Raw genomic sequence first — 121,896 nt, forward strand, 5'->3', positions numbered from 1 at the left:
ATTCTGCTAAATCAATATGGTTCTCTGGGAAAAAAACCTGTTCCCCTAACCTTCTTGGATGGTTGGTAGCATTTGCCACAACAAGACTCCTATCCTGACTAGGCATGAATATGACTAGAATGCAAACAATAATTTTCAGAGTTATTACATTCAGGGAAATTACTTTGCTGTACTAACATGTACCTTACATGTATTATTTATATAAGAGTCCAAAAAGACTTGTTAAATGAACTTATTAAAACACAAGTAGATGTAAATAGGCTCAATCTAATAATTTACACTTAAAAAGAACAACACAGCATAAATACATCGGTTTCTATTTTACATCAATTGCAATATTTTAAATTAAAATAATTTCTTTCCTTTCTTTATTCCTTTCTTCCTAAACCACTGTGAAACAGTTGTACAAAGTTATCAGTAGTTTCATCAGTCATACTGCTCCTGGCTTTTTACCAGTTAGCCAACATATTCTACCGTTGGTGGGTAGGTGACTATTTCTGCATAAGAAAAACAAATTGACAGAATCATTCAGAAGCACTGGAGACTACCAAATTTGGACATTAGAAACAAGCTTTCTCATGTAATAAACTCTATCTCTTGCCACTGTATCGATTAAACTGAGCAAGTAGCTATCACCACTATCAGCATTTTTCTAATGTATATTAGAATTCATTTTACCTTCATGTTATCTGAGCTGTTCCCAAAGGTAACTAGTTTGTAACACTGAAGCAGCAGAAGGCAATGCAGAGGCTACAGAGAGGTTAACCTTCGTTTCAAGGAGGCTACTGTGCATGTCTGTGACAGATGGGGAAGTGAAATTCATAACTTCACTGATCAACTAACACCTTACCCACAAAGCATGTGCCACTGCTTACTTCACAAGAAGTATTATTAGTTACTTATGTACAAAGTATCCAGGTTCAGAGATGGTCAGCATACAGTGCTTTTAGTGATAGCATCTCCTGAGATGTCCTTTCTCAAGGGTCTGCCTGCTAACTCTACTCATATGTTGATTTACTCAGATTTGAAGGCTATCACTTGTTTACCCGCCCTTTTTCTCCTAAGCTACAACGACACTACTTGGAAACTTTGTAAATCAGCCTATGTACGAGGGAGCCAAATTCAATATGATCATGTTCGACCTTTATCACAGAAGGGACAAGCCTGCTATGAACTTCTCACATGAATCTTGCAGGAAAGCATCCATGCACTAAGCTCTACTAATTAGCCAGCTGATTGTTATCCCCTTTTCACCACAGCAACTGTAACTCAGTAATACTGTATATACATACATTGTGCACTTCACATTCACTTCCTGGACATGAAAGAAATTAGGAAATATAAAATCTGACAACAGCGTAGTAGTCAGAAGCTATTTCCCTGATAAGCAAGCAAAGCTGTTAAGTGGACTAATGTTCCTACAACAGCAAACTCTTGCGGTAAAAGTCCACAAACTGGTCAGCATCCATAAAGGGTACTAAGTACTCCCAGCTCCCACTGATTTCAAAAGGAAATGTGCAGGCCTTTTGTTACCCTTGCTGTTGCGTGATCAACTCTGAAAAACTTCCTTTTCACCATGTGGCAACTGAACTCTTGATTCTTTGTTTGTGCTTTCCAGGCCGTCAGATTTGATATATCCATTGTTTAATGATCCCATCCTCACCTTTAAATTTATGGAGGAGTTTTCTGTTTTAGTCTCAGCAAATATCACAAACAAAATCCGCACATTTCTACTCCTGGAAGACCTCAATTTAGCAAAACAGACACTCCTTGTGGAAAGATTTCATATTTCCAATTTATAAACCCCACAAATTTATAGTAAAGTTTAATATTCTCTATGTTTGTTGAATTTTTTCCACTAAAGCAGATTTTGCTTTACAAAGCAAACTTGACTTCAGCATATTTTCACTGTGCTGCCCTATTGGATTCTGTTGAACAGCTCCTGGTGACAGAACACAAGGTTGTTTCATTAACCATCTACAAGCAAATCTAATAACGTAAAGAATTTCAACAGCTCATTCATGGTTCAGTTAATTTATGATAAATTTTTCCCCAATGAGATATCACAAGCAGAGATCAAAGAAACTCCAGAGAATGAATTCTCTTCTCGTATTCATACATTTGTGAAGCTGGAAGGAATCTAGAGAAAAGGAGCAACAGTAGTTGATGAATTAAAGACAGTTTGCACTTCCAACATGGAAAATAGTTATAAAATAAAACCCCATCCCTAGTAGGAAAAGAATGGCATGAGGAAAAAAGTATTTTTGCTCAAAGTATAGTTTTTATCATCAGGAACATATTCACAAAAAGGCTTTGACTGACTGGGAAACCGAAACCATCATGGCCATATGGGAACAACCACCCCTGGGTTGTTCTACCCCTGCAGGACCCTTTGCTTGCTGACAACTCCTACTTACTGCAAATTATTGGGAGACACTTTTTGTATCTGGAATTCCAAACTTTCAAATAATACTTGCAGTTCATACATTTATGCATTTCCCCAATTGTTTCAGAATAGGTTTTAGCAATCTATAATTAAGACATATTAACGGACAAAAACTGTGTGTGCTTTCAGGTGTCCTAGAAAACAAATACTTAACAATCGTACTGTAATTCACTTTGGAACATAGTGATTTTGTTCATTAATTTCTATGTATTAGAAATATGGAAAGCAACTTCATCCTTCACAGTTTGGTTTATGTCATCCTGCAACTGATAAAACGACAAACGTAAATAAAAAATAATCCAACTGAAACAATGTTAAAATTTCCTTCAATCTTACATACTGTTGTCAAAGTCCAAACACCTAGGCCTATAGGAACAGACATAACAGATCAAACCGGAGACCCTCTAAAAATCTGGTTGGAGATAAATCAATACTGAATAATCCAGAAAAAAAAAAAAAAAATCTAAAAATTTATCCAGGAAATTAGTGGTTGACTAATGCCCTGAAGAATGAGGCTTTGTACTCGTACTTTTATTCCCTAGTTTAAATCTGGATTTTCTCCTTCCTCCCAGTTGCCTTCAATGAGCAGTTTTCAGATGACCTGTAAAACTTGGCAAAAAAAAAAATATATATATGCAGCATAAAGTCAGATCACAGAATTTTCAGGAAAAGTCACCTTACCAGTTCTCGCTTTATCTTAGTCAAGGTTTCAAGTGAGCAGACAGCACTTAAAATCTTCTGGCTCAGAAGGAAGGAGGAAAGGAGAACAGATTTCAGAAGAGCTACATCAAAAGGTTAAAGAACAGGCTAGCAATAAACACAGAAATCCAAAGAAAACAATTAGCCCAATCCTATAAGGTGCTGAGTAGTTGCAACACCCATTAAAATGAAAGGTAGTTGACAAACAATTTCCTGAAATCTTGTCCAAAGGAACAGTCTCTGCCTTTCCGTGATGGATATACACGGGAAAGTGTACACCATTTTGGTCACTGCTTGGTCAACAAACTTTTTATCTGTCTAGACATCCTTTTTAAAAAAAAACAACAAACCTAAACAAACAAAACAAGAAAAATCCCAGTTTCTCTCTTGATTTCCCCTCCATAGGTATCTGAATTTTTATATTCTCTTTTTGTACAGTAATGCATGCAAAATCACTAAAAAAAGATGATCAACAAATTATGTCTATGGACCAGCCACATGCTCCAGCTTTATTCAGGTTAGTCTCACTGAGATCCTCACTGGGGAAGATTCCAGCAGATGCAGAGGATTCTTCCAGTCCTAGTGTCTCCTATGCCTTCCTCCTCCTCTGCCCCTGTGAAGCCAGCATGTCCCTTTTCTCCAGAGATCCAAACCCTTACGGTGCTACAGGGTATAAGCTAGAAGGGCTATTCAAAGCACAGCTCTCATCACTCTTTTTTTTTTTTTTTTTTATACTGGATGCTCAAGATAAGAGTGTTAAAAGAAATCTTTTTTCCTCCCTGTGCATTAGCACTGGTCTAAAGAGTATAAATTATTGTTTTAGCCCTGGTCTAAGGGGTGTAAATTATTAGGCTTTAAGTGGGGCATGTAACCCCAAATACTGCCAGAAGCCCAGAAACAGAATTCTCACTGTCGCTGTAGTAGCAGGCTAAAATTCCAGCACTGCGTGCCCTTGCAGTGCTGCTGAGAGACAGCTTTATCTCGCTTGAAATTGAGATTTAAGGCTTTGAAAGGGACACAAATCAGCTGCCCAGCCATCTAACTTACTGGACCTTAGCATCATGACTTTTAAAATACATTTTTGATCATTTTATACATCTTGTCTCTATGATTGGAATCACAGTGTGCAAGGCTGTCTGGCCTTACGGGTAAAATGGACAAAACTCCTAATAAAAGTTTTATATGCTGCCAATCTTTTTAATGACTTTTTTTTGCATTGTATGATGCATATAGTATTAAGCATTCCACCAAATAATATCTTGCATGATAGTTTTCACAGGACTTCTGGAAAGGCCTGCAGAGCTCTGCAACAGCTTTGCCAATTTTGATAATGACTCACCCCAAACATGCTAACAAATCTTTGTAGGACACCATCATATGACCACTTTTACTGAGAGAACTGTACTAGAGTATGAGACAAAAGTACTCTAGAAATTTTTGTGAACTATGGCTCAATCAATAGCAGTTGTTATAATCTGGACTCAGTTCACCTATACAAATAAAATCGCAACAAAAGTTATATGACAGCAATAATGAAAACTCTAACACTGGTTTAGTATGCAGAATCTACTTTAAAATATGTCCACAGTAAGTTTTCCTTCCTCTTAAAGAGTCTAATTAAAAAAAAAAAATCAGTGTTTAATAAGAAGTCTCATTTTTAGACATAATTGCAAGGAGATCACTTTTGTAAATGGTGTGGACTGCAGAAGTTTTATAAGAAATAAGTAGAGGCATCCACTGTAAAAAATCAGTTTGGAGAAATTCAGGATATGCTTAAAATGACTGAAGCCTTTTGATACCGTATCAGTGAAACCATCAAACCCTTGCTTGGATGAACACACCTAGTGATTGTCAAAGCAAACAGTTCCTATGTGCTGCAAAAACAGGATTTCCCCTCAGCTATTTTAGCTCAACTAAGGCTTTCAGACAAAGTCAGTAAACATAAAACAGCTCTCTACAAAAAAAATAAAAATCAAAGGACACAATGGAAAAACAAGACCATATCTGAAAGGCAAGAGAAAAGGAAACAAGAAGAAAGGGAAGAGAGGTTGATTAAAACAAAATGTACCTCCCTATTGTTTTAATCAATCCTCCAATAGGGAGGTACATTTTGTTTTAATCAGCCTCCTCCATACTATGTATGTTATTACATATCCTTAAAAATTTTCCCAGTATTTCCTCTAAAAAGCAGATTTAATGGAATTAGAAAAATTTTAAGGGATCAGATGCCAAGTCATCACTCAGACCTTTGGATGCTTAATCCTATTCCTTGAATTGAACAAAGGTCACTTTGGTAGATTGGTATTTAATTATACTCAAACTAGGCAGGTTACCTCACTTAACCAATGGGTTGCCTGGTACTGGAGAGCCATCTCATCTCTTTGCAATTGCTACTACAGTCCTAAGGCTAAAACTCATGCAAATTATCCCCCCCTTTTTTTTCCCCTCCTTTCCAATCATCCCCTCCCTTCCTCAATCATCTTCTATGCACCATTGACCTCTTCATTTCCCACTGCTTTTATGCAAACTCTGAGACAGGTGTTTGTCTTTTTCTGAGTATCAGAATGGTGCCAAGCATAAATATTCACAACGGGAGTTTGTGAGAATAGCTAGTACAAAAAATTTGTGAGTAAACCTATAATTCACTAACTTCTCTGTGCAGACAAGGCTAGCTGTGCATAAGAATACTGTGCCTGCGCCTTCACCCACCACCTCTGGCTTCCAGGGAATACAGCTATTATGCAGCAGTCTGGCCTGGAGGGCTGTCTCACGGCTCAGCAAGTGGATTTCACTCCCTAATGCCTTCTTGAGCTAATATTCTAAAGATTCTAATGTTTCTTTCTTCTCACTCTTCTAAGTTCCCCATTATATTTTTTCTGAGCTTCAAACACACTTTCTTGCTGCATATATTTCATTTCCCCTCGTCCTACGGAATGCTGTGATCCAGAAGTTATGCTGAATTTCTGACATAGCAAATTGGCACCAGACGAGCAATTTCACTGCAGGATCACACAGCAAAATAAGTAAGGCCATGGGAAGAAAATGAACTCCTACTTCCAGCACAGCTATCCTAAAATACAGTTCCAAAAATGTCTTATCTTTTGCATGACAGTCTTCTTACTAAAAATTTACACCTGTCATTATAGTGTCAGTATATGTGAAACGGTTCCAAGGGATATGCACATAAGTAATATAGGTTTTCTCCTGGTCCCTTAGAAATAAAATTGAAGAGAACAATGCTCTGAATCACAATGTTATAAGCACATACATGTACAGTTTTGGATCCTTTGATCTACATTTCCTGTTTAGCTCTTGCCCACCTCTTCCAGGGTAAGAGCTGATTTGACTTTTCACTAGAGCTGAACAGGAAAATATTTTCATATCCCAAGAACATTTTCCAGCCCAAACTAGATAAAGAGCCAAAACTTAACAGCAACAAAATTGCAAATCAAAGTTCTAAACATTTCAACATAAATATTTCCAAAACCTGTTTTTTTGCACAGGTTATCTCTGTTTCAAAAACCAGCCAAAATCTAAGCCAAAAGTAACGCCGGGTAGCTCTACATCAAACATAAGAGCGGCTACAGTGGATGAAGCCAAAGTTCCATCTTGTTCAGCCACCTGCGGTAGTGGCCAAAAGCAGACGCATACTCAGCAGGGGAAGTTTACATACCCATAAAGCACTTCCCCCATGTACTCTCCCATTTGAAAACAACCGTTTTCAGCTCACGCATTCCCTGAGTAAGCGGTGGTGTCTATGTGTTTAGTAATCCTCACTGGATTTCTCCTACATAGACACTTCCAGTTTCCAACTAATGTTATATAAATGCTTAATACCCACATCACACATAGCAAGGAATTCCTCAGATTAACTACACGTCTCAAGGAGAACCATTTCATCATCTTTTGCTATCAAAATATTTTGTTATCAAAATAATCCTTGCATCTTGTACTGGGAGAGACATACAAGTGATCTCTGCTCTATTTTCTCCATGTCATTCATGATTTTATAGACCTCTATTGATATCACTTAGTTGTCTTGTCTCCTGGCTGAAAAGTCCTAATCTACTTAGTTTTACATTTGCCATTATTCATTTGCCCCTTCCTCTATCTGATAATATTGTACAAACAAATATATTTAATCCAGGCAGTTCACGACTATTTCTTCTTTTTGCTTTTAGTATCAAGAAAAAGGAAATGCAAGCTCCAAAACAGCATCTGAATACCTTGGCAGAAACCCTGGCCAAAAAAAATTTAGTCATGCATATATTTGGAAGGAAGTATTTTCATGAAGGGCAGAAGTATTTTTTCCAACATTTACCTGCTTTTAAATCTTACTTGAAAGTATGAAAGTTTTGGTTAGGTAACAGATGGAGGAGAGATGATTATTTGTTAACATTAATTTACAGTAACAATTTGAGACCTGGATTATGTGCTAGTCCAAAGCATTCCTGGAAAGACCCACTATAACGATTTTCCAGTATTTGTGTTCATAAAATTCAGATTAGATCAGATTAAACCACTGGGGTACTAATTTCAATTTAGCAACTGTGCACTGCACAAGTAGCACTTAAACATTCGTATTTAGAAGTATTTTACTTTAGATGAGGAAACAAGGAGGACACAGCATATTTATTACCCCGTAAATAATGCAACCTGTTCAATAGTTGTGTGGTTGGTGCCTCCTGCTGCACCCTTTTCAAGAAAGGAGAGAGATCTGGATGTGTTGTTCTGCACAGGGCACCAGCCCAGAGCCCAGCAGATGAGTTCTAAACCAAGAGGTGCGGCTGGTTTCTTTGTGCACTGGTTTCCCTGTTCTTTGCCACAACAGTCTCACAAGCTTATTGATTATTGGACTTAAACTCACATTTTTAATGGAGAACGAACTAATATTTTAAAATTATGTCACAATGAAGGATAGAAAAGAGGAACTTAATCAGACAATAAAAAAGATATCAAGCTTTTGAGAATCAGCACTCTTCCATGAAGTTTTCATCTGATATAAAAAGACAAAAGGAACAGTTAACAGTTTGGAGGGTGGGTGTTTTTCTTTGCCTTCTGTTCCAACCATCACTTCAATACTTGATTCTAAATAAAGGAGATGTGAAAAATACAGAAAGGTATTTACAGGGAAGAGAAAGATTAAGAGAGTAAGGCACAAGCATCAAAAAGCAGTGACTGTCTGGAGAATTTTGAGGCAACCCAGTATTCAAAACCAATGACAGAAACACAAATTAAGCAAGAAGAGGAATAAAAATACATACTCTAAAACATGTAAATAATAAACAGATAATTTATAAGGAACCAAAAGGATAAGCTACTAGTTTTTGTCTCTTACAGGACAGGTTACACTGCATTTGTTTCTCCATCTTTTGAAACTATTAAATATAAATGCATTATTTGATTCACAGGTAACTTAAGAGGTATGTCTCTAAATAGCTAAGACACACAACAGCATGCAGAAACCAAAACATGATCATATTTAATGTCTCATCATCTTTTCCAAGGTTTTTTAGCAAGACTTTTGTTTTGATGTTCTTATTCTCCAGATCCCCAAATACTCCCATTTAAGGCACTCTGAGGAACTGAAACTGTTTGTATCTGTCTCTGCCACCTGCCCAAATGCTTTCAAAAGAGCCAATTTCAAATAAACAGCAGCAGGATGTACATAAGTAGAGAATTTAAAATTAACTGACAAGGGTCTCATCAATTATTTTTATATAAGCAACTTCTGAGAGTAGGTTGCACTCCTTTGTGTCTTAGACCACCAAGCAAACTGTACTAAACAATGATCTGTACTGAATACTCTGAATGTATTTTACAGTTCTTGTATATGTCATTAACTCAGTGCTAGGTATTTTTTCAAATAACTTTTCCTTTGGAAAGCATTCTAATTAAAAAAAAAAAGAGAGGGAGAAATAACATCTTGGTCTAAACTCCTCACTAACATGTAAATAATGTTTTAAAAATCATAGTTCTGCTATTACTGAACAAGACATTACAGTATCAGCTTTCTCCAATTCCCTGCACCCAGAAATTAATTCTGAATAAAAAAAAACAGAAAATGATTGGGATATGGGTCTCTGCTGATTGTTCTAACATCGTAGTTGCTAATCACATCTGCAAACGCATTTCCAGATTCCTCACCCCTTCTGCAAATAGCTCAGGTAAATAAAAAACATAAACCTGGGAAGTCCAGGGAGAGTGGAACTGAACAGTATTCCCTCTGTTAAACTGTGGGATGAGGTTTTTATGGATTATGTCAGACCACTGTGTCTTCCACAGTGCTTCAAAGCATGATAGAAGTGTCTGATAATGTGTTCAGGAAAGATCAGCTGTACTTAGACACCAGAAAAAAAAAAAAAAAAAAGACATTTCCCAACTTTAATTGTGTTTTAGTAAAGAATTAGAAATTTGACTTGGTAGATACTGGATGGGTCTGATTTTCAAAGAAAATAAAATGTATCCTCTGAACTTTAATGGTAAAGAATCACAGACAGAATCATCCCCAATAACTAAGGAGCTAATTTTTGAACAGGTGCTTTTATGCATACCTTCCACTGACAATGCCATTGCCTCACTAATGAAAATGGGGTACCAGCTCCAATGAATGCTTAAATTAGCCTCTTTCTAAACACATCTTTCTTCCAGTTCCAGGAATCACTAATGCCACCTACTAGTAGCAATATCTAGATAATCTGAAAGCCATGAAACACACAGGGAAGACAGTCATGAACGGTGTGGTTTTATGTGCTCTCATCTTCATAGATTTTTCAACAGAGGGTTAAAAATGCATTAATAGAGGGTTAAAAACAGTTAGTGAACAGCCTCTCCTCTGAGGGATCCTAAGGGGATCTGTGATATATTCCACTTTCCACACCCCAAACAAAAATCATTAACATGCTACTGCCTTTTCTCAATTTCACAACAGAATTCTCTAATTCTGGGGACCACAATAGTTGACACGTTTCTTACGTTGGACACTAGTCACACTAAAATAACATCACAATAGATAAGCATTCTTTTGGAAACATGTCCATGTATGAAAAGCAGTAAAAGCCACCCAAAAGATACAGGAAATTATATTAAGGCTCAGACAAATCCATTCATGAACAGGAAAGGAGGCTGCAGTAAGGGACAGAATCACAGCAAATGGTATGGGGTTGGAAGGGACCTCTGGAGATCATCTAGTCCAACCCCCCTGCCAAAGCAGGTCCACCTAGAACAGGCTGCACGGGAATGTATCCAGGTGGGTTTTGAATGTCTCCACAGACGGAGACTCCACCACCTCTCTGGGCAGCCTGTCTTTACTACACCTCGCAGAAACACCATTAGCACAAAGTAAGGAAGGCAAAGGGCTGAATCTCCTCCAGGGTATCAGGAAGTCACAACAACATTTCTTGCTTGTGATTACCATGCTGCTCTGCATGAAGGTAATTTATGATAGCACATGGATCAGTGTGGCCAGGTTGCATTGCCATTCCTGAAAAATTCATTTTACAGCAGGATCTTCAGAGAGAAAGGAAATTAAGTCACCAACTCACTCACCTGGGTCAGGGCTACTTTCCAAAGAGAAACTCTTTGGGGGTCCAGAAAGATCTTGGCACTCTTAGCTGCAACTACCACAGGAAAATTTTTAGCAGTTTTATTTTGTTGTTTTTGTAAACTGACCTATGAAACTTTGCAGTTCCCTTCAATTATGTCACTGAGTCACTGGTATGACATTTTTAGTGAGAGCCTGTTGTAGAAGCCAAGCTCTTCAGACTATTTCCTTCTCAAAGACATTACATGGATTAACACAGTGAAGCAATTCTTTGTCTAATAACACAACAGATTCTATCGGAACTTTTAACAGCCATGAAGAAATTCAAACTGTATTGTTAATTCCCTCTCTCAGATTTACTGGCAAACCTAAAGCTCGCCTGTTAAAGCACCCCAAGCACTTTCACAGTCGATGCATAAAGAAAACAGCTATTTATTAGACTTGTTTTCTGTAGTATGCACAAACAATATGGAGAGTGACAAAGTGCCTTTGCATTGCACAAACACTGAGAGTGCGAAAAGAAAATGAAAACAAGGCATAAAACAAAGAAAGGATGTGTACAATGGAACAGGCTCAAGCTACTTTTTTTTATTGTTTTTCTTTTTGTGCTAAAAATAGAACACAATGCTTATCTTTGTATAGAGACTACTCACCAAAGCCTGAATAAACCGGAGGCTAAGAATATCAGTGTCACTAAAACTCCTTCCAATTTTCAGTTCTTTTTCTAGATTCACTTTCTCATAATACTGCTTTCTTCAGAAACCAAGTCCTCTCCCAGCAAAAAAATCCAACAGAAATGCTCTTAAGGAGACATTGTAATAGAGAAATGATCAGACTTAGTCCTAGCTAACTATCACAGTTAAAAGTACCATTAAAGAAAAATGCGAGACACCAAAGTTAAGAATTTTGACAACCAAACCTCCACTAACTTTCAAGCTTTTTACATACCTCTTGTAAAAGGCAGAACACCTTTCAACATAATGTTTCCCAGCTATGAAACATAATGTTGCCTGGAGTTACTTGGAACATACAATAATTAGCAACAAATAGAAAACAATGTACATCCAGCACAGTTCAGTTTGGGATTCTTCTTGCCAGAATTGCCATTCACTCAACCGAATTAAATATGCTGTTTGTATCATGTCTTATCATTATACTAAAATAGAATTTTGAACAAAGTTTTTAACAAGACTTCCATGTGGCAAAAATACAGTTTGATCTAAACCCAGCATGCTTTCACATTAGGGTTCTCTGTACTGTGCATTATAAGATGCCACTACTGCAAATATACAAATATGGGAGTATCCCATCACTAAATACACTTGCAGGATAAAGGCTCATCTGTAAATGCCTCAGAAGTACCTTGTAAATTATCAAAATCTTGTCAAGACAACAATGCCATAGAATCTCAGGATACACTTTCAGATATAATACAGAAATGAATATGCTATGATTTTAGATGTTTTCTGAAAATATCTACAGACATAAGAGTTGTGATGTACAACAAACTTTAAATGTGCTGACTTAAAAGATAAAATACAATACAATATTTGTAATATTAATGTTCTATTAAGGAACTTTTATGCAAGAAAAAAATAAGAACAGAAATTTAACTAATGTGAGTAACACAGATCATTTTAACTTTTTTCTCAGTGAATAAAATACTTCATTTTCACCTCTGAGAATATTTCGTTATTTGTTAGGTCTAATTAAAACAAAAGCCTCCTCCCTGACCATTTTTTATTGGTGCTGCTGAGCAGCTGTTGCAGCTTGAATGGGTATCACCTGAACTCAGTAATGAGCACTATGCACACTATGCTGGATGTAGTTAATAAGTGCCTTTTACTTATTGGCACTAACATGCTCTTTTCCTACCAAAAATATCTTCCTTGATGCATCTTGGAATTATGTTTTCCATTCTCACTGCCAAATCACAGCAGTTTTTAAGTTAAGGCTCATAGTCAGTTTTTTTATTGATTACTACACTCAAGTCTTTTTACCCTTGTGTCACTTCCAATTTATGAGCCCCATTTATAGAGAAATTCCTATCAACTGTATGACCTTGTACTTCACAGTATGAGGTTTCTACCTGTTCCCGTTGCTGTATTTTCAAGGTCATCTAGATCTTAGATGGTTTTGGTCTTTTCAGTATTAGCAAACGCCTCCCAGATTTTGTCACTCTTGTACCTTTCCTGCCTGCCTGCCTCATTAATGAAAATATTAAAACAAGATTAGCCAAAAAACAGTCCCCAAGGAACTCTGTTAGTAAACTCTCTCCACTCTAAAAGTCTCCTTCCCAACACAAAGAACTGTAACCTGTTATTTGTCTAGTTCATCACACCCTAACTTTTATCCTAACCCCATTTTTTCTAGCTTAAGTAATAATTTATTATATAGATTATTTTCAGATAAATAAACAGTCTGAAGTCTTATTAGAAAGAAACACCAGGCTTGCATGTCATAATGTTGTGGGGTTTTTTTGTAAGCTTCTACTTTAATTACTCCATTTTTCAGCAATTTCTCTATATTCATGTTTTTCCTTCTAAGCTCATAATGTTGATAAGACCACAGTTCACCTTGCCCCCACTTTCTTACATACAGATACCATCACAGGTACTTAATAGACATTTCTGAAAATGCTGTCCTATATGTACCAAGCTATTTTATCTAAAAATGCAAACACCGAAAATACTGCAACTAGAACAAGAATATTTCATCTTGCCTTTTTATAGAAAAAGAAAAATTTACAATGTGGTCTAACAGTTTTAAGCAGTCACCTAAGTCTCTAAGCAGAGTTATAACCCTGAATAAAATGGTTACTTTAGTGTAATGATGCTTGCTCAGCAATTACTACCAAATGCATATTAGTAAAATATGCCCTGCAGAGTTAGCAGCCTATGAATGTGCTTGCCTGTGCATGCACTAACATTGTAAAGTCACAACATCTGTACTGTGTTTTTAAAATACTTATGCATTCTAAAAGGGCCCGTAGCAATAAGATCAATATTTCCTGTGTGATTGTTATTATTGAAATAAATGGACTCAGAGGCACACCTAGACCATCTCAAACTTTGAAAGAGATCACTTCTTTGACCCAAAATGTACAGCTTAGGCCTATCTGGACTAATTATACATAGCTAGACTTTCAATCTTACTAGTTTACTTTGTCTTATAAACTGTGTTTCACTAGCAACTTCTTCAGGTTTTAGATTCCATCCTATTATGACTGTTGTTATGAATTTCATTTCAGAGGCACTGGGATCACAGAGTCAGCACACTAGAATGAAGAAAGATCAGCAAAACTTTGAAACCAAATTTCGACTCTATACAGATACAAGTGAAGAAGGCTGTCAGATTTTTTTTAATCAGTTGGAGACTCTTGACAAATGCCAATTTAATGCCTCTCTTCCTCTGGTGATGATAGTCCATGGCTGGTCGGTAGGAACTCACATTTTATTTTTAATTCAAACTACATCTGATTTGATATACTTTCCTTCTCATTATGCTACTGCCAAAAGTAACTTCAGAAGAAAGGTTGTGATTAGAAAGATGGTGGATTTCCCTGATAGCAATCATGGCTAGAAATAATACAAAGTGGATATTCCCCACTGAGGTTCTGAAGGAAGAGTCTACAAGTGATTTTTCATATGGGAGTCCCATGTCAAGGATTAGATTCAGCCCTGGTTTAAAGCCAGCAGAGTTCGAACAAGTAGCTAAATTAATGTGCTCTGCCTCTGGAGGACTGAACAGAAGTTTCATTTCTCTGATACATTCACTGCCAGATATTTACAGACTTATTGAAAAGAAGTGCACACAATCTTCCCACATCTTTCTCACAGATAGACCTGTAAAGAGAACTTCTATATAAGCCCCTTCAGCTGAAAATGAAGCCTTCAACATCAACGAATTATCACTAAACTGCTTCCAGTTAAACTGTTAAAAAAAAAAATCCACCATGAAAACCTTTCTCAAGCATAGCAGTACTAAGAATGACTTTTGATCAGCTTCTCAGTTGGGGGAAAAAAAACAACAAAGAAAAGGCAGGTGGAGACAGAATAATGTCATTTTAAGAGATCCTTGATTCTCATAGAACCAATGCCATCACATAAGGTGACAAAATGGATCTTCCTTGCCATCTGCAAATACACAGAGAAACTTCGAACATCACCTTTGATGCATGTAACTCTCTTAACAAATAACAGCAGAGCCGACTTTGAATGAAATATTGCCCTAGATTACTTTAGCCAAGCCTCCCAAGTAAGAATTTGTTCAAAACCAATACTCTCCTCAAAGACAAACCATGGAGCTGAGGCTGCTGCCATTGAAGTTAATCATGCATATTAACTTAATTTGCAGAGGTGTTGGGATCTTATAGGAATATGTATGGAAACCCAGAACTGAGAATCCCAAATTATATTAAAACATCATAAAATATAAAGATGTTCCATCAATTAAGGAAACATGTGCAACTAGGGCAACAATTAAATCTGATCGATTAAATAATAATTCCGGTCCATCAAACCAGAAACAGTCTTTGATGCTAGTAAGGAAATTGTGATCAGGTCCTTAAAAAAAGAATGACTTAAAAAAAAAAATCTCAAAATGGAATGGCTGTAGAAGGTAAACGCCTGATGGTCTGCAATCTTCTAGCTTCCCTCCCTCTCCAACCCTTTTATCTTAAATTTATGGGGACGGCTGCTCTTGAATGAAATCAGAAATTTTCTGGGTATTTGTCATTCTTTTTTGTCAGTAATACCAATTATCTCAGGATGACCGAAAATGTTTAGGAACATCATGTCACTGATAAGATTTCATATTACAAGACATTAATTATTATACAGTTCTTATATAGATTCTTAATTTTTTTGTCCACCAAGACCCAAAGATTCTCATCACTGAAGGATGCTGAATCCCCTAAAATCTGGTTATCAACATTGAGCCCTCCTTGTTTATATAATGGGTTTTAATTCCTTAAGCTTTTCACAAGAAATATTTGGCCAAGATTGCTTTTCCTTAAGAATTTTTTTTGCTTTTTTTAAAAAAATAAAACAGGTGGATGGGATGCTGGAAGGTTGGATTTGGAAAATGGCAGCAGCTCTGAAGTCTCAGCATAAACAAATTAACGTCATCATTGCAGATTGGCTTACATTTGCTCACCAGCACTATCCCATTGCTGTACAGAATACACGCTACATAGGACAGGAGATAGCAGACTTCCTGGAATGGCTGGAGGTAAGAGCTCCCAGATCAACACGTTTCACTGAAAAGGACCAATTTACCTGTTCTTATGCTTATACCACCTTTCTGAAACACTATGCCAGTTAAATGCTGTTCGCGTCAATCACATTTCTTTAATACACTGCAAATTTTTCTTCCATAAATTTTCATATGACTTCATAAAACTCATCATGCAAGAGAGAAAAAGCCCATGGTCTTGTTTACAAAAATATTTTGATATATCTTTAGAGGTGAGATAATTTCACGCTACTTTAGCTTTTCAATTAGCATGTGCATAGACAGCTGAGAGTCTCACAATTTGAAAGCAAGCACACATTACCATTTACAAGTGGTTAGTTCAGTAAACTGGGTTTGTGATCTGTGCTTAATTTCTACTTTTAATGCAGAATTCTAGCATGACATTGTGTCTAATTTTTGCCTCAGCTTTCCAAAGATTACTCTAAAAGAATGTAAAGGCAGACCATTTCAGAGGACAGACATGCCTCACAAGGCAGGTGACGTGGAGGCAGTAGTGACTAAAGAGCCACACTAATGTAGTGACTACTTATCAAAACCCCTGCTACATTAAAGAGCAGTGACCATGGCTGGAATGAGAAGGCTGCAGACATGTCTGCAAGGGATCACTGCTCTCCAGTACTATTTAAGAAAAGTCAGAAAGCAAACACAAGAATGAGAATCACTCATACAAACCAGGCACCGTAAGCAACTCTTATTTCACCTCTCTAGTACTAATTTAAGCTACCTAGTTTGAAATGAAATTATACTTCTGCACCTCACAATGAATTTTTGAATACATTAATTTAAATACAGGGAGATCTAAGATAGAAGGGAAATACACTGCAAAGCTGAAGCAAATATCGTTGAAGGGCTAAGCTGCTTTCAACATGAATGGCAGGGCTAGAAGTTGTTGTCAGATACCATGCCCCGTTAGGGACAGTGGGTACAAAAGAGAAGGCAGAAGAGCCAGAGTCACTATTTTTTGTTGTTACATTACAAGAAGCCTTAGGTCTCTGTCAAATGCAGATTAAGTTGCTGGAACCTAGAGTAGTATTTTGAAGCTGTTTAATTATTGAATGAATCAAACGGTGGACTTTGTTCAGTTCCCAGGAGGACACACCACATTGTCAACATTAAAGACAGCAAACAAATCAAGGCTTGAATAAATGACTCCTTGCTCCTGCATCATAGGTAGCTTCTCTTGTACCATGTTATGTTCCCAGATTTAAATATACCATAAATTTTCACAGAATTCAATTGAGCATATTCAAGCAGTAAACCTTCCTTCTGTTGAGAAGCATCCCTCCCAAGTTTAACAGTTAAAAAACCCTTCATTCCAACTCCCATAACTATCTTTCCACTATGCTTCTGTCTGCTTACAGACAGAAATATCCTCAAGGGATGTAAGAACTGCAGTGCTTTGGAACATTTTAATAAAGAATAGAAATAAAGTAAATCTTAACGCTCTTAGTCCAAGAGTTAATAGGGCATGATCAGTAACAATCTCAAAAAATAACAATAAACAATATCTCAATAACACCTGCCAAGAAATTTGGTAAGATCTTGTGATTTCTAAGAGCTGCCTCTCTCAAAAGAAGGTTGCCAAGTTTCACCTTATCTTCACAAGAGAGAGGTATCAAGACTGAAAAGCCACTCCACTGGGACAGGCAAAAAATTAAAACTGAGGTTTGTCTTTCCTGCAAGAAAAATATACCACATTTTTCTTAAAAAGTCAGAAAACCATTGAGCCTTGGAGCTCAGGTGAAATGCTTAAGGTCTAGATAGTATTGATCAAGTAGAAAGAAGGGCCTGAGGCAAATTCTGCTTCAACCGTTTTGTTTCAGATCAGATACACAGTTTTGTACCAATCACTCCAAGACATGTCATTGACGTATCACTTAGCATATCTGATCAATGTTTTGATACTTTGGCTTCTAATTTGGCTTGTGCTAGTATCAAAAAAAGCAAGACACTTTCTATGAAAGATTGTTTACACTGAAGTTTAAGGACAGATATCCATTTTATTGTCATAGGAAAGTCAAATGCTGCAGACAAAAGGCAATGCACATTTGCATCACTTGCAACAAAAAGCAACAATACTCCTACTATCTGTGTTGATGGTCTTCCTAAACACAGCATATAAATAGCAGTGCCCAACGGTGTGGCATTTTCCTGCTGCATGGAATGTAGGCAAGGAATAACATTCAGCCAGCAAAGAAATTTAGCACGTGATCAATGCACCTCATTTGACCTCCATCATCAACATACAAATTTCTTGTGTTGTAACTCATGGCATTCCTAGCTTGTAGTATTTCACTGTTTACTTTTCACATTTTCTGTATCTAAATCAAGCTGCTGCTATCTTCCAGGAAGCCATTCAATTTTCCAGAAGCAATGCGCATCTAATTGGGTACAGCCTAGGAGCCCATGTGTCAGGATTTGCTGGAAGTTTTATCAGTGGTACGAACAAAATTGGAAGAATTACAGGTAAAAGACTTGTAACGTTAAGAAATGAAGTAGTCAACTGATTTAAGTTACATAGATATTTGACATATCAATGTCATATCAATATTTAGCTGTTGAATAGCAGTATTTGCCACATTAGAAGTTTCATCCCATTGGTTCAGAAACTAGATTTAGAAAATTTAATGAGAACACTTTTCAGAATGAAGTATCATAGCGTTTCTAGCTTTGACCTTTCCTACCTCAGTCCAAATTATGATGTAAAGAATACACAAGCAAGGGGACTACAAATCACAAACCAAAGTTTCAAGTTGCATGTTGCTTGAATTTATCTTGTATCTATTCCCAGTAGCACCTTAAACTAAATGTTAGCCACTAACTTCAAATCTTTGGCCACTATCTTGACCCAAAGCCATTCAAATACACCGTTCATTGTTACCAACTCATTCTAAAAAGAAAATTACATTAAGGAAACTGTCTAATTGTGCTTGTGCTTTCAATTGTGGTACATTGCCCATACAGTGAATTGAAGTCAGTTCTCCTGTGGCAAAAATGACAGTTCTGGATTACATTTTACAAGAAGCATATCATCAGAGTATCCCTAATCAATGCTTAAAGTAAACAAAGTTAACATAACACTTCATTGTTTTGACCAGTGGCATTTTGAACCTTCTGTAATGTTTCGTAACTTACCAATTATGAGTCCAATGAAAATACATTCATTAGGTTATTGATACAATGTATACAGTACCACATCTAATGCACAGTGCCCACTTAAAAAAAAAAAAAAAAAAAAAACACACCCAACAAAACAGAAGTGCATATTACATGAGACCCGTATCAGCTACATCTAAGTTATCAGAGAAAACATTTTACTTTAATCTGATTTGGGAGTGAGTCAAATACGCATGACCGTAGTATGAAGTCCCAATTCTGATCTTGGTTTCACTGCCACATACCATAGTCCCTTATAAAATCAGCTCTTGAGAGAGTGCCTGTATGCCAAGAAGCTAATTTTACATGTGTCATGATACTAACACCTGTGTATACACTGAAGGAGTTTAGTTCATCAGCAATGCTTGTTCAAACTATATCAGTACATCAAACCTCGATAATGGATAAAACACACTATTTACCGTGACAGCTATACGGGTTCTTCAGCAAAATTTATTCAGACTTGTAACAATAAGCTCCAAAAGATCATAGTAATAAGTTATTAAAAATAAAAAGAAAAGTATGCCTTCAGGGTGACATCCCTACTTGTAGCCTGTGTTACTAGTCTTGTCCAGTTACATCTATGCAACTATGTTAGTCCACAGCACCAGCTGAAGAATCTCAAATTTAGAAGCTTGTCCTCAAAACTGAAGGCAGCTTTAAACTACACAGGCAGTGCTTTTCCATAAACCAGTTCCCAACCAAAAAGCATCACACAACAATATCTAGCAAACTAAAAATCAGCAGGAATCCCTAAGTGGAATATTGTTTTTCTGCATACCATAATAATTTGCCTTGAAGAATTTTCAAGTTGAAAAATTATTATAAACAACACCTTGCAGACATATAGCTCTTTTAAGCAGTAAATGAAGCTTTATAAAGTTTCAGGTCCTAAATGTGGGCTAAAAGTCAACCTTGTTGTGGGACTGGTGTCTTCAAAAGGGCCTCTGAAATGCATGACCTCTAGAGTATGAAAGAACAAAATTAAGTAAACATCCCTCAAGTGAAAAAGCAGTAGTGAGCATGGTTTGTCTATAACAAACACATCTATCTCTGGGCCTGTGTCCTTGTGTGTGTAGCAGTTAGTGTTTATTACAGTGCCTGTGTTTACTTTACCTTTTGGTGTAACCAGGTACCTTCTGTAGGACAAGTGTTCCCAGCATTGTTTCTATCAGTGAAAGACCTTGTAAAGTACCAGTGCTGTCCATTTTTAAATATTTATCACAGATTTTTCTCATAACAGTAAAAAAACAGCCCATCTGCACTATATCACAACTGGACTATTTGCATTTATTGCAGGCCTTGACCCTGCCGGTCCCTTGTTTGAAGGAATGTCGCCAACAGACCGTTTATCTCCAGATGATGCAAACTTCGTAGACGCAATTCATACATTCACTAAACAACACATGGGTCTCAGTGTTGGCATCAAGCAGCCTGTGGCTCATTTTGACTTCTATCCCAATGGAGGCACCTTTCAGCCTGGCTGTCACATCATGCAAGTGTATAACCACATTGCACAATACGGAATTACGGGTAAGAACCAGTGGTATAAAATGAGAAGCAGCATTGCAGCTGCACTGACACTATCTCTGGGAAACCCTTACACATCTCTGTGGTCTTAAACACTATCTAATGTTAGTATGACCTCCCCTTATATGCAAGGAAATCTCTTTTCTAGAAATTGGTTTCTGATTTTTACATGTGTCGAGTTCAAACTGTTCTTACCGACTCCAGTAAGGAACTTGGTTACCTAGCACTTCTGCAAATGAGGCCATGAGCATCCTGCTGTCAAGCACTTCTGAATAATTTCAAAGGTATTTGTTTTAGTAGTAGAGGAAATGAGAAAACTTACTCTAATTAAGCTAGATTCATCTACTGTGCAATTAATTATTTCAAATAAAATAAAACACCGGGCTGTACTACTCACCTCCTTAGTTCACCTTTTCCCAATGCCCCGTCCTTCAGCTGCGCAAATGATGCTCTCTCTAGGACCTGACTGCCAGTGTCCCAGGCTAGGTTTTATATATAGCAGCTTAATTCCAATGTACCTAAACATAAACATATAGAGAAGCTGGTGCAACACACTGAAAAAAGATAAGATACTGATGCACAGTGACAAACAGAACTGTTCACTGAAAATCCTCCAACAGTACTGTTCACCCAACGTACTGCATCACAAAAACATTTCTCAGCTATCATCACACTATCTAAAAGTAGGCCTTACTCGTTAGCAGATAATTCATGACAAATGTGAAACCAAGCATTGCTAGAAAGCTTATCAGTGAGGACATATAAAAACAGTCCCTTGTGATGTATCCTGATTACACAGAAGAAAATAGTTTGATAGTTCTCTTAAGAGCAGATCTATGTATTAAATCATTTTTTAATGTATTTAATACATCTTTTGCCCCAGTAGTAGCTTTAAGCAAAATTCAATTCAACATGAGAGTTCACCTCTCTGATAGGGACAAAATAAGACATTACCATGTAAGCATCCAAAAGACAACAGTGTCCCACCACTCAACTGCTCTTTAATGTGGCATGATCTGAAAGACTGCATAGAGCCTCGTATTGTGTATCATATTAACTAAAACAGCCAGGATGATGAAATCAAGGTTCATATTTACACTCTTAAACAGTCAGGCTAGAGAAATTTAAGCAGCAAATTATTTAATTTTATTGTCGTGTGGGTTCAGCCAAACCATTTTTGGATGACCCTAACAGTAAAGTTGCTACAATGCATGAATTCTGAGGTAAAATCATGATGTTTTAGTAGTAAAGGGGTTGGGGGGAAAACAATAACACATGTTTATAGTTGGTTATTGTACTACTCTGCTGTTGAAATGGTAAAGAGGAACAAGGGCACGCAAAATTTTGTTGTTTGCATTTTTTCAGGCATCACTCAAACTGTGAAATGTGCCCACGAGAGGTCAGTTCATTTGTTCATCGACTCTCTGCTTCACAATGACAAGCAAAGCACAGCATACTGGTGCAACGACATCAACACTTTCAACAAAGGAATGTGCCTAAGCTGTAGAAAGAACCGGTGCAACACACTGGGCTACAACATCAGGGAGGAAAGGCTCCCAAAAAGCAGACAACTCTTTTTGAGAACGAGAGCACATATGCCTTTCAGAGGTTTGTGGGAATTCTTGTTACAATGTCCAGATTGATCACAAAGTGTGAGGATGAGCCTAAGCTTTGAGTGATCCTTTTACCCATTTATGAATGCTTATAACATCTATGGGAATAATCAATTTGCTGAGACAACTGAGCATCCCAGTAGGCTGTCTTGATGCCCTTTCATCAAGATCTTGACTCTTAGTATTCCTGTGGGAAAAAGCATGCTGCATGCTTGCCACAGGCTAACTGTGGATCTGAGGTCTCTGAGATGCTCAGGGTCCTGATCTACAGGATTTTCCTGTAACCGGCCTGTGTGAGTTTGTTATAACATATAAAGGCATACAGCCAAGCCAAAAAAAAAGTGTAATTGCTCTGGGAAGCCTGTAAAACCTTCTGTTCCAAGTTTGCCCATAATTTATCTGCAATTAGTCTACAAGATGACATATAAATTGTTACTTTTCAAACAATGCATAGACAACAGAATAGCATGGACTTTTACAGGGCAGAACTGCAGCACTAAAAGGGACTAGTACTCCAGCTTTATCTACATTAAATTACTTTATCGAGAGCACAAAGTAACAATTTTCTGAGCTCAGAGAGACAATCAATGTGGTTTTCTTGCATGTAATACCAAAGAGAGGGGAAGTAGTCTGACAGGGAAACAGGGCCTATCTGCCAGTCTCTGTTACAAAATGGCCTGGGCCTGACTGTAGGCTGGTTACAACTCGGCTGAGAGCCCACAAGGCGACTACTGCTGATCAGACATTGACCCGCCAGTGGGAAGGTTTACGTACATTTTAAAGTGAGAGCAAGCAGGGCTGCGTGGGATGAATGGCTGGGACACGCTTCTCCCAAGGGAACTTTGGTGCAGGGGTCTTGGCGCATGGCATTCCTCCTCACGACCTCCTTTCCTCAGCTATAGATGGGGCATGTGGCTGGCAGCACCGTGACACAGCCAGGGCACGCCTCCTGCCCAGCGCCACAGGCCACCAGGCATGGAGGAGACCTGTGAGGTGCGCCCCGCTCCTCACCGAGCAGCCACAGTCCCCCCAGCGCCACAGCCCCCCCCCCGCCCCTCCCCTCAGCGCCACAGCCCCCTCAGCGCCACAGCCCCGCCCCACCGCTCTCCTCAGAGCTCAAGGGCTTTCCTGTCCTGAGGAGAAATGCTTAAAAATGCTGCTTGCATTACCTGTTGTTTCCCCACAGTGCCCGGTACTCAACTGCAGTATCACAGATTTAAAAACAAAAAAAAAAAAACCACAAAAATTCAGGTACTTTTAAAATAAATTTGGAATTATTCCACGAATGCAGCTGTGAAGTACATGGTGATGGCTGTGGAGGGGCCTTCTTAGCCCTGACTGATACTCAAGAGCCACTGAATCTGCTGGATCTCTTCTTTTGCTTTTTAAAAATGCCTCAGGAAGCTACTTGAAGTAGATTTAGAAAATTCTAGAGGCTGCGCCTAGCTCCCGATGTAATTTTGCTGCAATACAGTCAGGTCACCGTCAGAATCAGGAGGGCGAATTGCTCTGAGGGCATGGCGTCCGCTCTCACCACTGCCGGGCACAGAAACCTGGTCCTCGTGCTGCATTCTTCTCCAGAGACGGAGATAGTTTCAGCTTGTGATAAAATATCTGTGTCTTACTGGCTTTGATTTCAATTTGGAACACGTCATGTTTTTATGCTTGGAGCTGGTTTTGCTTCAAAAAGACATCCTTGGTGCATATGCAGCTATCAGTGCCCCAGACAATGGCTTCCTTGCACAAAAGTTCCCAAACAAGGCAGCAACTGTGGGAGGACGTGTACAAAGTCATCTTTGTTACACTCTTAAAAAAATGTTTGAAGAAATTCAAGAAACTCGGCCTTACGCTTCACAATCCTCCGCATCTTCACAAAATCTGATGTTTCATTTTTCAAATTAATGGCATTATATTCTGGATCATATGTTAATCCAGTTCAAACAGAAAACAGTTGTTACAAAGAAGTTAACATTTATAATAAAGCTGTGATGGGACCCCGAGTCGGAGTTTTTATAAGAATACACTCACCTTTTTCCTTAAAGTGAGCATCATAACCACAGGAAAAGCCCAGGCTTTATCAAAATATACACTAAAACAATCAATTTTTACACAGAGAGAAAACTCAGAGAAAGACAGGATAATATTAAAAGTGATCTGTAAACAAGCCTCTCTGCCTACTTGGTCATCAGGTTTGCAGCAAAGAATTGGCCATTTTGTTTTCTACCAAGTGACGCCTTTTCAAAAGAAAATACATTGTTCTCTAACATACAATAACTATGAAACAACAAAAAGATAGAGCTTTTCTAGCAAATACCTTCCATTATGAACACTTGGAGCAGCACAAAAAAAAAAATAATTTGTCTGGGCATATAAAGATGACTCCCTTAGCAGTATGGTGCAGCCATTCTTAGAGGCAGTGAAGCCTCAAGCCGGTAAGGAGAGGAAAAGAGGAAAAAGCAGCTTTCTACTCAAAAATTAGAGTGCAGTAATGTCTACCAGAACAGTTTCCCATCTGTAACTTGACCAGAATGCAAGGATAGATACAACAGTCCTAGTTCTTCCAAATACTCTGTGGTCTTTGCTAATTAAGAAAACCCTAAGTTAATTTCTGTTAACACCTAAATCTATCAGTTTTGTCAAGAAGGTGGCTGGTAGAATCACCAGACAGAAGAGTTTTGGACATTCAAATCTAGTTGACAATACCTGTATCCACATGGCCTCTAACTGTGTGTTGGGGTGGGGTTTTTTTCTCATAACTTATTAAATGTCAAACTGCTTGTAATCAGTACACTGACGATTTCTTGGACATCCTTCATTCTGACAATATTCAGTTCAAAGACTTTCCTAAACACTGTTCTTCTAGAAACCCACCAAATCTTGAAGTATTAATGACATCTTTCTTATAGTAATGTCCTTGAACAAAGCCATATTGTTAACGGATGCATGTTAAGCACAATGTATCATTATGCAGTCAAGGAAAGTTTGTGAGTCATCCGTTTTGCAGTGCAATCATCTAGCCCATCAGAGAAAAAGCCTGACTACATTGCATAAGGTCTTCAATCTGCATCATACATCTCTAGGCATGTCCAGTCATAAGGATTTGTCTGGTGACAAGACAGAGGGCTTGCCAGAAATTCCAACAATTAAACTTCAGAAAAGCTGAAATATTTCCCATGGAAGAATGCTTTATCCTACAAAGGGAACTCAGCCCAGGTTATCTATTTTCTCCATCCTTTTACATAGAGCAACAAGGCCCTAAACCCTAAGGGATTACACAGCACAGCAACAATGAGAAAAAATGATGTTTAAATAGCAAAAAATTTGTTTAAAAAAATAAAGGCAAAATTCTTTTGCCTGAGAAATCTGTTGCTTCTTTGATCATTAATTTCATCACTTTGCAAATTCTTCCTTTCTACAGTCTATCATTATCAGTTCAAGATCCACTTCATCAATGAAATCCAAGACAAGCAGATAGACCCAACTTTTACCATCTCTCTGACAGGCACTAAGGAGGATGCTAAAAACCTGCCCATCCCTCTGTGAGTATTGATATTACCTGCCATTGTACAAGTGAGAAACAAGGTGCCAATTTATAATACCGTATCATGTACGTAATTATACTACGAGTGAAATGGTTTAGTACATCTATGTGAAGATGAACTGGAAATTGTCCTCTCTTCACCCATACTCCCTAAAAATCACAAACTTTTACAACATTCATACAGTTTTTGCAAAAAAAATCTTCATAAAACAAACTTAGTACTCTTGGAAGTTTCCCTAGCATTAAGTATCCTGTCTACTTATGTTTGGTCCATCCCATGTTTAACACAGGGAGATCTAATCAACTAAAACACAAATAAGCAAGTAGCTGTAATCAAGGTAAAGAATTTTGGATACTTCTCATGATGGACACTATCTGTATTAACAAAGGCAAAGGTAACAGCGTGGGTCAGCATTTGTTCTAGTAGACTAAAGACATAACGTAGGTGCTATCATGGGACACCTTTTATTTTGTTGTCAGAAACCAATACTGCTTCACCAGCTGTTCAAGATTGAACTTCTGCTTCTCTTCAAGCATGTTTCACCACTTTATGCTGCTGCAGAAAGACTACCCTAGAGAAAGTAATGTTTCCTCCTGGAGAAGGAAGCATAGTTCTTTCTGTGGTTTTAAAGAGAAGAGAAACTCATCTTTTTCACTTTAATCCATAATAATTAAGACAGCATTGTTCTGGTTTTGTTTTCTGCAGAGTTGAAGGTATTAGTGGGAATAAAACCTACTCTTTTCTCATCACCCTGGACACTGACATTGGTGAACTAATAATGATAAAGTTCAAATGGGAAGGAACTGCAGTTTGGGAAAATATCTGGGACACAGTTCAAACCATAATACCATGGACAAAAGGCAGCCGTCGACCAGGACTTATAGTGAAGACAATAAGAGTGAAAGCAGGGGAAACACAACAAAAGTAAGTATAATGAAAACAATATTTTTCTGCAATAACACCACAGATGTTTGGCACACAGGTTATCCTAGTTCAAATACAAGCGTCTGAGTCCCAGCACTCACATCAATGATGAATTTATCTGCTTTCCACCCTCAGATCTGACTGCATGATTTTTAAGTGACTTAAATAATTCCTTTGTTCACAGGTCAGAAATGAATAGTGGAAAATGTTCTGGCTCACCACTGCCACTAATCTGAATTTAAGGCACAATAACCTTGAGTGACAATTTTGTTGATACTTGGGAATAGAGGATAGGGGAGTTAGCACACAGATCCAAGGAAGAATTTTTACAAGTTCCACAATGCAATTTTTCTACACAATTAATGACAATAACTGATGACGATTTCTGACTTATTTTTAGAACGTAATTGTCTCACTCCATAAGGACCATATGAAATTTCAAAGAAACAAAATACTATGTAAGGTAAATGTTGACTCCAACATTAAGGCCATGAAAAATTCAAACTCCTACTTACAAAAAAATATGGCAAATCTTAATTATTTGACTTTCAATACCTATTTCATAGAGAAACTCAGCATCACCATTCTTGAAAGTACTCATTGGAAGGATCACATGCAGAACTACAGAGTCATCTGATTATTCATTGAAGTTAAGGATTTTATCATTATATTACCTTATTTTTTTCTCATTCATTTAAGAGCCAGTCCAGTGTATGACAGTTGATAACAAATTACTACACTGTGCAGGCTGTACAAGAGGTTCCTGGAGTGATAAATTGTGGAAGCAAAGTTTCAACTACAGACATTTTGAAATTTCCATAGTGGGCAAACAGAACGTGAACAGTCCTGAAAAATCAAAAAGACTATCTGTACTTCTACATGCCACACTTTCACTCGTATTTGACAGTAATTTTTGCACTCTGGATGTGCTTTTTTCTATATTATGAATTCAGTGATGTGAATTTTGTCAGCTAAATTCTGAAGTAGCATTGGAGAGCAGTTTTCTGGAGAAAAAAAAATATGAATGCAAACTGTGTTTGGGGTTTTTGGTTTTGTTTGTTTGGGTTTGGCGGGGGTTTTTTTGGGGGGGTGGGGTGGGTGTATCTTTTGCTTCCTCCCATGCTGATTGCGTTGAAACAGGATCACTAAAGTCTGAGTGGTTTTGTTCTCTACATACAGCAATACTAAAACTACATACAGCATACATAGCACTTTTGAAACTGCTCATTCAAATAGAGAAATTGCAGCCAGAAGACAGAATAACAAAACTTGTAATGATTCCCACCCAGTGCTTTAATCCTCTGAGAAATTTTAACTGAGCAGTTTAATTAAGGTTAATGAGAAAAGCATGTCTTACCTTGTAACCGTGGCTCAGTCTTAGAAGGTGACTTTTCCTTCTTACCAGCACCAGTTATACCTAATGCAGGCTTTCTGTGGAACAATACTTATTGGCAGAGCTGCATCTCCTTGATACTGAGACAAAAGACAAACTAGACAATTTAAAGAGACATTTTCATAAGACAATCTGTGTGTCCTGGGGGGCAAAGAAGGGATCGTATTTTCTTGGTTTTTGTCCTCCTGAAAATGTATTTTGTAGGTATTTTCCTCTCCTAACCCAGCACTTGGCACATGTTCCTGCCATTAAAAAAAAAAAAAAAAATTCTATAACATCTGCTGCTGTTTTAAAAGCAACGATCCCAAATCAGTACTGACCTAGCTGCCAATGCAAATTAAAGCATAGTACATGGTGCAAATTAGAGAGCTCTGTTTAAATACTGATTTTTGTACCTTGAGAAAAAAAATATGAAGGCTGTGAAAGGATTATGCCAGGTATAGTCATTTTTCTAACCAGAAAGCTCCTGTCCAATGCAGCTGTCTCAATAACCTGGCACAAGCCAATTAGTACTGGTGTAGTACTTAACAAGTCCCAGGAAATGGGTAACGGAGGTAGGTAGTTATTATACTAGCAAAAATGATGCTGGTATCTTCGGGTCCCTAATGCTCCTTGGGAGTTTTTTTGCCGCAAGCAGAAGGAGGAGTTTGTGTCAAGATTTTAATGGATACTGATTACATGCTGAGTTTTGTTCTGTGCAATCTGGGCTTGTCATGGGAACGGAAATGACATGTTAGAGTTGAAACGCTGTATTAATGCTTGAGGATGGAATGAAAGATTATTAGGTGATTCTAAGAGGAGGAACAAAGGACATTAAATGAAAAGCATTTTCTTCAAGGAAAAGAGTATGTAGATTTCAGCTCATGGTTTGAAGAATTAGCAATTTTGAAAATTCAATATTAAAAAAAGGTAGTAAACACAAGATATGTTTTGAGTTGTCTTGTGCTTTCTTGAGAGTTTGAACAAACTATTGAGAATATTTTATTTCCATCTACCTTTACCTCACAATGCTCATGATATTTATATACATGAATTTTCCTTTGTTAGATTACCTAATGACGAACACTTAGACATAACATAACAGCACAAACTCAGTAGTAGTTTATAAACAGATTATTATAAGCAATAAAATACCAGATTCCAACATATTTGAGTTCAAATATGGAGAACATTTCTGTAGCATATGCAGTTGCTGATGATGTTAGCATCCTACATAACTTTTTTTTTGCAACCTCACAACTAATAGTAGTCTAAGTACAAGCAGGCCAAATAATGCAATTCTGGTAGAAAGAGTTGGAGTTGAGATGATGACAATGGCCACTGAGAGTACACAGAGCAAGTCACTGTGAGGGTACACTATGGGGAACAGCAGGCTGTGTGTGACACCAGGAAGAGAGGAAGGCACAAGGCACCCAGTACACGGGAACTGCCTACTCCTTTCACCTAATGTGAGCTCTCCTTACAAGCCTGCGGAAACAATCAGATAGATACCTTCCTGTAAAGACAGGATAAAGACACCCCAGATTTGGTGCATCTAGAGAGCATGCTTTTATACAAATATTAGCCTTAAAAGTAACAGTATGCTTACATGCTGTGTTTTCTTTCTAGAATGACATTTTGTTCTCAAAGCATTGACAACGTCCACCTTCATCCAGCCCAAGAGAAAACATTTGTGAGATGTGAAGATCGCTTTCGGAGACAAAACAGAAAGTGAGCAAGAACACAAAAAACAACTATTCACCCAAATATATTCAAAATACTATACATGCAGTAAAATGTTTTAAAAATACACAACTGCATTAAAATTTAAGTATCCTGATGGTTTCAGAGGTGGTGAAGAAAATACATTAAAAAAATCTAGATTTTGTGATGCAACAGTAAGCTGAAATACACGCTTTGTTCATCTACGATCACTACTCTCAAAGCGATCAATGAGCAATTTCATCAATGGCAACTGTCATTTTTAAGTTGTTTAAAGTTTTAAAAAACACTTGCTCACTAGAAATAAAAAGATTGCTATTTGAAAGAATCATTGCCATAAGCCTTTGAAAAGTTTCATTTTGTTGGATTTAAGGGAAAAAAAGGAGCCTCATTTCCCATTAAATACTTTAAAACATTAATAGTGACTACTATCAGTTAAGACTTTCCTAAATTATTTCCTAATGAAAGGGGACTTAAATAATTCATAGAAGAAAATATTCCCAGATAGGTAAAATTGTTAACAAAGTGTTTGAACTTTTTACTTTATAACACTCAAAACCTAAAATGCATCTCAACATACAGAATGCTTGAGCTATGTACCATAACCATATGACAAGCCAAATAACTATATCACCTAACAATACTATACTAAACTTCATCCTATTGGAAAATGCTTTGCTGTTTAACTATTTTAATTAAAATACTTATTTAAATTACTAGTAATTTAATTATTTTAATGATGCTTAGTATACTACATGCAATTCTAGCACAATTAAGTTCAGTTAACTTCTGCATTAAAATCACATTTACTTGTTCAGGTAAGGCCTGAGATTTTTAGATTTTAAATGAGTGTATATCAGATTTTAGCGTGATTTGAAACTGCATTAATAAATGAAAATAGTAAAACCCTCAAACATCTTCAATGTGTATAAACAAACTTTATAAATTAAAAAATATACAATTCCCATTTCCTATGTCAGAATATAAACTACATAAAGAAACATTATTGTCTCGGATTATTTTTATTTTATGGTTAGTGCATACTGAAATAGAAATCAACATGTAAGTTAGAGTACTCATTTGTCACTTTGCAATGCTGAGCACAAGATTCATTAAAAATTATGTTTCTACAACTCTATTCTGAATGTAATTTGTTTTAAATGTTCTCTAAATGATAAAAAATGTGCAAGATAGTCCTAAGACCTGGAGCAAAGCATATTTTCCATACCAAGATATCGCAGGGAATTTTGAATCAAAAGATACAAATGTTATCAGGATTAAAGGGAGATTTATTTAAAAAGCGTGACTAATGAACAAGTTGAGCAGAGCCAGCAATCCTGCAGTGAACAGTGATCACATGTTGAACGCAGGCATCTTTGCTGACCATTCAGGATATTAACTTCTAAATTTTAAAAGCTGTTTTCAATAATTACCATGCCTTTAAACAAACCAGAATATTCAAAACAGAAACAGGGTGAGTAAACATGACAGGAACTGAAGCACACTTACTTTTCAAATGAGGATGGAATGAGGTGTAAATTTCGGAAGCTGATCTGATATTTAAAATGGCCACTTCAAGGAGCATCTTGATTAGGGGAAATATTGATAGGTTTAGATACAAATTCCACATAAAAGAATCTAGATCTTCACTGAAAATGAGGGTTTCTGCTTTAAAAGTTTTGCTCAATGAAGCAAATTGATTTTTTTAAACACAAAAAGTATTTCCACCTTCTATGGCAAAAATTACAATTTAAGTGATCAATTCTATGCGTCAGGTTGCTATCCCCAAAACTTCAATTTCCTAACATAAATATTTTATTAAAGCTCTGAATAGGTTCTGTGTTTATATAGAAACTGATCACTTAAATACAATAGTCAAAAGTCAAACCAGAAGTACACACGAGAGGGAAAATTCAGCAATAAGTATCCCTGAAAGAGTTAGGTAAGCACTAGACCTTTTTTAGATGATAGTTGCTTGTTTTGGGCTTTTTTGGTGTTTGGGTTTGTGGGGTTTTTTTAACATTCGTAGTAGCTGTAATCCACTAGCGAGACACAATTGCTAGAGACCCACTGACAGCATTTTTAGGGCATGAAGTTCATATGGACTGTGTCCTGAAGAACAACAGACAGGAACAAAAGACAATGTGGCCATTTTAGTTTTCCAAAGCACAGTGAAAAATGAGACACAGAGAGAGAGAGAGAGAGAGAAGTACACGTGTGGCTAACTCAAATTATGCCTCTCCCTAGATTGTTTCTGGAATTCAATTTTTTGCTTCTAGAGAAAACTAAAGAACTGCCACTTTTCTTCTTATGGTTTGGGTTGTTTTGTTTATAAGATATTTGTCTATTTATAGAAGAACTGAAGTACAGTCGTTGGAATTACATCTACAACAGTGGTTATCACCAGTCTTCTAAGCTATGAACTTTGTAAGCTTCCTGAACCAAACCCTACCTCTGCTCCTCAAAAATGGCTCTGGGTCAGAAGGTAGTGAAGGATGACAGAGCAAGAGACAAAGGCCAGAAAGAACCGGACTGTGCTTCTTCTCCAGTGCAGAAGCCACCACGTTAGTGCTTCGCTACACCTGAAAAAAAAACAAGCACTGGAGTTGGTGAGACAGCTTTTAATGAGATTTATATGATGTAAAACATACATATTCACACAGCCTTCCAAGCCAGGATTTTCCTGTAGTTACACATCCTAACACACTTAGAAATGTTTTAGACATTAAAATTAGCATTTCTTTCACATTACTATCACTTACTTGGTAAGAAGACTGACAAAGAGGATCTAAACTTTAGGAGAAACAAGCTTGAAAGGATTAGTTCAGGAAAAGCAGATGGAAAAAGGGTGAGAGATGTCTACAGTGTGCTGAAACTCAAGTAACGGGGATACTGCAGTTTGCAGACTTCTAAAGTTTCTGGGGAAAAAACATTCTCCAGTTCAACTGAAACAAGCTAGTACATCCTCAGATAAGACAATCTAAAAACTTTTAAAAGTCAAGTAGGAAAATTAAAGGGACATTCAGTATTTGAACTCTTCCTGATCTGAAGATACTTACTCTGATGTTGCTTTTCACAAATCACATCCAAATAAATCCTGTCCCTATGTTTTGAGACATTAAGTAATTTCTGATATAAAAATAAAATAAAGCCCAAGTAGCAGCACAGTCAAAGTGCCTGAACAGAACACTGAAGTCATACCTACACCTGCAAGTGCCTACAGCGGTGCCTCCCTTCCTGCTCACTGCAATCGTTTGTCTCACTCCACACACCTGACCCGACTCCAGCCGGAGCAGCAACAACTTAAAAGCGACATCCCCACTGCTGTCCTAATCACCCCTCTGCAATAACGACCGACCAATATTCAGAAGTAAAAAGCTCTTCCTTCCATTTTGTTTTTCCTGAAAGAAATATTAGAACATTAATTAAAAGGCAAACTGTCCCCATGGCTTACAGTCTGTATGGTATAAATAGTTCCATGGCTTAAGATGCATTTGATGCCCTTCTCACATTCACACCGTTCTGACTGTACACGCTTCTGCACCAGAGTGAATGTACACATTTAACGACTAAAACATTAAGAAATACAGGATGAATAAATGAATAGCTACAACTAGGGATTATTAGGTCAAATTTAGTTAGAAAAATTACAGCTATTTATGTACTCATGTTTTCCCCAAACACATTTTAAAATATACACAAAATTTGCATTTTAGATGCTTAGGCATTATTTCTACCCCTCTGATTTGCATTCCTAGGCAGAAATTTAAATGCAACCACCACCAAATCTTTAGGCACCTACAAGGCTGATTTGCAGAAGGGCTCTGCTCCAACCGACTTTCTTTTAACACCTCTTGCCCTGACAGTGCTATTTAGCTCCAAGGGGAAGCACTTCTATTAAAAAAAAAAGTCATGGGAGAGGGAAAAAAAAAAAATATTGGAGGAAGGAACTCTAAATATGCTTTGATGACATCAAAGCGTATGCTGCTCAGTTAGGGAAACAGATGTCTAAGCAGGCCATTCTCAACAAACAGCCCTAAGAATGAAAGACTAGGTGGCAGGACTTGGCTTTTAAAAGTAGTCTTATCACTTAAATCAACTACAGAACACACAGGAGAACACAGAGACCCAGTGTAGCGGTTTTAAAACACCTTGCAAAAAGCAAATTTGCTCCTTCAAAAAGTCTTATCCATCAGTTGTGCATTCAGAGTATTGCATGTTAATCCCAATATTCCTCTCCAAAAATATATTTATTTCAGAAGGTACCATTCAGTCGCTATGGTGCTGGGCTGGAATATCCCACCAGTAACCAGCTTCCATTTTGAAGGTTGGAACAGAAAAGGCTTTATTCCTGTGATAATACAAGTAATTTAAAGGTAATTTTAAGACGTTTCCTTAAAAGGGTTACACAAAACCATTTACTCTTACATTTTACAGTATGGTGTTAAAATTGGGAGGCACACTTTGATAGCATAAAGATAGTACAATTACTTTTTGGAGGAATCTGTGTATTCCTTTTCACTTTCAGGGTTCAAAAAGTAAATAGATCTTCAGAAGATGATTTCATCAAGTCTATTTATTAATGCATTTCAAGTTTCAAAAAACCTTACATATCTTTGCACAATACTTTATTTTTTGCATTTTTAGTAAAAATTTCCAAAGTGAACAAAAAAGATACTGTATAAAACACAGTGGACATGAAATCGACAGTAGTATTCCGTTTCATTGTCTTGAACTTTCTTTCGGTTTTACCACATCTTGACTTGCAGTGGAGAGTTCAGTGCACATTTCTGTTTTCAGAAAACATTTAACTTAGACTCAAAATAAAATAGGGCAGCGTTTGTCTGCCAAAATCCTACCACAGGATAACATTACAGGCAAAAAATTTACATGTTCCAAAGTCTACCACACTCCAGAAGTTACTAAGAACTCTTGCTGAATAAAAGTCACCATTTTAGAAATGCAAACCCACTTCCAATCTTTGCACAGTCTTAAAACAAATGTATTTAAAATGACTTAAAAGCAACTACATACACGTCTACCTAGTTAAGATCATTTAGAATTATTTATATAGTCTATTGGACTTGGGGTTTCATGTACAAAATTTGTCTAAACCATGTACAAAAAGCTGTATTTTGAAAAAGTTACCACATACTGTACAAGTTTACAAGGAAGAGATCCCATTATATTCTGTAACATTTTTGGCCTTGCTGGCTTGCGTCACATTATGAGAATGATTGTGTAAACCTTATACTCTTAAAAAACAAAACAAAAACAAAAAACGAACAAAGGAAGCCTGTCCAACCCTTCGTAAATTTTCTCCTAAGCAAAGCCAGGAAAATTATAGCCTTTTGCATCTCTAATTAGCTTGGTGCTTTTGGAAAACAAGCAATAAATATATCACAAGCTTCAACATTTTGTAATGCCCCCTTTCATCTCCTGCATAGCAGTAAGCACCTTAAGACTTCTTTTGTTTCCTCTTTCAAAAATGCCAATTATTTACATTCGTAATAAAAACTTTGGAATGGGACATTGTGCTGTTGAACTTCACTACTGGTATAAAATGTGGGAAAATTGGTAGTCCTAACTACAATTTTAACTCTGCCACAGTAGCTGGGCAAATCACTCTACTTTAGTGGTTATCAATCAACAGTATCATGCTGAAAAGTTATCCAAATATCTGATAAATTAAAAAAAGAACATAAAACCTACAGCTTTTCTTTCCACATCCCTCAGAACACAAACCGAATTATTGTACTGTAAGAATATCTGAACAGCCCAAATAAACTGGTTGCAGTTTTAAACCAAGTTGAATAACAGGCAGAATTTTCTAATAAAGCATGGAAATATTTCATCTAACTATTCATTATTTAACTGAATAATCAGACAAATTAAAAGTATTTACGCTGAGCTACAACAAATTAGACGCTTACAGAAAACATTGTTGAAACATTCTGGCATTTGCAAAGTTTGCAGAACACCTGTCATATCTCTAAAAGACCAGTCAATCTTGTATGCTATGTCTTAGCAGCTGTTTGATAAAGATGAAATGAGTGCTTGAAACAACTTTGATCACGATAAAAAAAGTTTGATTTGATTCAAAATTGCTGTGTAAAGCATCACAGGATCCTTGACCATTACACATCATCATCCTCTGTTATCCTGAGTATGTCAATTAAACAGTAATTTCTTCATTAATAGCGGAAAAGTTTTATAATACAAAGAAACATCCATATTGCAATTCTCTTGTTTACAATTGCACACAAGTACGGGTGTACGTTAGAAATACATGTCTGCATATAACAATGTATATACATTGACAAGTACTGTCTCCAATGCTGAGGTGGTCTAGCTTCCTAGCCTTGTCTGGCAGTTGAAAAATATATTTGTTTCAAATCTTGAGTAGAAGTTTTACTACAGCCATATTTGCCTGCAAGTGAAGAAAATGCAGCAATGAAGAGCACAGAAGGGGGAAAGAATCATGATACTCTAGGACTTTGTGCCACTAAATTAAAAATACGCAAGAAAAACACTTTTCTTCTTTTTGAGCTGGAAGATTCGCTCATTAAAAATTAACCACTTCCACTTGATTTGAGGGCATATTACATTTTGTTGTTTTTTTTTTTTTTTCCTCTTCGATTTTTGAGAGTTAGACCAGGGACAATGACTTATTAGGTTTTCTTTGGAGTGAGTTTTCCCATTGTAGGCACTAGGAAGAACCAAGGCAAAAAGCTGCAGTCAACGTCTCATATGTCCCATCTGATAACTCTCTCGGGGCCTTTGCCGCTGTGGTGGCTGAGTGGTTTGTGGTGGTCTCCTCCTTTTTAAAGTGCCTGTTTGAAAGAAAGGTACACATAATTAAAATGAAATTTAAAAAAGAAAAGATTTCCATAAAAACTACCCTGGCCATGCAAATTAAATGTTTAACTATTTTTCTGAAAGGTTCCAGATTTAGACCCGCAAGGTTTTAAACAGATGATTAACTGGATGGAGTATTTACAGAATACATTTTATTATCTCAACAGTAGTTCCTTAACCAGGCTGATTCTTGCAATACGTAGCATGGAATAGGAAATAAAAGGAACTCTGACTTAGAAAAAGTCTTCAAAGCTTTCTTTTGATAAACATATTATGCTATAGGAAAATAAGGCAAGAGTTACATTTTCGTGAATTGTTTCACTGACATGAATTCCATTTGTGGCTTCACAGTGCCAGACTAAGAACTGTAGCTTGGGACACCTGAAATTTCCCTTTAGAACAAACTAGTTGAGGATAAAACACTTCTCTCAATTTAATTACCTGGTGTACTCACCTGGAAGTGGTTTATGAGGAGGCAACTTTGGATTACTGCTTGGAGTATGAACACTGCATATCTTAATGAAACCAGCCATTAACATGATCAAGGCAATTCCCATAAGCAACACTGCCCACCAATAAGCCTAAAAACATGAAAAAAAAAATTTTGGCAGGGCTGGCACATATGCATAAGAGGCAGAGGTCACTAAATATGGCTTTCCTTTCTCTTTTAAAAGAAGTCATCAAAAAGCTCTTCTGAAACACCACATACAAGACCGTAACATTTTAAAGAAAAACGACCCCAAAGTTCTTACACAAAATCCCCAAATACTTCAGAATCATTCTATTATCAGATGAGTATTTCACAGAAGATACACTACAACAGAGCTATAGTAGCCTAAAACAATCAACAGCTTACACAAAATTGACTATGCAGCTCTATAACGGTGTTTCACTGCAGCTCTCCTCCCAGTCTATTATTAGGAAATCAGTCATCTAGTGCAATAAAAATAAGAAATGCTAGAGATCAATATATTCAGTTCCTTAAAAGAAATCAGAGCATTCCTATATGAAGAGTTAAAATGGAAAAACCCAGTAAATTAAAATGTGAACTTTAACACCAAAAGAGACAGTGCAGTGAATAGAGGTATTAACACAAAATATTTGTTTATTTGTTACTTATTTGTTTGCATTCCCTTCAATCTAACTTATCTGCTTCATTCAAGGTGCTTATAGGAAAACTAGTAAAACAAGGACTGATGATAGTTTGGAGAATGCTGAAGTACTGCATGTATACACCAACACTCACCACCTGTGAACATGGATTAACAAGAAAATTTTATATTAGAATGGTAAGATAAAAAAAATACTTACCACAATCCATTCTGCAATATTTTCATATAGCTCCGGATTAAAAATTGCTTTCTTTAATCTAGCTAGAGGGCCGTCAGCATCTACTAGCCGACACCTCATAAACACATCACAGTAGCCTTTGAAATCATTACAAGGAGATCCAGGTTGCAAAGTAATATTGTCACGACCAAAGTATTTCTCCCACTGGTTAGAGCCTGTACTTGCACAAGTACTTGGGTCCACTGAAAAGTGAATACAAGTTAGATTAATCAAACTGTTATTGTATTAAAACATACCTTGGTGTTCAATTGTTTAAAATGCTTTTGAAAAATTTCAAGTTTCTATTAATCTTTAAAAAAACCAAATATGCTTACAATTATGCTTACAATTCAGACAAATCTTACTTTTTCTCATGCAGCAGACATGACACAATTCTCTATCATCCTTGCCATCTGAACTAGCACATGTACATTCCTCCAAGCCATGCTTCTCACAGATAGAGCCAGCACATTGCTATTGGAGACAAAAGCACAAGAACATAAAAATCAATTTCACTTTTCAGCACACTGACATTAGGAAAGATATTAATTTTTAATAGCTGAAAGCATAATTGTAGGTCTAAAGATACTTATCAATAAAAATAATAGCTTGAATTTGTTCTTCTAAAGTTTATAAAACACAAAATTTATTACAGTTACTTAATTGCAGTGTTTAGGATTATTTGATTTTACTTTTTTTTTTTTTAAAGGTGATCTACCCTATTTTATTTTTTAACACTGTACCTTCTTTTAGGGCCTCAGAGTACCCTGCAATTCACACTGAAACATGATTACTCCACGCCACAGTTAGGAAATTAAATCAAAAACTTGTCTTCAAAAATATTTTATCTCAGAAAATAATAATAAAAATTAATGGCAGGAAAGAGTCTGTATTTAATTCCACTGTCAGACGACCCTTTAAATTTGAATAAAAAAATAAATCTGTGCATTTATGATCTCGTTTCAAGTATCTATATATAATCAAGTAACTATATAAAGACAATTCCTCTATCTTTAAGATGACTCTAAATGGGCTGAGAAATTATTACAAGCAGTATCATTTCATTAAAAACCTCAACTACAGCAACCAGAGACTTACAGCAACACAAGTTACAGCTCTAAGAGGATGACTTTTGCTTGTTTCTGCTTCCAAGTGAACATAGATCAATTTATAAGAGACTTCCCATCAATATTTCATAGCAACTGCCATCTACTCTTTAACCAGGAAACTAATGGCAGTTCAGAGTAATTCTATACACTTGTACATCTATATTACATGCACATGGGTGGAGGAACTGTATATTTTCAGTAAATCAGATTTAACATGTATTTTTAGCATATCTAATTTTCTAAGGCAACAGAATTACTTGACCAAGACTGAAGAAAAATGAAAAGATGGAACTAGGAAATAAAAGGCTTCCATATTCCTGATTTTTACGAAAAACTTTAAATGGAACTTTCTCAAATAGCAAAGCTAGCTTGATATTTGTTACCTACTTCTTCACATTTGATGTACCTTCCCAGTTATTTTGATTGAAACCATTAAATCAAACATTTATATCAAAAAAGAGATTCATCTTACACTCTTCTCCATTAAGTATTGAAACCATATCACTTCATAATACAGTGCCTTGCAATAAACGCCTGAAGTTGCACGTGACTGTACCAAACCATACCCCATTTATGCAAACTTGTGTGTGCCTGTTGCAATCCGTGAAGTTTGGCTTGGGCTCGGACGCTGGGCAGAGCGCGCTGACACCATTGCACATCCCTTCTCGCGCACAGTCAGAGTCATTCCGACACTTATCAGTCTTCATTTTGAAACCACACTGTGCAGTACAGCAGGGACCTTGGCTGGGGCTAGAAACAAACACAAGTCATGAATGGAAAGAAAAAGCACGAACGATTCCAGAAGAGCTATTCATGCTGAACCCTACTCAAATACTCAACATATTTCTCATTTGTGCTAAGTAAAACATGAATTGGAAAGAATTTTTTCCATCCCTTAAGGTAACAAGAGGTTACTGCACTGAATACAGATTTCTTAGTCATTGTAGTAGCTAATTAAACTATTTACATTATATTAGAAAAACAGTACAAGCACCTTTTAAATTAAAATATATAGAAAATAACAGCATTTCAAAGTTTGTATATATAAAACATTCAATTAGCAATTTGGCAAAAATAATTCTGGAACAACTGGTTAGTTTGATAGTATTGGTTTCAATACAATAAATAAGTCAGGATAAGTAAGTCACTCCTTTCTGTCACAGATACCGAAACACCTGAGCCCCTTATGCCAGGTACACCAGCCTATCCCACCAGCCTATCCAGTGAAACAGCAGGAACAATAATTTCTCTGTCTGAAGCTGTGTTTGAGTACGTATGCTGTTACAAGCAGCAGCAGAGTGAAGGTTATAAAACATAGGTAAGTCCTTGATCAAAGCTAAGCCTCCTGAGTTCTCATCTCACATTATTCTGTATCTGCACAGTATTCACAGCATGCTCCTTGGCGTTCAGTGGACATCAGAAGACAGCACAGACCTTCTGCAGGTCAGGATCTCTCTATTTTAAAACTGTCGCATGCTAAGAAAAATCACTCTTACATCATACATGAAAAAAGACTAAGAGACATGTAAAGCAGCTGGAGAGATACCATAGTTTTCCTAAAATGTATGTTAACATATTATATGATCCATTCTCACACTTGGATTTGCTTCACATGTCTTTGGAAACCTCTTTGTACAGCAAAATCTTCAACCTTAATAGAACTGAAAAAAAGGGAATCCTAAAAGAAAAATGATGCAGATTCATATTAAGAATGTTAATTTAGAATTAGAATTTAGAATTAAGAATGTTAATTAATGTGAAATTAATTAAGACTGTTCCAGCAGGGCATAAAGCCAGACTGCAGCCACTTCAACACAAGAGAGCAAAAAAAGGAGGTGGCGGTGGCACCTGGTGTACCAGGTGTACCCAGAAGCAAACAGCTTCTCACCACAGGTGCAACATAAAACAAAGTCTCAAAAACCAGTTATAAAACAAGGCAACGTAAGGCCTTTATTTTGGCAGAAATAATAAGAATTTGCAAGGGGAAAAAAAAGCAAACCAAAAGACATGCAAAATTATTGCAACTATGAATACACAGATGGTCCTTATACCATAGCTACACTGTCAAATATGTTTTAAGAGTAGATTCTACTTTTACTTCCACTCCCAGGGTGACAAGGATCATTTTATCATTTTCAGGGCAGGAAAGTTTAATTAGAACAAAACTGTGTATGTTGTATTAAAAAGCTGAGCTGGTTTAGACTTACACTTAATAGTAATTTTCTCTTCATCTTTGGTTAAGAGTCTAACCAGATGTTAGATTTATTTCTGTCTCTACAGAGGAACAAAAGCTCATGCTTTTCATGTGAAAAAAATCCACTTAAGTTTTCAGATGAGGTTAAAATTTAACATGTGTCTTAAGTGACGGAACTAAAAGATAGAAGTTGACTTACTTCACTGTAAGTCTTGTGATCTATAAAAGTTCCTCTTATAAATCACTGTGTACACAACACTGCCAAGATATAAGGTGACTTAAAAACATAGTTTAATTTAATTTATAAAACAAGCATTTAAAAAAAATAAAAATAAAATCAATTACATCCCTCAGTCATCTTCCAATGACATCTTCCAATGAGTTAGGCAATGCCGTAGAAATGGCACTAGAATAGGATGCCATTTCATAATAACCTCCATTATCCTTTGGGCAATTGATACTTTCCTTTACCTATTGTAACACCAGCATCCTGGCCATGTTTTTCCTGAATCATACAGTTTTTGCAAGACTTCTACACAATACATTTCTGATAAAGACAATGGAATTTCAACACGTTTGTCTGCAGAGTATTATGATATGTTAGCATTGATACAATCCAGTAGCATTTTTTTTTTTTCCAAAAGCTAGGGAGCAGTCATCAAAGGGAAAGGAAACTACAACTAGCACCAAGAACTGCATAGCGTAATTGTGCTTATGAACTTCTCACTCACTGTATAAGGCATTTTAAACAAAATAAATACTTTAAGAATAATGCAGGTAAACAGATTCAGATTCTAAAATACTAATGACAGCTACCAGTTAATCCCCAAAAATGCACAATACCTGCAGGATTTGCCTGGTTTTAACTTGCATTTTTTATCTTCCGGTTGGTTTGCATCATAACAGCATTCGTCTTTACACTGGTCACTGTATCCACAATCACACTGTTCTCCTTGTTCAACCAGTCCATTACCACAGATGGGCTGACCAGACTCTGAAACATGCCAGTATAGTTATGTACAAAGCCATACAAAGAATATGCAAACACACTTACAAACATTAACATCAACTTGCAGCAGCACCCAGCTAATCATGACTGAAAATGCCTGGTCGAGATGGACTTCAGACTAGGGCTTGAGCCAACTTGCATTATTTGCTTGCCACCCGCCTTAGTCACTCCTACAATGCATAGAATTTTAAGCCTTGGAGTAAAAGGTTTCTGCTGATAACAGTGGGAGTTTCTTGTGTGAATAGGAGATCCACAGTGATAAGAGGAGTTTTCTGCTAAGCCTCCAAGAGAGCATCCTTTCTTGCATTCCTCCTCCTTTAACAGAGTCTGAGCACCTTAAAAGCAAAAGCTGATGGTACTGGGCTGAACTACTACTCCAAAACCCAAACCTACTTGCTGCACAGACCCTCAACATTTGTGAGAACTCACACATCACACACTCCAGAAAGACAACTCTTACAAAATCCCCCCCACTTTTTTTTGTTTTAATGTTTAAATATAATTTCCTGTATTTTGATTTGTGCTCCTTGCCTCCTGTCCTTTCATTGGCCACAACTGAAAACAGTCTGGCCCTGTTTTCTTCTCTCCTTCCTACAAGAGCCCCCTCCTCTCCAGCCTAAAGTCTCATCTCTTGCAGCCTCCTCTCATGTCAGATGCTCCAATCCCTTAATAACCCTCGTGGCCCTTTGCTGGACTAATTCCAGTATGTCTGTGTCTTTCCTGTACTGGGGAGCCCAGATCTTGACACAGTACTCTGTATTTCAAATTCCATTATTTATTTACAGAACCTTTCAGTAGATTAAAAAAAAAAAAAAAATAAAATAAAAATGAGTAAGATAAAAAAATAAAACAAAAATTAACAAAATAAACTTCTAATGAAGCACAATAGTAATTACTTCACCATTCTGCTTTCAGGATGACTAAATACATACCAACAAAACAATTATTTCTCTTCTTCTCAAGAACTTGGCTGATATTTCGGATGCTACAGATAGAGAACTTGTTGTTGTTAAGTTTGTCCCCAGATGTAGCTCTTGCATACATGATGTAATTGCCATTTTCTTTCTGTCCCAAGTTCTTGGACTCTCCTGGAGTGCACTCCATTCCAGAATCATGCTGCAAAACAAATATTTTAAAAATATTTCTATCAAGACAGCCTCTCTAATTTCTTGCTATGTTTCTATACATGTGCAAAAGTAACCCCTATTTGGTAATTTTAACATAGTGAGAATAAAAGGTTCGTAAAAACAAAACACCATCTTGTACTCTGAAGTTTCTTGAAATACAAAAAGTATACAGAAAACAAAGGTCTGGGTTGGGTTTTTTGTTTGTTGAGTTTGTTGTTCTGGTGGGTTTTTTCCCCAGACAATAGTAGCAAGTATCTAATTTCTTAAGGTTTAGCTTACTTGCATTCTTAGTATACATTACCAAGTGCGTGTCCTAGAGCAAATACTGACTCGGAAAAAGTGCCATCTCCTAAAAAGAGTGGCTTTATGATGACAAAAGGGTAATAAGTATTCTGTGGGATGAAAGCAGGAGGAGTTAACCGAAACAGCAGTTCATGCTTTTTACTTGTTTTGAGGGAGGTGCAAAGAGATCTTAAGGACAGAGCAGAAGCTTGTTTCTGTCAGCCAGTGGCTTGATCTACACAATATCCAGCATGAGGGATGAAATGCATTGCAGGTTGGCACACTAGCAATTAGCAGACTGACAATATACTAATTTAAGTGTGAGAGAAACTCCAGCGCCATTGTGATGGTTGTATTTCCAGAAATACAACCTGTGTCTCCAAAAGAAGTAGGTGAATTTTAAAATTTTCACAACTATCTCATTTATTATAGTTTGGTAGAACCAAACACAAACTTTCACATATTCCTCTGGAGCAAATGCAACAGAGTAAAATTAAAAGACCAATCTGCCAGGCTGATCCAAAAGATGTTTCTTTCACTCAGTGGGTCTGTTTTTTCAGTTTCATTGCTGTATTTTCAGTTATACTTGGAAGGCTTGTTCCCACTCAGAGCTGTGGTATTAGGGATTCTCTCAAGGCATGTGAAGACAGCATTCACATGTGAACATCTGTTTTGGAAGAACTCGTCATTCCTGACATATCTTTATTACATTTTACTTCCAAGAGTAGAAAGCCTATATACTTAAGTTTAAAAATAAAAATCCCAAACTAGAAAACTTTGTTCTCATCTCCAGCAAAACCAAAAGCCTCGTGCTTTCAGCTTGCTGCAAACAAACCATGTCCCTAAATGACTGGGAGACAATTTTCCTCTAAAATATTGTTGTTGGTATCTTAATCCTCTCCACAATTTTCTTAGTTAAACTTGCAAGTATAAGTAATTGAACATAAAAAAAGCCAGTTTTATCTTCACCTGTTGAATACAGCATCATATAAATCAATTTTGAGTTAATTCTTCCTCCTTTCTAAGATGAAGTAAAATACATTAAAAAGATGTGTGTAACCCTAATCTTCAATAAAAAACAGGAACGTTTTTAGGGAGTAATAATATCGTCCCTTCATAAGAGACTGAACTAGTAGAAGTGAACAATTCACAAAATCCACTGTTGCAGCAGTGCTGTCAAATACTCATAAAAGGGGCTTAGTTCGGCAACCTGTTTATTGTTTGTACACAATGTGCGTGCACATATGCACATGCCGTCACAATCATATTTTCCCTGTTTATAAGAAGTAAAAACTCCCTTTGCAAATCATGTGCTCCAAAACGGCTGAAAGTGAGTTAACGGATCAATAGTAATACTCACAGGTGATCCAAAGTTATGCCCAACCTCATGAGCAAAAGTAATGTGAGAAACCTTGGGAGGAACATGAGAGCCATAGTTCTGAACAGTGATGATTCCAGTGTTCAAAGACTTCTTCTTACCATCAGAATACAGTTTGCTCTTTTCACATATTCCACCAGAGCTCCCTGTGTTTAGAGAAAATACAACAGTTAGTCATTTAAGAGAAGAACGGCTGTGTTACTTTTCTAGTGACATTTAGAACAAGAAACAGCTTGCCTCCTCAGTGGATGCTTACGGACTAAGAGTTCTTCTGTGTAATTAATATTAACCCAACTTTGAAAGTAGATTACATTTATCCACACTAATGCTCTCGGTACTGAATGGATACATCCACACAAGAAGTTAGCTGGTTAAGAACAGCTATTAAGTAAGAGCTATTTTGGGCTTTCACTGCAGGGACAAGCCCTGATTCCACCCTACCTGGAGTACAAGACTAGCAGGGTGTGATGTCGAGTACAGATAGCCTCAATCTACAGCCCATCTGGACTCCACCAAGTGAAAAAACCCACAGCAAAATCACAGGAGATCCTCTCTCATAGCAAGAGCATTTATATAAAATGCCTAAGATTAGCTATATATCCTTGTCAGCAAAAATGACTCATTTTCCCGCTGTACAAATTAAAGCTCACAGTGCTTTGATGTGTGGGTTTATCAGACCCATATTTAGAAGGTCAACAATCAAGTGCATCGCACTTACTGTTTGGAAAAGTCTCAAAATTGTGACTTTAATTTCACCGAATTTTTCCATAACTTGAGTTTGTACTGAGTTTTTATCAACATTCCAAAATTCAGCTAAACAACACTCCAAAGAAGTTTCCTTGCCTTCTGAAGTAAAATTTCATTTTAGTGAAATACCCTATTTAATTTCTGTCAGCATGTGCACTAAAGATGAAAATCTCTCAAAGCAACTTAATTTTTCTCAATTAAATATAGTTTTGGAAGCAGTGGTTATGGAATGCGCATTCCAGTTCATCCTGTGCTAGACCAATTCATCCATACACTAGACCAGTCATCACAGACCCAGCTGCTTATTTACAGAGCCCACCTGTGTCTTATTTTTCCTATGGTTCTTCCACAGTCACTGTTAGTCCACACAGGTCCCTCTAACATACTTACTACACTCATGGATCCACTGATCCGTTACCTCTCTGAATACTAATACTTATTTGAGCATTTTAATCTCCTAAAATCAAAGTCTGAGACACTGTCATTCCACAACAGTTTTCCACACATCTCCAGTACTCTACAACCAACATGTGCCTTAGAGGAAGGCACAGCGGTAAACAAAGAGAGGTTATAATCTATAGCTACATCTCATTACTTGAATTCTGTTAAAGCTCTTAATAATGTTGTCATAAAAGTATCCAGTCTCTTGCAAAGTCTCACAGAACCTTTTGTTCTTGGGCCTAATTCCTTATTATGGAGAAATCACTCGAGGGAAGAAACAAGGGAAGACTGCTCCTTCTGAATTTCTGATTTTGATTTCTGTGAAAGTTTCAACTTGTGGAATTTGTGCTGAGCTATAATTAAAGAATTTGTATTTACTCAAATTTAAAGACTAATAACTTCCAAATAAATAATTTCATAAAACTAATACATGCTATAAAACTAATACATCCAGGACAAACATCTCAAGATGCTGCACACACGAAGACCTTTGATTTTTCACATCAAGAGACATACTTCAGACCCGAAATACACAACTAGAATGAAACTAATGAGAAGCAGTTCAAGAAGAGTCACACAGTAATTATTCTAGTATCTCCCAGAACAAGATCTCACCGATTATACTTTACTTAAAAAAAAAAAATTGCTTCCAATACTATCTAGAGAATCTAAGGATTCTGCAGTGTAGTTCTACCACAAAATTCAAGCTACGTAGCTGTAAGGTATGTCTATATAAGCAAAAACACTTGTTTCTTCTGTCACTTTACTGGTCACCCATACCTATCATAAACAAAAAGCCATCCAAGTAATACCACCTTTGTCTGACAAAAGAAATACGGTGTTCTTTATTGTTCATATCATGCTCAGAGAGACGGCAAGACTAATTAAAGTGACGCATGATATGCTGTTTTTATTTTTTAAAAAATATAAAATCAAACCATACCTAACATTATGAAAGTTGGTTATGAGATTTTTGACTATTTGCCGCTAGTTTAAATTACATCCTTTCTACCTTTCTTCTTCGTACATACCTACAATACTTGATCTCATAGTGCTGAAGGTTTGGATATAATTACCTGAAGGGGCTCCAACCCAAGCCAGACCAAGGACTCCATCATCAAAATCACGGTCTGTAAACACATAGGCCAAGCAATAATCGTCATGATTCTGTTCTGAATTCAGTTCCAGAAACTTTTCCACACCGATGTTAGGAAATCTGAAGGGATTGGATGAGTCCTTCTCATCTACGGTTGTGTTAATCTAAAAGTAAATTGAAACAAACTGTAAGACATGATTCATTTTCACTTGACTTGGAAATACCAGCTAAGAGGCTTACTGTTCTCAATACCTTGTTATGTTAAATAAAGATGTTGCTAAAGATTTATAGGCCTCAACAAATTACTACCCCAATATTTGGAAAACCAAGTTCTACAATAAGTAAAGAATTTCATTTGTGTAGTAAATTCCCCCTCTCATTTCTTTCTTTTCCCTTTCCATCAGTACCCAAAGTTTCTATTTATCCTCGTGAATCATCACTTTTAGGAGGAACTTTCAACTGGATAGCAATTATCTATTTTAATATTAAAGTTCTTGGAGACCAACACAGTCTATTCGCCACACAGTCAGCACTGGGGAAACATAAGCTGATTCCTGCAAAAATTGACTACAGCTTTATAACAGTAGTAGTAGTAGTGGGCTTTTGACAATAAACACTGAAACCAAACCAAATAAATCGTTTAGGGCACCATTTACTACAGGGGCACTTGTGTTACAAAATTACTAACAATAAATGGTTACAAGTGAACCACAACAGGACTTTTGAAAAAATACAGCCTCCAAGCAATACCAGGGAAGCTAAAAGTATTCCCCATACAACTTACTCGTATTCGTTTCACCATGAAGCTGATGTTACGGATTCCTGAGAAATCTGTTGACTGGTAAATTGTGTCAATCGCTTTAACGTGGCTGGATATCTGTCAAAAATGAAAGAATCTACAGTTCAAAGACCTTTGCACTACGCTATAGCTAATCCTAAGTAGCAACAACTTCCAGGCCTATACTTTTACATATAAGATCCTGTGCCATATGAACTATAACAAGCCTTTTTAATCAAATGCTGATGGCAAATAATGGAAATAAATCACTACATAACCTACCATCTGCTTTGCCACCGTGGCAGATAATGGCAAAGCATTTTGCCGTTTGCTTTTTTAAAAACACGTAATTCTATCAACTATTCAGATACCTATTTGTGATACTCATTCGATTCATTGCTACGAGAAGATAGCACTGTAGTTAAAATTGCATTCAAAGCACTATTTCTTTTATTGGGAAAAAATTTACTTGTTACAGCATTATTCTTTCATTGCTGGTAGAACACAAACGTGAAGAAATTGATAATTTACCTTTTCCAAGAGCACATAGAAATGCTAACTTATTGAAAACTCAATTTTGAAGGTGACTTCAGAGCTTTGGAAAATGTTACTGGAATTGTGTGTATACAGCACGATGAATAAACAGTAAAAGTCAGATTTGCAAGTGGCAGGGAAACATCAGACTTCAAGAGAAGCATGTTAACATGCTAGTTCTATTTTCAGCAAGTGATCAGCAAAAAAACCCCAAAACTTTTTCCAGTTAACTGTATATTGACAAATAAAAAGCATCTGCCTTTAGTTGTCACTGCTTTTTTAACCTTCCACTATATCAGACACTAGAGGGACAGGGCTCAGTGTTCAAAGCTCGCAGTGCTTTGAACTCAGATTTCCAATGGAAGGCGATGCAAGTGCTAAGGCAGAGCCTGGGCAGGCTGGCAAACACAGCAGAACTTTTCAGGAAGGGTTACTTCTTTGAGCAAGAATTGAGAAAAGTCATAGTGCAAGCCTTGCTCAGAAGTGCTAACCAAGCCACAGCTGCCATTATTAACTAAAGAAAGCACAAGCGCCCAGGGCTTTTGTCACCAATACACAGCATATTTTTAGTGAAATAAAAAAAGCTGTTTCAATAATGCTAAGATCCCTGTAACAAATGAAGCAAGACATTCTAAAGTAAATAAGCAATAATATACACAGTTAAATTACAGGAAGTTTATCAGAAATACACAAGTAAAAACAGACTGCTTAAAACAAAAGGATTGGAAATACCTGTGCAATTACAGCTTCCCTTGTTCCATAATGCTTGTAGAACAGATGATCAGTCTGAATATACAGCTGACACGTATTTTTTTCAGCCTGAGTGGCACGCTTTTTTCTTAAAAGCTGTGGACCGTTGTTCTTAGGCTCTTCAAAAGGCTTCTACATATACATAGAAAATAAATACATTAATTTTGTAGATCTACATGCTGCACTAGATTGCCTAAAAAAAGCGGTGGATTTTTCTAAACATAATCCACTAATACAAACAGATTTTCCTTCTTTTTCTTTAACCCACAAAGTTTCATGAATCTTGAATTAAACTATGTTGTAGCCAGTTTTCAAGTACGCCATCTATTTTTAACAATATCTCAGTCAAACCCTTCTGTGTATTTCATTTTGTATTACAAAAGGCAGTCAGTGTGAAATAGATTTTTTCGTTCGTGATATCTTTGGAACTTTTTCTTTTCATAATCCTTTTCTAAGATGAACAAACAGTTTGTAGAGTAGAAAAAACCAGTGCTGCGAGACTTGTGCACCCTCCCTAACACAGGTTATTTCACATTGCAATGACCTTAGTCAGCTACCTGGGCAAACAGAAATACTGAAGCACTTCAGCACAGAACAAATGGTACATTAAACATGAAGGTAAAAGAACGCTCATTAGTCAGAGCAGTATCTGCTAACACATTTACCTGATGATATTCACTGGTTGAAGGCCCACTCTGTCCATGAAGCTTTACAAGTAAATTTTTGGGAAAGCATGTTATTGTTACCAATGCTGCATTGTGTAATACTGCTGATAATTTCTGGAGTCACAAAGTGAATAAACTTTAAGTTGTTGGTGCTATTTAACAAGTCATACTGTGTAGTTTTGTTGGCATATACTTAACTGACACCACAAAATGATGCCAAACTTGAAACACCTCAGAATATAGCTAACACTAAGAGAACCTCAATAATTTGCAAAGTGTTAAAAAAAATAAATAAATCCAATTTCATGACAAGTGGTGCAAACTAAAGGCAAAAAAAACCCTGCAGGTCTCTAAAGAGGTAAGCAAGTCTCTTTCATAGACCACTTACCTCCTACTACAGGCAACCTGAAGTGTGCTGTAACCCCTCCAATCTTTCAATACCGCTATTAAGGCCCTCCTGTTCATATCACTTCATTTACCACTGAAAGCACTCAGGTATTGCAAGTGTGTTACATTAACGTAACTTGAAAATCTAAAAGTATTATTTTTTAAGGACCAATATATTACTTAGAGATCAAGGGATCCTGAAACTCTTCCTTCTCAACTGCAATAAAGTATACTCCTCATCTCAAGCTTGATTTCCACATCCATCTAAAATTCCAACTGTTGAAAAATTTGAGATCATGTAGATTCATTAAGACTATGAGTTAGCACATCTATGCTGTAGAAGCAATGAGAAAAAGAATTTTAAAAAATTATGTTAATAAGAAACCTCTAATTTAAGTACCTCCCAAAGTTGAGGGATGACAGCTGACCAAAAGTTAGAGACAACATATGAGAAAGAGGAAGTTATTACACTAATTTCTAATCAACATAATCCATTAGTGTGTGTTGTACCTCTGTTGTTGGTTCTTCTATACCAGTCATCTGGTACTTCTGCATTCTTTCAAATACTGAATGATCTGCACAGCCTCCTTGTGGTCCATATTTATGTGGATATTCTAAAAAGAGGAAGGCCAGGCTGAGTTTTCAAATTCCAAGTACAAGTACAAAGTATGGCTGTATCACTGCAACTTACTCAAGTTTGTGTCCAATATTGTCATATGGTTTGAAGGAAGCAAGATTCAAGCTTTAGGCAGCTGTCTTTATTTCATTAAACATTTCTACTATGATACATTTTTAGTTTTACAAACAGAACAAAACTGACAATTGCTTCTTAACATTGTTTTCTTACAGATAGCCAAAGAAAATATGATGAGCAACATCTAACTTAAGAACGAGAGGTATTACACATCTGTACCAATTAGCTTGAACTCAAAATGGAAAATTATTAGAGATCAAATATACTAAAATTTGCTTGGATAAGAGAAAGTGGTCTTTATTCTATTGGTAAACTAAAACTAAGAAACCTTTCTAATATTCTTATAGGATTCTATTACTTTATTCATCTTCCATGGAATTTTCCAAAATGTTTATATTATGCGGCTTAACTACTAATACATAAGAACTGAAACTCTAACAATCCTTGGTTTTAAACTCAACTCTACAATTCTGGAATTATAAAGCTTTAGTCTGGTTCCGTGGAGTCAAAGCCTGTTAGCAGTCAGAGCACAGTAGATGTACCCTGGTACAGCTTCATCTCACAGTTGCCTTTAATTGTCTTTGATTCTCATAGCAGTTTCCTGCAGTCATGCTGTATGATACTGCTAAACTATTTCAATCTACAAGCCCAACTTACTTCTGATTTTCTCCCTATATCATTAAGCTCTAAAATTCGTATTTCAATCATTAAAAGCTGGGGGAAAATTAAATAGCAAACAGGAACATAAAAAAATCATATCTTTGGCATACACAGCTAAAGCTAAGTTCCAAAAAACCAGACCATTTAATATGACTTTATGCTCCAAAATACCCAAAGACTGGATTCAGTGGACCCATAGATAAACTTAAAAGGACTGATCAAGAAATAAAAGCAGTTTTCCAACCTTCATTCCTCTCAATCACACATAAAATATTAAAAGAGGTCATGTTTAACCCTTTTTAAAAACTAGTGAATGACAAATGAGGCTAATTTAAACATTTTTAACATAATTTTTTCAAATTGGCTCCTTTTCCATATCTGAAGTATCTTACAGCAATTGTAAACTTTGCTTAGTGGGAAAGAACCAGATTTAATAAACATGTTTCTTGGCAAAGAAAGTTTCAGCCTAAGAGTAATCGAAAGATTGTAGTTGCACATAAGCAATTATTCATTATCTCACTAGCTAATTAATTTTACGTACTGTAAAGGTATCTAAGTACAGCATTGTATTTCAAACTTAATTCCAGTCTGAATTTTGGAAAAGCTGATCTGACATACAAAAAAAAATAAAAATAACTTTTTCTTTGGTCAATTTTATGCCCACTCTGTTTTGACAAGTATTTGCCAATGAGATTATTAACAAAACCTCGATATTGTGTGGGAGGTAATTTGCTTGGATTCTATTAAGGCTATTTCTTTAAATTAAAAAGGAAAAACCTTTTGAGAGGTATCTACGATGAATATGCACTACTTAGGTTTCTGAAAAAAATCCTAGACTTCTGATGGAACTGGTATTTTCCTTTCACTATTTTACAGAAATGTTTACAAATTACTGTTAATAGAACCTTGTAAGTTTATTTAATGATTTCCTGCATATTAGTTTCCCACATTTCAATTTCTAACACCACACAAATACCATTTTTGAACTGCCGTCTCATCACATTCTTCCCAATATGGTTAGCACTAGCACAGTGGCAGAAGAATGAAGGGAGAGAATAACAGAACAAAATGCTCTTACTATAAGCACCTCACCCAGGTTGATTAGCAACATAGTGTAACGCTGGCTCTGCCATAACCAGTACTAAACAAAAAGCCCCACTCACTCTGTACTTTTGGGGATTCTGCTTACTATCACTAGATATAAGCAGTCTTCCCTCTGCATCTTGTTTCCCAAAGAGGTTAGGAAATCCCTTAATACATTTTTTAATAATGACTGCCTGGAATTCAAACAAGTATTTTTCACTTCAAAAGTAATAATCTAGTAAGAAACACTTTAAAGGCATGACAGTTGAAATGATAAAGAATTGAAACAGTCCGCAACAGAAAAGACAAATCCCCCCTGGAGAGGTCTGAACGTACCCTGCTAAGCACAGTAGGCAGGTGATACAGGACAGTTCATTTTGGAACCCCGTCCAGCTTACAGGGGAAGTTGCCTACAAAGCTTTCTTCTGCTAAATGCTGTGCTACCCCCAAACCGTGAGGGCACTGCTCTCTCTTCATCTTTTGAGGTTTCCTACTCCCACCATCCCCTGCAGCAGCTCCATTTCTGGAGCAAAGCAGGAACTACATGGGGCCAGATGACTCGCCTGGTTTTGACCCACATCAAAGTCTGGTCCATGCTCTTGTGATGCCTTTAAGTGCTCTGAGAGGTACAGCCTTCTGCCAGCTGTTGGGGATCAAGAGCTTCTACCCCTACCGCAACCCTGAGGAACTGAGCATGAGAAAATGCATTTCATTAACCATGAAATGATTGTTTACAGTGAGTGCAGGGTTGAGGAAAAACTAGAAGCCCGCTTTCCATCAGATCCATAAAAGAAGAGTTTAATTACAGGACCAATTCTCTAACTAAAGAAAAACCTCAGGCAAAACAAATACTTTATTTTTCTTTTCCCATATTATCCAGCTTCCCATTTTCCACTTTCAATTTTTGTACATCCTGACAAAATGTTAAAAAATAGTAACCGATAATAATATAATAATATTAAACCTAAACAAACAACAAAAAACCCTGGTCATTTCATACTTTCTGACAATGATATCTTATTCTAACTAGATGGCAGATCATTATTAATTATATATGGAACTACAGTTGCTCAAAATAAGAATTTTTATCCTTTTCAAAAAGTCCCTACCTACCACAAAGAGATTCCTGATCGGATAATTTTTTTCCTTCTACTTGTCTGTAACTAGTACAATATGTTGAGCATTTAGGTTAGCTACATAACAGATACTAGATTTAGGCATCCAGGACAATGATATGGCATCAAACTTCCGTTAAGAATTATGAAAATTCAGTTCATCAACAGCCACAGAGATTTGTCCAATACTAGTAAAAGCAACAGTGTCAGAACAAAATTAAAGTTTAAGAAGATACAAAAAAAATCCTTATTACAGATTTCATTCTAAGCAGTCTGTCACACTCTGCTCCCATGACAACCATGAAGTAGACCTTCATTATTAAATCAACCACCACAGTATGAAAAAAAGAAACCAAGTTCTCACTAATAATACATAGTTTGCAATGGTCAGTTCATCCAGCAGATAGGGCTTTGCAAAGTTACAAAATACTTTACTTTCTCTTGTCAGTCCTATAGTTCTTCCAAGACCAGAAAGACACCTAAATGACCACATTTCTTTTCCTGATGGTCTGAGCAGGGCTTTCCTGTCTACTGTTGATCTGAGGAAATACTGATTTTTTTATTTTACATTATGAACCCAGGGATATATTTGAAGCATGATTTAAATAAACTAAATATAGCTCCAGTGAAATCCTAATCCCTAAAGAAAAGTTCCCAAAATGAAAATAGCAAGTTGTATCTTTCTAAAACTAAATTAGAAAACAGTTAACATTAAGAGTGGTTTAGAAACTAAAATCATTCAACTTGTGTTTCGAGTCATGAATAGAGGGCTGCCTTCCACTGGTCACCACATCCACTGTAACAGACAAAAGCTGCCTTATAAAGTTGACAATATAATCCCCATTTACAAGAAAACTTTTGTTTAACTACTGAATAAGAACTCATTCAGATGCTAATCATATGTTGCATTGTGATTTCTGAAAAGCGCTAAAAAGCATATTGTTTCAAAAGGCTGAAACATGGGTTACCAAAAAATATCCCAAATTAAAGCAAAGACAACTTCTCTCCCCAATCTCTCCTGACTCACAAATGTGAGCATTTTTGTTGCTTTTGTCCTGTGTAAAATTGTAGTGTTTTGCCTCTATTCCACAAGAGTTAGCTTTAGATTAGAGCAGTAACAACAGATCTGCATGCTTGTTTTTATATTTAAAGCTACTGTAAAGCTTGGCTGTTTAGTTGTTTTTTGGAGCTGCAGTTCAATGCAAAAATCGCTCTCATGAAAGGCAAAAAAATTTCATCCTCAAAAGCACGATTCAGAAAGTGACAGAAGCAGTTGTGTACTTCAGATATTTCAGACCACAGAAATGCTGCAGGCACCTAGGATACCGATGACAAAAGTGGAACGACACAACCAGAATGCACACACATCAGACTGCACTGACAGCAGCCAAGAGGAGCGGCAGATTTCAGAGTGCTGCTCGGATGGAGCTCCAGCACGGGCCCTTTTCAACCACCCTGAGCCGGCAGCAACATTCACGCACTTGCTGATCTGGAAGTCGCATTGTGCTGTTGCTTTAATTTGTCTCTCTGGAATAGATTTAGAGAATCCCTTCTGATAATCTGATTTTGTTTCTAACTGATGGTATTGAAGCACTAGATTCAAGAGGAAAAACAGTGTAAGCCAACATGCCATCACCTGAATAATTAAAAAAAAAAATCATATCCTGCTCCTATTCACTTATAAGACATTAATATGAACATCATTAGCTTTTTCCATCTCTCAAGCAATCCATTTACGCCTCCATCAGAGATCAGTTCTACAAAACAGCAATACTCATTTTCATAAAATCAAATTACCCACTTCTTTAAGGTACAGTTCTATTTCTGTCATTAGTTGGTAACAGTGAAGAGTATTTTTTAGTCACCCACTATTTACAGCATAAGGAACTGGGACATGAGACAATCTTCTTGCTTGTCTTGCCCCTTGGAAACTGGGCAAATCACTTTACTGCCTTATGTCCCTTTACTTCCCTCCTCCCCCTTTTTTTTTTTTTTACAACGAGGTAATAAAACCCTTTGTAAAGCAGATAGTGACTACAGAACGTGCTATGGAAGTGGTAGTCCAGTATTCCCATCATCAAGCAGTGATTTGAACTGCTCGGTGAGACCTATAAAACATACCAAAGAATGCAGAAGTATGTACAAATTATTCACAGAAATGTTGTTATAAAAGACGTATCTTACAGTTTCACACCATGCTTTTGTAATTTTTTTATTACTTTTCCCCACTACTCTTCTGTTACAGCGGCAAACCCTGTAATATTCCAAGAGCAGCTAGCAAGGCAAACTGCCTTCTCAGCTGTCACCTCCAATGCTCTGTCGAGCTGAGAATTAAACACATGCTCCAACTTCTCTTTAAGAATCAAAAGCAGTACATGGAACACTATCCTATAAAGTTACTTTTTTCTAAAATATGGGTCTTGTATGCACCAGGAAGATAGACATTTAGTCAGTCAGAAAACAAGTGTAGCTCACAATGTACATAAAAATCAATAACTGCATTCATTCAGAACCTCTTTAAAATTATGCAACTTCTATTTGATTTTGGATTAGTAATCATATTTACAGAATGGGGTAACAGGAAGGACAAACATATCTGCTAGCTCACAGCATTTTTAACACTCAAAGACAGCACACAGTGCCACGGAATGTAAAATACAGCTGTATTTCAGAAGCTTTATTCAATTAGAAAAAATAAAATTTGCTGAGTTTTTAGCAGAGAAAGATCATTTCACTGCATTCATGCAAGAGAAGTAACCAGAGAGAGAATTATGCAATAACCCTGTGTTTTTCACTGGCTTACAGCACAGAGAAAATGATAATGTATAAACCCAAATCACAGCTAGAGATTTTCCTCACCTATCTTCCCATTTTTGACATGTCTTTTCACAACACAGTCTCACTATGACGAACTTTGAAAATGATTTATACACGTATCATCATGAGAGTGGTCCAAGTCATGTCTAGTGATCTAGCCCAAAATTCTTCATGCAATTCCAAATGAGATTTCAAACTCAAGTCTTCCAAGATCTGCACAATGGCCTCATGTGACAAGTTTTTAAATGAAGTTATACTTTAAATTGATTTTTAAGCAAGACTGAAGTCCTACATAAAGTTAGCTTGTAACACACAACTTGGTAGCTTCAATAAACAAAAAGTCACCTTGAAGTGAGACTCTGCCAACATTTACTTGGAAGGATTGCAACTTGGAATCACAACTTGCAGGATTTTCGGGGTTCAGTATAAAGTTACTCAAGCATCAAATACAACTGATTTTTATTACAGCTGAAGACTGATCATACATAAAAAGGCAGGTAGAGTGCAGGAGAACTCTGATGCACCGGTTCTGAACATGTAAAAGTACCCCACGGCACTTTCTCATCCTCTGGGCATTTACAACTAAAGCCAGACATCTAGGGCTGTACTCCTCAAATTCACTTAGTATTCTCTGTACACTTCCATCAGCAACTGTGTAAAATGGGACATACTGGGTGCCACCATATCTTCTAAAGAGCTCTACGAAGGAGCTATGCGTGCAGGGGAAGCTTTTATTTCCCAGAAGTACCCCCTTCACTAGACGTAGATAAACACTTTAGTGACTTGAACTTTAATGATCCTTTCTTTTTCAGACAATGGGGAAGAACAATCAGTATAGAGTATTTTAAGATCGCATTTTTCAAAAGAAAAATGTATCCATTGAATAGAAAATACACTGTTTATACACTTAGGCCTGACTGCTAAGGATTTCTTAAAATGGCAGTGTAAGAAACACCCACTTTGGTTTGCCAGAAGTTTCTTTCACACCATAACTGTATATGAATCAGTTCAGGGCAGCATGATTCACCGTGTCATACGCAAACCAAAGTCTCATTTGATGCTTACAAATGGCTTAAAGTTTTTGACATTTAATAAAAAAATATATATAAATTTCATCTGTAGCACAAAATGGAAGTACTCACTGATATCATCTTCATGATAAATAACAGAGTGGAACGGTAGAGTTCTGTCCTTAATATATCTCTCTGCTGGCTCAATATAAAAGGTTCCACTGTGAGTTTGGATGAATCCTTCAAATTTTCCATCAATAACAGACCCATGTGTAAGACTTCCCTGCTCACCTGTTAAAGTAAAAAGTGCATTAGGTTTTTTTATACCTTTCTAAAAAGCTTTCAGTCCTGTGCTAACTTCAAGCATATACACTACCCAAGGTATTAAGTGGACAATGCTAAAGCATGATACGTCCATAATTATCCTGATTGTGCATCAGTACATAACTGCTAAATAACTGTATGAATTATACAATAATAAGATTCTGGATAACAGCAGTAAGCCATTGTTACAGAAAGTTTATGTCTGAATTTTTAAGACTAAGATTATTCCACAGTAAGACATACAGCTATCCCAAGATCACAGTTTGTTAGATCAATAGCTTCCTAATCAGGTGCATAAATAACATGTTTCAGAAGTATATAATGAAGAATTCAATTCTCTATTTTAAAGCTGTCACACATACCGCATGTAATCCTATATCCAAGTCCTGTCCTTATCATCTGTTCATGTAGTTATAAAGAAAAATTAAAAAAACCCAGAGTGTATATATACTGAACTTTGACAGCTTTCAGATTTCCCGATGTTCGAGAAATCCATTTTTCTCTTCAAGCATAAGCCTCTTAAAACTGTAGCTAGGTTTAAATATGGGATGGAGTGAATTTGTACCTGAAACAGTCACAACTGTCAAAGTTTAATCATTGAGAGCTACAACATGCAGTATCCCCAACAAGCCTGTTCCATAAAAAGGATGAAAGACTACTAAAAGAATGTTCATATACTCCTCCACTGAGGAGGGTTCAGAATTAGAATATCAAATTATCAGAACTGTACTCATTCTTATCATTAACCAGCACTAATTTCTAATTAACAATTATCAAGAATTTTATAAAGCTCATACACAGTACTGAAATTTGGAGAAAGTATCTTGAAGATATGCCAAACAACTCTTAAGAGAGAATATTAAAAAGTAGAAAGAGGCTTCATAGAACACGAATTTTAAAACATTTGTAAGAATTCCCAGATTTTACTTCAGACTATATTTGACTAGATTGTGCATTAATATCCTGAACTTATAAACCATGTATCTTTGGAAATTTCAGAGTACTTGGAAGGAAGACTCTTGATCTGAATGGAAATCAAGAACCAACAACGAAACAGTTTATTTACTCAACTCTAACTTTGTTCGTGATCTTCACAAGTACAAACTTGGGTTGCATGAGAAAGATAATAAAGAGGATTAAAAGAAAACACAGAGTAAGCCCAGTGAGTAGGTTCATGTGAATCCTTTAATCTCATCCCTCAGCAATAAGGAAAGAACCAAATGCTTTTCTGAAATAATTTCATAAAATAAGAAAGAAAAAATGCAACAAAAGACCCCCCACACCTTAAAAGCCCTCTCAGCTACTTAACTGAACTGGTAAATTGGTTTACCTAGATGCATATAAAGTGCTAAGCATGTATACTTCTTTTTGCAGTTTAAAACAGTCACTTCAAGACAGTAGAACATTACTAGCAGAGATCTTCAGAACCAAACAGACTGTACAAAGAAGGACAGAGTAAGTCTTAATCCTTCTCTTCTTTTCAGCTGCTTTTAATTCCTTAATTCTCCTTCCTTTTTAATCAATTTTATCTTTTATATTTCTATTTTGTATACTGAAATTGGGTATACTAACCTTAATGATGGTAGCTCTATATGCCTTAAAGTCCTTTAAGCTAAGAACAGTACCTGACTTTTTTAAATGCAGACAGCTTTTTCCTTTTTTTTTTAAATGCATCAGACTTCTATGAAGAGTATGTTCATAAACAGAGTTGAACTTCCAAGTTCTATGGATATGAAAATTATTAGGCAAAACACTCATTGTTAAGTATGACTCTTATATGAGAATAAAAGCAGATGGAGTTTAAATGCATTTAGATGCATTATTAAAGTTTAATAATGAAGATAACCTAATCATACAGATATTCATTTTCTGCATGTACTATTAAAAAAACCCTGTATACAAGGACTGCACTTTAATCCATTTTAAGATGCTGTACTTACCATAAATGTGTCCAGTGTAAATATGGGAGGTATCATAATCAATTACTTGGTTTGATATCTCTACTTTGAAGTCATCACTAAAAAGAGATGTATCTCTCTTCATTCGAAGGTTGAAGTGTCTAAAATGAATAAAACAAGACGGTAAATTGGCTTTGAGCTTCAATTACAAGAACACTAAGCAAAGTACTTCCAACCAACATTTTCGTACAAACAATTTGCAGACTTTAAAATTTATCTATAGAAAATGTTTTTATTGTACAAGAATTAGACCATAGCCTAGAAGGATTTTCTTAAGCAAGATTAGTTAGTAGCTTTTGATACAAGTAACTAAATTTACAAGATTTAAACCAGAAAACAGGGTTAGACTTAAATGCATAAATCTGAAATGCTGACTTTGACTATACACCTGTTCCTGTTCCTCCAGAAGACACAGATGTAGCTTAAGTGAAAAAGCAACTATTTTACTTCACAGCACCATGAAGCAGAAGAGACAAGGTCAACTATCAGCTTATTTTACTTTCATTGCTAACATTTAAGTAATGTAAATGAATTGTAGGTGAGCTAATTACTGTTTCAACTGAAACTCAAAAAATAAAAGGGGCAGCAACATTTAAGAAAAAAAAAATACTTAAATTGGTAGAGTTACATGCACAACTATGTAAACTACTCATTGAATGATCTTGCTCAAATCACACCACTACATTTGTTGTTGCAAATCCTACTGCTAATCTTTATATGACATATAATACATTTTCTTTGAACAAAACCAAAATTTTGGTTCAGTGAAGTCAAGCAACATAACTGAAGGGTTTCACAATGCCTGACATTATATGAATTTATACCTGTGACAACCATTAGCTTGCTTCAGAATTTCATTTGGTATTTTCTTAAATTTTGTAAAAACACATTGTGTAAATACAGATCAGTGAAGTTGTTGAAACTTCAGTCATTCCAATTTTACTCTTGGTTTTCTTCCTATATTTTTCTCTTTCTGCACAATCATGAAATTGAAGGAATATTATAGTTATGTCACCAATTAGTTACACAAATAGTAACTGATAAGTTGACCACATCTGTGTCAGTCTTCACCTAAAAAAACTGTGACCAGTCTGTCAGTATACACAGTATACTAATGACAGAGCTGACTTTCCCTAGTGAAAGCTAGTATCCATTTGTGCTAAGAGCAAAATAACCAAACCAATTCAGTGCCACAAAGTCTTTTTAGTACAGCTGAAGCATATATGAAATGTATCTCAGTCCTCACTTGCAAATTAGATAGTACAATACTACAGTTATGAGTATTTTGAAACAACTGTACATTAAAATGCAAAATCCAAGATCAAAGAAAAAAGCCATGCCTACACTTAAAACCTGGTAAGGGCTCTAGTGACTCATGTTGACTATCCTGCAATGCAAACGGTATTTCTCATTCAAGCTATATTTATTATTGTAGCCACAATGCTAATAAAGCTTCAAAGCAATTATTCTCCTCTGGTGATGCATTAGAGGTATCTACTGCAAGGTTGTGAAATTCAGAGATACGGATGGGGAAGGTTGAACTTCAACTCCCTGTGACTCCTGGGCTTTGCGCCAAGCCAGCCAGGGCTCGGTTATAGCTTCAGTATGGATATGTTTTATGAGGGCAGATTCTTCTGTTAGAAAGCAAGAAACAGTTCATTACAGACGCACTTGAGTATTGGAGTTACCAAAGAACACGCACCAGCTAGCAGTTAGTAGCTTTCCACAGCCAGATAGAAAGGCATGTTTTATGATAAATAGCTAGTATCCATAATATCACCTAGAGACAAAAATTTAAGAATTCTTCTTTAAGTTAGTCTCTTTACTAGCTCTGTAAAATTGTCTTTTGGTAACATAGAGGTTCATGAGGGTGAGGAGAAAACATGAACAAGCAACCCAGAAAAACATTGCAGGACAGAATACAAGATTACACAATACATTTTTCTAGAGGGAGAATAAATAAAATACTTTAAGCCACCTTGTGTAGCTCTTCTGGGCAGGAGTTAGAAATGCACAACCAGAAAAAAAATTAGGACCAGCACTGATGAGAATTTGAAGAACTTCATTCAAGTACTTCAAGTTGTACTCACTTTGGTTGTAATACACTGCTCAAGGTGTTACAGAGATTTGAACTCCATTTCAATGTGAGTGTTCTCTGAGACTGAGTTCTGCAGTTACTAAGAATGGGTCAGACTCAAGTGCATCTGAACTGCAGTTAAATGGCAAGAGAGCCTCGATAGTTTATAATAGCTCTCCTCCCTTCTCTAATATTGGATAGAAGACTTCTTAGCATAAGAATTCTGTAATTCTGTCTCTGTGCTGAACTGAAGTATCTACTAATCCCAGTAAGAGCATCTATTATGGCTAAAACTACTTTTTCCTGGCAGAAAAAGTAGGCTTTCTGAAAAAAAAAAAAAACAACCTTAATCTACATAGCACTTTTCTCTCAGAAGTGCAAAAAAGTTACTTTAAAATTAGATTTTTCTGGTTACATTTAAGTAAGTTCCAAATAAAATTGAGGAGCAACTATCCTTAACGCTCAACGGCATCAGCAATTTCTTTATCGTTTTGAAGTACACTATGTAAGACAATGCAGGACTTGTCATATACTAAGTCCCATATATGTCAGCAGAGTAGGAAAAAAAAAAACTTTATCTCACAATGAAAGCAAGTGATTTACCAAGTTTAGCCTAAAATAACATCAAGTAGATAGATGAACGAGCCCTAGGCCTCAATTGTGAAGCCGTCCAGGGTATCCTTTCCTCAACTGCAAAGTCATCTATGTTCTCATTCTTGCAAATTAGCACAACATTCAGCATTGTGCTGGACTGGACTACCGTTTTTGACGATGACCTAATCACACTTTAGGGTCAGCATTGCCTAGATGCCCTGCACCACAGGACTGTGCTTTTGGAGGAGCAAGGGGAAGCCCAGCAGAATCCATCAAAGCTGGGAATGGTTCTTCCTGCTGGGCGGGATTTCCTTCCATCAGTATTACTCCATCTGTCACTTCAAAACGGATGGCTTGCAGTCACGTTTCACTAGTTTAAAACTAAGAACCCTCTATTTATTCTACTTGCTTTTCCTCCCTTCTTTACTTTCCACATCAGTACATAACTAACACTGCAAATTCTAACCCATGCTGTTAATTACCTATGTATTAATAACATGAGCTCTGCTTGCAGAGTTAGAGAACTATCTCAAATACAAAATATCACAGCTGTGTTTCACAGTAACAATTCATTGATAATTTGATTTCATAATTTAGTTAAACTATTAGATAAACTGATTGTCTCACGGCTATTTTTAAACAAGTCTTTCTTGGTCATTCAAACATGCTTGATGGGAACAGGATTATCTGTCTGGACTGTTCACCCTTTTAACAATAAAAAATGAAGTGATAAATCCTCCTTTAATTCTCCCCCACCAAAAAAGGGAGGGGGAAAGAGAGGCAACTTGGGGGTAAGGGTAGTGGGAAACAAGAATGAACAACTTTAACAAATCACCAAACTTTAAACAACGGTAATCATAAACCCCTATGTATTACATGAAACCTACACTAGAAAGTAAATCCCATTTTTATGGCTATGCAGAGACATCTTAATGTACTACTTAAAAGTGTCAATGAAATTCACTGCACTGAAAAGATGCCAGTTTATAGGTGGGGAGACTCCAAATTGTAATGACTGATTGAAAGAAAGGGATAGTTGGCAGGGACCCTCCAAAAAAAATCTAGTTCAACACCCTAATTTCTCAGTAAGACTCTTCCAAAGACCCTACAAAATCCATTTCAGTATCTCACCCAATACAAAAGTTTTCTTAACATTTACTCTAAATTTCTTCAAAGCTAGCATTTCTTCCCCTTTCTTGAAAGGAATATAAGCTAGTCACCATCCTTCTCAAAGTGATGTGGAAGAGAATGCATCTCAATTTCCTTTCCTGGCTTAAATCCAGTAACTTCATGAATTCTTCTGAGGACAGGAGACTCCAGAGTAGTTCAACAAATTTGTCTATATCATTCCTGAATATGGTTTCTAAAACTAGCCACAGTGGAGGAAGTAAGAAGCTTCAGTAATTACCATTTTTACAGCATGCACCAAGTTCTCTGTGCCAGCACCTGTACCAATGTTAACGAAGCTCTTCCCTGGCCTAACTACACACCAGGCAGAAGACTATTTCCAGGAAAATAATGCTCCTTTTATTTACACACTTACTACCTCGCATAAGACATTTCCCAGCAGTAGCGGTCTCTAGAATAGAATTAAATCAATTAAGAGCTAGTTTTGACCTTGCTTATTTGTTACTGCTGCTGTCTTAGATGTAGCTGAAATCTGATATGGTAACAGGCCATTAATTGATTATTGTATGGTTGTATGTTTGGTTGAAGACAGAATTTTTGGAAAAACTGTTTATATGCTTTGATAATAAATCTTATTCTACATCTTATTCATTAATGGAAGTACCCTAAACACTATCAAGAGGTAGATTTTTATTTCACTTTAGCCTAACTCAGAGAGACTGTCAGATTTCCTAGTATGCAACATAGCAACTCAGTGATAATTAAAGGAAAAAAAAAAACAAACATAACAGCTAAGAGGACCACACTTAAGCTAAAACCCCATACTTTCCCATGGGCTTGAGTTAAGTTAATCCTACACACTAATCACAGAGCAATATTTTTTTTTAAAAAGCTGTGTGTATATACTGACAGCACTTGGTAAAATGAACATAAAGGTGTACACGTAAGAGCTAATGCTTAATCTATTATTCCATTTCTTTTTAGTATGAGTTACCCTCCAAGATAAGTGATTTTTCCATGATGGAATGTCCAATATATTGGGACACTGTCAGCAAGTCCGCAGACTTTTCCAAAGCTAGCAGAAAGAGCTATTATCAATGGCAGCCAAACAGGCACTTGGTGCTTTCCCTAAGTAAAATTCCTGCCACCTGTGGCAGGCTGTGCAGGCAGAATCACTCAGTGATTCTCCTGCTCTCTCCAGAGGAGACTGCTAAAAAACAAAAGGGAAAAAGGAGATGGAGGAGTTACTCCACAGCTGGAAGAAGTTTCTGGGAAAAGGGAATAGAAGGTGATAGGCTGGTGGCAGTATGGAATATGTGGCTCCAGTACAAGGAGAGCCTGTTTAGGTTCACCCTCTTCTCTGTAGGAACCAGAAAAAGCTTCGCAGCTGTGCCTCCATGAGCCTCCTCACAAGTCAGGATCTAGAAGATACTACTCTTCTTGCGGAGAAAGTCTTTTATTTTTACTTTTCCCATTTAAGAAATCAAAGACACTGTTCTCTGAAAAATGGAAGAGGAGAATAATTTGAGCCCTTCTTTTTACCTGCTTCCACATGAGGAATCCCAAAACCAAAACTTGGTTCCTACAGACCATCAGACTCATTCCAACCCTGAACTACATTAAAAAGACGACAGCTTAACAACTTAAAGGTGGGTTTAAACTAATCACAAGCTAAATCTACAATTATTTTTCACATTTTTCACTTACTATTAAATCCACACAACATATTCCATCACCATTTAACTGACAATTCCCATGGTCCTGCTACTGACACTAAAGAAAGCACATATTTGAAAAAGCACATGATAGGGTCTGCAGCTTTATCACTCTCCACTACCCACCTAGATGCAGATAGAGGGTATCATCCTCTAGTAAGTATTTATCTAAAAAACGATCTCTAGAGCATTGCAAGGCTCAGCAATCCCCGCGAGAAAGCCTGCAGCTTACATTTGTTTTCCATCAACACCTCTAGGGTGGCACTTGTGATTGTTCAGAGATTTGTTTCCTGACCTTCAGAAGTCAGACTTGCTGAGCCTGTTATTCTAGAAGAACATGACTGAGGATGCAGCCTTCATCCTAAACAATCTGCCACTGGTTATTCTTGATATACATAGCTGCAAACACATAAGCTAGCTCAGATCACAGAAACCATCAAAATATGATTACAAGTACCTACATGTTGGCTAATTTACACTCTAAGAAAGTCAGCCAAGTATTTCTGTCCTGAAGAGCATGGTGTGCAGATTTTGAAAGCAGAATAGTCTTTACCAGGGTTGATTCTTTTTCCTTTCAGTAAAACTTATTTGAGAAGTGCAGATTCTGTCACTTGCTTTCCCGTTTATCCAAAAATAACCTTCTCATTTGTATTTACATAAAGTTGAATATTTATATGCAGTGCCATGTTCTAACATAACTCAAAAACATGAGTTTGAAAGAAAACAGGCAAAGATGTACTAGAATAAAATCACAAGGCAAAGTTACTACATGAATTCAAACTAAGAAACTAGTTTAGAAAGAAACTTTCATAGTGAAACAAATAAAGACATCGAAAGGAATCTGCTAGCTGATCGTGTGAGCATATATGAAGCACATAGCCGAAGTACTTTCATTTAAGTCCACTACTTTTCATTTTGAGAACACGGCTATGTCTATTGAAGTTTGTTGGCCAAGGAGCAAAGTTCTAAGGCATTAATACCGATTTTAGCAGTACAGCTGGGAAACCCTGTGCCTCAACTGGGCAGTCTCACCAGTACAATGCCAGGCGTTTCCTAGACAAACCTGAGTGAAATGCTAAATGCCTTTTTTCCTGAGGGCTACACATTTTCCAGCTCACTGTATTTAAACCCATAAAATGCAAGGGATTTAAGCCACAGATCCAGCCTCTAAAATATTTTTTAGATTAATTTAATTTAAAAAATGAGAACTCAGGTCTCTGCTTCCCAATTCTCTGCCAGATAAAACTGCTTTATCTACAAGCACCAACACAGGGTGGGGTAGTTTGTTTTGTTTTTTTATTTGTGGGGGTTTTTTTAAACACAAAACAGGTGTAGAAAGTGAGACAAAATTCATGGGTCTCTTGCTTGGCAAGTTATTTGTCAAGGTATATAACTTAAAGGTTATATACAATAGACCGGGGATGACTGAAGAATAGTCACAGAGCACTGAATAAAGCTGAAATGACTACAGTAAGAACTAAAGAGATTTTTACCTTTTTCTTTTTAATTTCAGAACAGACTAAAACGAGTTGTAGTAAGCAAACCTTGCAAAAAAAATTACTTAGTAAAATTCATGGAAATAATTCACCTAAGTCAGAAGACAACCAGTCAGTCCTATTTGATGACCACTAAAATCATCTATTGAAGAAGTTATTCTGTTTAGGAGGGTGTTTAAGTGTACAGGGAACTGAAACAGACACAACATAAATTTTCAGATTAGTCCAGTAACAGTGAATCTGCTTTATATTCTGACAGACTCACAGAATGTAGAAAACAAAGCCATTTCATGAATTGAGTACTATGTTGTATGCACAATTACAAAAGTACTGAAAAATAAATTAAATGCCATAAAAAGAACAGCTAGTCTTTAATAAAAAACAGAAGGTGACAATATGAAGCCCTCTTTAATCCAAGCGTAACTAGCTCAGTTACTCCAGTCCATCTCAGACAGCGTGGCAGAATGCTCAGAACGTCACCTTTGAAATTCAGCATATTGAATATGATTTCTGTGCAGGTAGCCTCCTTCATTTTCATAACCTACTCAAATACAGTCGACAACTATGTTATTTAAACACAAACATTTACCAGATCTGAATAATGAAGGCAATGCAAAGGACTACAGACTACTATAGAACCAAGAATAAAAAATCCTCATACTTAATTAACAATTCTGAAATTTTGTGGTCCATTCCTGCTATTCGTGACTGTACCAGAAAGCTCAAACAACACATGACTGAGAGCTCTTCAAAATAATTATGAAAAAGACACCCACACAGAGAATCAACATTAAAGCCAATCAGCAAACACTGCTTCAAAAATACGCTTTGCCAAATGGTGCAGGGAGCACAGATTAAGACCCAAAGCCACACAGCTTCACAACATGCAAGCTCTCATTGTTATAAATGTTCCTCTACTCAATGGAAAACATTGTAAAAGCCAGTACAGTATTTAAGAACCAATCATTTATTGAACTTCATTCCGAACTGGGTGACAGTTGAAGCATTTTCACCTAGCAGCTGAATCGCATGGTCACTCTGCAACATGTTATAACTTTACATAGCATTTTTTAAAAATAAAGACAGTGTAGAAAATTTGCTCATTAACTACAGGGGAAAAAAAGGTTACATGCAGTAACATGCAGTACCCTATTAGCAGCAGTAGTGAGACTGATGCAGGTTTTTTCCAGCTGCTTATTGATCAAATGCTATTCTCAGCACTTCAACACGATCAGGTAAAACAGCCTCAAGCGGACACTTGCCTCACAGCACCTCCCTGACTCCAGGCACCCACTGTCACTTTTGAAAGCACTGACAGGCACTTTACCTGTCAAGTTATTTCAAGCAATAATGACCAAGTCTTGGTGCCTACTGGACTTGCCACATTAGGCACATGCCTACTATTAGCCTTTTTATATAGAACCATGAAGACAAAAATTCTTCTCCCTCCTACCCTCCCCATACAAACCCAAGAAAGGTAGGATAAGAAGATTTTTCTAAACTTCCCCCCTTCCAAAAACCACCTACTGTAGTTCTAAAGTTGCAGAGCAGAGCTGAACGCATGCAATGGATATGTAGGGGTATGTCCTTGTGGCGACACAGAACAGTAGGCAAGAACATTCTGGTGACTAAGAAAACAAGAGAAGGAAAATGTCTAATGGTCACCAAGGATCACTACAAATGACCAGTACCACTGATCTTTTAATGCAGTGGAAGCAAAGCTTGTGTTTCACCATTACTTAGAAGGTATTCAAGTTTCTCATAATGTAAACCTGTAGAGCATTTACGCATACTGATCTGAAAACATGATATAATAGTCCATTACATTGTGAAGTACAGTAGAAGAAAGTACTTTTGAGTCCAGATGAACTGTATAAGATGGTGGAGACTGAAGAACAGGTTATTCCAGTTGCCCTGACATAATCACCTAATATTTACATTATTTTAACCCCATATTGAGCTAGTTTTTAAGATCTGAATACACTGGGCTAAGAATCTAGAATTCACAGCTGTGATTTGTAAGCCCAAATTAAAACACGGAGAAGCATTTTTATTACTGAAGCCTGTATTTTTTAAACTATCTCAGGTTTTATAGAACAACTTTAACAATATTCAACAAGTGAATGCTTTAATATTCACAAGCATAGCTATATGAAAGGTCTTTTTATTTGCATGGCTTACAAAGAAGTGAAGTCGCAAGCATTTCCAGTAGCAGTTTTTCTGTTATAAGAATCACATATAGACTGATATATACATATAGACCTATATATATATAGGAATATATATATATTCCAACAAACATCTCTGAACTCAACAACTTGAGTATTTTTTTAAAAATAAAATTTTAGGTAAAAATCGAAGTAAAACTGTAAACTAAATTGAAAAACATCTGAAAGAAGTTCTCAATGTCTCTTTAATTTAGTAGTAAGCAGGTGTTATCATGTGTTCAAGTACCACTTGAAAACTTAACTGTTCACTCGAGTTGCATAGGCAACTTTCCCAAGCAAGTCATCAACTAATCCAGGAGAAAGAGTGAAAGTGGGTGTGGATGGGTGATTAACAGGACAAATTAAGAAAAAATTAGAAAGCAGAAGCTATTAAGACTGCACTAAGTAAGAAGTTGACTGACAGTACAGTTAAACAATACATAGATGAAATTCCTTTCTTCTTCTGAATGGATCAGGGTCTCAGGCCTTCACAGGTTTGACACTAGGCAAAAAGGTATAGTTCAGAGAACACCAGATGTCAGAGAAGTTTTTCAAGCTCTGTCCTCAAAATGAAATCACTATGAATGAAGTATCCAGTATATTTCTGACATTCTACAGTTGACAGGAATTCAGTTTAAGACATTCTACAATTAATGTATTGCAAATGTTTATACTGAAGAAATGAAGAAAACAACTTTCCAACTTCTTTGCATGGAAAGGGTTGTGTTTAGTAGGTGAACAAGTGCAAGTACACATTTCGTGACTAAGCCAAAACTGTGTAAAATACAGTATCAGTTTCAGTGATGTCGTAACTTCATTGTCAAAACTACTGAACATTACCTTGACATGCAAAAGAAAGTTATGTCATATTAAATTCCTTCACTGTATCTCAAGCTGGTGCCAAAGGCATTGCTCTTCTATGAATATGTATTTTGGAGCTTTTTTGGGGTTTAGGGTTTTTTTTGGGGGGATGGGGTTTGTGGAGTGGGTTCAAAAGCTACTTTATACCAGGAACTTGGTTAATATTAACACTGTGCATTCATTATCTTTGTATGAACCTTCCCTGGACTCAAAGGGCACCTTAAATTAACTCACACTAAAAGGCTCAATATAAACTGGCAGGTTGAAGAGCTATGATACATAACCAGGACTGTTTTAAAACTTCATACTCTTTCCAATTTGAAGCATTTCAGAAACAAGCACCATTTGCACCATGGGTGAAGCAATACTGTCAACTCACCTAAACTACATGGTTTATGATTCAAACGAACTAATAGGTATCCATAGCTCAGTTTCAGCAATTTTAACTGCCCTATTAAGCTAGTGTTTCAGCACTGAAAAGCGCCTGGTCTGGTTTCATTCACTACATCTGCCATAACAAGTTGTATTTTCGATTACCCAACAACAAAAGTTTTGAAAAAATTCTGTTCTTAACAATATACTAGGTAGCATTTAACTTTCAGATGAAGGTTAGGTAAGGCAGGGTTTCTCAATGATGACGTTATACACCCATTTGTAGAACTACTGAGTCTGGTGTGAAAAAAGGTAGCTTTGGGTTTAATTCCATCATTGCAGTATCCATTTTATTATTAAACTGTCATTAGCTCATGGTTAAATGGTCACTTTAACTTGGTATAAATATATAATATTTAAATTTAGTTTTTATTTTTTCCTTTTTCAAGAAAAGGGTGCTATGAAATACAGTTCTTAAATCCAAACAGCTACTGAAAAGAACAAATGCTACTTACACAACCATAAAATACATGTAGCTGCCAGCTGTTTTCTAGACAATGAAACTGTAAGTTTGATAAACGCTTATCTGGCATGTGTCAGCACTACCACTGAAAAGTTAGCATTGTGTCTTCCTGCTCGCCACTTCTGCTTACTTCTGCACCTTTTCCTCTTACAGCAAGTTTGCTTATACACCGAATTCAATGATGAATTCATCTGGCTGAAAAATAACCAGCCACATCACTTTCCCACCTCATTCACATTCCCCGTGACCAACAGGTGCTTCCTCTGGCACAAATGGAAAGATCAAGTTTATAAAAGTTCAAACTGGTACCAGAGATACAGCCTAAGAACTGCTGTGGTTGAGCTAGCTTCACATGCTGTTTCCAGCAGGGAACAGCAGTAAATATTAGGACAGCTTTTCCATTGTTTCCTGGCTACAGAAGACAGCCATTTCATCAAAAGCCAACTCAAAACAGAAGATTATCATTTCAGCACTCATAAGCAGCAGCTGTTTAGTGTCTTTATTAAGGTAAGGAGATGCAAGTTGGACAGCTGTATGCCAATAAACCACTACACCTGGTCAAAGCCTTAACTAACCATTTGGTACAAGGCCATTCAAAAAATCAGTTTTAAATTTTCAGAATCTCAAACATGGTGTTGACTGAATGCCTCTAAGTTTCATCACCTGTATTTAATTAAAACAGCACTTTAAGAGTCCATGGGCTAAATCTAAATGGTTTAGGTATTTTCCAAAAGCTTCATTTCCAACCTTAGCACAAAGTTATCAGAGTATTTGATAGAAAGGTTTCAATGTTGTCACTCAGTGACGACATACATCACTTGTAGTTATTCACAATAAACTAGCTCCAACTACAAAAAGGCAATCCTATTTATACAGTTTTTCAAACTGCTGCACACCTTCAAAGCTACTAAACAGACTGTATGAAGTAAAACACAATTCACTTGATCCTTCCTAATTCAGAGTTAAAGAAAAATGAAGTATTTTGTAAGAGAACACTCAGACCGATTAACAGGAATTTGTGGACTAAATTTACAGCCTTCCAACTACCCTCTCTTTGGCAGGAAGCGTTAGATGTGTCACAGGAAACTACCAAAATCCTAAATTATGGACTGGTTTGACCTTATAGTAAGTTTCCATTCAGCCTCTTCAATTAATGATGGATTTGTGCCTCAGAGCATAGGGATTTAGAATCAATTCCACATATAGACACCAACACTCTCCTTCATAAGTAATAGAAGCTGTTATCAAAATCTTTATAAACCTGTTTGTCTAAGGTCTGGTGTGATTAAGAACCATGAAGTTAGAGAGGAAATCTTCTACAGACCTCATTATTGTAGGTATGGTTAACATTTTTATATGATAAGCATTTCCACCTTATTAACACAGATAGAATGCACAGGCTAAGCTAATAGCTCTATTTTACAGAAGAGCATTATAGGATCTTTCCCAAGGACAAGATGAACCTGCTCAAGTGGACCGAGATGTGGACTGCTCCCAAAAAGAATGGCCTCATCCTCCTTCCCTCACCCCTTCAAATCATACTGATTATTCTTTTTGCCAAATAATTTTCAGCTGGATCAGTTCCCAGATCCTACTCCTTGCACAGTTTGAAGACTAGCAGTGCCAGCACAAGGATGATGCTGGGAATGCGCTCAGGCCGGATCCTCTCTGCAGCAGTACAGGCTTTGCTAAGCCTAAATTAAGCATCAGCCTGCAGCTTCAGACTGGCAGCATTAGATTGAAACTAAACTTCACCATCTTGCAATGTTGCTGGAGATTTAATTTAGAAGTTAAGAGGTTTACAATATAAGGAGCCTCTGAAACATTCTACTCTGCAGTCTTGTTTATTAGAACAATTTACTAGCAAAGACTAGAGATTGTCTGTGAAGCTACAGCAGAGGCAGTAGCAATATGACTCTTCTTTAATTAATAAAACTCCCTGGACTAAAAAAACACACCCAAAAATGTGGTTTTAAGGACAGGTCTTCAAATTCAGGTTTTGGATTGCAGTTCTACAGCAGTTACAAACACAACCCTAATGCTAACCTTTTGGGAGCATGCACTGAAATTCAGTCATTACACCACACACCTCCAGTAGCAACACTTCATTCCCTGAAGAAATTACAAGCTGGCACAGAAGCAGAACACGCACTCGTAAAACAGTATTCCAAGCACAGATTGGGAAGACCTGGTTTTACCTTTGCTCTGTCAAACTTCCTATGTTTCTATGTTTGGCGAGCAATTATTTATCAAGTTCTAATTACTTAAATTGTAACTGAAATAATTAGAAAAGCACAGGCATCACATATTCTTAAAATATACAAAGACAGTGGTGCTGCAAGTCAGGGAGTCTTCAGCTGCATTATAAACTCAGAATCAACCACCATTCTGTTCCCAGTATGATTCCATTGTTTGAGTTTCAAAGTGCATTAATAGTTACCACCAGAAGTTTGCATGAGTGATTATAAGCAACAATTTCACACTTAGACTGGACATCAGAGCAAATACTTCACAGAAACTGTAAGTACTGCATTTTAGTGTATTCTAGCTAACACTAGTTTGATGACAGTATTTCACTATTCACATTTCAGTATAATTAAAACACTTATAAGAATAAAATATTTAAAACAGATACCTTTTAAAATATCACTAACCTTCCATGAGCATGAAAATCTAGGCGCAAGAACTGATCTTCATGCGATACTGCTCTTTTGGCACGCTGGTGTTTTTGGTGTAACAAATCCACATCATAAGACAATCCTTCATAATGTCTAATGTACTTATTTAGAGGGTTTCCATACTGGCCTGAAAAGAGAAAAAAGTAAGGGTTAGCATGTCTGAGAAATCATTAAGGTTACAACCAGGTATGGCAGTTCTGTGGTGCAAAACAGTTGGCGATGAGGACCCAACTTCCACATTATATGCATTTTAGTTTTCTCTTTTCTCCCTTTGAGGTTCGTTCTACTCTGGTACCACAGACGGAATGCACACTTGCAGTCAGAGTGCATGAGAATGAGATCATTTCAGTGATTCTGGTTTCAAAGCCAGATTACATATGACCCAAATTATAGCACATTTCTTGATGTACTATACATAAAAGCCAGCAAAGAATTAAAGATATTAAGTGACACAATGTTTCAAAACTCCAAGGGGTAATTGCATGTTTTGATACATAACTTTTATCAGTAGCTAGCATGAAAACATTCACCCTGTTTGAAACAAAGGCCTGCAGTATTCTTCTGTGCACTTTATGCAACAAACATACAATCCATTCTTTTCTCTTCTAACTCCATAGAAGCAACTGTTTCTGAAGAACAAATCAACTATTCATGACAGAAACTAGTTTGTGTATCAAATCACTCAAAGGTAAGCACCACCTCTCACAGCATTATTATGCAAAAAGTCAAGTTTTCTTTTAAGCAGCCTGTGACAGCAATATATTGCCAAATGCATTTGTAGAAGGAATGTTTTAGCACTGTCAACATTTAGTAAAAGTTTCCATACATGTTCTTCCCTCCATGACCCCTTTGATAAAGCATATTCCAAAACTTTAGAAGGTGTTTTGGTGAACTATGTGGTTTTTATTTAAACAAGTTGGCCCTACCTTTTTAGTTCACTGAGATGCAATGTGATGACACAAAGACAAACAGTGCAGTAAATGGATCATTATCATTTTTACTAGCAGTAACACATCACCTTTCACAAAAAGGAAACAAATTCAAGTGACCCAAAACCTGAATTGTCTATTGAAAGCTGTGGTATACAAACACAGTCTTATCTACACTACAAACGTGAAACTAAACCACATAACTTTCAAGTTGCTGGTTTTCCAGTTCCTAGTTGAATCAGTATCTTCAAACATATCCTCACGAAGGGCATAAGACTTGTTTCCATATCATAGGAACTCCATTTATTTCATAGTACTTACTACTCTGTTCTGAAGGTTGGGCAACCACAATCAATGGTATAACATTATGCACCAGTTTCTGCTTCAAGGACGTATAACCTTTTTTTCCTTTTCATTTTCTATTTTGTTACTTTTTTCACTGTATATTGTTCTTACTTAACTGTGTGCATGCAAGTGTTTGCCCCATTGTTCCTGGCTCCCCACCTAGCTTCAAAGCCCTCCTTCCTCAACCTCCTCCTTAAGGAAGGGAACAAATTATTCAGTTTACACTTGATTTTTCATGAACCTGACTTGGGCTATCATATTATTTTTTTTTTGCAGAATAAATATCACAGTGCAGCATTTGAGAAATCAAATAAAGTCAAATCTCCAATTTTCTCCAGAATTCTTAATTCTGCAAGAAAAAAGCGGGATCTCTCATAATCAGTTTAACCTCAGATCAACCTAAAATGTGAGAATTCTCAGAGATTTCATGCAATGTTTTTCTTCAGATATCTATACTGACAAGGTCCAGGCAGGCCCAATGAGACAAGCATATCCCAAAGCTTTGCTTCAGTAGTGTTACATTTTCACAAATAAAAGAATCTGTTATTGTACTAAGAATACAATTTTATAGGCAAAAATACAAATTTTCCTTTTACTGTATATATTGTTGTGAGGTCTTCTTTAAATTATTACCAATTTGTCAGTGCCTCTGTTTCTTTTCAAGGGATTAGAATGTCTGATCACCAATAAGCTCAATGAGCAACACAAAAGATAACTAATTAAATTAATACTTTCAAATGCATCACTTGCATTTAGAAGGAATGTGCACAAGATGATACTGCCATATCTTTTTAAAATTCAAGTAATGATATACTGCAGATAAACCACATTTCCTCACAGTACTATAGGCTTCTGCGAGTGTTGACTCCTCATCATGGACTGCAAATACAGTCCAATAACAAAACTTCACTCTAATTTCATCGCACTCAGTCTCAAAATACAAGTCCAGTCTCACCCAGCTTTCCAGAAGCCTCTTAGATGTCTTAAACATTTAAAAAATGTGTGATTTAAAACAAGTCTACATGAATTCTAACCCAACTAAGACACAAGACAAACGCAAAGTTTCAGCAACCAGCATGAGGAATTTTGAGGATGAAGGATGTTCTCCCTGTCTGACGTTTCTGTAATCACTTCCAACATAATCGCACAAAATTAAGCAGAAACACTTCCTATTGCCCAAGAACTTCTATAACCCAAGCAAGATTAGCCCGAGTCCACCTGTGATATCAAACGGATGCACAATACACATTAGCCTAACTAGAGGTACCTGCTTTCCAATTCCCGGTATATGATATGACCCAAAAGTGTCAACATTAAAGAAAACAAGCTTCAAAATTAACTGATAAAAGCTAAAACTTATTTGAAGTTTTAATTTAAAAATGAACCTAAATCTAGAATATGATACTAATAACTCACTTTAAAAACTTTTATCAAAACTAAGGAGTTAGTACGCTGCAGAACGTATAAACTTCTGTGCTCTACAATCCCAAGGCTATTTAACAAGCCGAATTAACTTCAACTTTTCTGTGGTAGGAGGCTTCTAATAATGCATTCCTTAAACTGCTATATGCCATTTTTTTCTCAGTATTGCAAGGTACTCTTTGAACAGCTTCAGGCACCTAGAAAAAAAGGTTTTAAAGCATGACAACTTACTGACTTTGTACCTCATCCGGGTCTCATGACCATGGGGAAAGCTGAGAAACTGCACTCAACTGAGTCACAAAGAGTAGTTTTTAAGTGCTAACTACTGTGACAAGACAGCAAAAGGCTGTTGACATTAAAAAGCCTCTGCTAAGAAAAAGCAGAGAAGATTTTAAGCAAAACCCCTTTTTCTTAACCAAAATGTATACACTTTCTGTGATAACACAGGGAAACAATGTTATTTCTTTTCCCTTTCTCCAAAACTTAAAAAACTCCTTATGCTTTAAGTACTCTCATACTGAGCACTTAACACAAACACTCTTGCTGCTCTCCTCTTGCCAAACCAAAGCAGCTGCATATCACCTGGAGTGCATGCTATTTCATAGCTTTTCTAGAAAGGGACTTCAGACAGGGTTGAAATCAAGGCTTCAGAATGAACATTTACTTTCACATCCAGAAGCACATACAACCTTAACATTGCTATAACGTTCAAAGTCTACAACTGATAAGCAATCTCCTCCTAATAAAACCAGCTGCGTATCAAAAGTGATTATCTTCTTCACAAAGGTAGCTTAATAAGCAACTCAATTTCGGTAACACAAGAATTTACAGGATCCCAGGGCAAAAGTTTGTTAAACTGGAAAGAAGACATCACTGAGGTGCATGAGGAAGGTACAACTGCTAGCTCCAGTTTTTGTAATTAGAAGATTCTAATCAGAAAGGAAGACATCTATCACAGAATCTGGGAGTAGTGCACCCCAAGACATTGTTACAATATCACCCACACAGGTCTCAGCCTCTGTGATAAACTACTGTTATTTTGTTGTCATTGAAAAACTACTTTTTTTTTTTTTTAATAGAAACTGCAAGACTAAGACCTTTTCAAACAAGGATAAGATCAGGAAGCATGCAATAAGGAACACTGAACCGTGAGCATCTAAATATAGTTTAAGGGAGCATCAACCAGACATCAAAGACAGCACAATGCCTTTTCAGGCAACCTAATGGAATAAGCCAACGTTATACTTCACCTGAACGCTAAGCTAGTGGACAGAAACCCTTTAGGATAGAGATATCCGAGAGTCACAACAGGATGGCTTTTGAACCTGATAGGATAGTCTTCTAACGACCTGCTAAACCAAATGTGGCATTTCCTATGATAAAAACCCTCCAGGAATGAACTTTTATTTTCATGGACTTAGAATACAAGGAAGGACTTTAAACAGAACTAGGCAGAGCGTTTAGGTGACTGACAGTCCCTGTGGAAGATTTTTGCGTACTGAGTGTTTACAGCTCTTCAGCATCCCTAGGGAGTTGTAAAGGAGTGTCTACAGTTGTTGTTCTGAACGGACACAAATCCCACTGGCCAGGCAGGGAGTCTGAGGCTTACATTCTCACCTTCCAACCAAGATTATGCAAAGGGTAAAACACATCACCCGTGGGATTGTAGCTATGAAGCCTCCTGGAGCACCATGAGCAGCTACATACAACAACTGTTTGGTGGTCTATGCTAAATGATTTGCTGTTCGGTTAATTCAGTGAGGTTATTTTCCCATACTACAAAGACTTTCCCTCCCTCCAGACAAAATCTTCCCAGTCTGTGGGAGTGAAACAGTACCTGCAGCAGAGGAAATGAGCTAGGGGACACTTAAGCCAATTGTATATACGTAAGTCCATGGATCATATGGGATGCATCCAAGAATGCCGAGGGAGCTGGCTGATGCCAATTTGTGGTCTGAGGCTTTCTATCACCTTTCTGAAAGGCTATGGTGATGGAGGGGGGAACCTGACAACTGGAAGACAAAAGTCTTCCCCATCTTCAAGGAGGAGGGCCTGGAGATCTACAGGCTGGTCAGACTAACCTCAGCATCTGGGAAGATCATGGAGGAAATCCTTACAGAAGCTAGCTTCATGCACATCAAGAAGACTGTTAATAAACAGCACCAAAAGTTTACCAAAGTAAACATAAACATCTATTAAGTTTACATATAATGTGGTAAAAGATGACAACATTTAACTTCCCATAAGAGGATAAATCAAGCACACGCTGTTCTAAAAGGTAAAGTTTATATTAAACCGCTCAGATTAAGACTTGCATGACAAAGGCAAATAGTTCAAATGTAACTCAAGTTTGTTAGTGGAACAAAAGCACAGAATACAACTTGATAGACTACCAGAAATTGTTCAGCAGCTGGGCTAACTTAGCAGACAACTCTTTTTACTGCAAGCATCATCACTGATTTGCAGATTTGAAATGCCAGTATATGATAAACATCCTTAAGAGAATTATTATTATTATAATTAAAATTAAGATAATCAAATCAAGTTGTACTTTTTCAAGCTGTTTTCAACGCAGAGTTTATTTCTCTTTAAAAATGTTCCCTTTACTTGGGACACTAAAGAGTGTACCCAGCATTCAGATTTTGCACTGCTGTGCATAAGTATATTGGAAGCCAGTAATCCTACCATATACCTCCCAACTTGAATTTCACCGAAGGCTTTATTCAGACCGTAGTTTCATAACTGCCAGCAGAATGGTAGGTCCCACTGCCCGTTTTCATCCACTTCATTTCTATTCTTCCCTTGTGCTGGCACTAAAACTGATCCAGCTGAAAAATGTACTTTCTCTTCTGGTCAGGTTAGTTATTGGTGAAAGAAAAATGTGTAGCAAAAAAGTCAGGATCATTTCCCTTCATTGAAAACTCACATTTAGGGCATAGTTACACAGTACGGCACCACCAGCGTAAGCAGTACACAGATGTCTGCTTCTTGGTTTGTTGTGCTTTTTTTTTACCTTCTTCCTCCTGCAAGTCCTAGCTCTTCCTCCCCACTGGGCTTGGGTCTGCACAATACACCAGTACAAGTTATATGTCTGGCAGGAAATGATTAATTTCTTTTGTTTAAATTAGCGGGTTGAGTTGGCTCCTTGTGCCATCAAACACAGGCAGCTGTGAAGCAGGAGAGGTGGGAACGCATAGCCAGGGCAGGGCCACCAGACAGCAGTAACTCATTACAGTGGCCCTGCCATACTGAATCTTTAGATCTTTTAAAAGCAAAAAAACTGCAGTGTTAGGCTTTTGTGCAATAGTATTTCAAAGTTACTACCTAAACACCTGATTTTATTTAATTACCATGGGCATTTCTAAAACAACCACCTGAGAGCTGTCTTTACCAGACACTGTCTCATCCAGCCATATAAAACTCAATTTTTTTTTTTTTTATTTTAAACCCCAGATAAATGCAGGAGGCTGACTGCAATGTTAATGAAGGCTAGTATTCTCAATTTATAGCAAAGATGAAAACTAAATCACTCAGATGCCGATAGCTCATAACTGCCTTCCCACAACTCCCCCATGTGTCCGGAAAAAAACAGAATTTCTCCCATGCTCACTGGGAAATAGGTAGCTCAATATCCAGCAGCACAAGACACTAAGATAAAACTTGGAAGTCCTAGGAACATAGAAGAGTGTGTTGTACCAGTGAAAACAAACAATTTATCATAGATTTGCTCTGATGTACAGCATCTTATCAGCCTAAGCACAGCGTGATCACAATTGTTAAATCCAAGCTTTTTGGGAGTCTCATTAGTTCTCTTTTCCATGTTTTCTATTCCTCTTTCCCCCTTTTTTTATTTTAAATGACCCTCGGGTAGAATGACAGGTTCTATCAGTTATTTCCATTCCTCATAGAACATCATTATGTATGGATAATTAAGTAATGGTTAATATACCTGCATGCATCCTCATCACATGCAACAAAGGATGCTACTAAAAGTTGCAAATAGTATTGCCCAAACTAAGTACCACTTTACACATGTCAAAATCATTAACAACACCAGTCAGCGAATAGATCCCTTAAGCCAAGAAGTTCCAAGAGTACTGTGGAAAAATGCTGAGATTCATGTTGTTTTTTTTTTTAAAAAAAAGAATTCTTGAAATTCAAAGCACATATCTTACCTTATATCTTACTTGAGATAAATTCTACCTTTCCCTAATTACAAAAAAAAAAAAAAAAAAAAAAAGTGTGGCTGTTCCCTCTCACACTATTGAAACTATACTCAAACTGACCTACTGGACCACTTGTTTTATGGTGGTCATATTTACTCAGTGGCAGCAAAGAAAGAAAAACTTCTAGAGAGCCCTAAAAGTGATAAAGTGATCTAATATCAAAACCTGACCAAGCACGTGTTTCAGAGCCTGTTAGACCATATTGCTGATAATGCACCTGTTTTAACCATAATCCATCCGAATAGTTACAATGCAGCATAGCACAGACATTGCAGTACACTTCATTAGTGCAGCAACACTAGTGATTGCTTTTGATTGCATTCCTTCTACATAATTTTAAGAATAATACATACTACACAAAATAAAGTAATTTTTTCAAAAACAGACTTCACCAATCTTTCTCCTCAAATAAACCAGGCAAGTTATGCTGTACCTTAATGTTTTAAGACATCAATTTTGTGATTCATACTTCACTGTGAACTGAAGTTACAATTCATTCTGTTAATCTATTATATACCTTTATATCTAAAGTATCTGAAGACTATTACAATAGAGTATAAATACAGTAGACAGGCACAAAGCCTTGTGTAATTCTGAAAAAAGGGTTCAAACTCAGGTATCCTATAAAAATATTCCAAACTTAGACTCAACATACAGAAGGAGCACTTTTTTAAAGTGCAGATTAATGGAATTTTCAAAATTATTAACATTTAATACTTATTTGGTTCAAAATGAGACAACTTTACAGGTGAGCATAACTTAGCTTCAAGATTTGTATAAAACTAACGAGCACAAGATGCACTGTATACCAATGAAACATGGGGAAACTGTTGGGGTTTTTTTTTTCCATTGTTTCCAGTTTGCACTGCTCTCACAGTAACATCCTTAAGAATCATGAACTTGCCCTTTTTCACACAAATATTAATGCCTGCCTAGAAGAAAAGCATGCAAATGAAGAACTCCATTTTTCTGTAAATAAAACCATTTACAGTACCTAAGGAACTCTAGAAATATGAACGCAATTGCAATAGAAAATTCTACTATTAAAAAGTAATTTTAATTCAACACGGAGTTAGGAGAAATCTTTCATAATTACATTGAGATTTTTACCAGAAAAGTTTCAGAGGATATTCTGGAGATGTGTAGCCACCATCATTTCTAGATTTCTATCCAGCATAATAAAGCTTTCTTTAAAGATTAACCTGTATTGCTAAACACTAAAAGATATGTGTTTCTGTTACCTGCCAGAGAGGTGTGCTTCCTAGTGCCAGGAATGTTGAAGGTGCCCATTCTTCTCTCAAAGAAAAAAAATGAACTTCTAAAATAAAATACACTTCATGAACTTGCTTCTATACATCCAGAGGACTATAATTTACATGCTTACTGTGACTTTAAGGCATATTTGCCTGCCTAGAACTAAACAGTGGGAACAACCCCCAAAACTGGTTAATGAATCGCTTTGAATTAATTCCATGCCAGCGTCGTTTAGTTCAGAAAACAAAGAGGCCTTGAAAAGTATGCCAATAATTAAGTCTGAAATATCTTGATGGTTTACAAGAATTTATGAGGGAAAAGCCACCAGCAAAGTCTTTTGGGTATACCACTCTTAATTGTATAAATAACGGGATGACTTCTGACTGTGCAAATCAGCTTGCTTTTTGCCTCAGAGCTTCGCCTCCAGTACAACCCGCTGAAGTTTTCCAGACTTTGATGTTACTTTTTGAGAAAACGCCAAAGCCCAGGATTTAGGGCTAGATTCTTTGTTACTGGTGCACACAGATGCAGAGCTCAGATAAAGAGAAGAGGTGCCCACGGAAGCAGAGGAAGCCAACCCTTATCAGCTGCTCCACCCATCCTTCTCTACTAACACCCCCAGAAGCCCACCTTTTTCAGTGTCTGCTCTTGTAAAAATTTGAAACTATTTCCCTACCGTGCCTTGACCGGTTAACCACCACCAGACGGAGTCGAGGAACTGCCCGAGCAGTTTCCCAAGGCTGGAAACCCGCTCCAAACGGGAGGAGATGTGCCCCCGTCACGCGTCCCCCGTAAACACAACCGTGTTTTTCTCTGCCCTGGCCGAGAGGGGAGACCCTCCCCGAAGCCGCGGCCACGCTTCGGGAAAATCCCGGGCTCGCTTTGTATTTCCTGAAGCTGAACTTTCTGCCTGCCCGCGTTTCCTGGTTCCGGGAAGCGGCCTCAGGGAAAGGGAGACTGGGGGACCCTCTGCCGCCTCGGCTCCCCAGGAGAGGAAGGGAACCGGGAAGCGATTACGGGAACGGCTGTAAGGAAAGCCCCAAGAGAGCGAAGCGGAGCCAGGCAGGGGAAGACGCAGCTGAGCGCTATAGGGAAGAAAGGAGAAGGGCTGACTCGGTCCTCAGCGGGGAAAAGTCCCGGGAAAGGGGCGGGGGCGCCGGGCCAGCGCCGGGCGGCGGAGGCAGCGGGTCCAGGCAGGACGGTACGGTCCGGTCTGTGCCCGGGGAGCAGGCAACGGAAAAGAGAGCCCCGGCCGGCGGCCCAGCCGCGGCCTGCCGCCGGGGCGCTGAGGCGCGGCGCCCCGGGGAGCGGGGCCCGCCGCCCCCAGCCCAGCTCCACACCGCGGCGGAGAGGGAAGAGAGAGGGAGAGAGGCCGGCAGCCCCGAGGCAGGGCCGCAGGCCGGGGCCCGGCCGCTCCTCACCTCCGGCACCCGCCGCACAGGAGCACAGCAGGATTATCGTCCCCGCCAGATCCATCTTCACCGGGCCCAGGCCCCGCCGCCGCCTACCCACAGCACATCCGCCCCGGTCGGCGCCGGGATGGGGAGGGGCGAGCTCCGCGCCTCCCTCCGCTTTGTCCCCCGCCGCTCCTGGAGGACCGCTCTATACCGCGCTACGGCTCAGCTGGGATCGGCGGCCCGGCCCCAGCGGCGGCGCCCCCCGCCTGGCAGCGCTCCGCTCCGCTCCCCGCGCCGCCACTTCCTCCGGCCGCCCGCCCCCGTCCGCGCGCGCGACGCCACCAGCGGGGCGGGGCGGCCGGCGCGTTCTGGGCGAGCCCCGCGGCCCCGCCCCGCGCGCGAGGGGCGGAGCCGGACGGAAGAGCGTCGGGGACCAACGCCCGGCGGCTGCCGCCCTGGGAGCCCAGAGGGCGGGGCCTGTTCGGCGGCGGAGCCTGCTCGGGGCGGGGCCTGGCCGGTCGGTGCCGGCGTAATGGCGGTGTGCCGGCGGCAGAGCCGGGCAGGCCTCGGCGTCTCAGCTGAACGGGGATTTCTTAATTTTCAGTCCGCTTCGGCGACCTTCACGATTCAAGCGTAAAGGGAAACCCTCCGGTGAAGATGAAAACGTGAGCCGCTCAGACAAAACGTTTCATTTCTTGTTTGCCGACAGGCTTATCCTTACACTCAGCTACGCTAGCTCAGAGATTTAGCTGTTACGTTAGGGGTTGTGACGAGTTTCTCGGTTTACTGTCACCCCCTCCCCTCTCTATTTGTGCTTTTCCATCCCTATGGCCCTTTCAGAATAGAAACAGCCTCCCCCCTCCCACCCCCCGCCCCGCTCAGGCGGTTACAGCCGGGGGCAGCTGTTACACACGCACTTAGAGCGGAATGGCAGGGGCCGTCCGCCAGATGCGGCGGCCGAAGCCGATGCGACCGCGGGGGAAGAGCTCAGACAAGAGAGCAGCGGAGCGCGGAACGTAAATCCTTGTGTTCCCTAAGCCGTATGCGAGATTCGTGACGAAAAGCTGAAGGTTTCTATAGACAGAGCAGGGTCGTTACGATGCCTAAAGAAGAGAGTTAAAAGTTTATCAGGAAGTTTTGTTTGGGACGTGGCTGAAGCACCGAGGAAGGTAACTAACCTCGAGCAGGGTGTGAAGGAAAACAACGTGTCTTGTGTGCTATTGTGCGGTTACTTAGGCGTAAGATAGAAAAAGTGTAACTTCTGGACCCAATTCCAACCAGGCGTGTATCCTGAACGACCCTTGGGTAATTATAACGCTAGAATACACACCTCTTTGTGAATAATGAGCACGCTAATCAGGTAATGTCCCCAAATGTTTTAAACATGAGCTTAGATGCACGTGGATAGTTCGGAGCGGTGAATGAATCGTTGTTGTCCAATCAGCTGCATTTTATCGTTATAAACATCGTGCGGTGGGAAACGCCTGGCACCCAATTCCGCACAACTGAAGTAAAAACAGGTCTCTGGGCGCGGTGTGTTGATTGGCTCTCGCGCGCCGGGTGGAGAAGGTCCCTCACTGAGGGACAACAGTTCGGGTGCGGCCCGAGTTGCGCAAATCACCCGCCACGCGCACCACAACCGGGTTTTTGTAACGCAGATACTGAACAAAAAGCACCGAAGACCTCTCGGACAGAGGAACCGGCCCCGCCCCGCGCCCCCCTCAGCGCTGAGGCGGCGGGGGCGGGGCGCTGCACACACACCGACACACACCCACACCCCCCCCGCCCTTCCCGCGCAGGCGCGGCCTCGCCCCCGCTAGCCAAACAAGCGGGGCGGGGCCATCCGCTCTGCTCCCCCCACCCCCGGGCCACCGGGGCGGGGAGGGGGGCAGTGCGCACCCCTGGTACCGGCGCCGCTCCCCCGGGGCGGGACGCGGGCACTACCCTGCCCCGCCCCGCCTCCAGCCGCCCCTTCCGGGTGGCGCCAGAGTCCGTGTCCCTCCCTCCCTGCCCCGCGTCCCTCACCCGTTCCAACCTCCGCTGCTGTTCCCCGGGCTCCGGCCCCGCCCTCGGGGCGCTCCCCACCCCCCCGCCCCGGGCCCCGCCGTGACCTGCGGCCGCTTCCCCCTCCCGCCCACACGTCCCCGGCGGGGCGGAGCCGTCGCTGCTGTTATGGCGTCTCGGGCGCTGTTGGCGAAGGATCAGCCGTTGCGGTGCTACTAGAGAAGGAAGGAGCTGGGCTGGGTGGTGGGCCGGGCATGGAGAGCCTGGCGCAGCCCCCGCCGCCTCCGGGCTCGCTGAAGAGGGGCGGCGGGGGCGCCGCCAGCCAGCTCCTCCTGGAAGAGGCGGCGGGTGAGGGCGGCTGCAGGGACGGGCCCGCAGCGGCTGAGGAGGGTGGCGGACAGTGCAGCCCTTCCCTTCAGCCGGCCCCTGCTCCTGCCGCGGCCCCTCGGCCGGTGTCTCCCTGCCGGGCTGCGGAGAGCGGCGAGGAGAGCCCCGAAGCGGCGGCCGCCTCAGAGAGCGGTGCGGCGGGGGCCGGCTCCGGGAGCAGTGGGGCTCCCAGCCCCCCGGGGGAGGAGTCCCGCAGCCTGGACTCGCTGGAGTCCTTCTCCAACCTGCACTCCTGCTGCCCCAGCAGCTCCGAGCTCAACAGCGACGCGGAGGAGGCGGTGGTTGTGGCGGCAGCGGGCCCAGTCCCGCAGCCCGAAGGGGACAGGCCGGCGGCGGGCTCTCAACTCCTCTCCGCCTCCAAGGAGCGCTTCCCGGGCCAGTCGGTCTATCACATCAAGTGGGTCCGCTGGAAGGAGGAGAACACGCCGGTCATCACCCAGAACGAGAACGGGCCCTGCCCGTTGCTGGCCATCATGAACGTGCTGCTCCTGGCTTGGAAGGTACGGCGGGGCGCGGCGGGCCGCCGTCATGGCGGGGAGCGGCGGTGGGGCTGGCCGGGCCTTCCCCGGGCCCTCCGGCTGGCACCCCTGATGCACCGCTGGAAGGTGGTGCTCCTTAAGGCTTATTTCTGCTGTTAAGCGCTTATCTCGCACAGAGAACTCGGAAAATAAGTGACGGCTTGCAGTCTGTTGCCGGTACACTACTTAGGTGCTGCTGGCATATATAGGCTTGCCTTAAAATAGGAATCAACATCTGGATGATGCTTCGCTAAACTGAGGAATGTATGGTCTGCAGATGTGTGCAGGTTTCTAGTAAGTAAACGTTGCTATTTATAGCGCTGGAAACACAGGCAGTATTTTGGGAAAATAGGTTAGTTTTGTGTAATGAAGCGTAGGCAGAATTGTATAAAATACAGATTTGTACAAGTAGCTGCCTGAATAACAGATATGTTTGTACAGTTATGTAGTGTGGGTTGTATTTACCAAGTAAATCAGATTGTGATCAAGTACAGCTTTGAGACGTGGAAGTTACGAAGTTAGCAAGAAGAAACAGCCCTCAAGTTGTGCCAGGAGAGGTTTAGGATGAATCTTGGGAAAAATTTCTTCACAGAAGGGGCTATCAAACAGTGGAACAGGATGCCTGGGGAGATGGTGGAATCACCATCCATGGAGGTATTTTAAAGACTGGTAGACCTGGTGCTGAGGGACATGGTTTAGCAGTGGTTTGGGCAGTGTTAGGTTAATGGTTGGACTCTTCTTAAAGGTCCCTTCTAACATAGATGTTTCTATGATTCTATGACTTTTATATTTGAATAGCCATCATGGATATAGACTTCCTGTAGTCTTAAAGTAATTCTTTTTAACATTTAAGTGGTTAAAATGTAAGGCATAATGTAACTATTAACATCTATACGGGAAAGAAATATCTGTTGGAGAAGAGCTATGAGGCCGCGTGCATTGCGAAGCAAAGAGGAGGGGGGACTTCTCAAGAAATGCTGGCAATTCAACCCCCAGAGGTTGGTGAGCTGATAGAAAGGAGTCGTAGAACAGGAAAGTTTTGTGGGAATAGCTTCTACATTGTAGTACCAAGGAAAAGAAATTTGGTATTGGAGGAGTAGAAGGTTGTTTACGGATGTAACAGGTGACATAGGAAAAGGTCAAAATGGAAATAATAGTATAAGAATAAATTTGTTTAGGGGAAGGTAACTTTCCAGAAGATTAATGATTTTGTTTGAGTTACAGTTTCTGCATGTTTTCCTTAGCAGAATGGCTCGTACATCAGGAGGAAGGCTGTGGGTACAGTGATGTAGATATTTAGCCATTGGTGAAAGCAGTACAGGGAAGTTGTGTGTGACTTTAAGGTATTGCCTTCTGTAGGTTCTGCCATCCTCAAGAGGATGTGAAGGTTGTCTTCAACTTCAGTATTTAATACTTACTTTCTGTGCTCCCTCTAACACCTGGGGGTGAGTTGAGGGCCTTGGAGAACTTACTGTTGCTTGTCATTCTGTGTAGTGGTGTTTTAAAATAAATGGCTGGTTACAGAATTTCCCTTTTTAACCTTTCATTTAATAAAAACATATAAATGGGACAGCACTGTTCTTGCTGTTTGCATTTAAGTTTTTGGAAGTCCTGTTCCTTAGCATTCTTCCTTCTCCTCCTTAAATATGATTGCTTTCTTCTGTTGTCCTGTATCCAGAATTTTAACTGACATTCTGCTTTGATCAAATATGACATTAGTGAGAATTAAGGTGATACCGATTTCATAAATAGGTGAAAATCAAAACACCTCTTGGGAGTGCCCTGCTGTTTCTTATCGCTAGGATTACAGGAAGGATTTTCTATAATCCTGTCTGTTTATGTAAAACCTCAGCAGAATTTACATGAGTTGCAGACAGGCAGCTAAATTAGTGAAACTGCTATCACATGACTTATTATTTATAGACTGGAGGGTTTTCCTCTTGGTTGTATATTGCCTCTGCTTGTAATTGGTTTTCCTAATTAGTTGCTCTCCAAATTAGCCTTTCTTTTCCCCAGTTTATAGTCAAGAGCCATGTTGGCATTTTTTGGAGTGGCAAGCTTACTGGCAGCTCATCTGTACATAGCTGACAGTAGCTAGCTACATACCGAGGCTGAGGGTGGACAGCTACATTCTTCTTGCTTCTTCTCAACCAAAATGAATGCTAGATTGTGTCAGGTAATCATAATTTGGGAACAAGGAAGCAGACTAAGAGATGAAGCCAGGTGAAAGCAGAGCGAGGATACCATAGTAAATGTTAGGTGAAAAGAAGCTATGTGGCATGGAAAATAAAATGGAGTAAGAAGGAGATGAGGGTGGGAAATAAAACCACAACAGAGAATAAAAGGTAAACAGTTACGTTTTGGGCTCTTTTCCCTGTATCTGCCACCAACTTTCCTTCTCAGAACTCTATTCTGACAAGGTTGAGAGTTTGGTCATCCTGTAGGTAGATGTGGTCTCAAATAACTTCAGATAATACATGCAAGTGTTCAAAGTTGAGAAATCACGGAATCACGTACTTGGAATGGTCCTTGGAATACTAGTTTTCATGTTTTCACAAACAATTCCCTTTGCGTGACGAGTTGCATGCTTTCGTTATTCCAGAATGAGAGTGATAACCTTGAGATCGGATACTACGTGTCAGCTGGGCTTGTGCAGCTGTGAAAGTTAATTCACATAATTGTTTGTGACAAGTGCACACAATCAATTTGCTTAGAACCAAAATCTTTATTTACTGCTTAGTACTAAGTGGGAAGCCTTTAAAGGGTATGTAGGCTCTAATCACAGAAACGTTTATGCCTAAAATCCTTTTCAGGTACTTCAGCTGCTGAAAATGAAAGCTTCTAACCCCCACACTAGAGTATTGTTTTAAATATACTACAGTTTTGTGACCTTCTGTTTGTGTGTCCCAGTCCTCCTCATTCAAAACAGTTTTTTTGAGAGAGCACTCGCTGAGTAAAGAGAGACTACAGGTAGTTTGTTAATTTGCTTAAGGGATTGCAATAACAAGAAGACTTAAGATGTACTGTACCTTAGGTAAGTTTGCCATATACTTCTTTCTAAAGGTTATGAAGATCTTGCTATGTTAATGAATAAGATTCTTCTTTGTTCTGAGTAATTATTAAATTTTTATTATGCCTTTTGGAGGTATTTCTGATAGTAGAATTAAGATCTTTAGGGATACAGGCATATAGACTGCTAAAGAATTGGTTCTTATAGGGTGCTGCATCTGTATGTTCTCATTTGCGTGATATTGGTTTGGCAACGCTTGGGTTTTTGGAAATTCTGAAATAGTAACCCATTGGGACTGTTCAGATTCCTTCTTGATAGTACAAGGTTTTGCAACTCAACCTGCGATAAAACTGCTACCTCTCTTCTATCCACTACTTTCAAAGGAGCCTGGACACACAACTTTGAGGTGGCAGATTGTAGAAGCTGTACTTTTAAATGTTACAGTTATGGAATGGCTTTTCTTTGGAAGTGTTTTTGCAGACTGCCTGTGTAAGCTTAACTTGCTGTTTAGCCTTTAGGAGATAGAGCTGAGGAGTTCTGCTTACAGAAGTGTTACAGAAATGCTCCTCTAAGTACAAAGAAAACAAAAGCCATGTGGTACCAACTCAAAAAAGTAACTTGTCCGAAACAGCATGGTAACTGTTCAGGCTTCTGTGATGGAAATGAAAGCAGAGGTCAGTGTTGAAACAAACATTTTTAAAGGTATGTATAAGTGTGGGTTGTCTCTTCTGATGTAGTGTAGGGCCCTGTCTTTCTGCTCCTTTAGATTTGAAGACTGCTCGGTCTGTCCTCAGACCTGTGGTACTCAGACCCTATGTAGTTAAGCTTAGCAATGCAAAGCTTGCTTTTCCGAGTACTCTTTGTGGTCTTTGTTAGGTGCAGTTCATGCACCACTTTCTGATAGCTTCTGTCATTGCATTAAACTGTAATTCTGTGTGGGTGTAGCCCTTCTCAGGCTGTACTCCGTGGCTAATCATCAGATGCTAAAAGCTCGGTAAGGGTGCCATGTAATTCTGCTCCATGTTTCTTTGGTAGGATGCAATGTCATGTAGCTTAAGAACTCTGTGAACCTTTGTGTATTACATCAAAATTATGTATCTGAAATGTCCAGGGAACAGAGAAACAAACTGTTTTGGACCATAAAATAAGCCGAAGGGAAAATAATGTAATGCAAATATAAATAATATTAATCTTGTCTTGAGAAGTGAGTGCATACAGAATATCTTGTCCTTATGACTTTTTATGTAGGAGAATAATTCCAGTAGCATATTGGACGGAATCCTTAAAAGTTTTTTCTATCACAGTCCTCTCAACGAATGGAAGGTTTTGGGAGCTGTGTTCCCTATATGCCTAGTTCCACTAAAATTTTGGTAACTTTCAGAACTGTGTGAATTACCTGTTTAGGCAATTGTAACAATTATGTAAGTAAATGTTATGTAACAGTTGATGCTTAGATGTATCCAAACAGAGGTGCAGAAGAAAGAAGAGGTGAAGTAAAAAATTTTTAGTTAGAAATTTTTAGTTTTAGATTCTTGTAAAAATGGCCTCTTTTCAGTGGAGCCAAGTACAGCATGCTCCCGCTGACATCCATGTGATTTGCCGGAGTCTGCAGTGCAGTGCCTGGTCTAAGGTCTGGCACCGGCCCTTCACACATGATCTACTCTTTCGTGTTACTGACCTAAACCTCCTTATGGCCAGAATTTGCACAGATTGCTCAGACCAACTCACTCAGCCTCCAAAGGCGAGTTGCTGGTGAGCTTCCAATGGATGCTCAGCAGAGGCCTTGGCAGCCTTCCTCCCCGTGTCTGCAGGATGAGCTGAGCTTACCCATCTGTGGGTTTTCCAGTAGGAAGCCTGCTCTGAGGGGCTGGAGGAGCTCTGGTTGGGGGCAAGATGGTAAGGTTATGGGGTGGCAGCATGTACTACCAGGCTATGATGTGGTAAGTTTGTGAAGCTGTTCCTGCAAGGCAAGAGGTATGTATTTGCAGGAATTGTTTACTGATTTTTCTCAAGGCAGCTTGAAACTGCCCTTACCTCTTCTGGAACACTGAATTCAGGGGACTCGCATGTTTTAGATAAATGTGTTCTGAGACTATAAATAATAGCCCATTAGAAATTTGTTTAATTCCTTTCTATATGCATAGCATTTTTGGATGTTTTAGCTTCTGTGCAGGACTATATAACTTAATTGGGTTTTTTTAAGGCCTTCTGAAGTATGGGAGAATACAGTGGAAAATATTTAAAATTAATATCGCGTAGTTTTCCAGTTTGTACTCAAATGCATGGAAACTGTGTGGGTTGTACTAGACAAACTGTTCAGTATGAGCATTTGTTTACCCATCTTGTTTTTAGCACAAAGGTGGCTGTAATGTATCTCATGTTGTAGTTGGGTGAGAAAGATTTAGTTTCCCACTCCTGAATGTGGGAAATATAAAAGTAGCTAGAGATAGGAAGAGAGATTGGGGTGGAAGACCAGGAAACTGCAATAGAGGGGGACAGGAAATGGGTGGGAGTTGAGGAAACACGTTTTTCCTAAAATATAAAACTAATGTAAAAATCTAGCAACTAAGCATTGAAACCTACTGAGAAGACTTGTCCCTCAAAATAACAGATTGTTATGGATAACAACAGCTTTCACTACTATTGTGTACATTGTTTTCTTCTGTTGATTTATGTGGAGAATGACTGTGGTTCTATATGATTTTTCTCTCTCAAGTTTTAAGGTGTTTTCCTTTCCCGTTTCCTCTTTGTTGTACATTTCCTGTAGCTTAAGTGCTCGCAACTCGCAATTAAGCTCTGACCAGTTAAGAAATGTCATGTTCTCTCTATACCCTTAAGTCAGCTCTGTTCAGAAATACTTATGACTATGTTGGAACCCCATTAGGCTGGTTTAAAGGTGCGGTCAAGGTCCCTCAAAACATGCCAGGCTTAAAATTATGCCATTAAGTAATCCATTAAGTTTGTTTACCATTTAATTTAGCAGTCAACTTTGAGATTCAGCTTGTTAAAATGTCCTACTGTGAGAGATTCTGCAGATATGAATAAAACTACTTTGCTTTGGTTCTGCAGTAAAAAATATAAAATGCATAGCATTACAATTGTGAGGGAAAATTCAGATTGTTAACCAATGATGCAAATAATACCTCTTTCAGTCCATAAAGTCTGAAACATTAATACATTTATGCCATGAGTACGCAGAGCTCACATACAGGTGACCCATGTCATTGTGCTTTACTGCTGCTGTTTGTAGCGTAGGCGTACTTCTGGATTTCCAAATGTAGTGCAGAGCAGAAACCCCCAAGCAATGCTGGCTGAGCTGATATGAATGGTTTTAAATAAATAATAAGAGCTAGTTTCAGTCCTGAAAGAATCATCACAGTAGTCCTGCTAATAGTTGAGGGCACAGCACTAATTTTCTTTCCTATTATACTGGCGCATCTGTGCTGTTTGTAGTCCTGGCACCACTTCAGGCATAGCTGGTGTGAGTGAGTCTGTCCTGGGCCATTATATCGGCTCACCTTTGGAGCCATAATGAACCGGACCAGCTCAGGGCTGCTGAGGCTCTGATTCCATTTCAGAACTGGAAGTTTAAGAATCAGCTTTTTGAACCTGTAGTCCTTTTATTTACATGGCACAATATATTATATTTATGCGCATACTCACTATGAATATTATGAACAGGATCAAAGATTATGAAAACATTTAGCCTTCCAAGTAGAATAGAACTTAGAGAAGTGTTGGGAAGAGGTTAAGAAATTTTGTACGTTACAATCAGTTGTCGCTCATTTCAAAGATGTTTTCAAAAATTCATGTGCCTATGCATGCATGACTGATTTTTCTTCTTGTTTAATTCATATCATTTTAAGGTGGTTTTTTTAATAAGAAAGAAGGTTTAATTAGTTCTGCTTATGAATTTATGCTTCACTAATTTCCTGCTTTACTAACGGTTCATACTTTCATTCCCTTCCTTCCCCAGATCCCAGTACTGTCAGCTTCTTTCTATGTCCAGCACCTATGGGTTGATCAATGGGTGGTATATGCCATGTGGCCCATTCTGACCCCGGTATGGGCATATTTCTTAGCCAGTGTATAAATAACAAGGCCATATTAACTTGTGTCTCTTTCTTCTTGCAAATTTAATGAAACTTCTTGTAAAACCATATTTGACAAAAGAAAAATGTGTCAAATATATGATTAAAATTGGTAGTGAGATAGACTTAGTCTAATCACATGTCATTTTCTCTGGAAAGTTATTAAAAAAGCTTAGCTTTCAGATTGGGAAGGAAACCTCTCCATCACAATGTGAACAGCGTAGTGTGTTGCTATAGAGTATTTTTGAGTTTGGGATGCTGCATCCCAAAGGCTTTATGTGTATTGTTCTTCTGTCTCATGGCTTTCTATTTCCTCCTTCGTCTTCACAGCCAGCAAAGTAGTTGGAGCCCATTAAATCTTAACTGGGAGCTAACAATCTCACATCATGTCTTTTTATATGTGTCAAGGAGAACAGCGATCAGTATGGAGGAAATTGATTTAAAAAATCCTAAACACCAGGCTTTGTAGACTTTCGGTGGTAAGATGTTGAAGAAACATGGGATGAGAAGATGAAAAACTGAAGAGAAAGCTTAAAAACCAACCCCAAAAAACCCCAAACCAAACCCTAGAAAAATAAGTCATTTATGCAGAGAAAAATTGAGCAGGCTATGGTTAAAGGCAATATACTCCTGGTATTCCTTCTGATTGCCAGAAGCGTGCCTTCATACGTGTCTGTGCTTTGGCTGTTAGTGCAGGGAGATGTGTAAATGAAAGAGTGCAACTAAAACCTCTGTCCAGGATGCTGGATGGGGGAGATGAATGTATAAGAAGCTTTTGGCTCTGGTCATTGCCAACATGGTTGTTTTTAGCAGGTGATGATGCTAGGAGTAGGTTGGGGAGAGGGGAATAGAAGCTTCACCACCGAGTTCTGTGTGTCCAGTCTCCTCTGTATGGGGTGAAACCAAAAAGCCTTGAAATGTGGGTGTGGGATGGGAGGCTGGGAGGTCACTCCTCCTCCCTGTCCCGGCACCTGCAGCCACCACACTCTCTACCGCCCCTGTTCTGTATGCAGGAACTTTGTGACTTAAGACTCAGTTAAGCATTATAATGAAGGCAGGGAGTCAAAGACTTTTCTGAATAAGGTGAAGTTTTCTTAACCAAGTGTGGCTGCAGTTCCTGCTTTGTTCATCCTGGATGCTTGCAGCTGGACTAGTGCGGCCAGTGGTGTGAGCTCCTCTGTGGTCCAGGGGATGCTGGTGGGAGGAGATGGATGGAGGAGATGGTGGAGAGGATGCTTTGGTGGGAGGAGAGAGCACAATGCGGAGAGCTGCAAGTGGGATAGAGTACTGTGTGCATGTGGTTGCTCTAAAAACCAAAATGCCTGTTTTTTTAACCTCTTCTTGTAGCTGTTGTTTAGTAGAGGTCCTGGGAATGTTCTTGGTCCCAGTACGCTAATGCTCTTATAAATTGGTGAGGCGAATGTGCTCAGAAGGCTTCGGTCTTAGAAATACCCTATTAAAAATTTCTAAACTCTAGTGCTTTTGACATTTTAAAGAGAATTTACTTTTACTTTCACAGATTAAGCTGCCACCAATGATGGAAATCATAACGGCTGAACAGCTGATGGAATACTTAGGTTAGTAATTACAATAAATGGTTTTCAATTATGTATTATACTTGTTAGTGAGTAGTAATATAGGAGGACTGTTCTATTTATTTACTATTTTTTATTTATATATATATATATAAATTTACTATTTTTATTCAGCTTTACTTGAACGCATGCTTCTAGAAAACTACTGATGATACTCAGTTACTCATGCTTTTCCTTAATTGCTTTTAGAGGTTTTCTGTACTGCTCTCCTAAGTGGTTAGTCTAGTGATGCAGTTGGTGTGGGTTAGTACACCGACACATTGGTAGGTTTAAACTTAGGCATGTCTCTTTTAACAATGTTCTGTTGTAGTTAACAGGATGTAGTAAGTCAACTGTGCCTTTGACTTACTTAGAGTTGTCTGCAGTAACTCTAATCCTTGGTAGTATGACCCAATTAAAATAGCAGGAAAAAATTAATTTAGTCGTCGCAGTGATTGGGGTCTCATTTGCAGGCACTACTCCCTTATCAGATTGGGTGTTCAGCAGAACTGCAGCCGTTCCTGTCTGACAAGTCTGTAACTTCAATAGCCCAGAATGAGCCAGGTGTTAAAAGTGCAGCTGGGCTAGTACTTAAGCTATGTATTGCACAGTTCTTTACCTTGTAGCCTAACAAATATAAAACATTTGAGCTTAATAAACTGTTTCATTTTTCTTGAGCAGGAGAAAAAACCCCACCTACTATATTTTCTTTCTTTTTTTTTTGCTTGTGAAGAATGTAGCTTGTTCTTTTCAAAAGAGTATCGCTTTCAGTGGAAGAAAAAAGTTAATTGCATAATTTAAAAAAAATAAGTCTTAAGAAATCTTGCTGCTTGTGTCTAAACATTTTTTAGTTGTATTGGTAGAATAATACTGTGTGAAGTCACTGCATAATCATAGTTGCCACAATGTGTGTATTCTTTCTTGAAGGCATATATTAGCTTCTTGAATTATCTTATTAAATTGAATAACAAAATTACCTGCTGAAATTATTTAGGTTCCTGTTCAGTCGACAGGATTAGCAGTTGCCAAATGGTTCTTCTACAGCTTAAGAAAAACAAAAAAAAGTCCTTTGGCCACTCTGAACAATCTTAACTTAAAAGATTGTAAATTAGGAAGCCTGTAATTATGTTTTTCTTTAAGTAGAAACATATTTTTTAGGAATGGTGCAAGGGAATAAATATGAAAAGCATTGAAATAAAATCTGAAAAATTTGAGAGAGGCAGTTTATGGATACTAGTCACTAAAAATTTTGTAAATTTTGAACCCCAGTGTGTTGATTAACTGATTGATTAGTTTTGTAGATTGATTAGTGTTGTAGACACAGGTGGAATACAAGCCTTTCAGAATTACCAGTGTATGGAAACATATGCCAAAATATTCACAGTATCTGTCAGGATAAGTGGTTGTATCTTTAAATTGTATTACGCAATTACATATCTTATTGTGAACAGTTTGACCTTTTTATATTTTTAAGTTGAGACACGAAGGGAGGTCAATTTCTGAATAATTAAGAGATTGGTATGATACTCCAAGAGATAATGAAAAGCTGCTTTAGTAACAACATTGACCATTTGAATTTTATTTCTTAATATGCTCTTATTATGGTTTTTATAATCTTATTTTACTCCATAATTATAATTCAGGTTATAAAACAATGTGATCTCATTAATTTGATAGAAAACTTCAATGATCGTATTTATGATCTGTCAGCTTCAGTCAGAAGTGTTCATAGAAATATTGAAGCTTTGAGTGTGGAATAAACTTAATTTTATTTTCTTTTTTTTTTTTTTTTAGGAGACTATATCCTTGATGCAAAGCCTAAAGAGATATCTGAAATTCAGCGTGTAAATTATGAGCAGGTAAGGAGCTGCTCCTAAAACATAATTGCTAAAATATTTTTTCTTACCTAAGATTTATCATCTTGTTAAAAACCAGAAGCATACAAACCGTTGGTTACAGTTAGTTTTTCCTTTCTTTCTAGGCTTGAAGTAGAGTATCATTTATACAAAATTCCTATTAATGAAGAAAAACTCAGTATCTTTTAACACAAGAAATTATTTTAATTTTTTTAGCTGCAATAAGTGTAATGAAGGAGTTTTGGTTTTATTGAGGAATTATAACAGGGGAAGTACAGATGGAAGTATATAACAGGGTGGTTGCTCTTTGAAGTCTTCTATTATGCGTCCTTCAGTGTGCTCTGTTGTGGATGCCTGCTAGACTTTTCTCTGAGGATGTAAAGTGAGCAAGAAAGAGATCTCTGTTCTTAAGTCATGGTGGACAAAAAAGAGGTTGATTCCATATCATGAAAGGCAGTATTATTTATACTAACCACTACTCTCATGTCATCACAGAAGTCTTTTTATGTTAAAGATAATGTAGTTAGTTTAAAAAAAATTGTACTGTATATTATCTTGGAACAAATTTTTCAAGGTCTGTCTGTGGTCACAGCTGTTTTTCTGATTACTCATGGAAAAGTTATTTGAATTTATTATAGGTGTTAGTTCTATTTATTATTAGGCCTTTTTTTTTCCCCTCTCATTCAGTGTTGGAAACCAAATCGAGTGTCTTGGGATAGTTGAAATTAGAATGAAAATTGAATGTGGATTCTTTTAATGATTATCCAAAATATGACTTGAATCCAAGTTATGAATTATTTTTGTAATAAAATTAGCTATAACTTCTTCCATACGATTTTGTGCTGTAGAAGATTATAGCTATCATGAACTTACAGGAGGGTGATGAAAACTATATACCTGGTTAAAGTACAACCTCTATGGCATTCTTGTGCTTAGATATATGGGTTTACTATGTAAATGTCACAAACCTTGTCCTTAAATATTTAACTGTACAATTTTAAAGAAACCTTCTGTCCTAGTAATGCTCTAAATGTACTTGTAGATGCATGAGTGATATCACTTGGGGGGAAAAGCAACTAATTAGGCAACCGTGTCTTAGAAAATTATTACATTTCAGAAGCATTGAAACTAAGTCTTGGTGTTAATCATAATTTTGTGGTTATCTTGTCACACAGTTAATATTCTTTGCCTAAACCAATGTATTTTCTTATAGAGGAAATTCAGGTAAATCTTTCGGACAGCTGGATTTGTAATGCTGGATTTTAATGTAATTTCAACATCATGACAAGTTACTCATTTCAGCTGCAACTTTCTTCTTTTTTTTTTTTAACATACTTGAGGGGTTTAATTATTTGAATGAAAGTTGGATTTAAAAAAAAAAAAAGCAGAAGTTTTAATGCACAAGCTTAAGAACAAGTTGCCCAGGGAGGTTGTGGAATCTCCATCCTTGGAGATACTCAGAAGCTGACTGGACGTGGTCCTGGACAGCTGGCTCTTGGTGGTCCTGCTTGAGGAGAGGGTATGAGCAAGATGACTTCCAGAGGTCCCTTCCAAGTTCATCTGCTCTGTATATTTATATCCTTGCTTATTTACATTCATTTTTTCAGAAGTTTGCACTTCGAAGGTGTGGAAATAGCTAAAATAGAAATGATACTGTTCAAATTGCAGTGAGAAACTTCTGCAGTTTTTTGGACAGTATGATGTATTCCTGCTTTTTTTAGTTTACTAAGTAAACACTACAAAATAATTCAGCTAATGTCTGAAGATGTATGATCTGAATTTGTGGATGGCTAGTGCTGAATTGCTATAGACTTTCTTCCTATTCATTTAGCAGAGTAACAGTATAGCATTATTTCTTCCAAAACACCTCTGGATAGGTTTTTATATTTGATATCTGGTCCCTACTAATGAAATGAACTTAAGTAAGGTGGTTTGGTTTGCCATTATAATGATAAAAACTTTAAAAAGTAAAGTCTGAGACAGATCTTGAGAATTAATTACAAATCTTGCTAAATTCTAAATCTTACGATGTAGCAAAATTGTCAAAAGGATGAAACAACATGTAGTAAAATAGTGGGAGCTGTTACCTTCCTGGAGTAGAAACTTCACGCAACAGTGCAGTTAAAGGGGTACAAGCAGTAAAGCTCATTCATAGCAACTGCTCTCAAGTGTAGATACTGGATAATGATCAGTGTTTTATAGCTATGCTTTGTCAAGTGGTTTATAAGCTTTTCTGTGTAAGCTTCAACTCTTCTGGGAGTTTAAATCTGCTTAGTAACAAGGAAGTAAGTCTGTTTATAAACTCACTTTAGGAGTTTTCAGATGGTGTATCTAAACTGAAATTACTTGAAGTAAGAACTAGCTTATTGTTCTATGTCTTTTTGTAAAGGAAAAAAAAAAGTACATTTAAACTTGCATACCAGTAAGAGTAGTAGCTTAATTGCTTTGACTAAAAGTCTGAGGTTGGTGAACACAAAATTTTTGTTATGTGTCTTCATAAAACCACGCTGTTGCATGTGTAAAGTGTTGTGCAAAGATCTGTAGGCAAAACTATTTTATACATGTATGTCTGCTTACATGATTTTTACATACAAGTTTTGTTTTAGAATTCTGTTCCATGCTGAAAGATCTCTAAAACATTTTGCAAGAACTAGGTAACATTCATCTTTCCAACAGGTGCAAGACTGTGCTTGCATCTTGAATTGGATCATGAAGTGTATTGACTGATGTAGCTACTTCACTTAGTGTGTTTACTTAGTGAATGTTGTATGTTTTAATTGGTACATTGTTTACAATACCAAGTTACAAGATGCATAGACTAATTTCTTAAACTGACTTACTAAGTATACTATGCTCTCTCTTACATTCTAATACACAGGCTTGTGTTGGCATTCTGCTGTCAGTGTGTGCTAATGTGCTACAGAAGTGAATGTTGAAGTTAATATAGTGGTTATGTTATTGTTTAATGGATCCAGTTATTTGTAATTTTCCTGCATTTCAGCAAGTTGCTTTTAATTTGATAAAATAACTCATCGCTGTGTACCCCACTTATGCCTTGTTAGCCTCCTTGGCTCTTCTATAGTTTTCTCATTATTCAATCTTTAGTCAGTTGTCCTTGTTCTCAGTTTTGTGTCTTCCTTTATTGATTACATTAATTGTGGTTCTTGCTGTTAACTGTCGTCTTATTAAAAGACCACGCAAAGGTAACTGTCGCTAACAATCGTGGTTTTAGTTTGTGAATCTTTTCTGTCTCCATCTCCTTTCCAATCTGTATTTCTGTTCTTTGTCATGCTTTTGCCCCGTTGTTGCAATTCTGAATTACTCTTAAGCAACAGAGTATTGCAAAAATAAGCCGCCGCCAACAACAAAAAGAAAACCAATGACAAAACCCCAAACAAACAAGCACCTCCGTTTCCTTGAATCTTTTGCAAACACTCTCTGATGATACTCTTTGTGGATTCTTCTCACTTGGTGGAAAATTCTTTTTCCTGCATGTCAGGAAACTTACTTGCCTGTTGGTTCAAGAGAACTGTCTCACAAAGCACCGTTTCTTTGGCTTATCTTTGTTTTGTGTGATTGGATCTTCATAACGTGATCCCCTTAGGATTCCATTGGGATCACTACTATAGGAAGTGTTACTTTCATGACTTGCTTCCACAGTAGACTCTACAGGCCACTTAAAGGTATGCCCAAAATAAGATAGCAAATTTTTTTTATGAAACAACAAAAAAAATCAGATTCTCCATTGTTGCTCACCACTTTAAGTACCGAACCCCCAAATTAGAGCTGGCAAGTAGATCTGTGTAGGTCTGCTTTGTTCGTTCGTTTTGTGGTGGCAAGTACTACAGCCTGACTCATAAGACAGGACCTAAAAAGGGGGAAGAAATCTCAAGTGTCCCTTAGAGATTCCCTTATAATCCAGTTCTTCTTGCAGACATCTGCCTTGTGGCTATGGCAAATAGAGGCTAAGAGGAATAGGAGCTGCCTAAAAGCAGCTTATGAGTGTAGAAGAGCAAGTCAGATTCAGCTGGTTGGAGGGAGAGTTCTTGTTTTGCAGATCTCTTCTGGCACAGTAAGAATGAATAATGTGAATATGCATTGAAACAGTTGTTTAGCTAATTTCCCCTTTTGTAATTTTTTTACGTGTTGAGTACTAAATGGGTACTAAATAAATGATGAAGGGTTACAAGGGTAACTACCAAGTGTACAAAGCTCTATTTGGTCATCTGTTTTTTTTTTTTTTTCTTTCTGCTGTCAGAATATGAGTGATGCAATGGCGATTCTGCATAAGTTACAGACGGGTCTGGATGTCAATGTGAAGTTTACAGGTGTACGAGTATTTGAATACACACCTGAATGCATAGTGTTTGATCTTCTTGATATCCCTTTGTACCATGGATGGTTAGTGGATCCTCAGGTAATTTTTTTTTTTCAATAATTCAAATAGAAAATAAATTATTCTGAATTTTAATGAGGGGAGGGGAGATGTTTCAGAATTTTAGCTGGAGTCAATGATTATGGTAATGGATTTTTCAAATCTAGTCAGAAAAAATGGATTTTCTTTAGAGAGGAGTGAATTCAGACTGTATATATTTTTTAGTGTGGTAACTCCGCAGAGACTAGGTCTATAGTCAAGGTAACTTTCAAGACCTATGCTGAATGCATGACTGTGTAAATGAAAATTGTTCTGAGGGAGGTAGGAAGCTGCCAGATAATGGTGTCCACTCATTGTTTTTGAAAGCTTGTTAGGGAACACTTGGAAGGAATGCAAGGTTACATTCCTCCTTTGTTTAATTCTGATTTACTAGTCACTGCTTTTGAGAACTGAGAGTGTTAGAACCAATTAGAGAACTGCATCTTTAACAAACGTAATTTATTTTTAATTATATTATTTAATAAACAGTAAAGTGGTACTGTTTACTTAGGGGGAAACTGGTGAGTTTGGCTGGAATAATCTGCCTCATGTTTTTTTTTTTTCTTCTTTTCATGCATTGCTCATGAAAGTTGTTGTTCTCTTATCCCTTTGGACTTCTCCCACCCACCCAACTGAGCCAACTGATGCCCCGTTCTCTCCTCTGTCCGCTTTATGAACAGCTTTCAATGTTAAGTGTTAACTTAAGGATTTAAAATGGGCTCTGAGACAGCAAAATGTAGCAGTCTGGGCTAAAACTTTTTTGCCTAGTATTTTATGGGGATAACATCCTCTCTTTGTTGAAACTCTTCTTATTTTCATATGAATAATTGCCATAGGCTTACTATTGTGTTCTGTTCTTCACAAAGGTAACACCTGTTTTGTATGCTTTTCCTTCCTGCTCCAGGTTGCTGACATAGTAAAAGCAGTTGGTAACTGCAGTTACAATCAGCTTGTGGAGAAGATCATTTCTTGTAAACAGTCAGACAACAGTGAACTGGTTAGTGAAGGTGGGTAACTTTTTTCTATGCTTCATCAAAGTATCTACCCTATCAAGTCTTAGTAACTGTGTTTTGTATGTGGGCCTGGGTATGTAGAGATAAAGGGGTGAAGAGCTGTGTTCTGTCTGGTGAACTTGCCCTGGGCAGGCAGACAGCACTGTGCTTGACTTCTAAACTGCTCTGGCACAATTTCCAAACCAAGGCTCAGCCTCATTCTCTTTATCTATTAAATACACTTTTTAAAAAGCTGGAGAGAACTTTCTTTTATGAAAAGGTATTGTGGGCATTCAGATTTCAACTTGGCTACGTATTATCTCCTGTAATTAGAATATGAACTATATACTGTATGATGACAAGGAAAAAAATCACTATTAGATATATAGCACTTCTGAACATGAGTCTTACCTATAATGCTGAAGTTTTAGAACTTTTCACTCGTTTTCTACTCTCTGGATGTGTTCCCTTAGATTTAAGGCAATACAGAGGCATTTTAGTAGGGAGGAGATGAGGAAAATACTACTGTTGTAACCTGATTTTGTATATTAGGCAGTATGTAATAGACACACATAACAATATGTATTGCTTCTGTAGGATTTGTAGCTGAGCAATTCCTAAATAACACAGCTACACAGTTGACATACCATGGACTGTGCGAGTTGACTTCAGCTGTCCAGGAGGGAGAGCTTTGTGTGTTCTTCAGGAACAACCATTTTAGCACCATGACCAAATACAAGGTATATTCAACACTTTTATCTTTACTGTTGCAGTTTGTATTCTTGTTTTAAAGCAAATCTTGTTTTTCCCCTGTCTTGAAATAGAAATAAATTCCAGTTTGTTGTTATATGCAAGTATGGCTTATGGTCAATGTAAGGTCTGTGGCAAATGTTACTTGTGAATTATTGATTACAGTGCTTTAGATATCAGGATCCATTATCACTTCAAAACTTCTTGTAATTCTTCCCTTAACGTTCAGTTTGCTTCCTGTGTTAACTCCCTTCATGGTTATGTATAATGACATGCATTTCTTACATGGCTTAAATTTACTTGCAGTTTGTGATTGACAATGATCAGGTTAATGAATTTATTTAATTTCTTGTTTCTGAGGATATAAAATTCTGCTTTATGTTTGGGCTGGTAGATCACTGTGTTCAAAATTCCAAACAACTGGAAAAGTTGAGATGAGCTACAATATTGGCTCTCTTACTTAGAAAAGAATTTTTTTTTTTTTTAATCTGAAACTGGGGAAGCGAAATGGTGAGAACTGTGAAAGGAGTATGCCAGGATATGAAAAGCAAGTGATGACTTGGTTAATGCTTCTGGGACTCCTTCCTCTGTGGAATGGAGAATCTGGCTTGGCAACTTTAAAATTGTTTGTGGAGCATCTTTCTTCTAACACAACTTTGCCTTTACTAAGATAAGGGTGTATTTTTATGTATTTGACTTGGGCAGAAAAGGGCATCACGGTCAAATTGTCTCCTAAGATTTAATCATTCCCTTTTCAGTGGTGAATATGAACGTTTTGAAGTAAAATTTTTATTGGTTTGCGATGTCAAATAGTACTTAGCGTTAGACACTTCTCTCAAGTATATGTGTGAGTTTCTCCTTTGTATAGAACTCTAGAAATTATATTTTGGTTATATCTTATTTAATTTAATAAGACTTTAATTTCATGTATGCTTGCACTTACGAAAAATGGTAATTAAAAAAAAGGGGAGGCATAACATACAAAAACATTAAGGAACCACTATACAGCAATGTCATATACCTCATGTGAATTACACTGACTTTTCCATTTGGCAGTACTAGTCCTTTTTTCTCCCTCTGTCTGTTAATCTTGACTGTCGGTGCTTATCTTTGGCATTTTTAATAACTACTTATAAGCTGAGCTCAAGCTCTGAGTAGTCCTCATAAATAGTGATGAACTCTACAAACAAGTAGCACATGTAGCTTTCTAATAGCTTCTTAGAGCACATCTAAGATTTGTTTGAAATCTGTGTACAATGATACTCTCAAAGCAGTAGGACAGATAAAAGGACCTTTCTCTTCCCTTCCTTTTATTTAAAAAGTAAAAAAGCAATGGAATATATCTGTTTATGATCAAAACTAGAATGGTTATATTTCCTGATGAAGCTCATTTATGTCACAATTCTAAGAGGTATAGTTTTGCTTCTCTCCATGTTTCTAAATTTAGCTCTTGCAATAATTGGTGGTAGTTTGTCATGTAGGGCCGTACATCGTTTTATGGTTGCTTTCATTGGGGGGGGCACCCAACCTCAAAAAAAAATTTGGTTTTAAAAAGAAAATACTAAGAAGTACAGATGTACTTTCTGGGTATAAATGGTACCTAGAGGTGCAAGAACCCTTTTTTACTTTGTTTAAAGGATATTCCAGGTAAAATACTTAAATCCTATGGGAAATCATTCATTTTTGTACTATTATTTTAAAATATAAAATACTCTTTGTACTGCATACAGTCAATGAGTATCACTTCAACCTTGTGAGTTGTAAATACAGAATTTTATCTGTAGAATGTAGACTGCTTTTCTCTTTCCAACAGGAAATGCAACTAGGTTTAATGCAAGCTCTGCAGATTTTTAATGGGGTTTTTTTTACTTCACAGTTTGAGCAGTAGTCAGCAGTATCTGACCATAGCTGGTCTATGGAGAAAATCCATCAATTAGGAAAACTGAAGACACAACATATGCCAGAGAAAATGAAGGTGTAGAATTTTGAGGGCAAGAACTATGCAATTTGTTTGTCTTTTACTAATATTGCCCTTCCCTCTCCCCCTCCAAACCAATATATGGAAACGTATAAACAGAACATTTATGAAGTTAAACAAAAAGGAATTATAAGTTACACGTGTATAATAAAACCTGTGTATTTTTAGAAACATTTACTCTTATAATAATTAGCAATCATTAATAGTGAAAATCCCTTAGGTACATTAGGCTAAGTGTTATTCTAATGAAGCCAATACTTAAAATACTATTTGGAAGCTTTTATGTACAGCTGATGTGGTGACTTGTACACTGGGGACATTTTTCAAGTTCAGTGGGATTTTTTGAGGCTGATACTTTAGTGAAAGGACTTGAATTTAATGTTATATTTCAAAGAAAGTAGAGTATAGGTTGATCTTAACTCCAGTTCCTGGAGGAAATAAAAAAACTAGATCACTAAGCTTTTTCAAAGGGAATGCAGAAACTGCTCCAAATTCTCTTATGTTTTTTTAGAATTGAGAAGCAGGTGTGAGTAATTTAAGAAAAATACTTGATGGTACTGAAATAATTCAAAGAGCAAAATTCATAAATCAGAGACATTTTAGAGTTCAACATACCAGTTTTTCTAATAAAACAGACAAACCCAAATAGCCTTAATTCCGCTCTATATTTGTGCCACATAACAATTTTATGATTGTGATTGAGCTATTTTTAATATTTGTGGTGCTTTGTTGAACATACTTAATTTTTTAAGTTGTGTTGGAGTTCTTTCCCCATCCCATTTGGTGAGATTGTTTTAGAGATAGTAGATATTTTCTCTTTTTAAATAATATTATAAAGTATGCTGAGGGACATGGTTTAGAAGTAACTTGGCAGTGCTAGGTTAATGGCTGGACTTGATGATCTCAAAGGTCTCTTCCAGCCATTATGATTCTGTATATACATTTACCTGTCATTCCTTAATAGAGGATAATCTTGTGGATTTTTTTAGAGCAGAAATGGGAGAGGTGAAGACTCTATTGACTCCAAGATTTTTATTTTTATTCTTTCTCATGGGTAATAAAGGAATTTGTAAGGAAGGGAACTGCAGTGACTCCTCACAAACATGGCTTTCTTTTTAATATTATTTTTTAATTGTTAGTAACAACAAAGTAAGTGGTGAGCTTTTTTTCTCTAAAGTGCTTCTTGCAAGACCAGAAATAGAACAGTTATGAACATACAGCAACATTATGAATGCCTAGTGTAGATTAGGGAGTTATCAGTGTGGTTATATACTGTAGGCAAAAGCTTATTAAGTCTCTGCTAGCAGATACTTAAAAGGCATTTCTACACTAGTTATGGGGATGAAGACAATACTTTGGACTTTGAGATAGACAATAGGTGAGAAGTATTATTTTTAAAAAAGTATTTGACTTAAAAAGCAAAAGGGGGGAAACAGTTTTTAGTTTACTGTATTTGAAAATATTTGTTGCTGTTTTCACATAGTCGAGTTCAAGTCAATATATGGACACTTCTCAAAGGTTAATCTTCAGACAGGAAGCTCTCATGCCATTTTTACGTATCTTCCTAATTTGTGACTCTGGTGATAAGAGTTAAATGGAAAGGGCTCATTCAGTAATAACTTTTCCATTTTAGATACAGCATTCACTTTAGAATCGTTGAAGTTGATGAGTAAAGTAACAATAGTAGAAGCATGGTGGCAGTGAGTTTTTTCAGAAGTTACTGTGAAAAGTTTTGAAATAATCTTCTAAAGACTTCAGTGCTGTGTGGTTTTTTTTTTTTTAAAGCTGCTGCCTTGAAATCACAATGCAATTGTGAAGACTCACAGATTGCATTTCAGAAGAGACCATCGGTTCAGTTACAGTTTGTTGACTCAGTTTATATTATTTAATAGTCTTGAATAATTAATATTTTACTATTCTGAAAACTAAATGAAATTCGCATAATACAATATGTTGTCACTTCTGATTTGAGAAAAGTTTGCATATTAGGACCGTGTTTATAGAAGAATTTTGTAACACCAAACACTTTTGTTACTACTTATAAAAGAAAAGCAAATATGGCAATTCTGTAATATATTAGACAAGTATGGTGAGTGTTAGTTAATAACGGCAGTTCTGTTATCAAATTCTAAATCTTTTTCTATTATTTGTCCGTTTGCCTGATTAGTTGCTTATTTTACTACCTGTTCCTTTAATTGCATATTAGTAGTCTTGGCTCATGTTATTATACAGTAATCATTTTCAGCAGTTAAAGATGTTGTTTGTTCTTTTTTTTTTGCCTTTGCTTTTCATAACACAGATAATAAGTACATCAAATGATAATTCCCTAGATCAAGGAAAAACAGGACTGTAAAGAGGGGATCAGTTTGGTAAGAATATGTTAGTTCAATTGGAATGTTTTTCCCACGGACGTGACTGTAATACAACCTATTTTCTTTACTGAAAAGTAACAAGATGCTTCTGACCTGTTTGGATTTTTGTATGAGTGTTGCAATTATGTTTTCTTGTTTATAAATGCTGGGTTTCTGTTTCAGAACTCAGCACCGACTTTTATTCAAATACGAAGTGTATTTCATAGCAATAATTGCACTTTTTCCTTGGGCGTTTAAGATGATATCTGAGTTTTTTCTGGGGGTTACTCTGAATCAAATGGTGTATACTTTTTTAAAAAATTCTTAATTTTCTCTAACAGTTAAAACATTCAGGTAGATTAGACTAAACTCAAAATAGTAGTACTTATTCACGTCAATGTAAAAACCAAGGGGTCTGATCCAGAAGTCCAAGAGAACATTTATGTAGACTTTAAAGGATAAGGCTTAAAATGTGTGTCTTTTCTGTATGAAGCTATTGGACAGATGTTTGGTTTTCCTTTTCAGTTTTCTAAACTGCTGGAAACTTGGTAGTTGGCATCAGAACAAGCGGTTCAAAAGCATTAATTTTAATTACTTAATCTGGTCATTAAATTAACCCAGGAAGGGAGGTCTTGTAACCAGTAACATCACCTGCAGCCTACATATCTGCATTTCAGAGAGGTGGGGTTTTCTGCAAAGCAGAAGACTAAGAGATCATTCTTCAGGAGAATAATCTTGCTTTTATCCTTAGCTTTATTTCCAGCTTTTTATATGTGAAACTATAAAATCTGGGCATTGGTCTACAATATCTAGATATTGAATCTTAGGGTAAATAATGACTTACAACTTTACTGTAGGCATAATTTACCTTAACAGTTAGGCACTCGAGACTTTCTTGTGTTGTTCCCTGTTGACAACAGTTATTAGTAGATATTCTTGCTGTATATTATATGCTAGTATTTTGGGGGGTGGTGTTAACCCATGAGACACTGTATTTATTAAAATCCCCTCACGTTTAAAAATAAAGATAAGCTGGTTATACTTTAGAAATGGCCAGTTAAAATTTTATGAAGGTAGAAACACATTTGTTTTGTAATGTATGGCATTGCTCTGGACAAGGTGTACTTGAAAACCATATTTATGTACATTTGTTAGCTTAATTGCGTGACCTTAATGTGCTGATCATCTTATTCTAGCTTTAACCCTGATTAGAAAGCAAATGTATAATCGTGACTATGATCTATTAAGTAAAAAACACATTCTGTTTTCTACCTTTTTAAAAGCCTCCTTCCTAATTTTTTAGTTCAGTGTAAATAAATGTTTCTACACTTAGTAATTCTTACTGATTCTGTCACTGTGAGTCCTCTTTCCCTTTTCCTCCTTGTGTGTTGCACTGAGTGGAGCTGAATTGCAGAAACCCTGGTAGGCTACAATTGCGGTGTAAAACTGCTGGGCACATCAAGTCACAATCCCAGTGTTATACTGGTTGTGTATCACTCTCTCTTAGCAGCTACACTCATCTTGTCATCCTGGTAAGTGCTGGAGAATGATGGTGGGCTCCGGGACCAGGCATATTGTTACTTAGTGCAGCTCAAATTTAGAGGCAGTTCGGAGGTCGTATGATAAAGAAGATTTTCTCATGTCACAGAAACACCCTCAGTGGAATTTGGGTGTGCCAGAAAAGCTGGCCTCTGAGCCGTTGCGACTGGGAGGAGAACATGCCTGGCATTAAAACAGAGCCTATAAAACCAGTCCGTAGATACGGCCTCTATTTGCTTGTTGCAAGAAGGAGCAAAACAGTTGATGTTCTAGGAACCAAACCGTTGGCGTTCTAGGAAGACTGGTGTCTGTGCAGCTGAGTAGCTATGTTACACCTAATACAAAAAGAGCTGACTCCTCTTACTTTGTATATGAAACTGGAAGTTGTCCAATTTTTACCAAAAGCTACATGAGTATTAGCAATATTATGAGGGTTCCCTGGAATCTGTTTTTTTGAGAAATTCTGTTAGATAATACTAATATGAAGTAGGGATCAGAGCACTTGATTAAAAAAAAAAAGGGGGGGGGGAGATGACTTTCTATTTCTGATCTGTGCTTTCCCATTGTCCTTTCATTACAATAAAGGGAAAAGGAACTTTGTCTCTTTACAAGTACTAGGGAGCCTGTGTGTGTTGGATTGCTAGGTTTTGCTAAAGTGAAGCAACGTGGTTTTAACTATGTAATTGGTATTGGAATGGTATTGTTTAGGTAATATGGTGGTATGTAATGCGGTTTATTGCCTTTCCTCAGGGAGCTGTATTAAAATGTGGTATTTCTTTTAATTTACTCAGAGATGACATTTTTAAAATCGGTGTTCAAGTATAGTTCAGCTGAGGAAGTCTTAAAAACGGAAAGTAAGAATAAGAATTTTATTTAAGATTGAAACAGTTCTCCATTTCAAACAAGTGTTAGGTTAAAATATCTTTGACAGACACTAGATTCTAATCGCATAAAGGTAATGGTATACTTTAATATTTGTGTGTGAAAAGTTCAGTTTACAATAGTTGAGAGATTATGAAAGCACTAACATTTCCCTATTTCAGTATTATTATTAAGCTACACAGTTGATGAGCTGTTTAAAAAGTAACTCAAAATGTATGGCATGTTAGAGGAAAACTTGGCCCCTGCTTTTTTCTTTTTAGGTTTTGTTTGAATCAAAGTAAAACTTAAAAGGTTCAAATACACTTACCTTAAAGCTTGTGATTTGATTTTTTAGTTTTACATTTTTTAAAGACTTCTTATCTATAAGATGCTGTGATATAGGTTTTCTGTGCAAGATGGAAATGTGAAAATATTTCCTTTTCTTTGGGTGATCTATAAGCATCAGAAGTAGCATTCAGTTTTTAGGCAGGCTTCTCAGGGAAAGATGATTCCTTAGATCATGTTATGTGATCAGACTTGTTGCCGACAATTGTATTTATGTCTGTAAGCCCACCTGTGCTGGAGTAACTGCCATTCCAAAGCTCGAAAGCATAGTAGTGTCCTTTGTGGGGTTTTTTTCTGTTCCGTTTGGTCTTTTGTACAAGAGTATATCGTGGTATTAGGTAATATTAGAAAATTGCTACATGCGAATCTTCAAATAAGAATCTTAGGTTGAATGACCTACCAGCTGTGGAAGGGATGGCAATAAACTTAGTAGGATTAAAGAGATCTGATTTTAATTTCAGCATCTCCTATAGACAGTCTTTTAATGACTGGAGAGAAATCAGTAAGGTGGTTTGGCATTTGTTGAATAGGGGTGATGTTTTAATTTTCTGCCTATTCAGCCTATGAAACTCTTACAGTAGGAGCTGCCTCTTGTGTTTTTGTACATCTTTAGCACAGTGATCTTTGAGAACCATTTGTGTGCTGCTGTAATACAAATAGCAATTTTTTGTGGATGTCCCAATAAACTGCTTTGACTTTTACAGCTAGAACACTGCAACAAGTTTTGCATTGAATATCTTGATCTGGTATGTTCAGTAATACTAATGGAAGCTTCAGTCTTAATCTGCTGTATGGTCAGTAATAACATTCTTGCTTTGGAGTATAATTCTAAAAGGGTAGGAAAAGATTAAAATCTAATTTAACTTGAAATTTAAACATGGATTTCTGGGCTGCTTTGCTGCCCCTCAATCATGCAGCACCATCTCCTTCTATGTGAGGCCTGCTTTTGTGATTTCCCTTTGGTTTCAGCTCCTCTCCCGTTCCTTCAACCTAAGCTTGCTTTTCATCCTTCCTGTACCTTGGCTTCTGTACTTGTTAGGATTGTTCCTTTCACTCCCAGACCAGCCCATTTTATAATTTCAGAGTTTGAAATTGAGAAATTTGGCCTTGTAGAACTGTAGAAAGACTAAGATCCAACCAAATCAGTCATTGGTGACAAGTGATAGCAAGAATCTTAGTGTGTGGTGGTTTGGTGGTGGTGGGGTTTTTTGTTTGTTTGGTTTTTTTTAAATTTAATTAAACCTCAAATTCTCTCAAAACCCATTATAAAACGTGAAGTCTGAGATGTGGTCACTTTGAAGTAATGCCTCTTGGATTATTTGGAAAGATCACCTTTCTTGTCTCCAGATGCAACCTTTGCAAAGTTGTCTCCTTTGCAACTTAATGTCATTTGTCCTGGGATTTAAAATTTACTTTGCCAGTCTTCAGGTATACTACTTAGGTGTGTTTTGAAGGAGTTATCAAGGTATATACTCAAGTTTTATATTAATAGTTAGACAATATGAATTGTCATTAATCATGAAAAATTGCAAGATGTAATACAGAAACGGAATGTGGCTGTTAATTTAGCAATTAGCAACACTAGTATCTGGTGTGCTAACGCTGCATACTGATTCATTTAAATTGTAAACTTGCTAAAAAATCTAAATGAATGTTTTACTGGAATGCAACAGTTGTATTAGCTGATCATTTCTGCTAATTACATAAGATTGTAAAAAAACATTTTTTTTAGTTTTACAGATTTTCTTTATTCTTCTGCATAGGGTCAGCTTTACCTGCTGGTGACAGACCAGGGCTTTCTTACAGAAGAGAAAGTTGTCTGGGAAAGCTTACACAATGTGGATGGCGATGGAAACTTCTGTGATTCTGAATTCCACCTACGGCCTCCATCAGACCCTGAAACTGTCTACAGAGGGCAGCAGGATCAAATAGATCAAGTACTGGATTTCTGCTTTTCTGTTGTATTTTTCTTGTGGCTTTTCTTGTGTCACAAGTTTGCTTGTGACTATATATAACAATTAGTACTTACTTTTAGTCATATGTACACAGATGTGTATGTGTCCCTTCTCATTGCAGGGGGTTTGGACTAGATGACCTTTAAAGGTCCCTTCCAACCCAAACTAGTCTATGTATGTATGGAACTATAAGAAGAATTCCTTAGATAATTTACGTTGGGGTTCTCAAAAGTGCTACTTTGAAGTATTAGCGTGACTTCAAGGGAGGCAGAGTAAGACTAACTGTGAATAGTTTGGAAAATCCAATTTTAATCTCTTGGAATCCACTTCTGCAAAGAACTTAGGTGAAATGTCACATCTGCCTTGTCTATGGAAACAGAAACAGCCCTCTGGAACTTCTCCCCCTGTAACAAATTCATTTCTGCTCGTTAATAGTGTCATAACTGAATTTTGCCTTCTGATGCCCACTTTGCTGAATGTAGGACAAAAACCACAGCACATTGTGTGTGACGGTGGTTATTTGTTATTCTTAACTATATATAATATTTCCAGAAGGTATGTCTGGGACAGGACTCAATTGTACCAGTTAATGCATAAGCAGATAGCAAGACCAGGGTTCTTGGACATCTAACATTTTGAACAAGCAAAATAAGTTTATCTTTATAATAATAACCATTAATGTTTTTTAAATACTGAGGGGGGAAAAAATGAATAAGTAGATGCTTTCTAATAAATTCAAGCACTGTATGTCTTGTAGAATAAAGAATCTGGCGGAGATAATGGGACTAGTAATATCTTGAGTTGCTGTTTGGTTAGATATATCCAAAGCTACCTTTTGATTATTTTCTCACATGTTTAGGAGTTAAGTGTTCATTTCTGATGTAATCTTAACATTGTACAGTAGAGCGAGGACAGATACTCTATCAAGTAGAATCAGAGTGTTAACTAGAACTAGCAAATCACAAAGAGACAGCTTCAAAATCTTTACTCCTACCTAGAACCAGTGTGAGCTGACACTGTGTCTTGCTGCTGTCCAGGTAATGCAATTAAAAAAAAAATAATTGCTTTTAGGGTTATAATTAGCTTTTGTGGTTTGTATGCTGTGACTAGGCACTGTGATAAGAGAAATGCAAAGTAGCTGTTTTCAGCCTTTCTGCAGTTCAGGTTATGAATGGGTTCAGAAACAAACTCCTGTTTTCCATGAGGCAAATGTATTTGAGTGCTGAAAAAAAATCACTTGATATGACTGGGCTCTTCTCTGGGTGAAAGAGCATTAATAAACAAGTTTACTGTTTAGGATTATCTGATGGCATTGTCTCTACAACAAGAGCAGCAGAATCAAGAGATTAACTGGGAGCAGATCCCAGAAGGAATCAGTGATCTAGAGCTGGCAAAGAAGCTCCAGGAAGAGGAGGACAGGAGAGCTTCTCAGTACTATCAGGAGCAAGAACAAGCAGCTGCCCAGGTCCAGGTAAGAAAGCATTTTACAGAATATGATCATGAGCTTGAGAGAGGATTAACTTAATAGTTACATAGACACATCTACATTTGTAAATGTTTCAGACTGATAAAACAGGTATTTACATTCTGTGCAGCAGGTGACAAGTTGAATATAGGAATCTTAAGAAATATGCTAATTGTTGGAGTATGTGTGCAGATATGACAGTTTCTGCCACTTTCAAAGCAGGCCTAACCTTCTAAATTAGGGTTTCATTCATACTGTTTAAGTTGAAATGATGGGATGAGTTAATATGTAAGGCTACAAAGATTGTATTAGCAAGTATTTTACACTATTTGAAAAATAACATTCAAATAAGAGCTTTTTGATAGTAGTTGGAGTTTTGTCTTTATATTTTGTCTTACAGAAGTTTGTTGCTTTACACTTTTAGGCGTTTCAGTCTATGATATTATGTGAATCTATTCAGTCCTGTTTCAAATTAGGAAATTAACAGTTTCACCCAGTACATGGATCTGTCCCATCCCCATAAGTATTTGCATTCAAAATGTTTGAAAAATGTGATTCATGCCCATGGATATAAAAACTGCCATATTGTGAATTTTGTGTGCAAGAGGCAATATTTAAGTTAGTGTTCTGGATTCAGGGGGTTCTTAACTGCTGCAGACTCTTAAAACTGCTTTTATTTACAAATGTAAAAAATAATCTGTATGAAGGCTGAATCTTTGGCCTGAAGCAATTCAGAACCATTAACTGATGTGCTTGTTAAATATAAAATAAGAATTTTGACAATTAAAAGTTGTGTTATTTCCACTGCTTCTTGCTTTAATAGAATTATCAGTAGCTATTTCCAACAAAGAGATTCACTACTGTTGGCTGCAAAAAGGCAGAACTGAAGAACCAGCTTAACAAGTCTTAACAGCACACTCATTTGCAGCTATGAATGGGTAATAGCTGGAATAGGTGATGGATTAATAAAACTTGTGTTGCCTTTGTACAATAACTCCCTTGCCAAGTTCTTCACTAGTTCCTAGTCACAAAAAGCTGCTGCTTTGTCATATTTAGCTGTCAAAACCAACACCTTCACTCTGCAACTTCTGAAATGTGGATTATGTTCTTGAAAGTAGGAGTAAATTCCAGTACAGTAATACAGAAGTGCCAGAAAATGCTTGAAGTTTTATTATTGAAACAACTGATCTGAGTATGCAGACACAATAGAAGGGACACACAGGACTTGACGTATATTTTCAGCTGACTAAGTTTTTTAGAAATAAGTAGCTTTGTGGCAGTTCTGGAGTATTTTTGCAAAAAGACCCAACCTGAATTCTGCTGTTTGCATAATAGTTAAATTTTTGTTTGTGAACTTGAACATAGAGTGATACTTCAGACTGCATCTACAGTAATGTTTGGTTTATTCAACCTTTTATTTTTTTCTACATAGCAGGTGCAAGGTGCTGCTTCTCCAGCAAGTGGAAGACAATCTGGGAGTAATGAACGCAAACGTAAAGAGCCTCGAGAGAAAGAGAGAGAAAAAGAGAAGAACAGCTGTGTTCTCTTGTAATAGAAAATGGATTTAGTCTGGAGCCAAGTGCATGCCCTCAGAAGCAAAAACGAGGAATAAAAAGGAAGACAAACCCGTTACATGCCGCCTGTGCCTGATTACCCCATGGATTTTGTTCACGTTTCCAGAGAGGATGGGTGACTTCGTAACAATCATACAGACTTTCTTCAAAGTCATAGTGCGTGCTGCTGAAGATGGAATTCCAAACCACAGTTGGATGCGGCTGTGCTTTGAGTTAGTCATAAGAAATACTGCACCTTGTAGCTGAACACACAAATCATGGCAAGTTTTGTGTCATAGTGACATCCATTACTCATTACATCAGTTAGTAAGCTATTTTATCTTCTACTCTAAACAAAGGAGGTAATTTCTTTTGTGTAAGACTTTCCTGAAGTCTGTACACTAGCACAACAGAATTCTGTGTTACTTACATGGTATGAAACTATATCTTAGGCTGGGTATAGTCTTCATGACACAAGAGCCCAAATAACAGCTGGGCGCTGCCTCCTCAATGTGTCCAGATTTCTTTGCTTCTGGATCTGGTATATTTGGTTTTCTGAACCTAGATTTATACTGTGTTACTGCTATCATTGCACCTCCTGGCCAGCTTTCCTGCCCCAAGAATACACGACTTGATAGGCGTCAAACAAAAAATTGTCATAGAAAATGGGGCATTTATTAATAAGCAAGACAAATCTTGTTTGCTTTTCTTGCAATTACAAACTGGGTATGGCAACTCAGATGTTATCAGGGTTAAACAAGTAATTTTATAGGTAACTTCCTTTTCTTTTAGTATTTTTTCTCTTGTAGGTAAACTGGACCAGATAAGTTCTTATTTATTGACCTCTCCATGTGATAGTTGAATGATGAGAGGAAACTAAGGTCTATAATAATCATTATTCTATGTAAGAACGCAGAGTTAAAATAACTAACTATCTGCCTTTTTTCCAGAAGTACCTTGAACTTTAACATGACGTTAACATGTCCACTTGTATATTTAAGCAGGTGTACTGTGGTTAAAAACACACTTTTTTGTTTGTTTTATAAATGATGTATCCTTAAAAAGCACACTTCTGAAGGGTGGGAGAGAAGCTAGGCTGCTCTCTAAGATTGTTTGGAAAGGTGGTCAGGTGTAATATTTTGTTTTTTAAATCACTAATTTAGAATTTTTGGAAACCACATTTTTCTAATTTATGGGAACCAAATAAACATGTTGCGTCTTGTAGTATTTATAGAATACAGAAAAAGAATACTTGCTGAATTTTGAGGGAACCACAAATCTTCCTCCACTTCCATTAAGTGAATAACAAATACCTTCTTGCTGAACCTTTTTGATAAAAAAATTTCTATTTAGCAATTTGTAGATACTTTTTCAAAAGGCTGCTTCTCCTGGACAAGTTATGTATTCATGCTCTAAGCCTGGGTAAGTGCATTAGAATGCGATAATCTGGGAAAGCTAAGGCAGCCAGGTGGAATATGACATTCCTGGTTTCAGGGGTTTGGAGAATGCCTGTAAGAGAGGGTGTCTAAACACAGTCACTGGTAAAAAGCTGCTTTACAGTTATTTCAAGCACTCTTGCTGCAGTGATGGGAAGCAGTCATCACATAAGTATGTTATGAACCTAGAAAGAAAATTAGAGAGATAAAGGAAGAATGTCTTATAAACTAAAGGGCCAGTTTGTATAACTTTTTTCTTCCATGCCTTTTTCTCGTTTTTTTTCACTTTTGTTACAATTTCCCTTTTATAATAATAAAATAATGAACAGTAGGAGGTCTCTAATATACAAACTATAAATTTAAAAATTTCTCTATTGTCTAGAAAAAGTCATGCCCAGAAAAGTAATTTTAATACTTAATGTATGCAGTTCAGATAATTTTCTATGTCAAAGCAAAGGTTGATGTCTCTTTTCCTTTGCAGCAGCCTAACTTCTTCAAACAAATTAATGTGATGGAGGATCACCAACATGACTTATCTACTTTAAGCAGATCAGAAAATATTCCAATAGTGTCAATAACAAAGACTTTAAGCCAGAATGTTGTTTAAAAACATTCTGTTACTAAGATTTTTCCAAATTTGTGTATTTACATTTATTTATTGACCTTGAAAAATAAATATGTCGAGCTAAGTGTTTGTTATCTTATTATTTTCAGTGACAGTATTGCCACTTTAAATTCCTTTTTGAACAAATTTAGCTGAAATAGGCCTTGTGGCTATTGAGTATATCTTTTTGCCTAAGATACTTGCTCATATTAGAAGAATTCATGTAACTTTTCCAGTTTCAGACAGATGTGCCTGAAACCTGGTAAACTGTAGTTACAGTAATATTGTTATTTGGTCACAAAGGAAGAAGAGTTAAATGTCAATGCTCATCATGAAGTCTGAACTCCCAGATAATTCAGTTTCTCTTTCAATAAAGGAATAAAAAAATTCAGGTTATTTGAGATAAGAGGCAAACTGCAAACAAACAGTTTTCTGTTAATATCCTTTTTTCTTTACAGGTCTTGAAGCTTTGGAAAAAAGGTAAAGAATTCCTGAAATCTAGGGCATTGTTCTGCATGAGTTGAGCTTGTTTGTTAGTGGCAAAAGTTACAAGCAGATGAGCTTGTTAATATCCAAAATGAAATACATATGGAAGCTTAATTTATACCCTCCTGTGACTAACCATTCCAAAAGCAACTGTCACAGTTGGGATCTATGACAGTATTTGATGATCAAAAAACAGAATTCCTTTTATCTGTAATAGTCAGCTTGGAAAACAATATTACCAAGTACTCATGGAGTACCAGAAAGACGATGTCTACTTCTGACTATTCATATGTGCTTTTTGAAGCTCATGTTCTGGCAAAAGGGTACAGATTTATACTTTAAATCTGTTTATACAACTTAGCATGCACATGCTCCAAGTACCTACATAATATATATGAAAGTGTCCAGAAAAGTAGAGTAGAACTCTTGTTTTCCACTAGATAAAAGCTAGCGCAGAAAACAGAATCATAGATATTTTTGTTGTCGTTGTTGCATTGTAGTTGTGAAATAAAAAATGCTAAATACAAGTATTCTTAAAATTAGCCAAAAATTGAGCACTGCCATAGTGATAAATGTTTTTCTAAAAGGCACTTTTTAAATGCTCAAATATACCACTTCTCTTGTGACACTCATATGGAATCTGTGACTCAATGAAGCAGATCCAAAGGAAGATTCTAACACCAGAGGATGAAATCAGCATTCCTGAAAACTCACTTAAACACAATGCAAAAAAATATATTTTGTAGCTAGCCATCTAGTTACGCTAATAAAGCGTGTGTTCAGATTATCTTCACAGAGCTCTTCTTGTGGATCACAGGCACACGAGCTGAAAGTGAAGCGTATGCTCTGCTGTGTACACTTGCCTTGGATTGCCAGTTAATCTCGACACTCCTTTTTGGTATTTCACGTTATTGTCAAATGTTTCTTCAAACTTGTATACACAAGTTCCTGAAAAAATTTTCCAGTATGTAATAAAAGGTAATTTGAGTTCTTGAAATTGAATCTTCTGGTGTATTCAGCAGGAAATACTCAAGTAAAAAGTGAAGCTGATGTACTTTTAAGTGAACCTTTCTTCTTTCCTGCTACAGTAGCTCTAGAACCCAAAGCTAGCTCATTGCTTAGATCAGCGTTCTTACCATTAGGATGCTTATCACAGTCAATTGCTGAAGTTTATACAAAGTACATCCTTAAATACAGCATACTGAATTAAGAGCTGCACTTTAAGGTTGTAACCTTAAACAGCAGGTGACTCAGGAAATGCAAGTTAATTAATGCAGTATCCTCATTAGAAAGCGTATTAGAGAAAAGCAAAACTAACAAGCCTTAGTTTGGTTGCAATATCATGCTCCCATTTTTCCATCTATGCTATGATAGCAAGACCTTGGTAACAAGAAAAATATGACACTGAGAAATGTTCCTATAGTCCAATGACAGCGAATGTCACATGTGAGAACTTAACCACAGGCGTGTTACCTCATGATTCAGTGCAGTTCCTCTTTTTTAAGCATCCCTAGCACTAGCCTCTTAGCAGTGGTGTTCTGAGTGGGAAAACTTGATGAGATGAATGACATGCTCTCACACAAAAGCACTTACACAGCACTCTATTTGATGTTAATTTGTATAGTGTTTCCATACAGCTCCTGCTTCTTCACAGCTTGTTCTTACAGTTGTTCAGTAGAAAAGCAACATATTTAAGCTCAACTGTCATCTGCTCCGATGAGGAAGAAGTGCCTGTAGGGAAATGCTGAGGAGGAGAGACAGGCTGGAACACAGAAGTCCCTACACCACCTCTTGAGGCTGTATAGGGGATTTGTCCTTAATTTTGCTATTATTTTAGACATAAATAGCTGTAGCGCAGCATGCAGTGGCCAGATCTTCTCACCCAGGTAATGACTTATGTCATAGTGGGTTGGCAGTGTCTGTCCCTGTACGGGCTGTTCCTCACTCATAATGCTTCTAGGTCAAGACTGGCTGTTCTGCCCCTCTAATACCTGAAAATATTTTTATTAAGTGTCAGTTCTCTACCGTTCTATTTTGGCGGTTGTCAGCTCTATCACTGTGAGCTCTCCTGACCTGGAGAGTTAGCTCTAGAGAACTTGCTGAAACCTAAAAGTTCTTTACTGCCCTTACAGTTTCTTTTCTGGTTTGTAGGATCACTGATGCTCGTGGAGAAGCTTCACATGTTGAACTGAGCAATTCCTTGGGCTTTGAGGTTAGCAACTTTAGTTAATTATCTTTAGAAGTCAAGATCCCATGTTTACCTCTCTTTGACAGCATAGAAAATTTTCAAAAAAAAAAAAGTTAGGTTTGGGAGACCCATAGGGAACAACTCAGAAAAGTTTCAGTACTCAAATTAACTGGAAAGTTTGCTGGCTTAGTATAAACAGTATGCTTGCAAAATAATTTATTGTAACAATATGATGAAAATAAAAGCATCTGTTTCTCTAAATGTAATCTGTTGCTGAAATAAGGCACTGCAACTGCTTTCCATCACCCATCGAGTCCTGCCTTGAAGGAAGCCAGTGGTGGTGGTGTGGCAAACAGTCTTGCTGGGGCCAAAAGTGAGTGAAACACGATTGTTCAATACAGTCAAACACTATGCCAAATGTATATATACAGGTCTTAGGGCTGGACAGGGACACAAACTTATGGAAGTTTTATATTTCTTTAATTAATCTCTTGATAACTGTCCTCTAGTGCTGACCCAATTTCAGTTTAGGTCCCATCCAGCTTAAGCGATACCTGTTGTGAAGCTCGGAAATAGGAGAAGGGATCTACCAGTGTCTCAGGAGATGATGCCTTCAGCTCATACAAACTCGGTTCTTCATCAGAGCTGGATGGAGCGATGTGATACTGAGTCTGCCTCAACGTGAACTTCACGTTCTCTTTTCTTGTTGAAGCAATTAGTAAAACTTGCACAGCTTTTTGAGTTAAAACTTCAGCTGTAATGTTTTAAAGTTAAGATAATGCTAAGTAATTTTGAAAATTTCACCTGATGTAGTTCAGCATTTTTAGATTTCTTCTAAATGTGTTTCAGAATAAGCTGGTTTTTGTCTGAAACCTTCTGTTGACTTTTGTTCTGGTTCACTGGCACATGCAAGGAAAGGGTCAAAATTGCAATTAGAAGAAACACCACTGTCAGTAAACTTTAAATCAGCCGAGTAATGGGTACATGCATCTCTTGTTTTGGGGAACTCCAAAATAACAATATGAAAACAGACAATTTTTCCCCTTTATATGAACAGACCATATCTAGTCATTAATATTTGCATTGAATAGTTTTTCTTAAGTCTTGCTTATGCTGTCCGGTCTGTGAAGCTGATGAGCTCCTGTTTATGCTTGTAATGCAGCGACCGCTGCCGAGTGCTCAGACACTCACACTTCTGCCTCGGGACTCAGAAATAACACTGACCAGACCAGTATTTGCACTCACCAACTCTGGCGCTTTTGAATACAAGAGCTGTAGAACCGCTAAAGGAAAACTCTAAATAAAGCTTTTTACCATTACCAAAACATTCTATTTGGCAATGGTAAATTATAAAAGTTAATGGAAATTTATAAAATCAGATATAAGAAAATGTTAGCGCTGTTACAGGTTGCACACTCTGCATACAGGCTGGGCAGGAGTTTGAAGATAAGCTGTGTTAGCAGCTACTGGGGAAAGGCGCTCCCAGCGGGTGCCCCCTTCCCTTCCTGACAGAGCAGCTGTTTACCCAGGTGTCACCGTTAACATCTGTAGCTAATGCGGACAGTTCTCATACTGGGGACATGGCGAGATGGACTTCTCCATGTCAGGTATGAATTCCAAGTCATTAATGACAGAATGACATATGAATTCCAATGTCATTAATGACAACATACTATAATTTATTATCTGTGCCAGCTATAATAAAGCTATCCTGATTATTCCTGCCCGTGCTATAAGCGCACATGCTTTTGTGAAAGAAATACAGAAAATTAGATGACTGCTTTCCTAATACACTTTGAAACTACCTTGAAACGTCCTTTGTAATACTGTCTTTTTCAGTCTTAGGAAATTAAAGACTGCATAAAAGTTTCTGAAGAATTCTAGTGATTTGACACAATGTTTTTCTTGTCTTGTAGTATGTCTATGAGGAACACAATATTATTTAAAAAAAAAACCAAACACCTTAAGATTTGATTTTGTAAGGCAATGGTGTATTTAGCTATGTATGTTGCAGTCACCTTTTAGAACTATCATCAGACTGCTTCATTAGTAGCAAACCTATGCTGTAGAAACTTCACTGGAAGGATTTAACAAATATTAGGAAAAGAATTATTTCTAAACAAAATAATGCGATGTTTTGGGTTTTTACTATCTTGTCTTGTGAACT

At 37.6% G+C, this 121,896-nt stretch overlaps 3 protein-coding genes across 5 annotated transcripts; 2 read left to right on the forward strand and 1 right to left on the reverse strand.

The window, feature by feature from the left end:
- The first annotated feature begins 13,910 nt into the window (after positions 1-13,910).
- On the forward strand, positions 13,911-29,816 carry LIPC (lipase C, hepatic type). Its single transcript, XM_074155863.1, has 8 exons — positions 13,911-14,126; positions 15,741-15,920; positions 18,293-18,410; positions 20,400-20,633; positions 21,996-22,238; positions 25,662-25,782; positions 26,491-26,709; positions 29,711-29,816. Exons 1-8 carry the CDS (start codon positions 13,911-13,913, stop codon positions 29,814-29,816), a joined length of 1,437 nt encoding a protein of 478 aa, XP_074011964.1.
- A 4,545-nt stretch (positions 29,817-34,361) lies between these two features.
- Positions 34,362-83,691, reverse strand: ADAM10 (ADAM metallopeptidase domain 10). 3 transcript variants are annotated; one of them, XM_074155679.1, is made up of 16 exons: positions 83,397-83,691; positions 73,776-73,926; positions 60,131-60,249; positions 57,999-58,157; positions 50,998-51,101; positions 49,418-49,567; positions 48,158-48,250; positions 47,354-47,537; positions 45,072-45,235; positions 43,235-43,418; positions 42,137-42,287; positions 39,666-39,849; positions 38,356-38,464; positions 37,973-38,193; positions 37,116-37,242; positions 34,362-36,636 (listed from the first exon to the last, which is right to left on the reverse strand). In XM_074155679.1, exons 1-16 carry the CDS (start codon positions 83,449-83,451, stop codon positions 36,542-36,544), a joined length of 2,250 nt encoding a protein of 749 aa, XP_074011780.1. In that variant the 5' UTR covers positions 83,452-83,691; the 3' UTR covers positions 34,362-36,541. The 3 variants fall into 3 exon arrangements, with proteins under 3 accessions (XP_074011780.1, XP_074011781.1, XP_074011782.1); XM_074155680.1 differs by having other exon boundaries at positions 49,418-49,564; positions 83,397-83,680; XM_074155681.1 differs by lacking the exon at positions 48,158-48,250 and having other exon boundaries at positions 49,418-49,564; positions 83,397-83,680.
- A 1,778-nt stretch (positions 83,692-85,469) lies between these two features.
- Positions 85,470-118,588, forward strand: MINDY2 (MINDY lysine 48 deubiquitinase 2). The gene is made up of 9 exons (XM_074155534.1): positions 85,470-86,263; positions 94,902-94,959; positions 96,751-96,815; positions 101,071-101,229; positions 102,131-102,233; positions 102,816-102,958; positions 111,806-111,979; positions 113,295-113,468; positions 114,895-118,588. Exons 1-9 carry the CDS (start codon positions 85,631-85,633, stop codon positions 115,012-115,014), a joined length of 1,629 nt encoding a protein of 542 aa, XP_074011635.1. The 5' UTR covers positions 85,470-85,630; the 3' UTR covers positions 115,015-118,588.
- The last annotated feature ends 3,308 nt before the right edge of the window (positions 118,589-121,896 follow it).

This window comes from Numenius arquata, chromosome 11 (genome assembly GCF_964106895.1).
Source record: "Numenius arquata chromosome 11, bNumArq3.hap1.1, whole genome shotgun sequence".
NCBI lineage: Eukaryota > Metazoa > Chordata > Aves > Charadriiformes > Scolopacidae > Numenius > Numenius arquata.

What these genes read in the sequence shown, in the direction of transcription:
- LIPC (XM_074155863.1), top strand. Translation starts at nt 13,911, where the DNA reads ATGACTGTTGTTATGAATTTCATTTCAGAGGCACTGGGATCACAGAGT. An exon ending in TGATAGTCCATGGCTGGTCG is followed by an intron (nt 14,127 to 15,740) that starts GTAGGAACTCAC and finishes AAAATAAAACAG; the next exon opens with GTGGATGGGATGCTGGAAGG. An exon ending in TGCACAATACGGAATTACGG is followed by an intron (nt 20,634 to 21,995) that starts GTAAGAACCAGT and finishes GCATTTTTTCAG; the next exon opens with GCATCACTCAAACTGTGAAA.
- ADAM10 (XM_074155679.1), bottom strand. Translation starts at nt 83,451, where the DNA reads ATGGATCTGGCGGGGACGATAATCCTGCTGTGCTCCTGTGCGGCGGGT. An exon ending in CTGTGCGGCGGGTGCCGGAG is followed by an intron (nt 73,927 to 83,396) that starts GTGAGGAGCGGC and finishes TTCTCTTTTCAG; the next exon opens with GCCAGTATGGAAACCCTCTA. An exon ending in TCCTCATAAACCACTTCCAG is followed by an intron (nt 36,637 to 37,115) that starts GTGAGTACACCA and finishes TCTTTCAAACAG; the next exon opens with GCACTTTAAAAAGGAGGAGA.
- MINDY2 (XM_074155534.1), top strand. Translation starts at nt 85,631, where the DNA reads ATGGAGAGCCTGGCGCAGCCCCCGCCGCCTCCGGGCTCGCTGAAGAGG. An exon ending in GCACCATGACCAAATACAAG is followed by an intron (nt 102,959 to 111,805) that starts GTATATTCAACA and finishes TCTTCTGCATAG; the next exon opens with GGTCAGCTTTACCTGCTGGT. An exon ending in AGCAGGATCAAATAGATCAA is followed by an intron (nt 111,980 to 113,294) that starts GTACTGGATTTC and finishes TTTACTGTTTAG; the next exon opens with GATTATCTGATGGCATTGTC.